The following is a 144,179-nucleotide window of genomic DNA, read 5'->3' on the forward strand; positions in this document are numbered from 1 at the left end:
ACCTCGTACACAGACGGCTCCGCTCCGTACACAGGCGGCTCCGCTCCGTACACCTCGTTCACACGCGGCTCCGCTCCGTACACCTCGTAGACACGCGGCTCCGCTCCGTACACCTCGTACACACGCGAGGCTCCGCACACCTCGTACACACACGCGGCTCCGCTCCGTACACCTTGTACACTCGCGGCTCCGCTCCGTACACCTCCTTCACACGCGGCTCCGCTCCGTACACATTGTACATACGCGGCTCCGCTCCGTACACCTCGTACACACGCGGCTCCGCTCCGTACACACGCGGCTCCGCACCGTACACCTCGTACACGCGTGGCTCCGCTCCGTACACCTCGTACACGCGCGGCTCCGCACACCTCGTATACACGCGGCTCCGCTCCGTACACCTCGTACACACGCGGCTCCGCTGCGTACGCCTCGTACACACGCGGCTCCGCTCCGTAAGCCTCGCACACACGCGGCTCCGCTCCGTACGCCTCGTACACACACGGCTCTGCTCCGTACACCTCGTACACACGCGGCTCCGCTCCGTACACCTCGTACACACACGGCTCCGCTCCGTACACCTCGTACACGCCCGGCTCCGCTCTGTACACCTCGTACACGCGCGGCTCTGCTCTGTACACCTCGTACACACGCGGCTCCGCTCCGTACACCTCGTACGCACGCGGCTCCGCTCCGTACACCTCGTACACACACGGCTCCGCTCCGTACACCTCGTACACACGCGGCTCCGCTCCCTACACCTAGTACACACGCGGCTCCGCTCCGTACACCTCGTACACACGCGGCTCCGCACCGTACACCTCGTACACGCGCGGCTCCGCTCCGTACACCTCGTACACGCGCGGCTCCGCTCCGTACACCTCGTACACGCGCGGCTCCGCTCCGTACACCTCGTACACGCGCGGCTCCGCTCCGTACACCTCGTACACACGCGGCTCCGCTCCGTACACCTCGTACACACCCGGCTCTGCTCCGTACACCTCGTACACATGGCTCTGCTCCGTACACCTCGTACACACGCGGCTCTGCTCCGTACACCTCGTACACGCGCGGCTCTGCTCCGTACACCTCGTACACACACGGCTCTGCTCCGTACGCCTCGTACACACACGGCTCTGCTCCGTACGCCTCGTACACACACGGCTCTGCTCCGTACGCCTCGTACACGTGCGGCTCTGCTCCGTACGCCTCGTACACGCGCGGCTCCGCTTCGTACGCCTCGTACACGCGCGGCTCCGCTTCGTACGCCTCGTACACGCGCGGCTCCGCTCTGTACGCCTCGTACACGAGCGACTCCGCTCCGTACACCTCGTACACGCGCGGCTCCGCTCCGTACACCTCGTACACGCGCGGCTCCGCTCTGTACACCTCGTACACGCGCGGCTCCGCTCCGTACACCTCGTACACGCGCGGCTCCGCTCCGTACACCTCGTACACGCGCGGCTCCGCTCCGTACACCTCGTACACGCGCGGCTCCGCTCCGTACACCTCGTACACGCGCGGCTCCGCTCCGTACACCTCGTACACGCGCGGCTCCGCTCCGTACACCTCGTACACGCGCGGCTCCGCTCCGTACACCTCGTACACGCGCGGCTCCGCTCCGTACACCTCGTACACGCACGGCTCCACTCCATATACCTCGTTCACACGCTGTTCCTCTCCGCACACCTTGTACGTGCGCGGTTCCACTCTGTACACCTCGTACATAGGCGGTTCCAGTCCGTACGCCTCGCAAACACGCGGATCCGCTCCGTACGCCTCGCACAGGCGCGGCTCCGCTCCGTACGCCTCATACACGCGCGGCTCCACACCGTACGCCTCGTACACGCGGCTCCGCTCCGTACGCCTCGTACACACGCGCGGCTCCGCTCCGTACGCCTCGTACACGTGCGGCTCCGCTCCGTACACCTCGTACACGTGCGGCTCCGCTCCGTACACGCGCGGCTCCGCTCCGTACACCTCGTACACACGCGGTTCCGCTCCATACACCTCGTACACACGGCTCAGCTCTGCACACCTCGTACACACGCGGCTCCGCTCCGCACACCTCGTACACACGCGGCTCCGCTCCGTACACCTCGTACACAGACGGCTCCGCTCCGTACACAGGCGGCTCCGCTCCGTACACCTCGTTCACACGCGGCTCCGCTCCGTACACCTCGTAGACACGCGGCTCCGCTCCGTACACCTCGTACACACGCGAGGCTCCGCACACCTCGTACACACACGCGGCTCCGCTCCGTACACCTTGTACACTCGCGGCTCCGCTCCGTACACCTCCTTCACACGCGGCTCCGCTCCGTACACATCGTACATACGCGGCTCCGCTCCGTACACCTCGTACACACGCGGCTCCGCTCCGTACACACGCGGCTCCGCACCGTACACCTCGTACACGCGCGGCTCCGCTCCGTACACCTCGTACACGCGCGGCTCCGCACACCTCGTATACACGCGGCTCCGCTCCGTACACCTCGTACACACGCGGCTCCGCTCCGTACGCCTCGTACACACGCGGCTCCGCTCCGTAAGCCTCGCACACACGCGGCTCCGCTCCGTACGCCTCGTACACACGCGGCTCCGCTCCGTACACACGCGGCTCCGCTCCGTACACCTCGTACACACACGGCTCCGCTCCGTACACCTCGTACACGCCCGGCTCCGCTCCGTACACCTCGTACACGCGCGGCTCCGCTCCGTACACCTCGTACGCGCGCGGCTCCGCTCCGTACACCTCGTACGCGCGCGGCTCCGCTCCGTACACCTCGTACGCGCGCGGCTCTGCTCCGTACACCTCGTACGCGCGCGGCTCCGCTCCCTACACCTAGTACACGCGCGGCTCCGCTCCGTACACCTCGTACACGCGCGGCTCCGCTCCGTACACCTCGTACACGCGCGGCTCCGCTCCGTACACCTCGTACACGCGCGGCTCCGCTCCGTACACCTCGTACACGCGCGGCTCCGCTCCGTACACCTCGTACACGCGCGGCTCCGCTCCGTACACCTCGTACACGCGCGGCTCCGCTCCGTACACCTCGTACACGCGCGGCTCCGCTCCGTACACCTCGTACACACGCGGCTCCGCTCCGTACGCCTCGTACACACCCGGCTCCGCTCCGTACGCCTCGTACACATGGCTCCGCTCCGTACGCCTCGTACACGCGCGGCTCCGCTCCGTACGCCTCGTACACGCGCGGCTCCGCTCCGTACGCCTCGTACACGCGCGGCTCCGCTCCGTACGCCTCGTACACGCGCGGCTCCGCTCCGTACGCCTCGTACACGCGCGGCTCCGCTCCGTACGCCTCGTACACGCGCGGCTCTGCTCCGTACGCCTCGTACACGCGCGGCTCTGCTCCGTACGCCTCGTACACGCGCGGCTCTGCTCCGTACGCCTCGTACACGCGCGGCTCTGCTCCGTACGCCTCGTACACGCGCGGCTCTGCTCCGTACGCCTCGTACACGCGCGGCTCTGCTCCGTACGCCTCGTACACGCGCGGCTCTGCTCCGTACGCCTCGTACACGCGCGGCTCTGCTCCGTACGCCTCGTACACGCGCGGCTCTGCTCCGTACGCCTCGTACACGCGCGGCTCCGCTTCGTACGCCTCGTACACGCGCGGCTCCGCTCCGTACGCCTCGTACACGCGCGGCTCCGCTCCGTACGCCTCGTACACGCGCGGCTCCGCTCCGTACGCCTCGTACACGCGCGGCTCCGCTCCGTACGCCTCGTACACGCGCGGCTCCGCTCCGTACACCTCGTACACGCGCGGCTCCGCTCCGTACACCTCGTACACGCGCGGCTCCGCTCCGTACACCTCGTACACGCGCGGCTCCGCTCCGTACACCTCGTACACGCGCGGCTCCGCTCCGTACACCTCGTACACGCGCGGCTCCGCTCCGTACACCTCGTACACGCGCGGCTCCGCTCCGTACACCTCGTACACGCGCGGCTCCGCTCCGTACACCTCGTACACGCGCGGCTCCGCTCCGTACACCTCGTACACGCGCGGCTCCGCTCCGTACACCTCGTACACGCGCGGCTCCGCTCCGTACACCTCGTACACGCGCGGCTCCGCTCCGTACACCTCGTACACGCGCGGCTCCGCTCCGTACACCTCGTACACGCGCGGCTCCGCTCCGTACACCTCGTACACGCGCGGCTCCGCTCCGTACACCTCGTACACGCGCGGCTCCGCTCCGTACACCTCGTACACGCGCGGCTCCGCTCCGTACACCTCGTACACGCGCGGCTCCGCTCCGTACACCTCGTACACGCGCGGCTCCGCTCCGTACACCTCGTACACGCGCGGCTCTGCTCCGTACACCTCGTACACACACGCGGCTCTGCTCCGTACACCTCGTACACACACGCGGCTCCGCTCCGTACACCTCGTACACTCGCGGCTCCGCTCCGTACACCTCCTTCACACGCGGCTCCGCTCCGTACACATCGTACATACGCGGCTCCGCTCCGTACACCTCGTACACACGCGGCTCCGCTCCGTACACCTCGTACACGCGCGGCTCCGCTCCGTACACCTCGTACACGCGCGGCTCCGCACACCTCGTATACACGCGGCTCCGCTCCGTACACCTCGTACACACGCGGCTCCGCTCCGTAAGCCTCGCACACACGCGGCTCCGCTCCGTACGCCTCGTACACGCGCGGCTCCGCTCCGTACACCTCGTACACGCGCGGCTCCGCTCCGTACACCTCGTACACGCGCGGCTCCGCACACCTCGTATACACGCGGCTCCGCTCCGTACACCTCGTACACACGCGGCTCCGCACCGTACACCTCGTACACGCGCGGCTCCGCTCCGTACACCTCGTACACGCGCGGCTCCGCACACCTCGTATACACGCGGCTCCGCTCCGTAAGCCTCGCACACACGCGGCTCCGCTCCGTACACCTCGTACACGCGCGGCTCCGCTCCGTACACCTCGTACACGCGCGGCTCCGCTCCGTACACCTCGTACACGCGCGGCTCCGCTCCGTACACCTCGTACACGCGCGGCTCCGCTCCGTACACCTCGTACACGCGCGGCTCCGCTCCGTACACCTCGTACACGCGCGGCTCCGCACACCTCGTACACACGCGGCTCCGCTCCGTACACCTCGTACACGCGCGGCTCCGCTCCGTAAGCCTCGCACACGCGCGGCTCCGCTCCGTACACCTCGTACACGCGCGGCTCCGCTCCGTACACCTCGTACACGCGCGGCTCCGCTCCGTACACCTCGTACACGCGCGGCTCCGCTCCGTACACCTCGTACACGCGCGGCTCCGCTCCGTACACCTCGTACACGCGCGGCTCCGCTCCGTACACCTCGTACACGCGCGGCTCCGCTCCGTACACCTCGTACACGCGCGGCTCCGCTCCGTACACCTCGTACACGCGCGGCTCCGCTCCGTACACACACGCGGCTCCGCTCCGTACACCTCGTACACTCGCGGCTCCGCTCCGTACACCTCCTTCACACGCGGCTCCGCTCCGTACACATCGTACACACGCGGCTCCGCTCCGTACACCTCGTACACACGCGGCTCCGCTCCGTACACACGCGGCTCCGCACCGTACACCTCGTACACGCGCGGCTCCGCTCCGTACACCTCGTACACGCGCGGCTCCGCACACCTCGTATACACGCGGCTCCGCTCCGTACACCTCGTACACGCGCGGCTCCGCACACCTCGTATACACGCGGCTCTGCTCCGTACACCTCGTACACACGCGGCTCCGCTCCGTACACCTCGTACACGCGCGGCTCCGCTCCGTACACCTCGTACACGCGCGGCTCCGCTCCGTACACCTCGTACACGCGCGGCTCCGCTCCGTACACCTCGTACACGCGCGGCTCCGCTCCGTACGCCTCGTACACGCGCGGCTCTGCTCCGTACGCCTCGTACACACGTGGCTCTGCTCCGTACACCTCGTACACGCGCGGCTCCGCTCCGTACACCTCGTACACGCGCGGCTCCGCTCCGTACACCTCGTACACGCGCGGCTCCGCTCCGTACGCCTCGTACACGCGCGGCTCCGCTCCGTACGCCTCGTACACGCGCGGCTCCGCTCCGTACGCCTCGTACACGCGCGGCTCTGCTCCGTACGCCTCGTACACACGCGGCTCTGCTCCGTACGCCTCGTACACACTCGGCTCTGCTACATCCACACTGTAAACCCCTCCTGACCCCACACATAAACTTCAGCTCATCCAGCACCATGACAACCAGCACAGCAGAGTCCTGCACCCACTGAGGCCCCTGATCATGTGACCCCTGACTCCTCCCCTCCTGTGACCTCATCACAGCTCCTGTGCGCACAGAGCAGCCATATATGTGGTGGCGGCTTTGCAGGTGGAGGTATGTGGAGTCCCCCATTACTGGGCGCAGGGGGCATTAACCCCTTCAGCACGGAGACTCTTTTGGGGTCTTGTGTTGCCCCTTTATAAGAATCATAAGGTTTTTGTTCTGTTTCCTGTAATAGATACATACGACCCAACTATGGAGACAGGAAGGGGGGAAACGTATTGTTCTCATAGTACAGGACCCCTTTACTGGCCCCACAGTGTAATGCCCCCATTATACCCCTTATGCAGGATGTATGATGCCCCCACACAGTGTAATGCCCCCATTATGCCCCTTATGCAGGATGTATGATGCCCCCACACAGTGCAATGCCCCCATTATGCCCCTTATGCAGTATGTATGATGCCCCCACACAGTGTAATGCCCCCATTATGCCCCTTATGCAGTATGTATGATGCCCCCACACAGTGTAATGCCCCCATTATGCCCCTTATGCAGGATGTATGATGCCCCCACACAGTGTAATGCCCCCATTATGCCCCTTATACAGCATGTATGATGCCCCCACACAGTGTAATGCCCCTTATGCAGGATGTATGATGCCCCCACACAGTGTAATGCCCCCATTATGCCCCTTATGCAGTATGTATGATGCCCCCCACACAGTATAATGCCCCCATTATGCCCCTTATGCAGTATGTATGATGCCCCCCACAGTGTAATGCCCCCATTATGCCCCTTATGCTGGATGTATGATGCCCCCACACAGTGTAATGCCCCCATTATGCCCCTTATGCCGTATGTATGATGCCCCCACACAGTGTAATGCCCCTTATGCAGGATGTATGATGCCCCCACACAGTGTAATGCCCTCATTATGCCCCTTATGCAGGATGCATGATGCCCCCACACAGTGTAATGCCCTCATTATGCCCCTTATGCAGGATGCATGATGCCCCCACACAGTGTAATGCCCCCATTATGCCCCTTATGCAAGATGTATGATGCCCCCACACAGTGTAATGCCCTCATTATGCCCCTTATGCAGGATGCATGATGCCCCCACACAGTGTAATGCCCCCATTATGCCCCTTGTGCAGTATGTATGGTGCCCCCACACAGTGTAATGCCCCTATTATGCTCCTTATGCAGGATGTATGATGCCCCCACACAGTGTAATGCCCCCATTATGCCCCTTATGCAGGATGTATGATGCCCCCACACAGTGTAATGCCCCCATTATGCCCCTTATGCAGTATGTATGATGCCCCCCACACAGTATAATGCCCCCATTATGCCCCTTATGCAGTATGTATGATGCCCCCCACAGTGTAATGCCCCCATTATGCCCCTTATGCTGGATGTATGATGCCCCCACACAGTGTAATGCCCCCATTATGCCCCTTATGCCGTATGTATGATGCCCCCACACAGTGTAATGCCCCTTATGCAGGATGTATGATGCCCCCACACAGTGTAATGCCCTCATTATGCCCCTTATGCAGGATGCATGATGCCCCCACACAGTGTAATGCCCTCATTATGCCCCTTATGCAGGATGCATGATGCCCCCACACAGTGTAATGCCCCCATTATGCCCCTTATGCAAGATGTATGATGCCCCCACACAGTGTAATGCCCTCATTATGCCCCTTATGCAGGATGCATGATGCCCCCACACAGTGTAATGCCCCCATTATGCCCCTTGTGCAGTATGTATGGTGCCCCCACACAGTGTAATGCCCCTATTATGCTCCTTATGCAGGATGTATGATGCCCCCACACAGTGTAATGCCCCCATTATGCCCCTTATGCAGGATGTATGATGCCCCCACACAGTGTAATGCCTCCATTATGCCCCTTATGTAGTATGTATGATGCCCCCACAGTGTAATGCCCCCATTATGCCCATTATGCAGTATGTGTAATGCCCCCATTATGCCCCTTATGTAGTATGTTTGATGCCCCCACAGTGTAATGCCCCTATTATGCTCCTTATGCAGTATGTGTGATGCCCCCACACAGTGTAATGCCCCCATTATGCCCCTTATGTAGTATGTGTAATGCCCCCACACAGTGTAATGCCCCCATTATGCCCCTTATGTAGTATGTGTAATGCCCCCCCCACAGTACCGCCTGAGGTCCTGCAGTTGGAATAAGTCCTGAGGTTTTACAGTTGGAATAATCCCTCCGGACAGTGGTTTTCCCTTAGCCTGCTCCCCTACATGTAGACCCTCGAGCATGTATACAGGCATGTAGGGGAGCAGGCCTTCCTAGATATTGAGGCTTTGTACAGTAATATACCGCATGATGATGGTATCAGAGTAAGACGTTTATTGAAATCGAGATCTATAGCGTGTAGCAGAAATAATGACTTCATGGAGGATCTTCTAAAATTCACTCTTACTTATAACATCTTTCTTTTTGACAGGAAGTACTTCCACCAGCTCAGGGGTACTGCGATGGGGAGCCTCTGTACCCCCTCATCTGCTAACCTATTCTTGGACTGGTGGAAGGAAACCACAATATTCAGGGATGATAATAAGTGGTGGCGTCCATATATTGGGGCATGGGATAGATATATTGACAACATTTTTATCATCTGGTCAAGGACGAGTGAACAATTTCTTGAATTTGTCAGGGAACTCAATATCCATAGAGTCGATCTTAGATTTACATCAGAGTTTAATTATTACCAGTTGCCTTTCCTGGATATACTAATCAAGAAAGTATGGGATGGGAGCCAGCGTTGTGGAGTCGGTAAGCCAAACCTTCGACTCCTACACCTCAATTTCCATGACACCGACTCCCTCATACATGGCTCATTTTAAGTGATAAATTTACGGAGGACACATTTTTCTTAGCTAAAAGTCTAGACCCTTAGATCTGGAATAGGAAAGACATTTATAGGACATTTCATAACTTTCCCAAATTCTTATGAAAAAATATTCCTCACAAACTACATTGAACTACTGTACCCAATTTATTTTAGAGTCGGAGTCGGTCCATTTTATACCGACTCCATCAAAATGGGCACCGAATCCACAGCCCTGGATGGGACCCTAGGGACACTCATCTACCATAAACTATTAAAGTGGGATAGCAACCACCCCATCCTCCTAAAAAAAAAAACAAAGCAATATCCAAGGGCCAATTTTTACAGTTGAGAAGAAACTGCTCTAATGTCACAGATCTTAATAAAGAGGCGATAGACATAAACACCAGATTCAAGAAAAAAGGTACCCACAGTACATTTTGAATTCCGCACGACTGTTTGCAGAAAAAAAGGAGAGACCGACACCCCTCCATACCTAACCAAGACACCAAGAAAAATATGGGATGACATAAGTAATAGGAACTTGTGACAATAAGTGTGACCTTAGCTTTAATATCTTCAGAAAACACTAGGATGTACTTGTGGCTGAGCCGGACCTGAGGGTGCTGTGGGATTTACTCCCACAATAACTTTCAGAAAGGGTTGGTCAATTAGGGACCGTATGGTGCATAGTTTCTATAAAAACCTGCACTCAAGGGGACTTGGCTAGATAGAAGAATCTGTGGTTTATTTAGATGTGGAGAAAGTTCTACATGTAATTGGATGAGACCATGTAAATCTTTCTCGAGTTCCTCTACAGGTGAAACCTTTTTCCAGAGAGATTAATCCAACTGTAAAACCTCAGGACTTGTATATGTGGCCACATGCACCTGCCTCCTAGATTATGTATGCATGACCAAGAGGCAGTCTAGGAGGAGTGTGGGGTGGCATTTGGGCGAAATACGCCATGGTCGGGACACCCCATTAGTGAGACACATGAACAGTGCACATTGAGGTGAAACAAGCGACATCTCCTTTTGCATCATTGAGGTGGTTAAACCCAATGTGAGAGGAGGTGATCTCAATAGATGTATCCTCAAAAAGGAAAGCAAGTGTATTTCCAGACTGGATTCACGAGCCCCTACGGGACTGAATGAGCAAATTTCCTATGCTTGTTTTGTATGAATACTGCCGCATTCTGGATTACATTTTTGGATTTTATACTCTACCCATTGCTACTCAGTTCCCTGCGAATGAGGTTCACATATTGTTTTACTTCATCAAGAGATCTGAGCTTCTATATCAGAATTATTTCTTATCAGTTATATCCCACTTATACTATTTATTAACTAACAAGTGTGGTGTTCCTTGTGTATCTCTAATTATGCAATAGGGCTCAAATATGACCATTTAGGAATATACTTTGGGCCACCATCCCAGTGACAAAGTAGATCTACATGCCTATTGCATGATGGGAGGATGTGCAATACTTGTGTCATCACTGCATTCTTGGTCTTCTATCCTTTGGATTACGATATCGGAGAGAATGAAGACACTGGACAGGATGTTTGTGTCTAAACATACTCTAAACTTTATTACAAAACACAGGGCTAATATACACCCTGAAGGCAGGAAACGGATTTTCCATATATGGTTCGATTTTACAGTTTAGCTGAACAAGCTAAAAAAGCTAGTTTCTGTATGCTTTAAAATATTTAATTAGACGTATCTGGTTAGCAAGGCCATTTTATCTTCTTGCAAGAACACATTATTGCTACAAGAAGAAACATCTGGCCAAGGAGGACACTTTATCTTCTTAGCAAGGACACGCTATTGATACAAGAAGGAACATTTCAGCTTGCTGTTGTTTTGACCTAAAATAACTGTCAGACTTATATAGCATAGATGGGGCCTTTAAACTTGAGGGACTCCATCTTCTGCTATAACACTTGTTTTTAGTCTTCCATGATACTGATCTCAGAAAGAGGATTTTTCTGTTGGTGGAATGCACTCCAATATCATATGCGCTCCGGTGTGGAACGCAGACATCTGGGCATGCGCATTTGTGGACAATGATCCTGGATGTGCTCCGTCGTGGAATGATAACTACGGGCACGCGCAGTCACAGGTACGAGTGGCGCGGAGGCAATCAGTTTATCTGGCGTTTCAGCGTAAAGCACGTCACTTCCCAACATGCACACTAGGGGATGGACATTATCGAACCTCTTGCTCATGAGAAGTAGCGTAGGCGTGGTACAGTATATCCTGTGACAATTCACCTCTAGGAATTGGAATGGGCCTACTATTCTGGGGTTTTGGATGAAGTGGGATATTTAAACATGGACACCTGGCTATTAGGCACACTATGCTAAACATCATGAATTATCATCCCTGTATCAAGCCTCCTAATGAACCTGTTGGGAAAACGCTTTGTGGCGGATTATTGAAACATTCTTTGAGTACCATACCCTTTCTTTATACATATTGTAGGGGTTTTACTCACTTGGGCACAACGGGAGGAAAACAGGAGGCATGTTCCTTTAAAAGTTCGTGTGGGTTTATTGCTTCATAAACCCAGAAGCCAAACAGAAAAGCAAATAGCCTTTAGATCAGGCAAACAAAGTAAATGTCCTTAGCATGTGTCTGCTCAGCCAGGCTTGTGTGGCACACAAGCTGGGGTAGCGTCCAGTGTCCTGGCTTGGTCTGAAGACAAACACACAGGAGGCCTTCTCCCTCCAAACACACAGACCATGTGCCAAACAACAGCCTCCATTTTATAGGCTGTTAACCACACCCAGATGTGAGGTATGTGGGTAGCTGGACCCGCCCATTCTCTCCTAGCCACCCATAACCCGGCTCCCAGGTGCACCAAACGATCCTCTTAGTGCTTATGTGCCCTAGAGAAACACTCCGGGTTACATCACAGAGACCTGCCATCTCTGTGACACATACCTCCCATCGACTACGCAACCATTAGCCACCTTACAATACTTTGATACATATCTGATTTTATCATTACCCCACGGTTGATTAAAGGAAATCTATCACCCCCCTGGGACTTATCTGACCTCTAATATTGGCATACAGGTGATAGAAATGTGACTCTATACATACCTGAATGCCTCATATTAGAGGTCTGTTTGCTGTGAAATGGCTTTTTATTCAGTGAAGATTCTGATGCTTGCTGGCCGTGGGGTAGTCGTTGGAGTGGATTCCCTTTAATAAATACTCACTTAGCCCCATTCTTCATGCAGATACTAATAAATACAGGACCTATGAGATTTTTACCATATGATAGTTGGATATTTAGGGGTGTATCATCCATAGCAGCAGCCCACAGGACCACCATGGTGCCCGTGAAAAAAACACAGAATTTGAGCTTGGTTTAAGTTGGTATCTATGCAGCACATAAATGCATGTTTACTATGGCCATAAATCAGAAAAAAACTATAAGAAGAAAAAGCCTCAAACTTCTGTTTGTGAATCAGACATGAGATCTAACGTGATAGAAGATTACAGTCCGGAAAGACGGGAAACATTCATATAGACGGCCGGTGGAGATGTAGTCAGTGAAGAAATCTGGCTAAATATGTTTCTAGAGCCGTAGTAGAAGATGAAGATGTCGTCCTCATCATGAAGTAGTTATTTCTCATGTCACGTGTAATGAATATCTCCTGCAGTATTGCTAATGCTGATTCTAGTGTCAGTAAATGAGACGAGAATTAGCTTTATGGAAGATGAGTCTATGAGAAACGTGTTCAGCTGCAGACTCCAAGGAAGAAACTGCTTGTTGTCTGTGGCCTAAAATATATAGGTTTTATTACTAGATGTAGAGAAGAAAACTAAATACTGTAAAATAATATATCTCCTCATAGATTTCCCCTTATTATCTCCAGTAATTGTATTATTACACAGGATTTTTATGATGTTACATAGGCTCATCATCTTCTCATTCAGGTCCCTACAATATCAAATCCTCTCAGTGAAGATTTTCTATTTAAGATAATTTTCCTTATGGACCCATCAAAGATGGATATGGACAGAGATAAGATAGCAGAGAGGATATTACACCTCACACTAGAGATCCTCTTCCGTCTTACTGGAGAGGTGAGAGATTCTGATGACGTCACATTACATCATTCTTATCTATGGGAATAACAGATGGACAGAACTAGAGAGGTGAGGACTCTGGAAATGTCTGGAGGGAGATTTATTAATGTGTCTTTCCATAACCAGGATTACACAGTAGTGAAGAAGACCTCTAGTGAGCGCTGTCAGGACCCTGTGTCTGAGGGATGGGAAAGACCCCTGCGCCCAATCACAGGGCCTACATCTCACCCCTTCATACATGAGGACATCAGTGACCAGAAGATCGTAGAACTCGCCTACGAAATGATTGAGCTGCTGACTGGAGAGGTGACACTGCTGGGAATGCTGGGACATTATACAGTAACGCTATGAAGGGATTCGGGGGGATGACTGTATCATTGTATGTGTCAGGTTCCTATAAGGTGTCAGGATGTCGCTGTCTACTTCTCCATGGAGGAGTGGGAGTATTTAGAAGGACACAAAGATTTGTACAAAGACGTCATGATGGAGGTTCCCCAGCCCCTCACATCACCAGGTAATAGACAGGACTAAATACACACGGCCTCTAATTATCTGTATGTAAAGAATGAATTCAGTCCCTGTATGTGTTTCCTCCAGATCTATCCAGTAAGAGGACGACACCAGACAGATGTCCCTATCCTCTTCTTCCACAGGACTGTAAACAAGAAGACCCCAATGTTCCTCAGGACCATCAGGTAGATGGAGAGAAGGTGTCATGAGATCTCCCCTATGATGTGTAGATGGCTGTGAAGGTCTTGTGCTCAGTCTTGTTTTATCCACCAGTATTATATGTTTTATACTTGTGTAATGAGATCGGTGGAGATGGCAGGATTAGAGCTGATCATAGATGGGACTTCTCATCTGTTTGTGACTTTTACAATACTTGTTTCAGGGTGAAGATCTGACCCATATTAATACTATAGAGGCATATGTAAGGGGTGATGAGCGGTGTAAAGAGGAGATTCCTACATGTGACTACCCAGGTGAGTAGTAACCACTAAATGCACAGAAGTCACAGATTATTCTTAATCACCGGCTGTGGCTGCTTTATCAGTGGTGTAGTTTGGCCGTATCACAATCGTGTGATCACCATTTTGCCTCTAGACCACAACATTCTCTTCCACCCAAAACTGTTCAAATGATTTTGGCCATTGAACCCTTTTCCATAGAAGTTACAACCTGGATTTTCCACCTCCTCCCTGTGATTAGGAGACTTTGACCGTTACCTGCCCAGATCTGTAAACCACAAAGCCAGAAAATCACTTGAAGAAAATTATTATGATGGGCCGTAAGAGAAAGTGGAGGGTAATGATGCTGTTGGCTTCCTAGATCCCTGATATCTTATTGGATGAATCTACCTTCTCTCCCTTCTGTGCTGCTGAATGTGCTCATATGGTCCCTACAAGACCAGGTCCAGTCTTTCTGGCCAAACTTCACATTTATGATCTACAACATTAAATGTTGAGGGCCAAGTGTAAATTTCTTTTAAAACCAACTAACTTCAAACAGGATTGTGATAAACTAAACAAAAAAAACATTGCACCTGTGCCATGATATATCTCTAAGCTAAATTTAAGACAAATAAACAAAAAAGGCAGCCTCACCGTGTCCTATTAGTGTAACTCAGTCCGTTTTGCAATGCTGTGGGTCTCCAACCAATAGCCGTGACTTAAGGCTTCACATAAGAAAATTAGTTATGGTGAGTCCCAAGAATAATTAAAATTCTCAATTTATTGAAAAAAGATTAAAAGATCATACAGGTGTTTCTGGCAAAATTTAAGACACCTCAGCTCTGCAGTATTATAAAAAGTTCTCTTTGAATGTGTAATATTTCTTCTTGAAACTCATCTGACAGAAAATATTGGCCCTTATGATAGTTTAGATTGCCAAGAGTAGTGTTGAGCGAATTTGTTCGGCAAATGTTTGAAAGTTTCAAATACGGCACGAATATGGCACATTCGGATTCAAGATCGCAAAGGCGAGCAAATTGTCTTAAAATCGAAAAAGTTAGATGAATGAGGGGCAACCACGGCATTTTGTTAGCATAGTGCAAGTGTATGATGGGTGGTGACATGTGCCAGGTGAGTGTGGGGGCTTTGGAGAACTTAGAACAGGTCAGATCAGTGGCGCACTGTTTTTTTGTTTTTTTTCCTGTGGACGGTAACTTTAACTGAGGAAAGCGCGGCCAGCCAATCATATCGCAGGAATCATCTTCACTGTCCAGACATAAGGGCTTCTACAATTGGCTGCAGAAATCACATGTCCTCTCCATATAAAAAGCGGCCATGTTCCCTTAGCGCCATTATGTCCATGTCACTGCTGGAGACAGACGCAGCTCAGTGTTCTCCTGTGTAATGAGAGATATTAGCTAGATAGATGGGCGCTTGTGTGGTAGTCAGATAGTGTAGATAATTCCTGGCCTGTGTACCTCTGCAACCGCTGGGGCAGCACATTTTTGGTGTTCTTGTGCATGTACTGAGATTCTGACAGAAACGGAGGGCCCATGCCATACAATAGTGCTGTGCACCGCTGGTATAGAGCTCCATGTCTCAGTATACCTTGAATGTTTTTTTGCACTTGCTAATGTGATCAAGCAAGCGCAGCGCACCTTTTCATTTAGTGGGGTTGAAATTGTGCTCTGCACAGTCTGGAGAGCTTCTTATTGCAGAGCACAAAATCTGTTTTTTTCTGTTGCTATTGTGATATTGAAAGCTGTGTGCACTAAAGTTTTTTTTTAGTGTCAGATACTATTTTAGTGGAGTTGAACTACAGTTGGTTTCAGAGTAAAAAAATAAATTTTTCCTCTTGCTACGCCCAGTCCAAAAAATAATATTTTTTCCTGTGCCAAAAGTCATACCGTGCTATAAGCCAGCTACTACGTCAGTGGCTTTCAAAGTCAGCTGGACCCAGAGCTTATGCAGAGTAACCCAAAAATATTTTTTGCTCTGAGTAAAGTGATACAGCTGTCTAGATCTGAGTTTTAAATATTTAGGAGCATATATTCTATGTCATACTGGCCTCATCCTCATTCAAAAAAATAATTCTTCTGTTCCTAAAGTAATACAGCAGGGGACATCTCAGTTTGAAATTGTTTGGAGAATATCTTGTAGGTTTTATCGGCCTCATGCACACTAACAAATTTCTTTTGTCTGTTAGTAACCTTATACGGCAGGCCATATCTTAACTTGTCATTTAGTGTCGTTGAAATTCAGGTGTGTGCTGTGTTATTGCACAGGAAAAAACGTATTTTTCTTTAGTTAATTGCGTGCTCCTACCACTGTATCTGACCAACATGAATGGGAAAAAGAGAGGGCGTGGTGGAATGGGGAATAGGCTTGGTGTTCAAGGTGTACTTGGGGTACGTGGTAATGTTAGTGAAAGCACCACGTCACAACTGCCCAACTGACTGTAGCGAACGACAGATGGATGAGTCTGTAGATACTTTTCACCCATTCTACACCATTGGCATCAGAAGTGTACTCCAAACAGTCACAGAGTAAAGAGGAGGAAAGCATCTGCATCGATGCCCAAATTTTTTTTAGCTTGGATTCGGGTCAGGATGAAGTAAGGTCCGAGCAGGTTCCTGGCCCTCGTCACCAGACGTTAACCGCAGGGGAGGGAGGTGATCCCTTTGAGACTCAGATACCTGAGGCTCATGTGGACTGTACTGTGCTGTCAGGGCAACAAGAGGAGAGGGGTCACTCTGAGGGCGAGGAATGGGATAACACATTGGATGATGACGAGGTTGAAGATCCTACTTGGTGTGAACCCGGAGTCACGCAGCCGAGTAGCTCATCAGAGGAGGTGGATGAGGAAGACGAGGAGGTTACATTTCGCCCTACGGCACAGACATGGAATGATGCAAGCACGAGGAGCACTGCATCCTTAGCCACAACCGTGGCTGTGGCCAGCAGCGGTCATGGCTCTGCAGCTCGCAGGGGCAGCAAGGGTTGCTTTATATGGGCCTTTTTTGTCAGTGCAAAAGGATGAGCCAACTCACGTTTTCTGCAAACTCTGCTATAAAACAACTCAGTAGAGGGAAAAACTGCAAAAATTTGACTACTACATGCATGAACGTTCACATGCTCAAACAACATTCTTTACACTGGGAATCTTACTGCGCTGAAATGCGAACCAGCACACCTCAACAACCATCATCTGCCCCATCAAACGCATCCGCTGCTTCTTCCTCCTCCTCTGTTACCGTGAAAAGTATTGTCACGCAGGTCTCCCATCGCAGAAACTCTGGTTCTTTACCTGCTCCAGTCATGCTGAGTGACAGCCCTTCAGCTGTAATGGAAGGAGACACACCTGCTGTGTTCGTTTCAACGAACACACCGCATGTTTCTCAATCCACCGTAACATCTGTACCTCACTCACACTCCACCAGTTTTTCTGGTTCACCATACTCCGCTCTCTGTCAGCACCTTAGCCAGCCCTCGGTCCCGCCAGCCCTCGGTCACGTAAAAGATTGTTTCATCCTACGCATGACAAAGCTAAGAGGTTGAACACCACCATCTCCAATCTGTTGGCCACGGAAATGCTGCCTTTGCGCCTGGTAGATACAGACGGTTTCCGAAAAATGATGTCCGTCGCAGTCCCCCAGTACCAGTTGCCCAGTCACCATTACTTCTCTAAGAAAGCGGTGCCTGCGCTATACCAACATGTCGCAGACAACATCACCCGTTCCTTGTCTAAATCTATGTGTGCCAGGGTGCATTTCACCACAGACACCTGGATGAGTAAGCAAGGCCAAGGGCGTTACATCTCGCTGACTGGGCACTGGGTGACTCTGGTGGCTGTGGGGGCAAGCGGGGAAGGAGCTGCTCCACAAATCTTGCAATCCCCAAAGCTTGCAGAAGAAACCTCTGTATTTCCCACTTACTCCGCTGCTTCTGCGTCCTCCACCTCCTCTAGGGCCTCCACCTGCGCACTCAACCTCTGCCTTAACAAGACACGCGTTCCAAGGTGCGGAGCGAATACACACCACCTCCGTACTGCGCAGTCAGGGCTCTCCGTAATCAGGCATTCTTCAAATTAATATGCTTTGGAGATCGCAGTCATACAGGTGTAGAGTTGTGGGCTGCTCTCCAGGCTCAGTTTGAGCAATGGCTGTCTCCGCTGAACCTAGAACCAGGGAAGGCTGTGTGCGATAACGGTGCGAACCTGTTAGAGGCCCTAGGCCTAGGCAAGCTCGCACACGTGTCTTGCATGGCTCACGTCCTCAACCTGGTGGTACAGCGATTTCTCCGCCACTATTCTGACCTGGATGAGCTGCTTCACAAAGTACGGAAGCTGTGTGCTCACTTCCGCCGTTCGCACCCCTCATTTCATCGACTTGCATCGATACAGAGGTCTTTGTCTGTGCCAGTTAACAGGTTGATCTTCGATGTGCCGACGCGGTGGAATTCCACTCTGCACATGTTGCAGCAACTGTGCCAGCAGCAACGAGCTCTGGCGCAGTATGTCATGACGTATAGCTTGGGGCAACGCAGTACGGACTTGGAGCATATCACGTTTGCGGAGTGGGAACAGATTAAGGACCTCTGCACCCTTCTGCACGGTTTTGAAATGGGTACTAAACTGGTTAGCACTGACGATGCCATCATCAACATCACTATTCCGGTCATATACACCAAAAGTTTGGACACACCTTTTCATTTAAAGATTTTTCTGTATTTTCATGACTATGAAAATTGTACATTCACACTGAAGGCATCAAAACTATGAATTAACACATGTGGAATTATATACTTAAAAAAGTGTGAAACAACTGAAAATATGTCTTATATTCTATGTTCTTCAAAGTAGCCACCTTTTGCTTTGATGACTGCTTTGCACACGCTTGGCATTCTCTTGATGAGCTTCAAGAGGTAGTCACCGGAAATGGTCTTCCAACAATCTTGAAGGAGTTCCCAGAGATGCTTAGCACTTGTTGGCCCTTTTGCCTTCACTCTGCGGTCCAGCTCACCCCAAACCATCTTGATTGGCTTCAGATCTGGTGACTGTGGAGGCCAGGTCATCTGGCGAAGCACCCCATCACACTCCTTCTTGGTCAAAAAGCCCTGACACAGCCTGGAGGTGTGTTTGGGGTCATTGTCCTGTTTAAAAATAAATGATGGTCCGACTAAACGCAAACTGGATGGAATAGCATGCCTCTGCAAGATGCTGTGGTAGCCATGCTGGTTCAGTATGCCTTCAGTTTTGAATGAATCCCCAACAGTGTCACCAGCAAAGCACCCCCACACCATCACACCTCCTCCTCCATGTTTCACGGTGGGAACCAGGCATATAGAGTCCATCCGTTCACCTTTTCTGCATCGCACAAAAACACGGTGGTTGGAACCAAAGATCTCAAATTTGGACTCATCAGACCAAAGCACAGATTTCCACTGGTCTAATGTCCATTCCTTGTGTTCTTTAGCCCAAACAAGTCTCTTCTGCTTGTTGCCTGTCCTTAGCAGTGGTTTCCTAGCAGCTATTTTACCATGAAGGCCTGCTGCACAAAGTCTCCTCTTAACAGTTGTTGAAGAGATGTCTGCTGCTAGAACTCTGTGTGGCATTGACCTGGTCTCTAATCTGAGCTGCTGTTAACCTGCGATTTCTGAGGCTGGTGACTCAGATAAACTTATCCTCAGAAGCAGAGGTGACTCTTGGTCTTCCTTTCCTGGGGCGGTCCTCATGTGAGCCAGTTTCTTTGTAGCGCTTGATGGTTTTTGCAACAGCACTTGGGGACACTTTCAAAGTTTTCTCAATTTTTCGGACTGACTGACCTTCATTTCTTAAAGTAATGATGGCCACTCGTTTTTCTTTACTTATCTGCTTTTTTCTTGCCATAATACAAGTTCTAACAGTCTATTCAGTAGGACTATCAGCTGTGTATCCACTAGACTTCTGCACAACACAACTGATGGTCCCATCCCCATTTATAAGGCAAGAAATCCCACTTATTAAACCTGACAGGGCACACCTGTGAAGTGAAAACCATGTCCGGTGACTACCTCTTGAAGCTCATCAAGAGAATGCCAAGAGTGTGCAAAGCAGTCATCAAAGCAAAAGGTGGCTACTTTGAAGAACCTAGAATATAAGACATCTTTTCAGTTGTTTCACACTTTTTTGTTAAGTATATAATTCCACATGTGTTAATTCATAGTTTTGATGCCTTCAGTGTGAATGTACAATTTTCATAGTCATGAAAATACAGAAACATCTTTAAATGAGAAGGTGTGTCCAAACTTTTGGTCTGTACTGTACATGCTGGAGCAAACTTTGAATAACCTGCGGCAGGAGGTGCTGACCCCAGAAGAAGAGGAGGATGCGGAAGGAATACCAATGTCTCAAATTTCCAGACTGTCCTCACATAGGCGGATGCCAAGTGATGCTGGATTACAGCTATCAAGAGGGTTTGGTGATACCAGGCAAACTGTTAGTGAAGGTGCAAGAGCCGAAGAACTAATGGAGGAGGAAGAGGTGATGGGCGAGCAGCTGTCAGAGGATGAAGAGGATAATCATCCCCTCTTGTTTGAACGTGGTTTTCTGGAGGGTACGTAGGAAACAAGCATCAGTGCTACGCAGCCCGCAATACAGCCTGGCTTTGGACCTCCTGGAAGAGCCCGACATATAAATACCTTCTTGATGCACTATGTGAAACATGATCCCTGTATAGCTAGGATTCGAAATAATGCTGACTACTTGGTTGTCACTCTGTTAGATCCACGTTATAAGAGTCAATTTTGCCAGATGCTTCCCGCCCTGGAAAGGGACCCGCTTATGTTGGAGTATCGAAACAAGCTTTTAAGCAACCTTAATAGAGGTTTTCCCCAAGGTAACAGTGAGGCACACAGTTTGCATCGCAGCTGTAGTCTTTCAACCTCCGGCACGTCAGCTTGTCAACGCCAAAATATTAGAAACAGCAGCAGAGTAAGTGGCAGAAGCAATTTCTGGGAGTCCTTTCACACATTTTTTGCACCAGCTCGTGATGACATTGATGCCACTTTGGTGATGTGAGGCCCTCATTTAGGGCAATGTGAACACTCCTGGTTAGGTCTCCATCTCCTGGGTTGGCTGTACTGGAAGAGGTGTGGGTCTTATTTACACTATTTCTACTCTAGTGAAATTGATTAGACATTGCTAGTGTCTGCCACTAATCTTTTGAAATATGGAGAATCATGATTGGGTCTCCATCTATTGTTTTGGCCTCCTTTGCAATACTTATACTCTAGTGAAATTGATGCCACTTCTGTGGTGTCAGGCCCTCATTTAGGGCAATGTGAACACTCCTGGTTAAGTCTCCATCTCTTGGGTCGTTTGTACTGGATGAGATGTGGGCCGCTAATTTTTGGAAATGTGGGGAATCCTGAATGAGTCTCCATCCATTGGGTTGACTGTAGTGGAAGCGGTTTTGGTCTCCATGCATTTCTATAGTTATGGAGTGAATGTAGTGAAATTGAGCATTTGGTGCAGATATTGTTCTCCCCAAATGGGTACGCAAACATAATAAACTCTAAACTGATTTTCAAAAAGCAACCATCAGCCGCCCCATCAAACACCTCTACTGCTTCTTCCTCCTCCTCTGTTACCGTGTCAAGTTGTGTCACGCAGGTGTCCGACAGAACCAGCTGTATAGCCGCTGCAGTTAGGCTGAGTGACAGCCCGTCAGCTGTAAGTGAAGCGGACATGCCTGCTGTGTTTGTTTCTCTGAGCACACCACACTTTTCTCAATCCACCGTAACATCTCCGCATGCACCTCACTCACGGTCTATCGGTTTGTCCGTTTCACCGTACTCTGCCCTTTCTCAGCACTGCAGCCAGCCCTCAATCCCGCTGTTGTGGTCACGTAAAAGACTGTTTCATCCCACACACGACAAAGCTAAGAGGTTGAACTCCACATTCTCCAATCTGTTGGCCACGGAAATGGTGATCTTAGGCCCTATTTTTTTAAATGTAAACCCTTCCGATTGAATCTGCATTTCCTGGGTTGGCTGTAGTGGGACAGGTATGGGTCTGCATTAAACTGCTTGTAGTCTGATGACATTTATGCCACTTCGGTGGTGTTAGGCCCTCATTTAGGGCAATGTGAACACTCCTGGTTAGGTCTCCATCTCTTGGGTTGGCTGTACTGGAAGAGGTGTGGGTCTTATTTACACTATTTCAACAGTAGTGAAATTGATGCCACTTTTCTGACGTCTGCCACTAATTTTTTTAAATGTGGGGAATCCTAATTGGGTCTCCGTCTATTGGGTTGGCTGTAGTGGAACCTTCCTGTTCTGCAGTCTAAGTTGTGTACCAGTCCTTGCTGCACTCCTGATACAGACTCTGCCTGCTGGACTCCTGATACAGACTCTGCCTGCTGCACTCCTGATACAGACTCTGCCTGCTGCACTCCTGATACAGACTCTGCCTGCTGCACTCCTGATACAGACTCTGCCTGCTGCACTCCTGATACAGACTCTGCCTGCTGCACTCCTGATACAGACTCTGCCTGCAGCGCCATCTAGTCTGTTCTACTGGGTCCAGAAGCTGTGTGTACGTTGGTCTGTCCTGGAGTGGCACCTGGCGTTCATCGGGAGCCAAGTCTAACCTCACCATCAGAGGCTCTAGTGAACAGTCCGGTGCTCGCTTAGTCACGCCCCTCCAGGCTCTCCGGGGTCCATGGCACAGTGGATCCACAAACCACGTCCGTGACTGTGCGCCCTCGCAGGCATAGTCCTCTCTCCTGTTGTTCCAGTCGGTGACCCCTTTTGACATGTAAAGCGCAACTGAATAAATTTCGCTGCCACAGTAATAATTACAGTACTTGTACTCAAGTAATTGATGGCACTTCCCTGGTGTCTACACCTAATTTGATGTGTTTTGGCAGCTTTTGGTCCCGTTTCTAGGTGTTCCCTATGCATTTTTTTGGTCCCCCCATTGACTCCTATGGGATTCGGAAATGTTTGACGAATATTCGACGAATAAATTCTGCGAATATCAATTTGTTCTGCGAACTTTTCAGAACCGAACATTGAAATGTTCGCTCATGCCTAGCCAAGAGACACCGAGCACCATACTCCAATTACCCCAGAGAGGTTTCACCACTAGTTACTCACTTCTTACTGATGGAGACTGTTGAGTTTGATCATTTCAGTAGATGTGTTATTGTCTATACTCATAGTTTTGACTATAGTAGTTAGTGCCCAAAATACTCAGATTTAACCCCTTCCTGCAGCCAGTTTTGTGTTCCTATCTGGGCCCATTTTTCAAATCTGACGCGTGTCACTTTATATCGTGATAACTTTGAGATTCTTCACAAAGGATAATAGGAAACAAAAGGACCTTGCAAATAATATTCCAACTTCTCTTGAATCCGACAATACCCTGTATGCAGTTGTACACTACTGTCTGGGTACATGGCAGGTTAAGAAGGGAAGAAGCGCCATTTAGCTATTTGAATGCAGATTTTGCTGGGATAGTGTGCAGACACAATGTATTGGGGACACTGTTCACTGTCACCTGGAAGCTCAAAAGATGGCTACCACAAACAGGCTTGGCGCTATCTACTCCATTTTCCAGATCCCAGAGTTTGCCTTGCTCATCATCCTTTAACCCCTCTACATGGATTTGGACCTAGACAGAGACCCCCTAAGCTTGGGCTACAGTGTTACCTAATGTTCTGTGGTGTGAGATGGCAAGAAGAAGTCAGATAGCCCCGTCAGAACATGGAGGTCAGAGAAAATACAAAATCACACAAAAGTAGTCAGTAAATGGGCCGAGGTCACAACAGGACACAAATACATAAGCCGGGAGCTGAGCACAGAGGACTGAACCAGAGGAGGACAAGCCTGTATCTGGCAGCTTCCGGCAATATGCTTCCAGCTTTAGTAGGGTGTGGTGCTTTCCAGTTGGCTGAAGCAGGGAGCAGATTACTCCAGCTGGACAGCACACACAACCATACTGCCAGACTGGATGGTACTACAGGTCCCAGGCATCCTAATCTTAGTGGCTGGACAGAGCCTGCACCGCCCAGAGCTTCTGGTTCTGATGTCTCCTCCATCACCAGCGCCGCCTGCAGGATGAATAAGGCGGCTCCTGGTGAGAGAAGCAGACGTCGCAGGAGCAGATCCCAGAGGAGATGGGACCCACCATTTGCAGAAGCCCTAATGTGGCCAAATTGCAGAAATCCAGAGCAGTAGAAATCCCCATAAAGTGACTCCATTTTGGAAATTATAACCCTCAGTGATATAATCTATAGGAGTAGTGACTATTTTGACTCCACAGACACTTTCCGGAAATTAGCACGCAGTGGATGATGGAGAGTGAAATTACAAATATATAATTTCATTACCCAACACATAGTGCCCAGATTCTGCTCCAGGAGACACACTCAGTAAATTAAGTGGGTTCTTCTCACTATAGTAATGCCGAATACATGGATGCTGAATGTGGTTTGGGCGCACTGCAAGGCTCAGAAGTGAGGGGGAGATCTGACTTTGGGAGAGCGGATATTGCTGGATTGGTTTATGGCAGCTATGTTGCTTTTCAAAAGCCTTTGAGCCACTAATGATGTGGAAACCTCTGGTTTTCCATTGACCGATGGTGGACCTGAGTGGGAACTTGTTTTTTGTGAGATGAGTAGAAGTTTTTATTGATATTATTTTCACCTACATAACATTGTTTGGTGGCTTTTTGTTCCATATTTCGGAGGCAGAATGAACAAACAGTTGAACACTACGATCCACTGGTTCATCCTATGAGGTTTTCTATTAGACTGTGAACTGTTATTGTCTTGATGAATAATGACGGCTAACATAGGGCACAATTTAAAAAAAAATCACAGAAAAAGATACAGCCTTACTAACACCAAATCATATAACAAATGCACTAGCAGGATGCCGCAGACCCCATGATAAAGGTGGGGGCTGCGCAGGTGCAAAATACTGATGGAGCAGCCACTCACAAACCTACCCTATTCATGGAGGGGGTGGTTGCCTAGTATTAAAGATGCACACAGATGATGTTTGCATAAGACGCCAGTCACACAGGTAGGTGTGATGCACAGTGTCTGGCTTAGGATAGTGATGATGCCCATACTATTAGGTCAGGAAGGCTGCCCAGCACTATATAAGTGCACCCCACATGGACAGACACCCCAGTACACCCAACCAACACTAATGCATTTGTTATCTGATTTGGTGTTGGTAAGGCTGATTTTTTTCTGTGATGTTTTCTTGGTAAATAATGATACTTTTACATAAAGTACATTTTTACGTAGAGTTTAAGCAGAAATATTCAACAATATAAATTTTAAGGATATGTTATTCATAAATAATAATTGGTTTTATTCCTGGCAGATGACTGTACCAGGAGATCACAGGGACAGCTGACATCTTCAATTTTTAAATCAGATGATCTTGAGATCCCACAGGATACAATTGAAGTGAATGCCATTACTCCAGATATACCATCATCCTTTCACAGCAAAGATCTATCATCTGATCCTTTGAAACAGGTCCTGTCTTCTGATTCATTACCAACTACTAAGGAAAATCAAAGTCACAAAATAAGCATTAAAAAACAAATTGTTCCTAAAGCAAAGAAGCCATTTTCATGTTCAGAATATGGAAATAGTTTTTCCCTCGAAAAGTCTTTTCTTAAACATCAAAGCATTAACACATCAGAGAATAGATTTTTTTGTTTCAAGTGTGGGAATTTTTTTAACCAGAAATCAAATCTTGTTAATCACCAGAGAAGTCACACAGAGGAAAAGCCATTTTCTTGTTCAGAAAGTGGAAAATGTTTTACAGAGAAATCAAGTTTAATCAAATATCAGAGAACTCACACAGGGGAGAAGCCTTTTTGCTGTTCAGAATGTCGGAAATGTTTTAACCAGAAATCAGATTTGGTTAATCACCAGAGAAATCACACAGGGGAGAAGCCTTTTTCTTGTTCGGAATGTGGGAAATGTTTTAACCAGAAATCAGATTTGGTTAATCACCAGAGAAATCACACAGGAGAGAAGCCTTTTTCTTGTTCGGAATGTGGGAAATGTTTTAGCCGGAAATCAGTTTTGGTTAAGCACAACAGAACTCACACAGGGGAGAAGCCTTTTTGCTGTTCAGAATGTGGGAAATGTTTTAGCCAGAAATCAGATTTGGTTATGCACCAGAGAACTCACACGGGGGAGAAGCCTTTTTCCTGTTCAGAATGTGGCAAATGTTTTATCCAGAAATCAGATTTGGTTAAGCACAAGAGAATTCACACAGGGGAGAAGCCTTTTTCCTGTTCAGAATGTGGGAAATGTTTTAGGCAGAAATCAGGTTTGGCTGTACACCAGAGAAAACACACAGTGGAGAAGCCTTTTTCCTGTTCAAAATGTGGGAAATGTTTTAAAGATAAATCAGATTTGGTTAAGCACCAGAGAACTCACACAGGGGAGAAACCTTTTTCCTGTTCAGAATGTGGGAAATGTTTTGTGAAGAAATCATCACTTTTTAGTCACCAGAGAACTCACACAGACGAGAAGCCATTTTCATGTTCTTAATGTGGGAAATGTTTTACACGGAAATCAACTCTTAACAAACTTCAGAGAAGTCACACAGGGGAGAAGCCTTTTTCATTTTTAACCGAAAATTGTATCTTCATAAAGGGGGTGACCACTACTAGGACAACTCCTTCTCATTCCTCATGTTTGGCCTTGTTAAAATAAAAACACTCATACGCACTTCCTGTTCTGGCGCCGTTCCATTGGTGTCACAACTCGCTTTTCCGTAAGGATGTTACATCACACAATCCTGCTCCCAATCATCGCCACCTTCAGACGTATTGTACATCAACAGGAAGGACATGGCCTGGACATAGCACCAAGAGAATGCACACACTGAAAGCACTCTCTTCAGACCGTGTTCTTGGGGGAATTATAAGCAATTTACAGCCTCAAACATAACTTTCGATATGGGAAAGAAAGAAGAGATCAGAGGTTAATCTGAGGTCCTCCACCTCTGTCAGCATGTCTGGTATGCAGTGTTTCTTATGGAAGGTCTTATCTTCCTGCTCCAGAGCTATTACTGCCTCATCTCAGCTTGGAAAAAGAAGCAGCCTTAACCCTCCTGATGCCAGACAGCTCCAGGCTGTAAGTCCTGCACCAACTTCTCTCTTAATGTAGACCTCACAAAAAAACAGCTCCACAAATCTCCCTGTACTCTCACCAAAGCCCCCATACTGAGCAGTGCTTGCTTCACAGGGACATTTACCCCCCAGCCACAGGTTATTCTGATATGGGGAACAACATAACTTATTTATATATCAGATTGCGTCTATCCCTACTAAAGAAGATATGGAGCAATATATTCAGAGGCTGGAGACCACATACAATACTGAAATACGTCCCCTCACTTCTATCCTGTCACAGCTTACTGACAAGGTACAGAGATTAGAGGATAATGTCGTCCAAGTTAGAGGCCATCATAATGCTCAGATAACACTGGATCTTCACAGCCAGTAAATAAAACATCTGTTTAATATGGTTGATGATCAAGAAAATCGCAATACTATCTGGATAAGGGGTATACCTGAAAGCATCAATGCATAAGTGATTATGCCAACACTGCGATCATTATTCAATAATATCCTTGGTGATCCTATTGATAAGAAGTTGGAGATTTATAAGGCGCACCGTACAATAGGCAATCATGGCCCAGATCCTGAGCATCCAAGGGACATTATCTGTCACATACATTTTTTTTCATTGTAAAAGAGGCCATTGTGAGGAAAGCAAAGGAGTTGGATCCTGGTGATTTAAATGGAAAACGCATATAATTGCTCACATGCAGTACAGACAAAAAGACACACCTTCTCATTTAAAGATTTTTCTGTATTTTCATGACTATGAAAATTGTACATTCACACTGAAGGCTTCAAAACTATGAATTAACACATGTGGAATTATATAGTTAGCAAAAAAGTGGGTGTGGGGGTGCTTTGCTGGTGACACTGTTGGAGATTTATTCAAAATTGAAGGCATACTGAACCAGCATGGCTACCGCAGCATCTTGCAGCGGCATGCTATTACATCCGGTTTGCGTTTAGTTGGACGATCATTTATTTTTCAACAGGATAATGATCCCAAACACACCTCCAGGCTGTGTAAGGGCTATTTGACCAAGGAGAGTGATGGGGTGCTAAGCAGTCATAAAAGCAAAAGGTGGCTACTTTGAAGAACCTAGAATATAAGACATATTTTCAGTTGTTTCACACTTTTTTGTTAAGTATATAATACCACATGTGTTAATTCATAGTTTTGATGCCTTCAGTGTGAATGTACAATTTTCATAGTCCTGAAAATACAGAAAAATCTTTAAATGAGAAGGTGTGTCCAAACTTTTGGTCTGTACTCTATATATCCTGAAAGACACTTGCTAAAAGAAGGGTATTGAAGCCACTACTTGATGCCATCTGGGAAAATGGCCTGATGTACTCCTGGGGGTTCCCATTCCGGCTGTATATTTTCTAAGATCCAAGCAACATGAGACTTATTTGTGATGCCCTGGACATTCCATATATCTGACTGGCCACCTGCTCCACCATTGCCACAGAGAGTTCCAGCACGTCACAGAAGGCGTTCAATGGATCAGGAACTTGATGGTGATGCAGCCAGATGGGAAAGGAACCTGCCAATCATATGAGCTCCTGAAATGAATCTTGTCTTCCCTGATGAGAGACAGTTTGCCGATGCTTACTTATTTCTTTAAGCATATAATTAGATATATCTATATAGAGCATTAGGTGCCACTCTTCCACTATATAGAATGTCTAAGTTCATATAAGATCTTAGACCGGCATATAAGTTGAGTTCACATGATACTACTGTAATATCAGGCTGTATTACATTACTTGCTTTATATTCCATGGTTCCACCTGATAGGAACCCTAGGACTGAAAGTTTGACTTGCGCCTGTAAAGACAACCCCCAGTTAGGGACTTGCATTGGGATCTGCTTGTTTCGCAATTTCCTACTGTTTTGATATATTCATAATCTATACTTCTTAGACACTGAGAGGTAGATGTTACTATCTACCATCTATACTTCATCTTTTCTCTTTACCTTTCTCTCTTCCATTCCCCCTTTTTTTCATATAATATGGCACAACTCAAAACTTGTTCATTGAATGTCAGAGGACTTAATGTTCCAGAGAAAGGAGCTCAAGTGTTTTATCACAGGTATAAACAGCACGTACATTTTCTCTTTCTTCAGGAGTCGCACTTTAGAGGCGATTATATACTGTACCTCAGATTACTAATAGATATTATTCATCTTGGCGTCCCAGAAAAATGCAGTTTTGAAGTCTAAGGTGCTGAGTATAGGCCGCCACAGATCACTGCTGCATACTATTGTAGAAACACTGTCTGACACGGAGAGGAGGTACGTGTTTGTTAAGATCTCCATCTACTCCAAAATTTTGACTTTGGCAAACTTCTATCTCCCTAATTGTGACCAAATGAATACATGCCGTCATTATTTAAACAAACTAAAATATTTTGCGGAGGACCTTATCATCATTGGAGGTGACTTTAATTTTGTCTTGGATCCTTCTTTAGACGCGTCCCGGGGCTGGAGTCACCAATCTAAAACACACACAAAAGCTTTGCTAATTGTGCTTTGGTCTCAACCGGGCGATGTATGGAGGATACTACATCCAGACTACATCCAGACATAAAGGATTATACCTATTATTCTCCTTTACACAATATGCATAGCCATATAGTCCTTTTCTTAATTAGCCGTCACTTGCCTACATGGCAACCTACATCTCAGATAGGAACTGCTGTATGGTCAGATCATGCTCCTGTATATTGTAACTAGCTATTGAACCCGTTCTATGCCCAGGTGGCAAGCATTTTTATTGGTATATGGTCTCCCATGCTGGTATGTGCTGCCCCCCTCCTGGTATTTCTGCTGCCCCCATCCTGTCCCCACCATCCCATCCTGGTATGCATGGCATCCCTCATCCCCATCCTGATACGCATGGCACCCCTCATCCCCAATCCTGGTATGCATGGCACCCCTCATCCCCCAATCTTGGTATGCATGGCACCCCTCATCCCCAATCCTGGTATGCATGGCACCCCACATCCCCAATCTTGGTATACATGGCACCTCTCATTCCAAATCTGGTATACATTGCACCCCTCATCCCAATCCTGGTATGTATGGTACCCAATCCCTCATCCTGGTATGCATGGCACCCCTCATCCCTATCCTGGTATGTATGGCATCCCACATCCCCAATCTTGGTATGCATGGCACCCCTGATTCCAAATCTGGTATACATTGCACCCCTCATCCCAATCCTGGTATGTATGTTATCCAATCCCTCATCCTGGTATTCATGGCACCACTCATCCCCCAATCCTGGTATGCATGGCACCCCATCCCTCATCTTGGTGTGCATGGTGCCCCTCATTCCTATCCTGCTATGCATGGTACCCCTCATCCCTATTCTGGTATGTATGGTACCTCTCATCCTGGTATGCATGGCACCCCTCATACCAATTCTGGTATGTATGGCCTCATCCCAGAAACCTGGTATGCATGGCACCCAATCCCTTATCCTGGTATGCAATGCACGCTTCATCCCCAATCCTGGTATATATGGCTCCCTCATCCCTATCCTGGTATGCATGGCACCCCATCCCCTATCCTGGTACGTATGGCACCCCTCATCCCTATATTGGTATGCATGGTACCCTTCATCCCTATTCTGGTATGCATGGTACCCCTCATCCTGGTATGCATGGTACCCCTCATCCCTATCCTGGTATGCATAACACCTCATCCCTCATCCTGGTATACATGGCACCCCTCATCCCAATTCTGGTATGTATGACTTCCTCATCCCAGAAACCTGGTATGCATGGCACCCAATCCCTCATCCTGGTATGCATGGCACGCCTCATCCCCAATCATGGTATATGTGGCTTCCTCATCCCTATCCTGGTATGCATGGCACCCCATCCCCTATACTGGTATGCATGGCACCCCTCATCCCTATACTGGTATGCATGGCACCCCTCGTCCCTATACTGGTATGCATTTTACCCCTCATCCTTATTCTGGTATGCATGGTACCCTTCATCCTGGTATGCATGGTACCCCCTGCATTCCTATCCTGGTATGTATGGTACCCCTCATCCCTATCATGGTATGCATGGTACCCCATCCCTATCCGGTATGTATGGTACCCCTCATCCCTATTCTGGTATGCATGGTACCCCGCATTCCTATCCTGGTATGTAGGGTACCCCTCGTCCCTATCCTGGTATGCATGGTACCCCATCCCTCTCCGGTATGTATGGTACCCCTCATCCCTATTCTGGAATGCATGGTACCCCATCCCTATCCTGGTATGCATGGTACCCCGCATTCCTATCCTGGTATGCATGGCACCCCATCCCTCATCCTGGTATGCATGGTACCCCGCATTCCTATCCTGGTATGTAGGGTACCCCTCGTCCCTATCCTGGTATGCATGGTACCCCATCCCTATCCGGTATGTATGGTACCCCTCATCCCTATTCTGGTATGTATGGCACCCTTCACCCCCCAATCCTGGTATGTATGGTCCCCTCACCCACCAATCCTTGTATGCCCTTGTATGCATGGCACTCCTCATCCCTATACTAGTATGTATGGCACCCCTCACCCCCCCAATCCTGGTATGTGTGGTACCCCTCATCCTGGTATGCATGGCACCCCATTCCTCATCCTGGTATGCATGGTACCCCTCATCCCCCAATCCTGGTATGTATGGCACCCCTCATCCCTTTCACGCTGCACACATACAAAAAAATAAACACTTAATGAAGACACACTGCAAATAGCGCTATGTGCATGTGCTGATTCCGACACCTTCACTCCTGCCTCGGTCTCCGGCGAAGAGAGGCGCCGCGGCAACGCTCCTCCCGGTCAGGTAAGTATGTAAGTATGGCACCGGAGATCGCGGTATGCGTTCAGTGTCTACGCATACCGTGATCTCCGACTCCATACACACTCCTCTTACCTGCAACGGCTCCATGCCTGCTTCTGTCTGGAGCCGGTCTGCGCAGGCGTGTCGCACTTGCGCAATCTATAAAGGTCTATAAAGACAGAGACACGCATCTCCTGTTGTATTATAGATCTGACTATGCCGGACTCCACCAAGGCTTCAGATGTTGGAACCTAAATGATAATCTGCTGAAAGACTCACTCTGTGCTCAGACCTTCTTGAGACTATAGACTCCTTCAAATATATGAGCATGATGAAACTGCCTTATCATTTAAATGGGAAGCACTCACATGTGTCCTCAGATGTATAATAATAAAACATAGATAAAAGCTAAAAAAAAAGGAGAGAACAGCTAAAGTCTCATTTGCTTGAGCGGATTGATCTCCTTGACAAACAACATAAACGATCTGCTTCCCTCCAGGTATACGCAGACCTGCTTAACGCTAGAAGGGAGCTAAAGTAGTTTCATGGATGGGGTACTCAAAAATATTGTGTAATTTCAGGGCATTTACTTATGGAAGGAACCAAGTGGAAGCTTCCATTCTCGGTACTAGATATGGGGCCTTGTTCAGAAAATTAGTTAAAATGTCCTACACTAAAGTTAATATATAAGGTGTGGGATAGGGGTAAAAATATTCTGGGGATTGGAAAGTACACAAATTATACTCCTTTATGGCACAACTATAACTTACCAGAGCAACAGAAACTAAATAATATTAGTGAGTGGGAGGATAGGGGTACTAGAATAAACGTCCTACTGATTGATAGACATCACCCAATAGATACCATTGCTAAAGCAATGGATTCAAAATGTCTAATAACCCTTAAGCCCCCGTCTCACATAGCGAGATCGCTGCTGTGTCACGGTTTTGGTGACGCAACAGCGACCTCACCAGCGATGTCGCTATGTGTGACACTTTGCAGCGATCAGGCCCCTGCTGTGAGGTCGCTGATCGCTGCAAAGTGTCCTGGACCATTTTTTGGTCGTTGCTCTCCCGCTGGTCAGCACACATCGCTGTGTGTGACCAGCGGGAGCAGAGATCAGGCTGGTAACTATGGTAAACATCGGGTTACTAGGGGCACACGCGCTCCTAGTAACCCGTTGTTTATCATGGTTACGAGCCTGCTAAAGTGAGCGGTAACCTCCCGCTCACTGTAGCAGAGTGGTAACCATGATAAACAACGGGTTACTAGGAGCGCGTGTGCCCCTAGTTACCCGATGTTTACCATAGTTACCAGCCTGCTCCTGCTCCAGCAGGCTCGTAACCAGGAGCAGGACATCGTGGAAAGATTCTTTCCACCATGTCGCTGCTCCCCTGATCGTTGGTGAGCCTGCCTGTTTGACAGCTCACCTGCGACCACATAGCGACGCAGCAACGATCCCTGACAGGTCGTATCGTTGTCGGGATCGTTGCAGCGTCGCTAAGTGTGACGGGGCCTTTTTTTATAGGCAGTTACTGGCCCTACATTTGTATAATATTGATAGTTAAGACAAAATGGGAGGAGGATGTGGGTCCGTTATCTGAGGAGCAATGGGGGAAATACTGGATTTGACACCGAATCTTTTATTGTCAGAGTCACAAAGATTGTCCCGAATTCTTCTCATTCATAGAGTATATAGATCCCCAAGTATTTTATTTAAAATTGAAATAGAAACGGATGACACATGTCCTAGATGTGGTCAAAATGACGCCCACCTGATGCATATGATGTGGGAATATTGGCGACTACTGGAAGGGGGTGATTGCTCTTGTACTATCTGTATTTGGGAATCAACTTCAGTTGCAACCTAAAATCTGTATCCTAGGACTCCTGGGAGAAGACGTAGATCCAGACTCCATATGGCAATAGGTCGCTCAAGAATATTATTCCAAGCCAGAAAGTTGTTGGAAATACATTGGATAGACAATTCTCCTCCAATGATAACAGAACTAAAATCCAGGATAAATAACACTCTATGGTTGGAAAGTGGATCTTATATTAAAGGAACGCTCTCAAGAAATTCATACAAATATGGGAGCAATGGTTAATTACCCCATGTATTGCTTCAAAGAACCTTCACAGAAATACTATACTGGATCGTTTGTCCATTTCCTTACAGTAAACCAGGAATGTATATCCTTATACCCAAGGTGTCAGCAAATAATAATTGTCTCAGTCCACACAATTGCCCCTTCTTAGATATATTCATTTTCTATTAATGTCTCAATAGGGAAAAAAATAAGCAGTCAGGAAGTATTCAGATATTTATGTACAAATGTAAAATTACTGTTCCAAACCATTGCACTATAGAGCGATATTGGGATTTATATCATTGTAAACTGGTTCTTGTATTGTTACTGGTTTTATTTTTATTTTTTTTGTCAAAGTTTATTTAAAAAAAAGAAAATGTTGGTAATTCTTTGTTTTGTAAAATAAAAATGATCTGATTGAAAAAAAGAAAGGAGCGAAGGTCTTTACTAAATCAAACGTATACAAAATGCCAAGATCACATGTGAAGGTTCTCGTACGAATTTGCAAATAAATGTGGTTGCTCATTGGCAAGGAGGTTACATCCACACGTGTAAAGGACATACGTATCCAAAATAAAAGGGGCACCCAGGCCAGAAACTCATAACCCCATTGACATAGCGGAAGAATTTAGTTTCTTTTATAGTTCGCTATATAATATTCATGGACAATACCACGACATGCCACCTAATATTCTTGAAACTAAAAATGACAAATATATTATGGACACTGCCGTTCCTTCCTTACAGACCCCTGAGCAGGAGATACTAGACAAAGCTTTCACTGAACAAGAGATAGGACAGGCCAATAAATCATTCCCTGTCGGGAAGACCCCTGGGCCAGATGGATTCAATAATAGATTTTATAAGATGTTTTCCCCCCAGTTATTACCATTTTTAGCCAAAGTGTTTGATAATATCTCAGAAGACTCCCCCTTTTGACCCCCAATCACTTAAGGCTCATATAACAGTTTTATCAAAGCCTGGAAAAGGACCAAATACCTGCCCTAATATTCATCCAATATCATTAAATAATGTAGACGTCAAAATATTCTCTAAAGTGATTACATCATGGCTCTCCCACTATCTACCCTCAATTGTCAGCAACGATCAGGTTGGCTTCAAGGGCAGAGAAGCTTGTGATAATAAAAATAAAACGTTAATTTCACATGCAAAAAACAGGGGATCCCAATGTACCTGGTTTCTGTCTACGCTAAAAAAGCGTTCGACACAGTGCATTGGACTTTCTTGAAGAGCGCCCTACCACAAATTAGGTTGGACTCTTTCTTGTTATCTAAAATTCTATCCTTCTACACTGACCCTAAAGCGATAGGGTAAACGGCCTTCTATCTGACACATTTTCTATTAAAAAGGGGACGAGACAAGGGTGTCCCTTTATCACCTCTCCTATACACATTGGTGATGGAACATTTCGTGGTAGCATTACACAAAAATCCAGATATTAGTGGAGTTACTATAGACTCACATCACCATAAACTATCTCTACATGCACACGACTTGTTGCTCTATGTTTCAAACCCAATGATCTCATTTCCCTCTATAATAAAGGAATTCGAATATCTCGGCCATGTAAGCAATTTTAAAGTCAACTACTCTAAAACAGAAGCCATGAACATAACTTTTAACCCTGAACTGACCCAATAACTAATTTCTAACTTCCCCTTTAAGTGGCAAAAAGACACAATTAAGTACCTGGGTATACAAATTCTGGGGAACTTGGATGATCTGTATTGTTTAAATGATATCCCCCATCCTTGAACAAATGGTTAAAAATCGAATGAATTATAACTTGAAACCCTTGTCCTGGTTTGGTCGTATTAGTGTGATCAAAATGGACATTTTACCAGATCTTCTTTATATATTTCAGACCGTTCCGGTCTGCGTTCCTCATACCTTTTTCTCCCGTCTCAACAATTCTAAGAGCAAGTTTGTATGGGGAACATCGAGGCCTAGGATACGTGTTACAATATTGTGAAGAAACAGGAGGGAGGGTTAGGGAGCTACAACGCTGAATCCAAACAGGGTGAAGATAGTCCACTGAAGGGTGCCGGTCCGGCTGGTGAGCACAGACATATGAAGAAAACGAAAAGGAGAAAATCGGCACTCCAACAGGTAAAATATGAAAAAAATGTATCATTTAAAAAAAAAAAAAAAGTAAAATTCTTACGTGTTTCTGACGCTAGGGTTGCGCCCTTAGTTATAGCAGATGAGAAAAGGACAATGAAGTCATATAGATACAAGCACAATGGAGTCACATGACATGAAATGAGAAATCAATTAGACATGCAAAAGGTGACAAGAAAATCCCAGCCACAGTTCACATTGAAGGCAACGAGATCAAATACAGACAAGGTGATCATTGCAAGCGTCACACAACAAGCCAGAAATGCAAAATACCATGATGGTGAAAAATAAGACAGAATTAGACCTCATACTCTTGTTCATGCATATCCGTATCCCCCTCTGTATATAAACTGTCTATTGCAGGACATTTGTGTGAAGACCACCGGTGTTAGCTGCCAGGGGATTATCCCATATAGGAACACAACACCGGGATTAAGTGTACAGGTGTGAGATCACAGGGTCAGAACATCACAAATGCCATCAACTATAGCAACGGAAGGTGGGAGGATATACTGATTATAGAGGGACAGGAACATGTATACATGAGATTGATGATAGATTCAGTATAGAGCATCGCAATAACAATGTCCAATAAACAGAGAAAACGCATCAATGTCTAAATTGTGAATACAAATATTGTTCTTATCGATCTGACACACGTAAGAATATAATATAAAATAATATGCACAATAACCAATATGGAGAGACTATAAACCTATAACAATGAACATATAAAGGGGAAAAAAATTATGCAAATCAAAATTGATTATATAGTAGAAGATTTACAAGGAAATCCACCTGCATCTGATCTGGTGCAAAGTATAATATCCTGGCAAAGGATCATAGAGCCGCAGATATACCGAGCATTATCTGTCATATCAACGGGAGGCAAATAGATGCATCATTGTAAAACAGACGAGAACAAGTACAGAACACTGGTGAGATTACTGTGGAGCATTGTAATGGCGAATCAGATTACTGTGGAGCATTGTAATGGCGAATCAGATTACTGTGGAGCATTGTAATGGCGAATCAGATTAGATGGAGCGTACAAATCCATGAAATCCAAGTGCTGGATGTATAACAGATCAATGGCAATGGGAGACGTCTGCATAGAGTCTGATGGAGAACCTGATCATGAGGCTATAGATGGAGCAAGCATTTCTATCTGTATTAACGAAAAACAGGTAATTACATTATAATAAAACTGACAAAAACAAATATCTGATGCAGAACTGAATCGTGAAGCTGTGGATGTAGCGGGAATTTCTATCTATCAACGAAAAACAAATCATTGGATTATATTGCGAAAAAACTGACAAAAATAAATATATGAGAAATGGAAGATAAATAAGCTGCAGAACATTGCAATGGAAATACTCCGTCATTGCTGAAAAATCTATAAGATATTTGCATCATTTATGTGCGTTCTGCGAAGATGAATCAGCGATGATAGCGCAATATACAGAAAGGCAAATAAGTACACCGGCAAATAATAACCAGAAAAACACAAAATAAATTCAGAAAACCTGGAATGTCACCATATAGATGTCTGCTGGGAATAAACCAGTATGAATTTCATCAATAGATGTAAAACAGGTCATTGCGGAAATTCATTACCCGAAGGGTATTTAGTATTTACACGTCAGATCCAGAAGGCTTCACGCATATTAAGGGGTTTCTGTCTGTTTCCACCCCTTACAGAATAATTAACTTTTACAAGACCAAAGAAAGAAAAATGTGTGAGATCATTATTCTCTATGGACACAATGTTTTGATGCCCCGGAGTATGTGCTATTAGAACTGTTGATATATGAAATCTGCTCCGGTGGTCTCTATGAATCCTACCAATTTGTATAAAACAATGTTGTCCACTATTCTGGAGGAAGGCATTTATTTGTCGGGGTTTAATAACAAAATTCAGCGCTGGCAGTTACCCGATTATCCCATTTTTCATGGGCTCCCCAAAACACAAAAGGGTATCTCTCCCCCCCCTTCGCCCTATTATCTTGGGTATGGGTTCATTGAATGAGAATTTAAGCCAATGGCTGGTGAACATTTGTATCCTCTGGTTATTCAAACACCAGGCTATGTGAAAGATACTACGTCTGTCCTGAGGGTTTTTGACAGGTTCGTGTGGCAGAAAGAATATAGGTTTGTCACCAGCAATGTTGTCAACCTGTATTCCTCCAGCCCTCACGCATTGGCCATCATTGCCGTTCAACACCATTTAAATAAATATAGTGGATATTCTGTGAATTTAAAAAGGTTCATTATAACATAAAATATTTGTTGTCCCACAACAATTTTATGTTTGATTCTAAATATTATTTACAAGTACTTAGAGTCCCCATGGGCTCCAAATTCTCATCATCTTTGGCTATGCTGTACATGTCGTGGTGGGAAGAAATTTACATTTTTTCTGATGATAATCCATTTTTTGAGCACATTTTTTGGTTTGGTAGATATGTTGATGATGTACTTTTGGTATGGTGAGGTGACCCCCAGTTAAGTGTATTTGAATTCTTATTCCTTAAATTTAAAATCCACTGTCAGCGAACCTTTGATTTCCACTCCATTTCTGGATATTTTCCTGACAGGGATAGTAACATCTCATAAAGCGGACATGACACTCTATAGAAAACCTTTGTCAGGCAACACATTACTGTTGTCTTCCAATTCTCAACTTACTCTATACAGCTCGCAGGGACGACTCAGTATAGTTGGAGAGAAGCACTCCGATCCTGTTCAGCGAATGTGACCCGTGCTACACAAAATATGTAACTTCCAACATAAGTGCTGATCTATCCTCCGTGGATTCTTTTATGCCTAATGGGAGACCTGCCCACATACCCCCTGTGATGACATCACGGGGGCTAGTCTCTAGCCTTTATATTTTTATTAGATATCTTTTTTTTTGCGATAACTTATCGTGGGTTGATCGCAGAGGCCCAAAAGTGACTCCATATGTTCTGTTGTGATTTTACCTTTCTCCAGAGACCACACACGGTATAGCTGCCATCTTCTATTTTGTTACTTTTGCGGCACAGCTCCCCAGAGAGGCTTACAGAGACGGGAAAATATCCATATTATTCCTTAGCTGACCCTGCCATCCAAAATATAGGCCCCATTATTATCGGACATATGGAACTTTAGTTATTCCATATTGGCTTGGGCCGTCTGCAGGGCTTTGTTACATTCCCTTTGAAGCACTGGGAATACAACCTTCTCAGTTAGCTGTAAATCTATCACAAGCCTGTGTTAATTGGGTTTGGTAGCACCTTTTGGGCCAGCATTTGCTTATAAGGCCCTTCTCATGTGTGTGTTGATTTGCATAGAGGCCACTGGCCAAAGTGTCAGCTCTTCTCCCATGGACAAGTAATATAGGGGAGGAGGGAAGAGGAGTCTGGGAGAGAGACTTCTTAATATTTATGACAGGGGAGAAGAAAAGATTTTCAATATTTCCATGACAATCTGTTTTTCATTGATACAGATAGAAATGCTTGCTATACCTATAGCCTCACGATCAAGTTTTGCATCAGACTCTATGCAGACGTATCCCATTGCAATTGATCTGTTATACATCCAACTTCTGGATAGCATGGATTTGTATGCTCCATCTAATCTGATTCACCATTGCAATGTTCTACAGTAATCTCACCAGTGTTTTGTACATACTTGTTTTCGTCTGTTTTACAATGATGCATCTATTTGCCTCCCGTTGATATGATTGATAATGCTCGGTATATCTGCGGCTCTATGATCCTTTGCCAGGATATTATGCTTTGCACCAGATCAGATGTGGGTGTATTTCCTAACATCGGTGGTTTTCACACAAATTTCCTGCAATAAACAGTTTATATACAGGGTGGGATACAAATATGCATGAACAAGAGTATGAGGTTTAATTCTATGTTCCTTGTATATAGTATTACTTGTATGTAGTAATATGTGGTCTGGTCATGGTGTGGTGGTATTTGTTCCTTGCATGTGGTGTTCGGTTACTATGTGGTGGTAATATGTGGTCCGGCCATGGTGTGATGGTTTTTGTCCCTTTGTATGTGATATTATTTGAAAAAATGTATGTGACACATTCCCTTAAAGAAAAATATACCTAAATAGAGTACTGGATATTTTAAGAAATGTTTAATAGGTTAGAGTAGAGTAGGGCCCTGCCAGAAGAGTCTACCTTGTCGTGGCGGCAGCTTACAAAATCTTGTGTCCAAAACAAAAGCTGCTGCTATGTACAGTGCCTTGTGAAAATATTTGGCCCCCTTGAACTTTTCTACCTTTTGCCACATTTCTGGCTTCAAACATAAAGATATAAAATTCTAATTTTTGGGGGAAGAATCAACAAGTGGGACACAATCGTGAAGTGGAACAAAATTTATTGGATATTTTAAACTTTTTTAAAAAATTAAAAACTGAAAAGTGGGGCGTGCAATATTATTCGGCCCCTTTGAGTTAATACTTTGTAGCTCCACCTTTTGCTGCGATTACAGCTGCAAGTCACTTGGGGTATGTCTCTATCAGTTTTGCACATCGAGAGGCTGAAATTCTTGCCCATTCTTCCTTGCAAATCAGCTCGAGCTCATTGAGGTTGGATGGAGGGCGTTTATGAACAGCAGTTTTCAGCTCTTTCCACAGTTTCTCGATTGGATTGAGGTCTGGACTTTGACTTGGCCATTCTAACACCTAGATATGTTTATTTTTGAACCATTCCATTGTAGATTTTGCTTTATGTTTGGGATCATTGTCTTGTTGGAAGATAAATCTCCGTCCCAGTCTCAGGTCTTTAGCAAACTCCAACAGGTTTTCTTCCAGAATGGTCCTGTATTTGGCTCCGTCCATCTTCCCATCAATTTTAACCATCTTCCCTGTCCCTGCTGAAGAAAAGCAGGCCCAAACCATGATGCTGCCACCACCATGTTTGACAGTGAGGATGGTGTTTTGAAGGTGATGAGCTGTGTTGCTTTTACGCCAAACATATCGTTTTGCATTGTGGCCAAAAAGTTTGATTTTGGTTTCATCTGACCAGAGCACCTTATTCCACATGTTTGGTGTGTCTCCCAGGTGGCTTGTGGCAAACTTCAAATGATACTTTTTATGGATATCTTTAAGAAATGGCTTTCTTTTTGCCACTCTTCCATAAAGGCCAGATTTGTGCAGTGTACGACTGATTGTTGTCCTATGGACAGACTCTCCCACCTCAGCTGTAGATCTCTGCATTTCATCCAGAGTAATCATGGGCCTTTTGGCTGCATCTCTGATCAGTCTTCTCCTTGTTCAAGATGAAAGTTTAGAGGGACGGCCGGGTCTTGGTAGATTTGCAGTGGTCTGATACTCCATCCATTTCAATATGATCGCTTGCACAGTGCTCCTTGAGATGTTTAAAACTTGGGAAATCTTTTTGTATCCAAATCCGCTTTAAACTTCGCCACAAAAGTATCTCGGACCTGCCTGGTGTGATCCTTGGTCTTCATGATGCTCTCTGCACTTGAAACAGAACCCTGAGACTATCACAGAGCAGGTGCATTTATACGGAGACTTGATTACACAAGGTGGATTCTATTTATCATTACCAGTCATTTAGGACAACATTGGATCATTCAGAGATACTCACTGAACTTCTGGAGTTTGCTGCACTGAAAGTATAGGGGCCGAATAATATTGCACGCCCCACTTTTTTAATTTTTTAAAAAGTTTAAAATATCCAATAAATTTCGTCCCACTTGTTGTTGGTTCTTCAGAAAAAAATTTGAATTTTATATCTTTACGTTTGAAGCCAGAAATGTGGCAAAAGTTAGAAAAGTTCAAGGGGGCCAAATACTTTCATAAGGCACTGTATGTGATCTGGTGTTCTATGGGAATTGTTAGGGTATGTGCACATGGTCAGGAGCTGCTGTGGGTTTGACACTGCAGCTTATGCAGGAACAAACCTGCAGCGGCCAGGTGTTACAGCATAGTGGATAGGATTTCTAGAAATCCCATGTCCACTATGCGACTCTGTGCACCAATGGATGACCCACGAAAACTGGCATGCGTCGCGTCTTTCAGACCCGCATCATGTCAATTTCTCTTGCGGGTCCACATGTGGACTTTCTCCACAGTCTAACTTCTATGAGGAAACTCCACATGTACTAAAAAAAAAAATTGCACCACTCAATTGCATAAAATGAGGGCAGAAGCCGCACGGCTATCCCGCAGCTTCGGGGCCGCAGGCGCCTCCTGAGCGTGGGCACATACCCTTAATGTGTGATTGATAAGGATGTGGTGCAGAAGTGGAGTTTTTCCAAGAGTGGGCAGTGTGACTGTGGAAGGTTCGAGGAGTGGAGGTGGAGCCTGGGCGGAGTCTCCAGGGTGCCTAAAAAGTTTTTGCCAGCATGGGGCCTGAAATTCCTGGTGCCAGCCCTGCACACATATACATACACTCCTATACTAATCTTTTATGATATTGCTGTCTTCTGGAGAGGGCTGCAGAACCCACTGTGGAGGAGGAGGACACAGCAGACAGGACTGATTTCACCTTCCTGCCCCTGTGTGATGTCCAATGCTGTGGACTCTCCTCCCCAACCCCCTACTCTTAGAGGAAATTCTGCTGGGAAAGGAACAGCAGGAGACAGAAAACCCACTGTAAGACCCTGCAGGAGGACAGACAGCAGTCAATGAGCGCTCTTATCAGTCTGATGGGGAAGCGTTCATTGGCAAGCGGCCTCTCTCCTGCATGACATGCCCCATTTTTCAATGGCCGCACTCTGCCCAGGGTATCAAAAATCATCAAGAGCACTACCCTTCTTCCTGCATGGGCCCCCCTTCACCTCTGGGCCGGGGTGCGGCTGCATCGGCGGTGTGTCCACCCCTGGTTGAAGCCCTCGCTGCGGCTCTGAGCAAATGTAATATTATTTACACACAACCGAGTGGTAAAGAAATCAGTGAGACACCTGTGGGATAAGAACGTAAGAACCATTACACCCTCAGAGGACTTCCCTCGTGGGTACAGTGTCCGAAATGGGGTCATTTTAGGGGTTCGTATGTTCATCACACCTCGAGGGCTTTGCTATTGGCCGCTCCGTACACCTTGCACATACATGGCTCCACTCCGTACACACAGTTACGATCTGTACACCTCGTACACGTGCGGCTCTGCTCCTTACGCCTTGTACACGCGCGGCTCCGTTCCCTACGCCTTATACATGCGCGGCTCCGCTCCCTACGCCTCGTACACGCACGGCTCTGCTCCGTACACACGGATCCGCACCGTACACCTCGTACACACACGGCTCTGCTCCGTACACCTCGTACACACGCGGCTCCGCTCCCTACGCCTCGTACACATGCGGCTCTGCTCCGTACACCTCGTACACGCGCGGCTCTGCTCCTTACACCTCGTACACACGCGGCTTTGCTCCCTACGCCTCGTACACGCGCGGCTCCGCTCCGCACGCCTTGTACACACGCGGCTCTGCTCCGTACACCTCGTACACACGCGGCTCTGCTCCGTACGCCTCGTACACACGTGGCTCTGCTCCGTACACCTCGTACACACGCGGCTCCGCTCCGTACACCTCGTACACACGCGGCTCTGCTCCGTACACCTCGTACACACACGGCTCTGCTCCGTACACCTCGTACACACGCGGCTCTGCAGGTGGAGGTATGTGGAGACCCCCATTACTGGGCGCAGGGGGCATTAACCCCTTCAGCACCGAGACTCTTTTGGAGTCTTGTGTTGCCCTTTTGTAAGAATCATAAGGTTTTTGTTCTGTTTCCTGTAATAGATACATACGACCCAACTATGGAGACAGGAAGGGAGGAAACGTATTGTTCTCATAGTACAGGACCCCTTTACTGGCCCACAGTGTAATGCCCCCATTATGCCCCTTATGCAGGATGTATGATGCCCCACACAGTGTAATGCCCCCATTATACCCCTTATGCAGGATGTATGATGCCCCCACACAGTGTAAAGCCCCCATTATGCCCCTTATGCAGGATGTATGATGCCCCCACACAGTGTAATGCCCCATTATGCCCCTTATGCAGTATGTATGATGCCCCCACACAGTGTAATGTCCCCATTATGCACCTTATGCAGGATGTATGATGCCCCCACACAGTGTAATGCCCCTTATGCAGGATGTATGATGCCCCCACACAGTATAATGCCCCCATTATGCCCCTTATGCAGGATGTATGATGTCCCCCACAGTGTAATGCCCCCATTATGCCCCTTATGCAATATGTATGATGCCCCCACACAGTGTAATGCCCCCATTATGCCCCTTATGCAGGATGTATGATGTCCCCACACAGTGTAATGACCCCATTATGCCCCTTATGCAGGATGTATGATGCCCCCACACAGTGTAATGCCCCCATTATGCCCCTTATGCAGGATGTATGATGTCCCCCACAGTGTAATGCCCCCATTATGCCCCTTATGCAGGATGTATGATGCCCCCACACAGTGTAATGCCCCTTATGCAGGATGTATGATGCCCCTTATGCAATATGTATGATGCCCCACACAGTATGATGCCCCCATTATGCATCTTATACACACAGTGGCTTGTGAAAGTAATTGCCCCCTTGGCATTGTTCATGTTTTGCTCCCTCACAGCCTAAAATTTCACTGTTTTTTTGAGGATTTGTATCAGTTCATGTTAAGAACATACTGACAACTGTGAACATTTGGTTTTATTTGTTATGAAGCAAACAACAAATAGGACAATGTGATGAGCCGTCCTTGTTCTAAAGACTATCAGACTTTTCCAGCATGGATCACCCGTGCCATCGATCTTGTTGTGTTTTATTAGTGATTTATTTACTTGTCAGTTCAGCCTTAGTAATCAATGCTTCTGTTCAGTGACCTTATCTCAGGGGCCTTAAGCCATTATTTTCTCAGCCACTAGGCTCATTGTGTGGATGGGGAAAGTAGATCCTGGGGAGCCATCACCACAGGAAGTCGCAAATGCAGACCCATGTGATGAGTTCAGCCTGAGGAAAAATACCTCCGCTAATGCACACTTAGCTTTGAGGGGGCTGATCCCAGTGAAGGACAAAAAGAAGCCACATTGTTCAGTGAGGTCTTGTAGCCCAGGGATGGATGGATGGTCTATGGAGTTTTGGAGATCAGTACCGACTGGGCTGGATAAACGTGCTACAGTTGTGGGATCTGTCGTTTGGATTTAAACTTTCTTAATGGACTGTTGCTACTAGATACCTGTGCTTCCTTCGTTTTATCTGTCATCTGGAGGATCATGGAATATGAATACAGACTATACTGGCTGGAGATATTTAAGCTGTAGGCCAACAAAAAGTTGGGAGACAGTGGTTATCGCCTGGTACGAAGGCAATGGAACTACCGTCCCAGGGAAGGGATCTTGTGGACTGAGACAATTGTATTCTGGCCATTTACCTGGAGTTGTTGTAAAAACCTTGATGTAAGGAATAAAATATTGATGAACCGTTAACCTGCCTAGATGAATCTTTACAATGCACAACCTCAGATCTTCACAAGTGGTGGCAACAGTGGGATCACCTATATCTGGACAGGATGCCAGGGAAATTTACTGAATGATGTCTTGGCAGAAGAGATGGTAGACTCAATCTACAAGAGGCTCAGGAAGGAATTGCTGAGAGCCCTTTGCTCTGAGTGAGAGCTAGAGTGGTTGCCGGAGGACAGCCGGGTGACCCTTATACAATGCTTGGACGACTGGGACCGGGAACAACCACAGGAGGAGGTCAGTTCAGACGTGGAGGAGGGCATATCTGTGGAGGGACCACAGCCCAGGCCTGTCATCCAGATGGTGGAGGGTTGACTGACTGAGTTGAGGAGGATGCTGGACGTGCTAGGAGAGTGCGCCATGGAGATAGAGTGGGCGGCAGTGCTAAGCAAATATCTGGGTGTTCATTTAGCAGTACTCCCACACTCCCCAGCACAGAGGACAGTGGATAACAGGAGAGAGGGGCCTGCATCTTTAAGGTACAGGGATATACCACAGTTCAGTGAGGACACCTCGGATATTGATGAACATCTCCGGTTATTTAAGAACGTCTGCCTGCTGCATGAGGTGTCAGTTAGTGACTGGCCCAGATTTTTACACATTGAGCGCATTACTAGAGAGGTATACCGTCATACCTAAAAACTACCAGGAGGAAGTTTCAGGAGACTGACAAGCTCGGTGCACACACGCCTTGGGAGTTTGCTAACACACTACATATGGCATGCACTCGGTGGATAGAAGGACTGAGGGCTCGGGAAGCAGAACATGTCTTGGATATATTCATGCTGGAACAATTTGTCTAAACTCCCGGGTGACTTAAAAGAAATAGTGGCGGATTGAAAACCACTCAGCCTGGATGAGTCTGCAAGATTGGCTGATGAATGGCCTGATAATCGACAAGGGCTATGTGGAAGTACAGCCAACGAGACCCATGGATCGGCCAGAGGAGGAACTGTGGGGATTTCGAACTTCACAAAGATGAGGAAGTTTCCCAAGCCCCCAAGTACGGTCTGCGTCAAGGCGAGGGGGACTTAGGCTGCCATAACTGTGGACGTATGGGACACTTTGACAGGGAATGCCGGGAATGTTTTAGCCCACATCACAACCTTGGAGCAGGATTGGTGTGACACTGGCCCAATGTCGTAACCTGAAGCCAAGGACCGGTTCACACTTCATCAGCCGAGAATGAGCAGAGCAATCTCAACATGCAGACTAACCCCCCACCCCAGTGGTGAGTAATACACAAAATGCAATGACTGTTACCATGAAGGAATTTGACCTGGGGGAGGTAAATGACATTAGGGAGGAGGCCCAGAGACTTCAGGAAACTGACTCTCCCATCACCCTGGTCAGCCCACATATTGTCCCCCCAGAACAATATTTTCCTGGCCGCCAAGTGACCATCCCCCTAGCTGGTGGTCAGCACTCTGGGGTTGGTTGCAATGGATACAAATTTGGTTCTCATCGGGTACGTATTGAGTTTCCCAGGACAAACCGGAGATCAAGGGGTGGATATGGAGGACCCTGCGTGAGGAACAGACACCTGCCCCAGCAAACTAAATACAGAATTCTTGTCTCAGGGCTTCCCCCCCATTGGGGAGTTGGCAGGATCGGAAAGATCATTTGAGAGAAGCTGGAGATGTCTAGTATGCTGATGTACACCAGGGTGGAATGGGGATTGTGGAGTTTATTCACAAGGGTGACATGGAATATGCTTTGAGGAAACTGGATGATACAAAGTTTCATTGCCATAAAGGTGAGACCACTTACTTTCGTGTCCGTGCTGAAAATGTGGGGAAGAAGTGTGAGGAACTGGCCTTGTTATAAACAGGGCTGTGGAGTCGGTAAGCCAAACCTCCAACTCCTCAATTTCCATGACACCGACTCCACTACTCTGACTCCCTCATACATGGCTCATGTTTAAGTGATAAATTTACTGTAGCACAGATTAATCTCAGCTAAAAGTCTAGACTATTATATCAGGAATAGGACAGACATTTATAGGACATTTCATAACTTTCCCAAATTCTTATGAAAAAATATTCCCCACAAAGTGCATTGAACTACTGTAACCAATTTATTATATACTTTAGGAGTCGGAGTAAGTCCATTTCATATCTACTCCGACTCCACCATTATGGGCTCCGACTCCACCACTCTGACTCCACAGCCCTGGTTCTAAAGACTATCAGACTTTTTCCAGCACGGAGCACCTGTGCCATTGATCTTATTGTTGTGTTTTATTAGTGATTTTTTTGCTCGTCAGTTCATCCTCAGGAATCAATGCTTTCATTCAGTGACCTTATCTCAGGAGCCTTAATCCATAGTTTTCTCAGCCCCTAGGCCCATTGTGTGGAAGTAGATCCAGTGGAGCAGTCACCACAGGGAGTTTCACATTCAGTCCCACGTGATGAGTTCGGCCTGAAAAAAATACCTCCACTAATGCACACTTAGCTTTGACGGGGCTGACTGATCCCAGTGAAGGAGAAAAAGAAGCCACAATGTTTAGTCAGGAGTTTTGTGGAATGTCGTCAAAGGGATAGGATCGAGACTAAGGTCTTGTCTTGTAGCCCAGGGATGGATGGATGTTCTATGCCAGTGGTTGTGAACCTATGGCACATGTACCGTAGGGAGCCCACAGAGCCCTCCCAATGGGCACACGTGCAATTTCCTCAGCAGTGCCACTGCTACCACTCTCCTGTCCTTAACAGCAATCTTCAAGTCTGACCACAGATTCTCAATTGGATTAAGGTCTTGGCTTTGACTAGAATGCTCCAAAATATATACACGTTTCCCCTTAAACCACTCGAGTGTTGCTTTAGTAGTATGTGTTGGGTCATTGTCTTGTTGGAAGGTGAGCCTCCATCCCAGTCTCAAATCACTGACAGACTGAAACAGGTTTTGCTCAATAAAATCCCTGTATTTTGCACCATCCATGTTCCCTTTGACTCGGACCATTTTCCATGTCCCTGCTGCTGAAAAACATCCCCACAGCATGATGCTGGCATCACCATGTTTCACTGTGGGGATGGTGTTCTTGGGGTGATGACCTACAGTGAAGGAAATAATTATTTGATCCCTTGCTGTATTTGTAAGTTTGCCCACTGACAGACATGAACAGTCTATAATTTTAAGGGTAGGTTAATTTTAACATTGAGAGATAGCATATCCAAAAAAAATCAAGAAAATCACATTGTATAAATTAGATAAATGTATTTGCATTTTGCAGTAAGAAATAAGTATTTGATTCCCTACAAACCATTGAATTCAGGCTCCTACAGACCAGTTAGACGCTCCTAATCAACTCGTTATCTACATTAAAGACAATTGTCTTACATAGTCACCTGTATAATAGACTCCTGTCCGCAGACTCAATCAGTCAGACTCTAACCTCTGCAACATGGGCAAGATCAAAGCGCTTTCTAAGGATGTCAGGGACAAGAACGTAGACCTGCACAAAGCTGGAATGGGCTACAAAACCATAAGTAAGACACTGGGTGAGAAGGAGACAACTGTTGGTGCAATAGTAAGAAAATGGAAGCAATACAAAATGACTGTCAATCGACATTGACCTGGGCACCATGCAAAATCTCACATCATGTGGTATCCTTGATCATGAGGAAGGAGAGAGATCAGCCTAAAACTACACTGGGGGAACTTGTTAATGATCTCAAGGTAGCTGGGACCACAGTCACCAAAAAAACCATTGGTATCACATTATGCCTTAAAGGTTTAAAATCCTGCTGTGCCTGCAAGGTCCCCCTGCTCAAGAAGGCACATGTGCAGGCCCGTCTGAAGTTTGCCAAAGAACACCTGGATGATTCTGTGAGTTATTGGGAGAAGGTGCTGTGGTCAGATGAGACAAAAATTGAGCTCTTTAGCATTAACTCAACTCGCCGTGTTTGGAGGAAGAGAAATGCTGCCTATGACCCAAAGAACACCATCCCCACTGTCAAGCATGGAGGTGGAAGTGTTTTGTTTTGGGAGTGTTTCTCTGCTAAGGGCACAGGACTACTTCACTGCATCAATGGGAGAATGGATGGAGCCATGTACCGTAAAATCCTGAGTGACAACCTCCTTCCCTTCGCCAGGACATTAAAAATTTGTCGTGGCTGGGTCTTCCAGCAAGACAATGACCCAAAACATACAGCCAAGGCAACAAAGGAGTGGCTCAAAAAGAAGCACATTAAGGTCATGGAGTGGCCTAGCCAGTCTCCAGACCATAATCCCATAGAAAACTTTATGGAGGGAGTTGAAGCTCCGAGTTGCCAAGCGACAGCCTCAAAATCTGAATGATTTTGAGAAGATCTGCAAAGAGGAGTGGACCAAAATTCCTCCCGACATGTGCGCATCCCTCATCATCAACTACAAAAAACATCTGACTGCTGTGCTTGCCAACAAGGGTTTTGCCACCAAGCATTAAGTGTTGTTTGCCAGAGGAATCAAATACTTATTTCTCACTGCAAAATGCAAATAAATTCATCTAATTTATACAATGTTATTTTCTTTCTTTTTTTTTTTTTTGGATATTCTATTTCTCAATGTTAAAATTAACCTACCCTTAAAATGCCAGAGCCCTACAAAATGACCTCAGGCAGGCCACAAATGTGCATATGTCTGCACAAACTGTTAGAAACCGACTCCATGAGGGTGGTATGAGGGCCTGACGTCCACAGATTGGGGTTGTGCAGGATGCTTGGCATTTGCCACAGAACACCAGGATTGGCAAAGTCGCCACTGGCGCCGTGTGCTCTTCACAGATGAAAGCAGGTTCACACTGAGCACATGTGACAGACGTGACATAGTCGGGAGACGCCGCACAGCCCTCCATGTGCTCGCCAGAGGTAGCCTGACTGCCATTAGGTACCGAAATGAGATCCTGAGACTCCTTGTGAGACCATATGCTGGTGTGGTTGGCCCTGGGTTCCTCCTAATGCAGGACAATGCCAGACCTCATGTGGCTGGAGTGTGTCAGCAGTTCCTGCAAGATGAAGACATTGAAGCTATGGACTGGCCCGCCCGTTCCCCAGACCTGAATCCGATTGAGCACATCTGGGACATCATATCTTGCGCTATCCACCAACGTCACGTTGCACCACAGACTGTCCAGGAGTTGGCGGATGCTTTAGTCCAGGTCTGGGAGGAGATCCCACAGGAGACCATCCACAACCTCATCAGGAGCATGACCAGGCATTGTAGGGAGGTCATACAGGCACGTGGAGGCCACACACAATACTCAGCCTCATCAGGAGCATGCCCAGGCGTTGTATGGAGGTCATACAGGCACGTGGGGGACACACACAATACTGAGACACATTTTGATTTGTTTTAAGGGCATTACATCAAAGTTGGATCAGCCTGTAGTGTGTTTTTCCACTTTCATTTTGGGGGTGACTCGAAATCCAGGCTTCCATTGGTTAATAAATTTGATTTCCATTGATGATTTTTGTGTGATTTTGTTGTCAGCACATTCAACGTTGTACAGAACAAAGTATTCAATGAGAATATTTCATTCATTCAGATCTAGGATGTTATTTGAGTGTTCCCTTTATTTTTTTGAGCAGTGGATATATATGTATATGTGTGTGTGTGTGTTGTAAGCTGGACAGGTCGTGTCCTCAAGGTGCCAAGCCTCGGTGATGTAGAACTCTGTCTCAGTCTGTCTGTGTGTTTTGCATGGTGAGCAGACCTTGCATATGCTGATCAGACTCTGCTGAAGGCAGTGAAAAGGACTTCATTTAAACGTCTGTGGCCGTTCTGTATGGACTTGTTATTTTTGAGTTTTGTTTTGTTATACCTTGTTTTGTGCCAGGGAAAGGCTATTTTGTGTTTGTGTCCTGAGCGGTTTATGCAAGCAAAATAAACCATCCTGGATTTCTAATGAAAACGCTCCCTGTGCCTACCTCAACCGCAGCTGAGTGAATACTAAACCCTACAATTGGTGCTAGAAGCAAACGCACGAATCCCAAGAGGCAGTGTGACTGCTGCAGGAAACCGTATATGTCCTGGGTGAAGGCCGCCAGCCAACAACAGTTGTCCGGCAGCACGGAGGAGCTGATAAGTTCTGGGAGTTGGAGGGTTCTGTGCATGATCTTACTTGTCCCCAGTACTGCGCTTTTCTGGACAGAGTGTTCAGATGTTGCTCCTGGGATCTGTTGTAGCCACTCTTCCAACTTAGGTGATGAAGTGACGAGACCCAGGTGAGGAAAACTGTGAGAGGGGCGTTGCAAAAGATGTCTCCGGGGGATGACGTTTCGTGTTCCTGGCCGTGTTTCAGAGAGTGGCGGACCGTGAGAGACTACCACCGGAGCAGTGGGCGGAGGTCCTAGCGCCATATCTGACAGGGGAACCACAGAAGGCGTACGTTGATTTGGCCCTGCAAGACGCAAAGGAATATAGCAAACTTAAGTCTGAGATCCTGGTGCGGCTGGGCGTAACACTGGCAGTCAGGGCACAGCAAGTCCACCTCTGGGACTTCCACAGGGACAAACCTCCCTGGTCACAAATGTGTGACCTTCTGCACGTGGTTCAGAAGTGGCTACAGCCAGAGACTTGTTCCCCAGCCTAGATAGTCGAGAGAGTGGTCATAGATTGGTTTATCCACTCTCTGCAGAAGTCTATTCAGTCCTGGGTTGCCCAGAGAGATCCCCAAAATACAGATGACCTGGTGGGCCTAGTGGAGAGGTACCGGGCGGTAGAGGGCTCCCTGACTGATCAAGCCGGGGTTAGGTCACCTTTCTGGGGTTCACAAAGGTGGGGATGGCTCCCAAAAGAAGGGGACTGAATCCTCACTGGGTGGGCGTCCAAAGTCCCAGGAGGTTGCTGAATCACAGCTGGGTAATCAGTCCCATACCATCCTCTGTTGGAGGTGTCATATGTTTGACCATATAGCTGCCCGGTGTCCCATGAACTCTGCGCCAATGGACTACAACATAGGCTGGCGTTGCTCCTATTTGGCCTACCCCGCCTGCAGCGCGGTTCCTCAACATGGCGAGGGCCCTCAGGCGTGCTCAATGTCTGTAAAAGTGGTGCAAGTGTCTGGACTGTTGGACTCAGGAAGTTTGATGACCCTGATAAGGGCCACACTCATTCATCGGTTGGTTCCTGGGAAGGTGGTGGGTGTCCAGTGTATCCATGGGGATGCTAAAAACTACCCTGTAGCTCGGGTGGATGTAAACACGGACTGTGGCACCACAGCTCAGGAAGTGGGGGTCATTAAAGACTTGTTGCACCCGATAATAATCGGACGGGACTTTGCATTATTCTGGGACATGTAGGGGAAAGCGGGGACACCTGGTTGCTCGGACCACCGCCAGATCACCCCTGAAGAAACCTCACCACAGGCCGTAACAGACGAGTTTCCCATGTGTTTGTTTGTTGGCGATGAGGATGAGACTGCGTCCCCTGAAGCCAATATCCCTGAGCTGGAAGTGTCCGAGGGAAACTTCGGAACCGCCCAACTCAGGGACTTAACTCTGAAAGTGGCGTTCCAAAATGTTACCGTGTTAAATGGAGTGCCTCAGGAGCCGGGGGCCGACAGTCGGTTCCCTCATTTTGCTGTGAATGGGGATTTGCTGTACAGAGTAACCAAGCCAAGGGTTCAGGTAATAGAGCAGTTGTCGGTGCCAGGGCCCTATAGACGCAGTGTGTTAGACATAGCTCATTCCCATGAGTTAGGATTTTAGTTTTCAGGTGGAGCATAGGCCTGGGAAACAACATGGGAATGCTGATGCCCTATCAAGGGTCTATTGTATGTTGGCAGAAGGTGCCAAGCCCCCCGGTTTGTGCAGAAGGGGGGTATGTAAGGTTGCAGCCGGACAGGTCGTGGATGGGAGGTATATGTCCCCGAGGTGCCCAACCTCAGGGATGTAGGATTTTGAAAAGCAGGCTCCAGCACACATATTGCTGAGAAGTGTTTAAAGGGCCCGGATTATGGGGCTGGGTTTTAAGAGCAGCTGAAAGAGTTGGGTGAGATCAGCTGCTAACTTACCTCCAATTCAGGTCTTGGAAGGTCTGATGCAAGCAAAATATACCAACCTGGATTTCTAATGAAAACGCGCCTTGTGCCTACCTCAACCGCAGCCGAGTGAGTACTAAACCCCACAGTTTGTATATATACATGCATGCATGCAGTGGGGAAATAAGTATTTGATACACTGCCGATTTTGCAAGTTTTCCCACCTACAAAGAATAGAGAAGTCTATAATTTGAAATTTTTATCGTAGGTATACTTCAACTGTGAGAGACAGAATCTAAAAATAAAAAAACAGAAAATCACATTGTATGATTTTTAAATAATTAAATTGCACTTTATTGCATGAAATAAGTATTTGATCACCTACCCACCAGAAAGAATTCTGTTTCACAGACCTGTTAGTTTTTCTTTAAGAAGCCTCCTACTCTCCACACATTACCTGTATTAATTGCACCTGTTTGAACTCGTTACCTGAATAAAAGACACCTGTCCAAACAATCAATTACACTTCAACCTCTCCTCTATGGCAAGACCGAAGAGCTGTCTAAGTACACCAAAGAAAAAATTGTACACCTGCACAAGGCTGGGATAGGCTTGAGAAAGGTCAGAAATCAGCCCAGAACTACATGGGAGTACCTGGCCAATGACCTGAAGAAAGCTGGGACCACAGTCTCAAACATTACTGTTAGTAACACACTTCGCCGTCATGGATTAAAATCCTGCAGGGCACGCAAGGTCCCCCTGATAACGCACATGTCTAAGCCCGTTTGAAGTTTACCAATAACCATCTGGATAATCCAGAGGACGCATGTGAGAAGGTCATGTGGTCAGATGAGACCAATATAGAACTTTTTGGTATCCACTCCATTCGCCATGTTTCGAGGACGATGAAGGATGAGTACAACCCCAAGAACTGTCTGATCTGTTTTGGACACACATATATCTATTAATCTCTTGATCCCTCAATCATCATATTGCTAACATACTAGATCTGTACAGCAGCCTATGTATACATTTACCTTTGATTGGTGCTATCTTAGATGTGGCCAATACTGATACTGCTATTTGAGCTATGCACATGTACTTTATAAACTGCTTTAGGACTGGATTATCCATATATAGCTATTGTGTATATCTTCTATAGCCACCTTGCGAGCATTTCTAGTGTAGGAGCTTGGGTTATATACATTACTGTCTTTATGATGCACTAAGCACGTTACATGTATTGCTGCTTCCCTGATTGATGCATTGGCACTTTATTATCTTATAGGATCGTGTTGTGTACCTATTGTGATCCTTTTGGGTGTACTGTTTGAGGAACCATGTTGCATTTGCATTAGGCTTTGCCTACTTAATATCGATTATTCTTTAGACCCTGGTTCTCCGTCTATGACACACAGTTCCCTGCCTTACTGACGTATACTCCCTGATTTATGTAGTACTTGGTGTCACCGTCTTCCTCCCTTTATTTTATTCCATTGGAAATTGCCTGTTTTTATACCTTTTCTGTAATAAAATTATAATTTCATCTTGACACGCTCCTGATTCCTTTTCCTCTTTTGGGTTATATGGTTGTTGAAGAGCGCTTACTGAGACCAGTTCCCCCTATCTTTGGTCAGTTGGGTGCATGTTGAGGTATCAGAGGAACTGTTTCTATTTAAATGTCCAGGCTGGTTTATTGGTGCTTCATAAATCATGCCACAAGGAAAGGAAATAAACAGCCGTTCAGTGCAGGCAAAACAAAGTAAACAGTTCCAGCAATGGTACTTTAGAAATAGTCCAGAACACACAGGCTGTATAGCATTCAGTATACCAGCTCAGTCTCGAGACATCACACAGGATGCTCTACCATATGTGCAGGGGTATAGGACTCCAGCTGCAACCATTTTTGGGCCAGATTTTGCAGATCAAACATGTGGGAGCAAGGGGGTTTGTCTCGGTGGTACGCCCAGCGTTGAACCCGTTGTGGCCTGACAGTCATTGTCGCTCACAGGCTCACCAAAATTTCAGTTTTCAGTTTCACATATTCTTTGGCATCTTGTAAGGCTAAGTCATAGAACGCCTTCTGGGGCTCCCCTGGTAAGTAAGGTACCAGCATTTCCACCCATTGCTCTCACTGGAGTTTCTTCCTCTCGGCAACCCTTTCAAAAACTTTCAAAAAGGTATCAATGTCATCACCCGGGGTCATTTTCTCCAAAACTCTCCTCACAGCCTTACGGATGGAATAATTATCAGCTGACCTTGGAGTTGGAGCTGCCGCCGTGCCACAAACCGCCTCTGCGAGCAATTCAAACTGATGCTGCTGTTTTAGGTGCTGCTGTTGCTGGATCTGTTGCATAAGCAGCTTATTTGTCTCCTATTGTGCCAGCTACTGTTGTTGGTGCTACTGCTGCTGGGCTTGCACCAGGTGTTTAATCAGGTCCTCCATGCTGTCTGACATTGCTCTCTGGCTTATGACTGCCTTCACCCAGGAAATGCAGCACCTCTGTAGCAGTCACACATGTTCCCTGAGAACGCTGCCCGCAATTCTAACACCAAATGTGGTAACACTACTCACTTGGGTGCGTGGTGAGGTATCACAGGAACAGTTTCTATTTAAACATCCAGGCTAGCTTATTGGTGCTTCATAAACCATGCCACAAGGAAAGAAAATAAACAGCCTTTCAATGCAGGCAAAACAAAGTAAACAGTTCCAACAATGGCACTTTAGAAACAGTCCAGGTCACACAGGCTGGATAGCATCCAGTATACCAGCTCAGTCTTGAGACATCACGCAGGAGGCCTTCTTACGTCCACACACAGACCATGTGTGAGAGAAACAGAATACATTTTACAATGTGAACTACACCCAGGGGTAGGGTGTGCGGGCAGCCAGACCCGCACATCTGTTCGGCTGCCCGTAAACCTGACCTGGATGCACAAACAAGCCTCTTACTACTATGTGCACTAGAGCAATGCTTATGGTTTATATCACAGAGAACAACCACCTCAGTGATACATACCTCCCATCAACTATGGGATCTGTGATTTCTATCTACACCACTGTGTATAGAATGTGTATAGGATAATTGAGTATAATATAGTTATTATGGACGTGAGTTAATTAACATAGGGATAACAGACTCATTGCACAATGTTACGGATATTTCTTGTTGCTAAAACTGATTTTTTTTTTCACTTTAAACATTTTTTAAACAACTCTGATTAGTGCAATCATACAGCATACAAGCCTCTGATTATTCAGGTGATGCACTGCACTACTGTAGTGTGGTGTATCATCACTGCCTGTCAGTGTAATACTAATTGCCCCATACACATGAGATAAGTGTTGGCTGAACCGTCATTTCGCAGTTGGCTATCTCTCCCGACTCTCCCATACACAGAAATATTCCAGCTTTCCTGTTGTCTGTATGAGAGCGTCGCCTCCAGGCTCCTCTAGGTGAGGATTATCTACAGGAAGAACAAACGGATTAGCCTCTGAAATTCATGATGCCAGATCCTTCTCTACCTTGACATCATCTGTCAGGAGGCCCCCAAATACTTTATATAGTCGATCAAACCACCCAAAATCAGTGCTTTCATGCCACTTTACTCTTTGTGTGTATAGGGGTGTTAAAACGTAACTTATTGGACTCTTCCTCTTGCCCGACCTAATAGACTTTCATACATTGCAGGCCCAAACACCATTATTAGGTGCCGCTGCACCTGTGCCATCTCTGCGGTGTTCATCGATATTCTGGTGCTCAAGAGTTACCGTATTTTTCAGACTATAAGACGCACCTTTTTCCACCAACATTTTGGAGGAAAGCGCGTTTTATAGTCTGAACTGTGGCCCGTACTCTATACCTATGGCTGTGGGCTGTGGGGGGAGCGGCAGCGGGGGATGAGCGGAGCACAGGAGGCAGCAGCCGCCTGCTGCAGCCTACGCTGTGCCCGCTGCTAAAGAATATGAATATGCACTGCTCCCCACGCCCATGGGCGTGGAGAGCAATTAATATTAATTTTCCTTAATAGCGTGCACACTGTAGCCGCAGCGCGGCTCCTGCTGCCGTTCTACGGTCTGTCTGCCTGCTATTAAAGATCATGAATATTCACTAGAATCCACTCCCATGGGTTGTAGTGCATATTAATGGTCTCTAATATCGGGCACACAGACCGCAGAGTGGCAGCAGGAGCCGCGCTGCGGGTACAGTGTGCGTGCTATTATGGAGAGTGAATGGTAACTGCTCCCCAAGCACACAGTTCTGGCGCGGGGAGCAGTGACTATTCCGGCACAGCATCTCACACTGTGTGACGGCGCATGGCAGTAATGCCATGCACGGCTCACACAGTGAGAGTGTCGGCAACCGAGCAGGACGCAGCGCTGGAGGAGAGGGGAGGTGAGTATAATTGTTTATTTTTGTGTGTGATGGGAATTAGGGGGTGCCAAGCATACCAGGATGGGGATCAGAAGGTGCCAAGCATACCAGGATGGGGATCAGGGGTGCCATGCATACCAGGATGGGGATCAGAGGGTGCCATGCATACCAGGATGGGGATCAGGGGGTGCCATGCATACCAGGATGGGGATCAGGGGGTGCCATGCATACCAGGATGGGGATCAGGGGTGCTATGCATATCAGGAAGAGGGATGAAGGGTACCATACATACCAGGATGAGGGGTGCCATGCATATCATGAAGAGAGATGAGGGGTGCAATGCATATCAGGAAGAGGGATAAGGGGTACCATGCATACCAGGATGGGGATCAAGGGGTGCCGTGCATACCAGGATGAGGGGGGGCATGAATACAAGGATGAGGGGTGCCATGCATACCAGGATGAGGGGTGCCATGCATGCCAGGATGGGGATCAAGGGGTGCCATGTATACCAGGATGGGGGATTGGGGTGCCATGCATACCAGGATGGGGTATTTGGGTGCCTAGCATACCAGGATATGAATCAAGGGGTGCCATGCACACCAGGATGGGGGATTGGGGTGCCATGCATATGAGGATGAGGGGTGCCATGCATATCAGGATGGGGATTAGGGGTTCCATTCATATCTGGATGGGAATGAGGAGTGCCATGCAGATGGGGATGGGGGCCACATATAACAGGAAGGAGGGGGCCATATATACCAGGATGGGGGATATTAACAGAATTGGGGGACATAGCCCCTATAACAGTGTCAGCAGACCCCCTTTCCTTAACAGTGCATCATGACCACATGTTTTGCTTAATTTTTTTTTTCTATATTCCTCCTCTAAAACCTAGGTGCGTCTTATTGGCCGAAAAATACAGTATTTTTTAAAAATCAAATGTTTTAACGTGTTAAAAAATAAAATGTGTCTTTTGCTTTTTGCATGTTTTTTTCTTTTTACACAGAATTGTTGGTGCCAATTTTCTTTTGAAACATTTTATTATCTGCTTTTTTCTGGTGTTTTTCTTGTAATATAGGAAAGCCTAAGGCCAGAAATAAACCCCATAAACACTGTACATGGAGACTTTGATATCAAATAATTTCTCTCTGTGGTGTTTGTACAAACAAAAAAGATTTAGAAATGCCTCAAACTTCTGTGTGTGAATCAGACATGAGATCTAATGTGATAGAAGATTACAGTCCGGGGAAGACGGGAAACATTCATATAGACGGGTGGTGATGTAGTCAGTGAAGAACTCTGGCCAAATATGTTTGTAGAGCCGTAGTAGAAGATGATGTCATCCTCGTTATGAAGTAGTTATTTTTCATGTCACGTGTAATGAATATCTCCTGCAGTATAGATAATGCCGATTCCAGTGTCTGTAAATGAGACGAGAATTAGCGTTATGGAAGATGAGTCTATGAGAAACGTATTCAGCTGCCGAGACGAGGAAGAACCTACTTGTTGTGTGTAGCCTAAAATATATAGGTTTTATTAGTAGATGTAAAGAAGAAAACTAATGTAAAATAATAAATCCCCTCATATGTTTCCCCTTATTATCTGCAGTAATTGTATGATGTTACATTGACTCCGCTTCTTCTCATTCAGGTCCCTACAATATCGGATCCTCTCAGTGAAGATTTTCTATAGAAGAGAATCTTCCTGATTGTCCATGTCCATCTTTGATGGGTAAGAGACATGGTGGCAGAGAAAATATTACACCTCACCCTAGAAATCCTTTTCCGTCTTACTGGAGAGGTGAGAGGTTCTGATGACGTCACATTACATCATTCTTATCTATGGGAATAACAGATGAACAGAACTGGAGAGGTGAGGACTCTGGAAATGTCTGTAGTGAGATTTATCGATGTGTCTCTCCATAACCAGGATTACTCAGTAGTGAAGAAGACCTCTAGTGAGCGCTGTCAGGACCCTGTGTCTGAGGGATGGGAAAGACCCCTGAGCCCAATCATGGGGCCTCCACCTCATCCCCTGACACATGAGGACATCAATGACCAGAAGATCCTAGAACTCACCTACAAGATGATTGAGCTGCTGACTGGAGAGGTGACACTGCTGGGAATGCTGGGACATTATACAGTAACGCTATGAAGGTATCAGGGGGATGACAGTATCATTGTATGTGTCAGGTTCCTATAAGGTGTCAGGATGTCGCTGTCTATTTGTCCATGAAGGAGTGGGAGTATTTAGAAGGTCACAAAGATCTGTACAAGGACGTCATGATGGAGGTTCCCCAGCCCCTCACATCAGGTAATAGACAGGACTAAATACACACAGCCTATAAATATCTGTATGTAAAGAATGAATTCAGTCCCTGTATGTGTTTCCTGCAGATCTATCCAGTAAGAGGACAACACCAGAGAGATGTCCCCATCCTCTTCCTCCACAGGACTGTAAACAAGAAGATCCCAATGTTCCTCAGGATCATCAGGTAGATGGAGAGAAGGTGTCATGAGATCTCCCCTATGATGTGTAGACGACTGTGAAGGTCTTGTGTTCAGTCTTGTTTTATCCACCAGTATTATATGTTTTATACTTGTGTAATGAGAACGGTGGAGATGGCAGGATTAGAGATGATCATAGAGGTGACTTCTCCATCTGTCTGTGACTTTTACAATATTTGTTTCAGGGTGAAGATCTGCCCCATATTAATACTACAGAGACATATGTGAGGGGTGATGAGCGGTGTACAGAGGAGACTCCTACATATGACTATCCAGGTGAGTAGTAACCACTAAATGCAGAGAAGTCACAGATTCTTCTCAGTCACTGGCTGTGGCTGCTTTATCGGTGGTGTAGTCCAGCCGTATAACAATTATGTGATGACTATTTTGCCACAAGACCACAAAATTGTCCTACACCCAAAACTGTTGCAATGGCTTTGAGCATTGAAAGCCCTCTTCTATAGAACTTACAACCTGGGAGATCCACCTACCCCCTGGGATTAGAAGACACTGACCGGTACGTTCCCAGATCTGTAAACTACAAAGCTAAATGACAGCGTATGTAGAATGTGCTGACAAGTTAGAAAATCAGTTGAAGAAAAATAATGTGATGGGCCAGTAAGAGAAATCGGAGGGTAATGATGCTGTTGGCTTCCTAGAACCCTGATATCTTATTGGCTGATCTACCTTCTCTCCCTTCTGTGCTGCTGAATGTGCTCATATGGTCCCATATGAGCCACTCTCTTGTTGCCTTGGTTGTACGTTTTGGGTCATTGCCTTGCTGGAAGACTCAGCCACGACCCATCTTCATTGCTCTTACTGAGGGAAGGAGGTTTTTGGTCAAAATCTCGCAATACATGACCATATCCATCTTCCCTTCAGCACGGTGCAGTCGTCATGTCCCCTTTGCAGAAAAGCACCCACGAAGTATAATGTTTCCCCCCATGCTTCACAGTTGGGACGATGTTCTTAGAGTTGTACTCATCCTTCTTCCTCCAAACACGGCGAGTTGAGTTAATTTGTAAGAGCTCAATTTTTGTCTCATCTGACCACAGCACCTTCTCCCAATAACCCACAGAATCATCCAGGTGTTGATTGGCAAACTTCAGATGGGCCTGCACATGTGCCTTCTTGAGCAGGGGGACCTTGCGGGCGCGGCAGGATTTTAAACCTTTAAGGCATAATGTGTTACCAATAGTTTTCTTGGTGACTGTGGTCCCAGCTGACTTGAGATCATTAACAAGTTCCCCCTGTGTAGTTTTAGGCTGATCTCTCACCTTCCTCATGATCAAAGGTACCCCACGAGGCGAGATTTTGCATGGTGCCCCAGATCGATGTTGATTGACAGTCATTTTGTATTTCTTCCATTTTCTTACTATTGCACCAACAGTTGTCTCCTTCTCACCCAGCGTCTTACTTATGGTTTTGTAGCCCTTTCCAGCTTTGTGCAGGTCTTTGATCTAGTCCCTGACATCCTTAGAAAGCTCTTTGGTCTTGCCCATGTTGTAGAGGTTAGAGTCTGACTGATTAATTGAGTCTGTAGACAGGAGTCTTTTAAACAGGTGACTATGTAAGACTGCTGTCTTTAATGCAGATAACAAGTTGATTAGGAGCATCTAACTGGTCTGTAGGAGCCAGAACTCATAATGATTTGTAGGGGATCAAATACTTATTTCTCACTGCAAAATGCAAAAAAAAATTATCTAATTTATACAATGTGATTTTCTTGTTTTTTTTTTTTTTTTTGGGGGGGGGGGGTGGATATTCTATCTCTCAATGTTAAAATTAACCTACCCTTAAAATTATAGACAGCAAGGGATCAAATACTTATTTCCCCCACTGTATGTCCAAGCTGTGCGTGGCTGATGGCTGTAATGCACATTTATTCACGCCTGCAGGAGATGTGTTGGCTCGAGCCCTGGTTTCATAGATTCACTCCACGTCATAAATTCCATTATGTTTTCAATCCTAAAGAATTCAGATTACTGCACAATCTCTCCTGAAATGGGGGCACTAATACTTTCTCTACTCTTCTGCTCAGGACTCATAGTAGCTCCAATGGTCCACCATAAACGAGTGCAACTCTGATTTAGTGTTGGACCTCTTCCCTCATACATATGTTGATATTTGGGGATGTAACATGTTTTCTTTATTCTATTTGTATGATTTGTGGTGGGATCGGCCTGCCTCACTTATGTGAGTCTGCAATTCCCTGGTAGTCTTTAAAAATAAGGTCTCCATTGCCTTTCCAAAATGTCAGAATCTAAATTTACAGGCTGTTCTGTGGTGTGAGATGGGAAGAAGAATAGTCAGATAGCCGGGTCAGAACCAGGAGAGCAGAGAAAATGCTAAATCAGAAGACACAAGAGTAGTCAGTAAACGGGCCGGGGTCACAACAGGAAACAAATACACAAGCCGAGAGAGGAGCACAGAGGACTGAACCAGAGGAGGACAAGGCTGTATCTGGCAGCTTCCGGCAATATGCTTCCAGCTTTAGTAGGGTGCGGTGCTCTCCAGTTGGCTGAAGCAGGGAGCAGATTACTGCAGCTGGACAACACACACACCCATACTGCCAGACTGGATGGTACTACTGGTCCCAGGAACCCTAATCTTCCTGGTTGGTCAGAGCCTGCGCCACCTACAACTTCTGGTTCTGACGTCTCCTCCATCACCAGCGCCGCCTGCAGGATGAATAAGGCGGCTCCTGGTGACAGAAGCAGATGTCCCAAGAGCAAATCCAGATGAAATGGGACAAACCATTTGCGGAAGCTCTAATATGACAAAATGGCAGAAAACCAGAGCAGTAGAAATCCCCATAAAGTGACTCATTTTGGAAATTATAACCCTCAGTGAAATAATCTATAGGAGTAGTGACTATTTTGACTCCACAGTCGCTTTCCGGAAATTAGCACGCAGTGGATGTTGGAGAGTGAAAATTACAAATATACTACTTTAACACCCATCACATAGTGCCCAGATTCTGCTCCAGGAGACACATCATAAATTAAGTGGGTTCCTCTCACTATAGTAGTGCCAAATACATGGAGGCTGAATGTGGTTTGGGCGCACTGCAAGGCTCAGAAGCGAGGGGGAGATCTGGCTTTTTGGAGAGCGGATATTGCTGGATTGGGTTATGGAAGCCATGTTGCTTTTCAAAAGCCTTTGAGCCACTAATAATGTGGAAACCTCTGGTTTTCGATTGACAGATGATGGACCTGAGTGGGGACTTGTTTTTTGTGAGATGAGTAGAAGTTTTTATTGGTATTATTTTTGCCTACATAACATGGTTTGGTGGCTTTTTATTCCATATTTGGGAGACAGAATGAACAAACAGTTTTACACATCATACTCCACTGGTTCATCCTATGAGGTTTTCTATTAGACTGTGAACTGTTATTGTCTTGGTGAATAATTCAATATTTTACATAACTTGCCATTTCACAGACGTTAAGTAGAAATTTTCAAAAATATAATATTCAAGGATATTTTTATTCATAAATAATTGTTTTTATTCTTGGCAGATGACTGTACCAGGAGATCAGAGGAACAGCTGACATCTTCAAATTTTACATCAAATGATCTTGAGATCCCACAGGATACAAATGAAGTGAATTCCATTACTCCAAATGTACAATCATCCCTTCACAGCAAAGATCTGTCATCTGATCCTATGAAACAGGTCCTGTCTTCTGATTCATTACCGACTACTAAGGAAAATCATAGTCACAAAATAAGCATTAAAAAACAAATTGCTCCTAAAGCAAAGAAGCCATTTTCACTTTCAGAATATGGAAATAGTTTTCCCTTCGAAAAGTCTTTTCTTAAATATCAAAATCTTTACCCAGCAGAGAATAGATTTTCTTGTTCCAAATGTGGGGAATGTTTTAACCAGAAAACAGATCTTGTTAGCCACCAGAGAATTCACACAGGAAAGAAGCCATTTTCATGTTCAGAATGTGGGAAATGTTTTGTGAAGAAATCATCTCTTCTTAGTCACCAAAGAACTCACACAGGGGAGAAGCCATTTTCATGTTCAGAATGTGGGAAATGTTTTAACCGGAAAGCACATCTTGTTATCCACCAAAGAAATCACACAGGGGATAAGTCATTTTCATGTTCAGAATGTGGGAAATGTTTTAGCCATAAATCAGCTCTTGTTAGTCACCAAAGAACTCACACAGGGGAGAAGCCTTTTTTATGTTCAGAATGTGGGAAATGTTTTAACCGGAAGGCACATCTTGTTAGCCACCAGAGAACTCACACAGGGGAGAGGTCTTTTTCATGTTCAGAATGTGGGAAATGTTTTGTAGATAAATCAAATTTAGTTGGGCACCAGAGAATTCACAAAGGGGAGAGGCCTTTTTCCTGTTCAGAATGTGGAAAATGTTTTACCCTGAAATTAACTCTCAATAAACATCAAAGAACTCACACAGGGGAAAAGCCTTTTTCATGTTCAGAATGCGGGAAATGTTTTGTGAAGAAATCATCTCTTTTTAGTCACCAAAGAACTCACACAGGGGAGAAGCCTTTTTCATGTTCAGAATGTGGGAAATGTTTTAACCGGAAAGCACAGCTTGTTATCCACCAAAGAAATCACACAGGGTATGTCATTTTCATGTGCAGAATGTGGGAAATTTTTTAGCTGGAAATCAGATTTTGTTATGCATCAGAGAACTCACACAGGGGAGAAGCCATTTTCATGTTCAGAATGTGGAAAATGTTTTACCCGGAAAACAAATCTAGTTAGCCACCAGAGAACTCACACAGGGGAGAATGCGGAAAATATTTTAACCACAAATCAAGCTTTAATAAGCACCAAAGAACCCACACAGGGGAGAAGCCTTTTTCCTGTTCAGTATGTGGAAAATGTTTTACCCTGAAATTAACTCTCAATAAACATCAAAGAACTCACACAGGGGAGAAGCCTTTTTCATGTTTCATGTTCAGAATGTGGGAAATGTTTTGTAGATAAATCAAATTTAGTTAGGCACCAGAGAACTCACACAGGGGAGAAGCCTTTTTCCTGTTCATAATGAGGTATGTTGTGTGAAGGAATAATCTCTTAGTCACCAGAGCAGTCACACAGGGGAGAAGCCTTTTTTATGTTCTTAATGTGGGAAATGTTTTACTTGGAAATCAACTCTTAATAAACATCAGAGAACCCATACACTGGAGAAGCCTTTTTCATATTCAGAATTTTGGAAATGTTTTAACTGAAAATTGCACCATGTTTGGCCTCATTGAAATGAAAACACTCATACTCAGATCCCGTGCCAGCGCCGTTCCAGCGGTGTCGGGACTCACGTTCCCGCGGTGTCAGGACTCACGTTCCCGGAGCTCACATGAGGTTGTTACATCACTTGAGCCCTGCGCAAAATCAGTGCCGGTTTCACTGTCCCCGCCTTCGGACGTATTGAACATCAACAGGAAGCCTTTGGTTGTGGCTGCTCTCTGGCTCCTTTGTGATGTTCGATTTGTCTGGAGGTGGGGACTGTGACAACAGCGTTGATTGGGGTATGTTATTGACAAATTGTACAAAAACATATACCAGACAGTCATATAATTAAATGAGAAAGGGAATTACTTCAGAACTTACCATAATTTGTGGACTATAAGACACACTATTAGCAAGAAAAACATCTTGCTAACAAATGAGTACGTCTTATAGACTGGAGGCAGCTTCCAGTGACAGAGGAAAAAATCAGGCAGTGTCCTTCCTGATCACTGAGAGAACTGCTCTCTGTCTCCTCCAGCACCACACTTCTCTAACCGATTGGTGTAGAGCAGGAGAGGAAGGTACCGGGACCTGCACATCCTGAGTGAGTAGCTTAAGGACCTTCCACCTGACTAGCTCAAGGATCTTTCAGATGTAACACTGTTTTTTACATATTTTCAAAAGTTGTCAGGTTCATTTATGAAATGAGCCATTTCTTAATGATTTTGAACTCGTGAATTCAAATCTGACAATGAATTTTTTTAGTTGTCTCTTGTTTCTATGATATCCGAGAGTTTTCCTTGTACTGCTACATATAATTAATGCATAAAAGTTTCAGGACTTTGAAACATAATTACTTTTGCAAATATAAAGATGCAGAATATTTTGTTATGCCATTTTTCTGATATTTATTTAGAGGAAACTTGGCAACAATTCAAGTAACTAAAATCTGTGTAAACACTATTGTGAATTATAAACAGTTACAGAAATTGCATTACAAAATTTGCTCCTCATTCAGTGACAACTCTTTTGTTTGTCTCTTGTACTTCTGCATCCGATCAACTCTTACAATTGTCCAACTCTAATCTGCAAGCATTGATGGATTCCATTTTCCTTGATATCTTTTCTCCATAGCTGCAATATCTGGGTGAAATCTCTAACCATTCTCGTCCCTCACTGCTCCACAGTTTGATGGAAAAAAGTCTAGAAGCGAATGTAAGAAATTAATCTTTAAAGGACATGTTACAACCCAGATCCTTATAGGTTTTGAGGAGACTTTCCACCAACGCTTCATAGTTATCTGCTTTTGAGTTTCCCAAAAAATTAGTTACCACTAATGCAAATGCTACCCATGCAGCATTTTCCTTTCTCCGCAACAGAGAAACTCATTATCTTGGAGAAGCATATGAATCAATTAAGACTCTTTCCTTTATCCTTTCTTCGCTCAACTTTGGAAATTTATCAATGAGATACTTGAAAGCTCTTTAGGGAGGAGTAAGCACTGAAATACTCGGATGCTTGTTACTCACTGAGCAATTCCTAATTCTTGGTTGCTCGTCTATGGGAAATTTTAGCCGAAAGAGTTACAATACAAACAATTGTTACCGTCCACCTTTCGTGTCTCCCCTATCTCCTCATAGATAGTAAGCTTGCGAGCAGGTCCATCACTCCTCTTGACATCTGTAGATTGTACAATTCTCCTCTACAATTAAAAGTGCTGTGAAATACAGTACAGACCAAAAGTTTGGACATACCTTCTCATTTAAAGATTTTTCTGTATTTTCATGACTATGAAAATTGTACATTCACACTGAAGGCATTAAAACTATGAATTAACACATGTGGAATTATATACTTAACAAAAAAGTGTGAAACAACTGAAAATATGTCTTATATTCTAGGTTCTTCAAAAGTAGCCACCTTTTGCTTTGATGACCTATTTGCACACTCTTGGCATTCTCTTGATGAGCTTCAAGAGGTAGTCACCGGAAATGGTTTTCACTTCACAGGTGTGCCCTGTCAGGTTTAATAAGTGGGATTTCTTGCCTTATAAATGGGGTTGGGACCATCAGTTGTGTTGTGCAGAAGTCTGGTGGATACACAGCTGATAGTCCTACTGAATAGACTGTTAGAATTTGTATTATGGGAAGAAAAAAGCAGCTAAGTAAAGAAAAACGAGTGGCTATCATTACTTTAAGAAATGAAGGTCAGTCAGTGCGAAAAATTGGGAAAACTTGGAAAGTGTCCCCAAGTGCAGTTGCAAAAACCATCAAGCGCTACAAAGAAACTGGCTCACATGAGGACCGCCCCAGGAAAGGAAGACCAAGAGTCACCTCTGCTTCTGAGGATAAGTTTATCCGAATCACCAGCCTCAGAAATCTCAGGTTAACAGCAGCTCAGATTAGAGACCAGGTCAATGCCACACAGAGTTCTAGCAGCAGACACATCTCTTCAACAACTGTTAAGAGGAGACTTTGTGCAGCAATCCTTCATGGTAAAAATAGCTGCTAGGAAACCACTGCTAAGAACAGGCAACAAGCAGAAGAGACTTGTTTGGGCTAAAGAACAGAAGGAATGGACATTAGACCAGTAGAAATCTGTGCTTTGGTCTGATAAGTCCAAATTTGAGATCTTTGGTTCCAACCACCGTGTCTTTTTGCGACGCAGAAAAGGTGAACGGATGGACTCTAGATGCCTGTTTCCCACCGTGAAGCATGGAGGAGGTGTGATGGTGTGGGGGTGCTTTGCTGGTGACACTGTTGGGGATTTATTCAAAATTGAAGGCATACTGAACCAGCATGGCTACCACAGCATCTTGCAGCGGCATGCTATTCCATCCAGTTTGCGTTTAGTTGGACCATCATTTATTTTTCAACAGGACAATGACCCCAAACACACCTCCAGGCTGTGTAAGGGCTATTTGACCAAGAGGGTGAGTGATGGGGTGCTACGTCAGATGACCTGGCCTCCACAGTCACCAGACCTGAACCCAATCAATATGGTTTGGGGTGAGCTGGACCGCAGAGTGAAGGCAAAAGGGCCAACAAGTGCTAAGCATCTCTGGGAACTTCTTCAAGATTGTTGGAAGACCATTTCCGGTGACTACCTCTTGAAGCTCATCAAGAGAATGCCAAGAGTGTGCAAAGCAGTCATCAAAGCAAAAGGTGGCTACTTTGAAGAACCTAGAATATGACATATTTTCAGTTGTTTCACACTTTTTTGTTAAGTATATAATTCCACATGTGTTAATTCATAGTTTTGATGCTTTCAGTGTGAATGTACAATTTTCACAGTCATGAAAATACAGAAAAATCTTTAAACTTTTGGTCTGTACTGTATGTTGGCGCTATAGAAATAAAATTATTATATTATAAAGGAGGGCCTCATACACATTCTGTTCAAATTGCGATGTCGTGGTACACCCAGACTCATAAAGGCTATGCCCTAAGTGCAAATCCTGCCCAAAATTACAAGCAGGGTCATCCATACACCCTTGAAGGCACCAATTGTAGTGCCTCATTCAAATATTGTGAACAAAGTGTAGTGGCACTTCTACACTCAAAGTGCAAAGAAAGGAAAAAACTATAAGCAGGGTCATTCATTGACTCTAGAAGGCAACAACTGGCAGGCCTCATTCAAATATTGAAGATTAAAAATGCTTTATGTGCTGCTGTCATCTGGTGGTGTGGAAAAGTCAGGGCTAATCCTGGCTTTGTTCATTTTTATCAGAGTGAGCCTGTCAGCCAGGTACTGCTTGATCATCTTTAAAAACCTTTCCCTCGTCATAAATACCCGGTCATCAGGGCATGGACACTGGTAGGGTGTCATGAAATTGGCCCAGGCCTTTGACAGTGTACCCCTGCCTCATCTGTACCTGGTGTGTGTGTGTGTGTGTGTGTCTCCCTTGCCTTTCCTCCTTGGTTGGGCAAGGAAGCTTGCCCCCCTGCTACTAGCATTGTCTGATGGGAATTTTTTCAACATATTTTCCACAATGGCCTTCTGATAAAGCACCATTTTAGTAGGCCTCTCCACCTCAGGAAGGAGAAATGCAAGGTTCTCCTTGTACCATTTGTCTATCAGGGTGAACACCCAGTTCTCTCTTTTGGCCAAGATGAATGTAACACGAGGGTCACGGTAAAGGCCGAAGTACATAAAGTCTGCCATATGTGCCAAGCTCCCTACAATCAACATTCCCCTGTCTCCACCATGATGACTACTCTCCATTAAAGATGAGCGAATACTTCAATATTCGGTTCCGGTTACGATCACCGATTTTGTAATATTCACCGATTTATTCATCTAATATTCGCCGAACATAGCTGAACACCATTGGATTCAAGGGGAGGCAAAACCAAACGCATACACAACACTTTCAAACTGGCCCAAAAGCTGCCAAAACAGATCAAATTAGGCGCAGACACCAGGAAAGTGGCCTCAATTGACCCACAGTGCAAATTTTATAATAACACAGCAGCAATCAGTCATGGGCCATGCATGAGGTATCAGGGTCTGGGCCAGCATTTACAGCTTTGAATTGAACTTCAAATTCAGACAAGGTGGGTGAGGAATCGGTGTAGGCCTGCTGTGCTGAGAGCCCTGATAACACATGCAACAGCTCAACCTGCTTTTATGCTCAGGCACACTCAGAAGGCAGAAATATGAATTTCATAGATTAGTATTGGTGCAAAAATTTAAGGAAGGCAGTTGACTGAAAGTAAGTGGAAGCCTGATGGTCTGGAAGGCCTACTGCGACAGGCAACACACATGAAGGAGACCCTAGCAGAAGTTTCCCCATTTCCAAAAATTAAAGGCTGACACCACCAAAGTTGCATCAATTTCACCAGAGTAAAAATGTTATAATTAGGACCGACACCTCTTCCACTTCAGCCAACCCAGCAGATGGAGACCCAATCAGGAGTCTTCAAATTAAAAAAATTAGGGCCTGACACCACCAAAGTGGCATCAATTTCAGTAGAGTAGAACTAGTATAATGGGGACCTACAGCCAACCCAGCAGATGGAGACCCAATAAGGAGTGTTCACATTTCCCTAAATTAGGGGCTGACACCACCAAAGTGGCATCAATTGCAGAAGAGTAGAAATAGTATAACGAGTACCGACACCTCTTCCACTACAGCCAACACAGCAGATGGAGACCCAACCAGGAGTCTCCACATTTCCAAAAATAAAGGGCTGACACCACCAACGTGGCATCAATTTCACCAGAGTAGAAATAGTATAATTAGGACCGACACCTCTTTCACTGCAGCCAGCACAGCAGATGGAGACCCAATCAGGAGTGTTCACATTTCCCTAAATTAGAGGCTGACACCACCAAAGTGGCATCAATTTCACCAGGTTACAAATATAATGGGGAGCGACATCTCTCCCACTACAGCCAACCCAGCAGATGGAGACCCAACCAGGAGTGTTCACATTTCCCTAAATTCAGGCCTGACACCACCGAAGTGGCATCAATTTCAGTAGAGTAGAAATAGTATAATGGGGACCGACACCTCTTCCACTACAGCCAACCCAGCAGATGGAGACCCAATCAGGACTGTTCACATTTCCCTAAATTAGGGGCTGACACCACCAAAGTGGCATCAATTTCAGTAAAGTTGAAATAGTAAAATTGGGACTGACATCTCTTCCATTACAGCCAACTAGCAGATGGAGACCCAATCAGGACTGTTCACATTTCCCTAAATTAGGGGCTGACACCACCAAAGTGGCATCAATTTCAGTGAAGTTGAAATAGTAAAATTGGGACCGACATCTCTTCCATTACAGCCAACCAGCAGATGGAGACACAATCAGGCGTCTTCAAATTTAAAAAAATGAGTGGCAGACGCCACCAAAGTGGCATCAATTTCACTAGAGTAGAAATAGTATAATGGGGACTGACACCTCTTCCACTACAGCCAACACAGCAGATTGGAGACCTCATTTCCAAAAATTATGGGCTGACACCACCAAAGTTGCATCAATTTCACCAGAGTAGAAATAGTATAATTAGGACCGACAACTCTTTCACTACAGCCAACCCAGCAGATGGAGACCCAATCTGGAGTGTTTACATTTCCCTAAATTAGGGGCTGACACCACCAAAGTGGCATCAATTTCAGTAGAGTGGAAATAGTATAATGGGGACCGACACCTCTTCCACTACAGCCAACCCAGCAGATGGAGACCCAACCAGGAGTGTTCACATTTCCAAAAATTAGTGTTAACATCTGCAGCAGCAACAGCAGGCACAGAAGCCATGCTAAAGATATCACAGACTGCAATTACACGAGATCAATGCAGCACACTAAAAACTAGAACATCGCCTACTCTGTACAGTCTGTGATTGGGGTGCAAAAGTCCTTGGAGATCCATGACTTGTTCATCTTGATGAAAGTTAGGCGGCCTACACTTTCATGGGACAGCTGGCTGCGTTTATCCGTCAGGACACCACCAGCAGCTCTGAAGACACGTTCTGAGAGAACTCTGGCTGTTGGGCATAATAAAACCTCCAAGGCGTGACAGGCGAGCTCAGGCCACTCATCCATTTTTGAAGACCAAAATGTAAAAGGGTCCAAACCCTGCCTAATAATATTGATATTGAGCACTAGATACTCCTGCACCATCCTCTCCAGTAGTTCACCAAGTGTCAGACTTGGACTCTGTTGTGCTGGTGCCCGAGCTGGTGCAAAAAATGTGTGAAATGATTCACAGAAATTGCTACTGCTACTTACACTGCTGCTGCTATTGTTTTGGCATTGCTGAATTGACATGCCGGAGGTTGAAAGTCTACATCTGCGATGCACACAGTACGCCTCACTGCTGTCTTGGGGAAAACCTCTCTTAAGGTTGTGTAAAAGTGTGTTTCGATACTCCAGCATTCATGGGTCCATTTCCAGGGTGGGAAGCATCTGGCAAAATTTACACTTATAGCGTGGATTGAACAACCCAGTAGTCAGCACTATTTTGAATCATAACTATATGGGGATCCTGTTGCAGATAGTGGCACTCATATGTTGGGCTCTTCATTGAGGTCCAAGGCCATGCTGTGTTGGTGGCTGGGTAACACTGATGCTTGTTTCCTCCGTCGCCTCCCGCCAACCACGAACAACAGAGAGGAGATGATTATCCTCTTCATCTCCTGACTGTTGCTCGCCCATCACCTCTTCCTCCTCCATTTCTTCCTCGCCTCTTGCACCTTCACTAACAGTTTGACTTGTATCACCAGCCCCCCTCGATAGCAGTAATCCATCCACCCTTGGCACCCCCCTGTGTGATGACAGTCTGGATCTTTGAGACATTGTTATACCTTTTGCATCCTCCTCTTCTTCTGGGAAAACCACCTCCTGCCACAAGCTATTCAAAGTCTGCTCCAGCATGTAGATGACCAGAATAGTAATGCTGATGACGGTATCGTCAGCGCTAACCATCTTAGTAGCCATTTCAAAACTGTGCAGAAGGGTGTACAGGTCCTTAATCTGTGCCCACTCCATGAATGTGATATGCCCCACATCCGTACTGTGTTGGCTCTCGCTATACAACATGAAATACTGCGTCAGGACTCATTGCTGCTGCCACAGTCTTTGCAACATGTGCAGAGTGGAATTTCACCATGTCGGCACATTGTATATCAACCTGTTAACTGGCATGGACAAAGACCTCTGTATCGATGCAAGTCGATGACCTGAGGGGTGCGAACGGCGTAAGTGAGCACACAGCTTCCGTGCTTTCTGCAGCAGCTCATTCTGGCCAGGATAGTAGCGGAGAAATCTGTGTACCACCAGGTTGAGGATGTGAGGCATGCAAGGCACATGTGTGAGCTTGCCTTGGCGTAGGGCCGCCACCAGGTTCGCACCTTTATCGCACACGGCCTTCCCTGGCTCAAGGTTCAGCGGAGACAGCCATTGCTCAAACTCAGCTCCTTAACTGTATGATGGCGATCTCCAAGGCATATTAATTTTATCTCTGCCTGACTGCAGTGAGCCCTGGCTGCGCAGTACAGAGGTGGTTTGGATATGCTCTGCACTGTTGGAACGTGTGTCTCATTAAGGCAGAGGTTGAGTGCGCAGGGGGAGGCCTTAGAGGAAGTGGAGGAAGCAGAAGCAGTGGAGGAAGTGGGAAATACAGAGATTTGTTCTGCAAGCCTTGGGGATTCCAAGACTTGCGGAGCAGCCCCTTCCCCGTCTGCCCTCACAGCCACCAGCGTCACCCAGCGTCCAGTCAGCGAGATGTAACGCCCTTGACTATGCTTACTCGTCCAGGTGTCTATGGTGAAATGCACCCTGGCAGACATAGATTTAGTCAAGTAACGGGTGATGTTGTCTGCGGCATGCTGGTGTAGTGCAGGCACAGCTTTCTTAGAGAAGTAATGGCGACTGGGCAACGGGTACTGGGGGAGTGCGACGGCCATCAGCTTTCGGAAACCGTCTGTATCTACCAGGCGGAAAAGCAGTATTTCCGTGGCCAACAGTTTGGAGATGGTAGAGTTCAACCTCTTAGCTTTGTCATGTGTAGGAGGAAACAATCTTTTACGTGACCACAACTGTGGGATAGAGGGCTGGCTGCAGTGCTAATAGAGGGCAGAGTACGGTGAACCGGACAAACTGCTGGACCATGAGTGAGGTGCAGGCGGAGATGTTACAGTGGATTGAGAAATATGTGATGCGCTTGTTCTCTGAGATCTGTCAAAAACAGCAGGCATGTCCGCTTCCGTTACAGCTGACGGGTTCTCACTCAGCCTGACTGGAGTGGGTAAAGAACCAGAGGTTATAAAATCCTAAAATGGATAGTTAATGATAAAACTAATTTTGCATCTACCAGCAAGCCCCCTACATATGAGAGCAAGAGTCGTCCACAAAGGGAGAAATACTCTCAGAAATATGCATCCTAATCGGTCATAGGTAATTCCAATAATATAGTCAGAAATATAAGTCCTCCAGGAATTAAATCTGGAAAAAATAAAAGTAATTCTGAGAAAAAAACTGATTCTTCCAAAACAATGATTCCAACTAATCAGAGAGAAATTTAAAGAATCTAAGACTATCTCGGAGAATCCAAAAATAGCTAAAGACGCAAATGAGAATACAACTAGCAGCAACATTAGGCAACCAATTTTTACTTTTCCAACTTTTGATACAACTGGTTTTATGCAAATGGATGCGACTAATCCTCCAAACAACAAGCGCAAAGAACCAGAATCTTAGAGTATAAAGGGAATAGCTACTTTGTCCGAATCTGATAATGAATCTATCATTAATAATTCTTCTTTCTCTAAGGCTGTGTGCCCACGATGCGTTTTTTAAGCGTTTCTGCAGTGGCAAAAACGCTGCAGAACCGCTTAAAAAACGCATGGTAGAAGGTCTGCAATGTTCCCCAATGATAATCCGCATGTGCTGTGCACATGCTGTGGAAATTTCCGCTGCGGATTATCATTGCGGAAATAAACGCAGGACTACCAATTATTTTGCGGAAGCGCGGCGTTTTCGCCGCCATTGACTTGCATTAGAACGCATGTATTCAGCTTCACTAGATAAGCACATGTGGAATGCATGTGACTCGCCCCCTGGGCCGTGGGGCACGCGGAACCGGGCAATAGGGAGACGCTGGGAGTAGTAGTGGCGGCCCGGGTAGTGTGACTCCCCACGGGAAGAGTGCGGCCCCAGGGCAGTGTAGTGGATGGTGGGAGTGATGGTGGTGAGAGTCCCAGTACCGGTAGTGCCGGAGGAGCGAAGGAGCACACGGACAACAAGTTACAGTCCAGGGTCTTTACTCACAGTTCGTTTGTTCCGGGTCACTTCCGTCGGCAGTGACCGCCCGAGCCGTGCTGCGTCCACCAGGCGAGGGGCTCGGTCAACTCCCAGGCAGCTCAGGAGCATGGCACAGGACCCCCTCTAATCCTCTCTCTGGCCTGCCTCACCAGTGACCCACTTTTGTCCGGCTGCCGCGGACTTGTGCGGTTAAACGTGGGCCCCGTCCTCCGCTGTCCTATATGGTGCCTTCCTAGCAGGTTTGATGAGGTGTCGCACCAATAGATGATCACGACGACCGGTCTTTGGCTGAGGGTTGTTTCTCCTCCACCAACTTGGGATCCGGTACCCTTAATCTGCCTGACCCTGCACCCTGGATTCTCGTGGGTTCTTAGGGTCCCTTCCACCTTCTTGTTCCTGAGCCCTTCTGTTTCTCTGTCTCTTCTTCTCTTTCTTTCCTGTTCTGTTCCTTTCTGTTCCTTTCTCTTGGAGCTGAGATGAGCTAGAATCTCAGCTCCCCTTCACCTCCTCCTCAGCCTCTCACTAGGCCCTCCTGGAGTAGAGCTCCTACAGAGCCTCTACTCCCTGTCTTCTCCTCTGGCTGAACGAAACTAGATCTAAGATGGTGCCCACCTTTTATACCTCCCTCTGACCATGAGCCCAGGTGACCAGCAACCAATGGGCTCCTACCTACGCTCAGGAACCGCCCCCTATCTGCCCCTACAGCACTGGGTGTTCCACCCCTCCCTCCCCACTCCAGCAGGGACATGGTCGGTCGTGCCTGCACTTCTGTCTAGTGGGAGCACCGTTGAGCTGTCCCTGGGAAATGGGGTGAGTGTGCTGCATGCAGCTAACTGAGCCCTGGTCCATACTCCATCCTTACCTGGGAGTGGAATATCACACCTCTGGCAGAGGTACAATACCCCTGTAGCGGCCGAACCCTCGGGGCGCTACACATGCATTCAATGTGCGGATGGTACCCAGGTCTAGAGGAGAGGAGACGCTCATCCAGACCCGGGTACCATAGAAACTGTAAAAAAAAAAAGAATAAAAGAAAAAATAAATGTTATATTTACCTTCTGACGGCCCCTGCTGCGCTCGTCCTCCCTTGCCGGCAGATCGCGAAAGACTGGAGGACCTGCACTGACGTCATAGTCATGTGACAGGTCACGCGACGCTGACGTCAGCAGGTCCTTCAGTGTACCGCGATCTGCCGACAGCCAGGACGGAGCGAAGCAAGACTGCTGGGGCCATCGGAAGGTAAGTATAGATTTATTTTTTATTTTTAAACATTCTTTCGGTCACAGTATATAAATCCATGCCGTTTGCATGGATTTATATAGTGTGACCAAGTTGTCAAGCACTTTCCAAGTGATGCTAAAATCGCTTGGAAAGCACTTGTCAACCCGCACGCGGAAATGCATGTGAAGAAAGCTTCACTTCCGCTTGTCCCTGGCAGGATAACGCATGTACAATCCGCATGTACAATCCACATGTAAAATCCACATGTAAAATCCGCATGTACAATCCGCATGTAAAATCCGCATGTACAATCCGCATACATTTTTTCTGCCAGGGAGATGCAGAAACGCTCAGGAAAAATCCAGAGCATTTCTGCATCGTGGGCACATAGCCTAACAGTCCGAACAAAATACGTCCCAAAATGGACCATTTTATGCCAGATAAATTATCCCAAGTTGTTAGACCAAAAGTATTTACAAAAATAGATAGTATCCAAGCCTCTGAAAGAAATGCATCAGAGTAATATATAAGAGAAATCGTTAATGCCTTAAATAATACTTTTGTTTTAGCATTTGAAAGACAAGCCCAACTACTTCAAACCAATATGGAATATATAAGTCAGAGACTTGATAGCAGTGACAAAAAAATTGAAGCAGTGGAGAAAAGGAATGTGACTTTAGACAATCAGCAGCAGGACACACAAAAGGAAATTCACTACCTTCATACCAAACTAGCAGATATCGAAGATAGGAATATAAGGAATAACATTAAGCTGAGAGGGATCTCTGAAAAAGTTACTCAGAACAATCTTCCTGACTATGTTAAAAACCTTCTTTCCAAGTCCATCCCATCCCTTACAGAACTTGACTTAACAATTGATAGGATCCATCGCTTGCCTCGCCCATCGTCAATTTTTTCTGAAGTGCCAAAAGACACAATTCTTCGCCTTAACTTTTATAATGCTAAAGAAAAAGTGTAAAACTATCTAAAAGAAAAGAGTTTCCTGAGCCATATAATCATATTAAACTTTTTGCGGATTTATCAAAGGACACAATTCAACTCAGAAAGTCCTTTAAAGATATCATCAGTGATTTGCGCCAAAGGGGGATAACTTACAGATGAGGATTCCCTACAAAACTTTTGGTCTCCTATAAAGGGAAAATAGTCCCAATATTTTTGCATGAAGAAGGAAGAAACTTTTTATTATAAATTGGAGACAGAGAACATCCTTCCTCCAGTCGTTATTCTCCAGTCTGACTTAAGAGGGAAAAGATCATCTACATTTTCTTCTTTAGGTTTCCAGTTGTTACCATTACGCATCTTATTGAAGGTTTATTTTTTATTTTTTTTTATTTTCTTCGCAAGACTGTCTCCTTTCACGGAATTCTAACTGTTTTTCTTTTTGGTTTAAAAATATATCTTCTTTTTTTTTTTTTGGAGATGTGACTTGGGAGTTTAATCCCACAAACTTTTTTTCCCAATTAGGAAGGAACTTCCTGAAGAGTAAAGCCCCCGTCTCACATAGCGAGATCGCTGCTGTGTCACGGTTTTGGTGATGCAACAGCGACCTCACCAACGATGTCGCTATGTGTGACACTTTGCAGCGATCAGGCCCCTGCTGTGAGGTCGCTGAACGCTGCAAAGTGTCCTGGACCATTTTTTGGTCGTTGCCGTCCCGCTAGTCAGCACACATCGCTGTGTGTGACCAGCGGGAGCAGCGATCAGGCTGGTAACCATGATAAACATCGGGTTACTAGGGGCACACGCGCACCTAGTAACCCGTTGTTTATCATGGTTACGAGCCTGCTAAAGTGAGCGGTAACCTCCCCCTCACCGTGGCAGAGTGGTAACCATGATAAACAACGGGTTACTAGGTGCGCGTGTGCCCCTAGTAACCCGCTGTTAATCATGGTTACCAGCCTGCTCCTGCTTCAGCAGGCTGGTAACCAGGAGCAGGTCATCGTGGAAAGATTCTTTCCACGATGGCGCTGCTCCCCTGATCGTTGGTGAGCCTGCCTGTTTGACAGCTCACCAACGACCACATAGCGACGCAGCAACGATCCCTGACAGGTCATATCGTTGTCGGATTCGTTTCAGCGTCGCTAAGTGTGACGGGGCCTTAAGTTTCCTCCTGGAGAACTTTTATGTGTTTATGTATTTTATTTAGGTAGACTTCAATCGTATATTTTACTGCATTTCTTCTATATTTGTGTACTATAAGTGATAGGTAAATATATATAGTATAAGTAAGTTTAATAGTAAATTTATTACAATCTAACCTTTCAAGAATAACTCTTTAACATTCTAACATACTTTTTAATATATTAATCAGTGATTTAATATTATTCTCTTTCAATATGGACATAAAACTGCTTACATTAAATGTGAAAGGTCTTAACAGTCCTAAGAGACGATTTTTAACCTGGAGGGAAATAAAAGATAGTAAAGTCAACATAATTTGTTTAACACAACTAACCAAGAATACTATACCATATATATAATGGAATATTAATTTATCATAAATACAAAACACACTCAATAAACAATGAATAACCATAAAATTATTTAAAAATATTTATTTAATAGATTTAAAAAAAAAAAAAATACAAATATAAATAAAAATACACATAAATTAGAAAACAGACTCAAGAATATATAATAAATACCCAAATTCATTAACTGTGGGGCATAAATCAATAGGAATCAGATTGAAGTCAAATCCAGACTATGTTTTGAAGTGAATAGTGCAATAAATATGTATAGCAGCAGCTAGAATTATAAATAAGTAAATCTCAGTGGATATATATAAATTAGAGTGCTAAACTAAATACTTAATATGACTAAATAGACACATAGAAGGGAATAAATACCATATAAATAGGCCCCACAACCTATTTATGGTATTTATATGGTATTTATTCCCTTCTTCATATTGTGCCGGCTATGAAGGAGAGTGAAGTCACTGCTCCCCGCGCACACAGACCCGGCGTGGGGAGCAGTGACTTCCGGCAGCTGATCTCTCCTTGTGAGCCGCGCATGGCAGTGACGTAATGTGCGACTCACATGGAGAGATCAGTGCAGGCAGACAGGACGCAGCGCTGGAGGAGAGAGAAGAAAGGGGAGTAGGAGTGTTTATTTTTTTTTTAATGTGCAGCCTGATGGGGATTAGGGGGACCATGCATACTAGGACAGGGATTAGGGGTGCCATGCATACCAGGACAGGGATTAGGGGTGCCATGCATACCAGGACAGGGATTAGGGGTGCCATGCATAGCAGGACAGGGATTAGGGGTGCCATGCATACCAGGACAGAGATTAGGGGTGCCAAGAATACCAGGACAGGGATGAGGGGTGCCATGCATACCAGGACGGGGATGAAGGGTGTCATGCATACCAGGATAGGGACGATGGGTGCCATGCATACCAGGATAGGGATTAGGGGTGCCTGCATACCAGGACAGAGATGAGGGATGCCATGCATACCAGGACAGGGATTAGGGGTGCCATGCATACCAGGATAGGGATTAGGGGTGCCATGCATACCAGGACAGGGATTAGGGGTGCCATGCATACCAGGATAGGGATGAGGGGTGCCATGCATACCAGGACAGGGATGATGGGTGCCATGAATATCAGGATAGGTATGAGGGGTGCCATGCATACCAGGATAGGTATGAGAGGTGCCATGCATACCAGGATAAGGATAAGGGGTGCCATGCATACCAGGATGGAGGGATGCCAGGCACACCAGGATGGGGATGGGGACCACATATAAAAGGAAGGGGGGCGGCATATATACCAGGATGGGGGATATTGTCAGAATTGGGGGACATTACCCCTATACCAGTGTCAGCAGAAGACCCCCTCCCCCTTAAAAGTGCATCATGACCACATTTTTTGCTTAAATTTTTATTTTTTTATTTTCCCCCTCTAAAACCTAGGTGCGTCTTATGGTCCGGTGCGTCTTACAGTCCGAAAAATACGGTAATTCTTTTCTCCAACATTCCCCTAAATATAAAAAATATATTGAAAACAACATTGAGAATTACTTTAAAGAAAATAACGTAGAAAACATATGCCCATTTATGTTATGGAATGCACATAAGGCAGTTCTGAGGGGAATACTAATACAAATTTCACCCAAAAATAAAAAAGAGAATAGGGGAAAAAAAAATTCAGTCAAAGCTTTTTGAGAAAGAAAAAATTCAGCAAAATCTCACTACCCCATCCTCAACGATTCATAAGGAAATCCTCAAGATTAGACTAGACCTAAGAAATGCATTATTTTCTCAATATGACAGCTTTACAAAAGGAATAAAAGCAAATTTTTACACTTCTTATAACAAACCTACAAGAATTATGGCACAAAGTGTTAAAACTGCCAGATTCAAACATAGAATCAACAAAATGAAAAAACTAAATGGCTCTACAGCTATTCATCCAAAAGACATTGTTGACTCTCTTGCCGATTACTATGATAATCTATACAATTTAAACTTTGACCCACAGACATTCCAACCTTCCAAAGAAATAATAAGTGCATTCTTATCACAAATTAATCTCCCTTCAGTAACTCAGACACAATTGACTAATCTTAACAATAGTTTCACAGAAGAGGAGATACATGAGGTAATTAATTCACTTAAACCAAAAAAATCCCCTGGACCAAATGGGTATATTAATGAGTACTACAAACTCTTTGCTCCTTTATTAACGCCATATTTACAGTGCATTATGAAAGTATTTGACCCCCTTGAACTTTTCTACCTTTTGCCACATTTCTGGCTTCAAACATAAAGATATAAAATTCTAATTTTTTTGACAAGAATCAACAACAAGTGGGGCACAATTGTGAAGTGTAGCGAAATTTATTGGATATTGTAAACTTTTTTTAACAAATTAAAAACTGAAAAGTGGGGCGTGCAATATTATTCGGCCCCCTTGAGTTAATACTTTGTAGCGCCACCTTTTGCTGTGATTACAGCTGCAAGTCGCTTGGGGTATGTCTCTATCAGTTTTGCACATCGAGAGGCTGAAATTCTTGCCCATTCTTCCTTGCAAAACAGCTCGAGCTCATTGAGGTTGGATGGAGGGCGTTTGTGAACAGCAGTTTTCAGCTCTTTCCACAGATTCTCGATTGGATTCAGGTCTGGACTTTGACTTGGCCATTCTAACACCTGGATACGTTTATTTTTGAACCATTCCATTGTAGATTTTGCTTTATGTTTGGGATCATTGTCTTGTTGGAAGATAAATCTCCATCCCAGTCTCAGGTCTTTTGCAGACTTCAACAGGTTTTCTTCCAGAATGGTCCTGTATTTGGCTCCGTCCATCTTCCCATCAATTTTAACCATCTTCCCTGTTCCTGCTGAAGAAAAGCAGGCCCAAACCATGATGCTGCCACCACCATGTTTGACAGTGGAGATGGTGTTTTGAGGGTGATGAGCTGTGTTGCTTTTACGCCAAACATAACATTTTGCATTGTGGCAAAAAAGTTCGATTTTGGTTTCATCTGACCAGAGCACCTTATTCCACATGTTTGGTGTGTCTCCCAGGTGGCTTGTGGCAAACTTCAAATGAGACTTTTTATGGATGTCTTTGAGAAATGGCTTTCTTTTTGCCACTCTTCCATAAATGCCAGATTTGTGCAGTGTATGACTGATTGTTGTCCTATGGACAGACTCTCCCACCTCAGCTGTAGATCTCTGCAGTTCATCCAGAGTCATCATGGGCCTTTTGGCTGCATCTCTGATCAGTCTTCTCCTTGTTTGAGTTGAAAGTTTAGAGGGACGGACAAGTCTTGGTAGATTTGCAGTGGTCTGATACGCCTTCCATTTCAATATGATCGCTTGCACAGTGCTCCTTGAGATGTTTAAAACTTGGGAAATCTTTTTGTATCCAAATCCGCTTTAAACTTCGCCACAACAGTATCTCGGACCTGCTAGGTGTGTTCCTTGGTCTTCATGATGCTCTCTGCACTTGGAACAGAACCCTGAGACTATCACAGAGCAGGTGCATTTATACGGAGACCTGATTACACGCAGGTGGATTCTATTCATAGAATCATAGAATGGTAGAGTTGGAAGGGACCTCCTGGGTCATCTGGTCCAACCCCCTGCTCAAAGCAGGATTCACTAAATCATCTCAGACAGATGTCTGTCCAGCCTCTGTTTGAAGACGTCCATTGAAGGGGAACTCACCACCTCTCGTGGCAGCCTGTTCCACTCATTAATCACCCTAACTGTCAAAAAGTTTTTTCTAATATCTAATCTGTGTCTCCTCCCATTTAGTTTCATCCCATTGCTTCTAGTCTTTCCTTGTGCAAATGAGAATAAAGATGATCCTTCTACAATGTGACAGCCCTTGACATATTTGTAGACAGCTATTAAGTCTCCTCTCAGTCTTCTTTTTTGCAAGCTAAACATTCTCAAATCCTGCAACCGTTCCTCATAGGACATGGTTTGCAGACCAGTCACCATTCTGGTCGCTCTTCTCTGAACTTGCTCCAGTTTGTCTATGTCTTTTTTAAAATGTGGTGCCCAAAACTGTACACAGTATTCCAGATGAGGTCTGACCAAAGAGGAGTAAAGACCGATAATGACTTCACGTGATCTAGACTGTATGCTTCTGTTAATACATCCCAGAATTGTATTTGCCTTTTTTGCTGCTGCATCACACTGTTGACTCATGTTCAGTCTATGATCTATTAGTATACCTAAGTCTTTTTCACATGTACTGTTGCTTAGCTCTATTCCTCCCATTCTGTATATGCTTTTTTTATTTTTATTGCCCAGATGTAGTACTTTGCATTTTTCCCTGTTAAAAACCATTCTGTTGGTTGCTGCCCACTGCTCCAGTTTATTTAGGTCTTTTTGAATCCTCTCTCTCTCTTCTCTAGTATTAGCTATCCCTCCTAGCTTTGTGTCATCAGCAAATTTAATCAGTTTACCCTCAATTCCTTCCACTAAATCATTGATAAAGATGTTGAACAATACAGGTCCCAGGACCTATTTATCATTACCAGTCATTTAGGACAACATTGGATCATTCAGAGATACTCACTGAACTTCTGGAGTGAGTTTGCTGCACTGAAAGTAAAGGGGCCGAATAGTATTGCACGCCCCACTTTTCAGTTTTGAATTTGTTAAAAAAGTTTAAAATATCCAATAAATTTCGTTCCACTTCACGATTGTGTCCCAGTAGTTGTTGATTCTTCCCCAAAAATTAGAATTTTATATCTTTATGTTTGAAGCCAGAAATGTCGCAAGAGGTAGAAAAGTTCAAGGGGGCCAAATACTTTCACAATGCACTGTAGCTAAGATCTTTAATAAAGCATCTATAAACAGAATTTCCTCCAGAAATGCTACAGGCTACTATTTCCCTAATTCCTAAGCCCAAAGGAGATCTAGAATTAGTAACAAATTATAGACCCATTTCACTCATTAATTGTGATTAGTGTTGAGCGATACCTTCCGATATCAGGAAATATCGGATCGGATTGGATCGGGCCGATACTCAAAAAGTATCGGATATCGCCGATTCCAATACCGGAAACCAATGCAAGTCAATGGGCACAAATATCGGAATGAAAATAAACCCTTTCTTTCGTTGTAGGTAGTGTTGAGCGATACCTTCCGATATCGGGAAATATCGGATCGGATTGGATCGGACCGATACCGAAAAAGTATCGGATATCGCCGATTCCGATACCGGAAACCAATGCAAGTCAATGGGACATAAATATCGGAATTAAAATAAACCCTTTCTTTCCTTGTAGGTTAATTCTACATGAAGGAAAACAACTAAGAATAATGTAGAATGTATTGGGGGAGGTAGGGGAGACAATAAAGGCATAGAGGTTTAGCCCAATCAAATGGAATAGCAGGAATTACTATTTTTTTAAGATGTTCTGAGTTACGGAAATATTAACTATGTTAAGTATTTTTATATTTTGTCAGATATTTATGTTTCACTACTTCCATGCTCTTCACCTTCTTTTTTACTTCTCCCACACTTTCTCCTTCATCATCCTCAGCATCTTTTTCATCCACTTCTTCTTCACCTTCTTCTTCTTCACCTTCTTCGTATTATTCTTTTTTTTACATTCTTCATATTCTACTTCTTCATCTTCTTCATATTCTTCTTCTTCATCATATTCTTATTTGTGACAGGCATTCCTGTAGTTGTTATCTATAAAAGGTTGGACATTACACCTTTCGTTCTGCCCGTCACAAAAGATTCACAACAGGATTTGTCCGCGTTCAGTTTGGCCTGCAGCAGCAGGTCTTTTCCAGGGGCACCACGAGGAGGAACGGACTCACCCCCATACACTGCTTAGTCATATTCTGCTTATAATTTAGATATTATCTTTTGCTCTGAATTTTAATCTTATGCTTAATGTTCTTCCGCTTTTTGTTCTGCAGCTTCTTGTATTTCTGCTTCTTGGTTTTCTGTCTCTTGTTCTTCTGTATCTTGGTACTTGTCTTCTCTTCTTTGTCCTCTTGGTCAACTTCTTCAGGGTCATCTTCTTGGTCTTCTTCAGGGTGGTCTTCAGGGTGGTCGTCTTCCGGGTCCTCGTCTTCGGGGTCCTCGTCTTCTTCGGGTTGGTCTTCTGGGTCCTCGTCTTCGGGGTCCTCGTCTTCTTCGGGGTGGTCTTCAGGGTCCTCGTCTTCTTCGGGGTGGTCTTCAGGGTCCTCGTCTTCAGGGTCGTCGTCTTCGGGGTCATCGTCTTCTTCGGGTTGGTCTTCAGGGTCCTCGTCAGGGAGATCCAGAGTGATTACCAAGAACCATTTCAAAAAGCTTGAACTTGGAAATGTAGCAGAAAGTACAAGAAGGCTGAGGAACTACCGAGGACCAGCTGACGGTACTGGAACCCGGATGGGTAGCAGAAGGTACAAGAGCCAATGGAACTACCGAAGACCAGCTGATGTTACTGGAACTCGGTTACTAAGCAGGAGGTACCTGTGCCAGAAAGCACAACCAAGGACCAGCAGACGTTGGTGGAACTTGGATACCGAGAAGGAGGCACCTAATCCAAAGGCACTGCCGAGAACCAGCTGACGGTACTGGAACCCGGATGGGTAGCAGAAGGTACCCATGTAAAAAAAAGTTCAAGTCCGCGAGCCGGCCGCAGTTACCAAAACCCACAGTCCTACAGGGGGTGCTTGTCCTATTGGCACTATGGAACCAGCCTTCATTGCCAGATCCCGCAGCCCACATAGGAGTCACCTAAACTGCAGGCACCATAGAGTCGGCTAACCCGACCGCATCACGACAGGACAACGCATTGGAGGCAAAGTGACGTTGACACTACCCGGAAACAGCTGGCGTGCTGGAACCAGGCTGGGCAGGAGGGAGTACCCGTGCCAAAGACACTGCCGAGAACCAGCTGACGGTACTGGAACCCGGATGGGTAGCAGAAGATACAAGAGCAAATGGAACTACCGAGGACCAGCTGACGGTACTGGAACCCGGATGGGTAGCAGAAGGTACAAGAGCCAATGGAACTACCGAGGACCAGCTGATGTTACTGGAACTCGGTTACTAAGCAGGAGGTACCTGTGCCAGAAAGCACTACCAAGGACCAGCAGACGTTGGTGGAACTTGGATACCGAGAAGGAGGCACCTAATCCAAAGGCACTGCCGAGAACCAGCTGACGGTACTGGAACCCGGATGGGTAGCAGAAGGTACCCATGTAAAAAAAAGTTCAAGTCCGCGAGCCGGCCGCAGTTACCAAAACCCACAGTCCTACAGGGGGTGCTTGTCCTATTGGCACTATGGAACCAGCCTTCATTGCCAGATCCCGCAGCCCACATAGGAGTCACCTAAACTGCAGGCACCATAGAGTCGGCTAACCCGACCGCAACACGACAGGACAACGCATTGGAGGCAAAGTGACGTTGACACTACCCGGAAACAGCTGGCGTGCTGGAACCAGGCTGGGCAGGAGGGAGTACCCGTGCCAAAGACACTGCCGAGAACCAGCTGGCTGTGCTGGAACCCAGGGTAAATAATAAAAACAGAGTGGAGACAGAGGCCTAATTGGAGCAAGTTTTAAATAAGTAGCACAGTGAATGTGGACAGAGCAGGAGAAATTGCCGTGAACACAGCAGGGGAACAGCTGACGTTACTGAACCCCAATAACACCGCAGCAAGTGTTGACTGTGCAGACGGCACTTCCGAGCTCCAACTGGCGGTGTTGGAGCTCAGGGATAATACTGAAAACAGAGGAGCCAGAGGTGTAATTGGAGAAACTTTCAAATCTGTAGTAGTGAGAATGTGGACAGAGCAGGAGAAATTGCCGTCCGCACAGCAGGGGAACAGCTGACGTTACTGAACCCCAATAACACGGCAGCAAGTGTTGACTGTGCAGACGGCACTTCCGAGCGCCAACTGGCGGTGTTGGAGCTCAGGGATTACAGTTCAGGTGGTAGAAACATGAACAGAACAGGAGACCTGGATACTGTTGCCAACCAATTATTTATTCTGGAAGAGGACTGGCAAATTCATGAGAGATCCAGGCCTTGTTCATTTTGAGAAAAGTAAGCCGGTCAACGTTATCGGAGAATAGTCGCATGCGACGGTCTGTTAGTACACCACCTGCGGCACTAAAGACGCGTTCCGATAATACACTAGCAGCAGGGCAAGCTAGCACCTCCAATGCATACTGACTAAGCTCTGGCCATGTATCCAGCTTACAGACCCAAAACTTGAAGGGAGAAGAGCCGTCTGGGAGTACACTAAGAGGGCAAGACATGTAGTCTGTCACCATCTGACGGAAACGTTGCCTCCTGCTGACTGGAGCCGTCTGTGATGGTGTAGACATTTGTGGCGGCGGGGACACAAAACTTTGCCACATTTCGGCCATACTGGTCTTGCCTTGTGCTGAGGCGCTGCTTCTGCTCCCTCTTTGTGCAGAGCTTCCTCCACTGCCTCGACGCACTGAGCTGCTTTGTAAAGCACTAGCAGCACTGCTCTCGGTTGGAATGGAGAACATGATGGAATGCACCAGTGCGTCTTGGTACTCCCGCATTTTACGCTCCCGGTTCAACGGTGTTATGAGGCTTTGTAAGTTGTCCCGGTAGCGAGGATCTAGGAGGGTGGACACCCAATAATCAGCCGTGTTGAGAATGTGGGCGATGCGGCGGTCGTTTCTCAGGCACTGCAGCATGAAATCAACCATGTGCTGCAGACTGCCAACTGGCCAAGAAACGCTGTCCCCTGCTTGAGGCGTGATCTCTGCCTGCTCTGCATCACCCCACCCTCGCTCTAGATACTGACTACTAGAGCATTGTGTACCTCCCTCCTCTGGACAGATGTCTTCCTCATCCATTGACTCCTCCTCATCCTCCTCACAAAGTGTCCCCTGCCTAGGCCTTTGTGAGGAACCACGTTGCGCAGACTGTAGAGAAGCAGATGGCATTTGTGACTCCTCATCCTCCACCTCTTCCAAAACCTCGTCCCTTAGTGCTTGCAGTGTTTTTTCAAGCAGGCAGATAAGGGGGATAGTCATGCTGACTAGTGCATCATCTGCACTCGCCATCCGCGTGGAATAATCGAAGGCACGCAAAACGTGGCAAATGTCCTTCATAGAGGCCCACTCAGTGGTGGTGAAGTGTGAACGGCGCGCACTGCGACTTGTTTGCGCCTGCTGCAGCTGGTACTCCATTACTGCTGCCTGCTGCTCACACAACCTCTCCAACATATGTAACGTTGAATTCCACCTGGTGGGTAGGTCACATATGATGCGATGTTCCGGAAGACGTAATCGGCGCTGCAGAGCTGCAATGCGTGATCTTGCATTGCTCGAACGCCGCAAGTGAGCGCACTCTATGCGGACCTTGTGAAGCAATGCATCAAGATCCGGATAGTCGCTCAAAAAACTCTGCACGACCAAGTTGAGCACAAGTGCCAGACATGGGATGTGAGTGAGGTTGCCTAGGCCCAGAGCTGCCACCAGATTTCGGCCATTGTCACACACTACCATGCCTGGCTGGAGATTCGCTGGCACAAACCACACGTCACTCTGCTGCTTGATGGCATTCCAGAGCTCCTGCGCTGTGTGGCTTCGATTCCCCAAAGAAATTAATTTTAATACGGCCTGTTGACGTTTGGCCACGGCTGTGCTCATATCGGTCATCATAACAGGTAACCGTTCACGGGTCGATGTGGAGGTAGACCGTGACGGCTCCTGCAGCGCTGATTCAGAGGAACTGGAGCATGAGGAGGAGTCAATGTGTACAGACTGGATTCCTGCAATCCTTGGAGTTGGCAGAACACGTACAGCGCCACTCTCAAGATTTGTACCCGGCTCCACAACATTTACCCAATGGGCAGTGAGGGAAAGGTATCGTCCCTGTCCATGCTTACTGGTCCACGCATCGGTGGTCAGGTGGACCTTGCTACTGACGGCGTTTTGTAGCGCATGTTTAATTTTTCCCTCCACATGATGTTGCAGGGCAGGGACGGCTTGCCTGCTGAAATAAAAGCGGCTGGGCACGTTGTATTGTGGGACTGCCAATGCCATAAAGTTACGGAATGTGTCAGTCTCCACCAGCCTGAATGATAGCATTTCAAGGGCCAGTAGTTTAGCAATGCCAGCATTCAGAGCCTTTGCTCGGGGGTGGTTTGCCGAGTATGGGCGCCTTTTCTCCCATGCCTGTGCTAACGATGGCTGTAGACTGGCCTGGGAGTGTGAGGATGACTGGGAAAGTGGTGCTGTGGGTGGAATTACACTGTGTCTCTGTACAACAGTGCCAGAGATTCTTCCATGGCGATCCTGTGAGGAAGCCGAACCAGCTGTGTGTGAGCTGGAGGAAGAGGCTACAACACGAGCTGAAGAGGTGGTAGGTGGCGCTGTAGGTTGGCCTAGGTCTTCAGTGTGTTTTTGTAACTCCACCACGTGCTTGGTCCGCACATGTTTCCACATATTTGTGGTATTGAGGTTGCTGACACTTTTCCCTCTTTTCACCTTCTGATTACACAGCTTGCATTTGACAAAGCAAATGTCATCTGCAACTGTGTCAAAAAAGGACCAGGCACTGCAAGTCTTGGGAGCGCCCGCTTTGGATTTTGGAAGAGCCATGCTCCTAATGGGTGCCGAAGTGGAGGCTACAGGCAACCAAGTCTGCCCCCTCCCTCTCCCTCCTTTTTGGGCCGTTCGGGGAATCTCTTCCTCAGAGCTGCTCCCACCACCTTCCTGTCCCTCACGCCATGATGGGTCAAGGACCTCATCATCTACACCACCCTCTTCAAACAACTGCTTCTCCTGGGTAGTCTCGACAGCACAGTACGCACCAGTTGAGCCGACAATGAACTCAGCTCACCTCATGCACGTCACTGACAGCGTGGGAGAATTCTCCTGCGCATGCGGTGAGCGTGAGAGACTCGGCTCATCTGGATGCCGTCACAGCCTGACAATGAAGAGCGCAAGCATGCCTGCGCTTCTCAGTGTGTGCGGGATGACAGGCTGGATGGCAGCTTTCTGCTGCGATCCTGTCACGGGTGTGTCGCCACGAAGATCGTCACGATTACACAGCCTGACTTCTCGCAGCATTTCATACAGACTTACAGAGCGGATCGTGGTATTTGGAGTTTCTGAGATAAGTGTATTTGGAGTGTATTTTCCCTTCCTCGCTTTAGCATTTATCTCCTTTCCCGTTCGTGTTCCCTCTGTTGTAGTTGTGTAGTTTTTGTATGCAAGGTGGTTTTGGTTTTTCCCTTGTACTGTCTCGTTCGTCTAAGTACTGTGTGTGGGCATATTATTACTTGTCCTCTTTTGTTGTGATCGGGGTCCTTCTCAGGACTAGATTACTTAGGTGCAGGGATCCTCAGGAGGTAGGGGTTACGCTGGCGGCCTGGACCTCTGCACCTTTAACAGTACCTCCAGGTTGAGGGATTAGTCAGGGCCCCAGCTTAGGGTCAGCTTAGGCCCCCTACCTCCAGTATACAGAGACAGCGTGACATTTTCACCGACCCACTTAGTTTTTCTCCAGCTACCATGGATCCAGTAGCCGGTCTAGCTCGGCAGTTGCAGAGTTTGTCCATGGAGCTGGCGGACGTTAGGTCCAAGGTTTTGCATCCTCAGGAGCAAGCCGGACCAGAACCTAAAGTAGCTCTCCCTGACAGGTTCACTGGGGGGCGGGACAAGTTTTTTGTTTTCCGGGAGGCATGCAAATTGTACTTTCGGCTGCGGCCTCGGTCATCGGGGAGTGAAGAACAAAGGGTGGGAATTGTCATCTCGCTCCTACAAGGGGACCCACAATCTTGGGCGTTCTCTCTTCCCCCGGGCTCCCTGGCTCTCCAGTCAGTGGATAGGTTTTTCGCTGCTCTGGGACTCGTATATGATGACCCAGATCGGATCTCCCTTGCTGAGTCTAAGTTACGTAGGATCCAGCAGGGAGATCGTCCGGCGGAGGAATTCTGTTCGGAGTTCCGTAGGTGGGCCACGGACACCCAGTGGAATGACCCGGCTCTTAGGAGCCAGTTTTGGCAAGGTTTATCCGACAAATTACAGGATGTGTTGGCACAGTATGACTCTCCCGCGTCACTGGAAGCCGCTATGGCCCTGGCTATTCGCGTTGACAGACGGCTTCGGGAGAGGTGCGGGATAACTCGACCACCTGTGATGACTCCACCTCCTACAAGGTCCCCTCATATGGTGGTTCCCCTGGTCAGGCAGAGGAGCCTATGCAATTAGGAGGGACATCATTTCGGGGGAGGGGACCGGTGGTGCGCCATAAGACAGGAAGGTGTTTCTTCTGCGGGAGAAAGGGACATTTTATTGGGGGGTGTCCATCCCGTCCCTTGCAGAGTGAAGAATCGTCGGAAAACTGTTGATCCCAGGTTGTGTGGTGGACGGCAATCTGGGAGTAGGTATTTCGTCCCTAGGTTCGTCTCAGTTTCTCGTACCGGCGGAGGTGGTGGTGGGTACGAGAACTGAGAGGATATCTGTTCTTCTGGATAGTGGGGCCGGGGCTAATCTGGTTGATGCTCGGTTTGCCCGGGTTCAAGGTATGCGATTGAGTGAGTTGGCTAAACCCATCCCCATATTCTCGATCGATGCCAGGCCTCTCGGTCAGGGAAGTTTTTTGCAAGCTGTGCATGACGTAAAACTTCAAGTGGGGGCGATACATAAAGAACTGTTGTCTTGCTACGTGTTGGAGGGTCTTCCCACTCCTATAGTGTTGGGCCTTCCTTGGTTAACTAAGCATAACCCGGTTATTAATTGGCAAACCAGAGAGATAAGCCAATGGAGTAAATTCTGTAATAAAAACTGCATGAACACGGTCATCGGTGCGGTTACTCCTTGGGTCTTACCTCCATTTCTGGCGGACTTTGAGGATGTATTCTCGGAGAAAGGGTGTCAGGAACTACCTCCTCATCGCGAGTATGACTGTTCTGTAAAACTGCTCCCTGAGGCCAAGTTACCTAAAGCTAGGTTGTATAACCTTTCTGGTCCTGAGAGGCAGGCCATGAAGGATTATATTTCAGAAAGTCTGGCTAAGGGGCATATTAGACCTTCATCTTCACCGGTGGCTGCGGGGTTCTTCTTTGTTAAGAAGAAAGATGGAGGCCTACGCCCTTGCCTGGATTTCCGTGAACTTAATCGGATTACGGTCCGAGATCCGTATCCACTCCCACTTATTCCCGATCTCTTTAATCAGATCGTGGGCGCCAAATGGTTCTCTAAGTTGGATCTCAGGGGGGCGTACAATCTGATTAGGATGAAGGAGGGGGATGAGTGGAAGACGGCGTTTAACACTCCGGAGGGGCATTATGAGAACCTTGTCATGCCATTCGGTCTGACTAATGCCCCGGCGGTGTTCCAACACTTTGTTAATGACATTTTTCGCCGCCTGGTGGGACAGTTTGTTGTCATATATCTGGATGATATCTTAATTTACTCGCCGGATCTGGTGTCTCATCAGGAGCACGTTAGGCAGGTGTTACAGATCTTGCGGGATAATAAACTGTATGCCAAATGGGAAAAGTGTGTGTTCGCCGTACAGGAACTCCAGTTTTTAGGCTTCCTGGTTTCAGCGTCCGGTTTTCGTATGGACCCTGGGAAAGTGCGGGCAGTTCTTGAGTGGGATCGGCCAGAGAATCTTAAGGCACTACAACGTTTCCTGGGGTTTGCTAATTATTACCGAAAGTTCATTCGTAATTTCTCGTCCATGGTTAAGCCTCTCACAGACATGACTAAAAAGGGGACGGATTTTTCTAGGTGGTCTGACAAGGCATGTCAAGCATTCTCCTGCTTGAAAAAATGTTTTGCCTCGGCACCCATACTCATTCAACCTGATGCGTCACAGCCATTCATTGTAGAGGTAGACGCTTCCGAGGTAGGGGTGGGAGCAGTATTGTCACAAGGTTCGTCCCCTGGTAAGTGGCATCCGTGCGCCTTTTTCTCTAAAAAATTGTCGTCCGCTGAGAGGAATTACGATGTCGGCAATAGGGAACTCTTGGCCATTAAGTTAGCTTTTGAGGAGTGGCGCCATTTTTTGGAGGGGGCAGTCCATCCAGTCACCGTCATCACCGATCACAAGAACCTGCTATATCTGGAGTCCGCGAAACGTCTGAATCCCAGACAAGCTAGGTGGTCATTGTTTTTTACCAGGTTTAATTTTGTCGTTACATATCGTCCTGGGTCAAAAAATGTAAAGGCGGATGCCTTATCTCGTAGTTTCCCTGGGGCCGGGAATACGGACGACCCGATTCCTATCCTTCAGGAGGGGGTGGTGGTTTCGGCAGTATGCTCTGAGCTGGAGGAGGAGGTATTGGAGGCTCAGGGGGACGCCCCTGTTGGACCTCCGGGGAGACTGTTTGTTCCAGATCAGTTGCGACAAAAGGTGATCGAGGCACACCATAACTCAGTTTTGGCAGGACACCCGGGGAGTAAAGCAACTGTGGATCTTCTCTCGCGTCGGTTTTGGTGGCCTAACTTACATAAGGAGGTGGTAACTTTTGTCGCGTCCTGTGGGGTTTGTGCGCGCTCTAAGACCTCACATACCCGTCCGTCTGGGGCCCTCTTACCTTTGAAGATCCCGGAGCGTCCTTGGACTCATCTGTCTATGGACTTTATTACGGACCTCCCTCCGTCTTCGGGTAAAACGGTCATACTCGTTGTAGTGGACAGGTTCAGCAAGATGGCACATTTTATCGCTCTTCCGGCTCTCCCTAATGCTAAAACTCTTGCGCAGGTGTTCATTGGGGAGATTGTGAGGCTTCACGGGGTACCCTCCGATGTGGTGTCTGATCGGGGGTCTCAGTTTGTGTCCAAGTTCTGGAAGGCGTTTTGTGCACGGCGGGGGATGCATTTGTCATTCTCATCGGCTTTTCACCCTCAGACCAATGGTCAGACGGAACGTATGAACCAGAGCTTGGAGACATATCTCCGGTGTTTTGTGTCAGAGAACCAGGAGGACTGGGCTTCTTTCTTACCTCTGGCAGAGTTTGCTCTTAATAATAGGCGGAGCGAGTCCACTGGTAAGTCCCCGTTTTTTGGGGCATATGGTTTTCACCCCCAGTTTTGTACTTTCAGTAGGGGGGGCTCTTCGGGGGTTCCTGAGGAGGAACGATTTTCCTCATCACTCGCTTCAGTATGGAGAGGGGTGCTGAAGAATCTGAATACTATGGGGAACCGATACAAACGTATGGCTGATAGGAGGAGAGTGTCTGGTCCGGACCTAAGTGTGAACGATCGGGTATGGTTGTCTACCAGGAATATTAAACTTAAGGTTCCCTCCTGGAAACTGGGTCCCAGGTTCATCGGGCCATACAGAATCAGTTCTATTATTAATCCGGTGGCATTCCGTCTTGACCTCCCCCCTACGTTTAAAATTCACAACGTGTTCCACAGATCGTTGCTTAAGAGGTATGTGGCTCCGGTGGTACCGTCACCTTTACCTCCCCCTCCAGTGGTGGTCAATGGTAACTTGGAGTTCCAGGTATCAAGGGTCATCGATTCACGTTTTAATCGCCGGTCCCTTCAGTACCTGGTTCATTGGAAAGGGTATGGTCCTGAGGAGAGGATGTGGGTTCCTGCGTCGGATATTAACGCAGACCGATTAGTTCGGGCCTTCCACACGACTCACCCGGATAAACCTGGCCCTGAGGGTCCGGAGGCCCCTCGTAGAAGGGGGGGTACTGTCATGGGTGTGTCGCCACGAAGATCGTCACGATTACACAGCCTGACTTCTCGCAGCATTTCATACAGACTTACAGAGCGGATCGTGGTATTTGGAGTTTCTGAGATAAGTGTATTTGGAGTGTATTTTCCCTTCCTCGCTTTAGCATTTATCTCCTTTCCCGTTCGTGTTCCCTCTGTTGTAGTTGTGTAGTTTTTGTATGCAAGGTGGTTTTGGTTTTTCCCTTGTACTGTCTCGTTCGTCTAAGTACTGTGTGTGGGCATATTATTACTTGTCCTCTTTTGTTGTGATCGGGGTCCTTCTCAGGACTAGATTACTTAGGTGCAGGGATCCTCAGGAGGTAGGGGTTACGCTGGCGGCCTGGACCTCTGTACCTTTAACAGTACCTCCAGGTTGAGGGATTAGTCAGGGCCCCAGCTTAGGGTCAGCTTAGGCCCCCTACCTCCAGTATACAGAGAGAGCGTGACAGATCCAGCCTGTCATCTCGATGTAGCAGAGCTGGAGCTGTCCTGGGAACCATCGAAAGGTAAGGATGATGTTGCTTTATTATTTTTCTTTTATTGCAGGAGATCGTTGGCTTCAGCTGGAATGGGCGTGATGGTAAGTATGGTTTAATTTAGAACAATAAAGAATTGTGTGTTTATTTCAATTAAAGGACTTTATTTTGGGTGTTGTGTTTTTTTTTAAATACTTTACTAGAAATTCATGGCGGTCATGTCTAATATTGGCGTGACCCCATGAATTTCGGGCTTAGGGCCAGCTGATAATACCAAGCAGGCCCTAACCCCTTTATTACCCAGTGAGCCACCGCACCAGGGCCCTGGAATAGGTGTGATGGTAAGTATGGTTTAATTTAGAACAATAAAGAATTGTGTCTTTATTTCAATTAAAGGACTTTATTCTGGGTGTTTGTGTTTTTTTTTAACTTTGACTATGGGGTTAGTAATGGGGGTGTCTTATAGACGCCTCTCCATTACTAACCTGGGCTTGATGTCAGCTGGCATTATAAGCTGACATCAACCCCAACCCTATTACCCCACTGCCACCGCTACAGGGCAGTGGGAAGAGCGAGGCTAAGTGCCAGAATTGGCGCATCCTATGGATGCGCCATTTCTGGGGCGGCTGACGGCTGGTGTTTCTAGCCTGGGAGGGGGCCAATATTCATGGCACCCTTCCTGGGCTATTAATATCAGCCCCCAGCTGTCTGCCTAGCCTTTGCTAGCTATTAAAATAGGGGGGACCCCACGTCATTTTTTGGGGGGGGTCCCCCATTTTAATAGCTAGTAAAGGCTAGGTATTCAGCTGGGGGCTGATATTAGTAGCCTGGGAAGCTCCATGGGTATTACCCCCTTCCCAGGCTTCAAATATCTGCCACAGCCGTCTGCTTAACCTCCGCTAGAGACTAAATCCTTTATTTTAACAGTAAATGACAAGTACAGTAACCAACACTGTCACTGTACTTCATATATATGTGACTGACATGTTTATATCTTTCTAATCTATGTGTGAATCTCTATTCTTTCTGTTGTAAATTGTCGGGTACCGCTGCTGAATTGCCGGTCGGCTTTTTTAAAGAGACGGTGCATGAAAACACTAATATTTTTTTTAATAAATCCTTTACACTAAATGACAAGTACAGTAACCAACACTGTCACTGTACTTCATATATATGTGACTGACATGTTTCTATCTATCTAATCTATGTGTGATGCTCTATTCCTTCTTGTCTAAATTGTCGGGTACCGGTGTATGCCGCTGCTGAATTGCCGGCCGGCTTTTTTAAAGAGAGCGTCTTCTGAGCAGTTTGTCAGCTTTTGGACACCTTTGAAGGTGTTTTCTATGTGTTTCTATGTGTTTTTGTTTGCCTGCCATTGGTTTTAACGGTGTTCGACGGTGTTCTAAGGTGTTTGACGAACAGTTCGACGAACAGTTCCTCGAACATCCCGGTGTTCGACGAACCGAACCCGAACACTACGGGGGTGGCTCAACACTAGAGCAGACCTGTATTCCACCAGATGGAGCCATGGTGTTTTGGACTGTTACTGAAGAGACCCTCTGGAGTGGGAGTCAGAGACTTTATACCCACAGTTTCCATTCAGGACATTCCTCCACAGGATTGGAGAAGTTGGGGGGAGGTGATACTTCACTGTTCAACTAACCAGCATATTTGTCCTAAATTGTGTAATTAGTAAACTGCAGTGGGCTGATGCAATATATACTCAGCAGGCATTTACAAATGAACATACCACAAGAGTGAACGTACAGTCTCATATGAAACAATGACTCAATTGAGGCCTCTGAGAGACTAACAAGAGTAATGGATTGATTGATTTACCTGATTACCAATTTTGTGTCTGGCCTTATGGATACATAAGATCCAGCTTGCATGTCTTTCTCTGCTTACTATTACTGAATGGAAACAGTGATTCCCGATGCTGAACGCTCTCCAGGAGAGACCCGTGCACCTCAATCTCATGAGCAAGCAAATCTCCAATAAAACACAACAATAAGACTGACATAACCAGTGCTCAGTGCTGGAAAAAGTCTGTATCCCTTAGAGACGTGCTCTCTGCTCTACGTCCATTGGTCCAATAGTCTTTAGTCCGTGGCTAGCTCCTCACACTGATGAAACTGGTGTAACGCCTGTACAAGAGATAGCAGCCACAACACTTATTACTCACATCTTCATCTGTTTTACATAGAGGCAGAATCATTTTATATCCTGGTGGTGGTGCTTCACTTGTAAATGACTTTAAAGCAGTACAGTTGCTGGGCCTGAAAACTCCATTACTTTTTTTCTGCCCTTCACTGACCACTGCTCTTCCAGTAATTCCCCTGCCCCAGCCTGGAAAGTCCAGTATTTACTCACTATGACTCCCAGGTGTAGCCTACACGTTACCTTCTCTTCAGTCATACTGTCCATTGACAATATGGAAAGGAGTCTGCTGCTCACTGAGCAGCTGCTCACTGGGGTAGATGTGGGGGAGGGTGGTAGTAGGGAGCAGCAGGTGTCACGCTGTCTCTGTATACTGGAGGTAGGGGGCCTAAGCTGACCCTAAGCTGGGGCCCTGACTAATCCCTCAACCTGGAGGTACTGTTAAAGGTACAGAGGTCCAGGCCGCCAGCGTAACCCCTACCTCCTGAGGATCCCTGCACCTAAGTAATCTAGTCCTGAGAAGGACCCCGATCACAACAAAAGGGGACAAGTAATAATATGCCCACACACAGTACTTAGACGAACGAGACAGTACAAGGGAAAAACCAAAACCACCTTGCATACAAAAACTACACAACTACAACAGAGGGAACAACAACAGATTAGGAGATAACTGATAAAGCGAGGAAGGGAAAAAACTCTCCGAATACACTTATCTCTGAAACTCCAAATACCACGATCCGCTCTGTTAGTCTGCATGAAATGCTTTCACCGACACTTCCCTAACAGACCAGCAGGCATTTGAAGGAGTCTCACTACAGCAGCATTGATTGCAGCTGGGCGAGGCTGGACCTCGTCTAGCACAGAGAGAGAGAGAATTAACTCCCTCACTGCCGAAAAACACAAAGCACCAAAAAGTCAGCTGCGAGAAGTCAGGCTGTGTAATCATGACGATCTTCGTGGCGACACACCCGTGACAGTACCCCCCCTTCTACGAGGGGCCTCCGGACCCTCAGGGCTAGGTTTATCCGGGTGAGTCGTGTGGAAGGCCCGAACTAATCGGTCTGCGTTAATATCTGACGCAGGAACCCACATCCTCTCTTCAGGACCATACCCTTTCCAATGAACCAGGTACTGAAGGGACCGGCGATTAAAGCGTGAATCGATGACCCTCGATACCTGGAACTCCAAGTTACCCTTGACCACCACTGGAGGGGGAGGTAAAGGTGACGGTACCACCGGCGCCACATACCTCTTAAGCAACGATCTGTGGAACACGTTGTGAATTTTAAACGTAGGGGGGAGGTCAAGACGGAATGCCACCGGATTAATAATAGAACTGATTCTGTACGGCCCGATGAACCTGGGACCCAGTTTCCAGGAGGGAACCTTAAGTTTTATATTCCTGGTAGACAACCATACCCGATCGTTCACACTTAGGTCCGGACCAGACACTCTCCTCCTATCAGCCATACGTTTGTATCGGTTCCCCATAGTATTCAGATTCTTCAGCACCCCTCTCCATACTGAAGCGAGTGATGAGGAAAATCGTTCCTCCTCAGGAACCCCCGAAGAGCCCCCCCAACTGAAAGTACAAAACTGGGGGTGAAAACCATATGCCCCAAAAAACGGGGACTTACCAGTGGACTCGCTCCGCCTATTATTAAGAGCAAACTCTGCCAGAGGTAAGAAAGAAGCCCAGTCCTCCTGGTTCTCTGACACAAAACACCGGAGATATGTCTCCAAGCTTTGGTTCATACGTTCCGTCTGACCATTGGTCTGAGGATGAAAAGCCGATGAGAACGACAAATGCATGCCCCACCGTGCACAAAACGCCTTCCAGAACTTGGACACAAACTGAGACCCCCGATCAGACACCACCTCGGAGGGTACCCCGTGAAGCCTCACAATCTCCCCAATGAACACCTGCGCAAGAGTTTTAGCATTAGGGAGAGCCGGAAGAGCGATAAAATGTGCCATCTTGCTGAACCTGTCCACTACAACGAGTATGACCGTTTTACCCGAAGACGGAGGGAGGTCCGTAATAAAGTCCATAGACAGATGAGTCCAAGGACGCTCCGGGATCTTCAAAGGTAAGAGGGCCCCAGACGGACGGGTATGTGAGGTCTTAGAGCGCGCACAAACCCCACAGGACGCGACAAAAGTTACCACCTCCTTATGTAAGTTAGGCCACCAAAACCGACGCGAGAGGAGATCCACAGTTGCTCTACTCCCCGGGTGTCCTGCAAAAACTGAGTTATGGTGTGCCTCGATCACCTTTTGTCGCAACTGATCTGGAACAAACAGTCTCCCCGGAGGTCCAACAGGGGCGTCCCCCTGAGCCTCCAATACCTCCTCCTCCAGCTCAGAGCATACTGCCGAAACCACCACCCCCTCCTGAAGGATAGGAATCGGGTCGTCCGTATTCCCGGCCCCAGGGAAACTACGAGATAAGGCATCCGCCTTTACATTTTTTGACCCAGGACGATATGTAACGACAAAATTAAACCTGGTAAAAAACAATGACCACCTAGCTTGTCTGGGATTCAGACGTTTCGCGGACTCCAGATATAGCAGGTTCTTGTGATCGGTGATGACGGTGACCGGATGGACTGCTCCCTCCAAAAAATGGCGCCACTCCTCAAAAGCTAACTTAATGGCCAAGAGTTCCCTATTGCCGACATCGTAATTCCTCTCAGCGGACGACAATTTTTTAGAGAAAAAGGCGCACGGATGCCACTTACCAGGGGACGAACCTTGTGACAATACTGCTCCCACCCCTACCTCGGAAGCGTCTACCTCTACAATGAACGGCTGTGACGCATCAGGTTGAATGATTATGGGTGCCGAGGCAAAACATTTTTTCAAGGAGGAGAATGCTTGACAAGCCTTGTCAGACCACCTAGAGAAATCCGTCCCCTTTTTAGTCATGTCTGTGAGAGGCTTAACCATGGACGAGAAATTACGAATGAACTTCCGGTAATAATTAGCAAACCCCAGGAAACGTTGTAGTGCCTTAAGATTCTCTGGCCGATCCCACTCAAGAACTGCCCGCACTTTCCCAGGGTCCATACGAAAACCGGACGCTGAAACCAGGAAGCCTAAAAACTGGAGTTCCTGTACGGCGAACACACACTTTTCCCATTTGGCATACAGTTTATTATCCCGCAAGATCTGTAACACCTGCCTAACGTGCTCCTGATGAGACACCAGATCCAGCGAGTAAATTAAGATATCATCCAGATATATGACAACAAACTGTCCCACCAGGCGGCGAAAAATGTCATTAACAAAGTGTTGGAACACCGCCGGGGCATTAGTCAGACCGAATGGCATGACAAGGTTCTCATAATGCCCCTCCGGAGTGTTAAACGCCGTCTTCCACTCATCCCCCTCCTTCATCCTAATCAGATTGTACGCCCCCCTGAGATCCAACTTAGAGAACCATTTGGCGCCCACGATCTGATTAAAGAGATCGGGAATAAGTGGGAGCGGATACGGATCTCGGACCGTAATCCGATTAAGTTCACGGAAATCCAGGCAAGGGCGTAGGCCTCCATCTTTCTTCTTAACAAAGAAGAACCCCGCAGCCACCGGTGAAGATGAAGGTCTAATATGCCCCTTAGCCAGACTTTCTGAAATATAATCCTTCATGGCCTGCCTCTCAGGACCAGAAAGGTTATACAACCTAGCTTTAGGTAACTTGGCCTCAGGGAGCAGTTTTACAGAACAGTCATACTCGCGATGAGGAGGTAGTTCCTGACACCCTTTCTCCGAGAATACATCCTCAAAGTCCGCCAGAAATGGAGGTAAGACCCAAGGAGTAACCGCACTGATGACCGTGTTCATGCAGTTTTTATTACAGAATTTACTCCATTGGCTTATCTCTCTGGTTTGCCAATTAATAACCGGGTTATGCTTAGTTAACCAAGAAAGGCCCAACACTATAGGAGAGGGAAGACCCTCCAACACGTAGCAAGACAACAGTTCTTTATGTATCGCCCCCATTTGAAGTTTTACGTCATGCACAGCTTGCAAAAAACTTCCCTGACCGAGAGGCCTGGCATCGATCGAGAATATGGGGATGGGTTTAGCCAACTCACTCAATCGCATACCTTGAACCCGGGCAAACCGAGCATCAACCAGATTAGCCCCGGCCCCACTATCCAGAAGAACAGATATCCTCTCAGTTCTCGTACCCACCACCACCTCCGCCGGTACGAGAAACTGAGACGAACCTAGGGACGAAATACCTACTCCCAGATTGCCGTCCACCACACAACCTGGGATCAACAGTTTTCCGACGACTCTTCACTCTGCAAGGGACGGGATGGACACCCCCCAATAAAATGTCCCTTTCTCCCGCAGAAGAAACACCTTCCTGTCTTATGGCGCACCACCGGTCCCCTCCCCCGAAATGATGTCCCTCCTAATTGCATAGGCTCCTCTGGACTGACCAGGGGAACCACCATATGAGGGGACCTTGTAGGAGGTGGAGTCATCACAGGGGGTAGAGTTATCCCGCACCTCTCCCGAAGCCGTCTGTCAAAGCGAATAGCAAGGGCCATAGCGGCTTCCAGTGACGCGGGAGAGTCATACTGTGCCAACACATCCTGTAATTTTTCGGATAAACCTTGACAAAACTGGCTCCTAAGAGCCGGGTCATTCCACTGGGTGTCCGTGGCCCACCTACGGAACTCCAAACAGAATTCCTTCGCCGGACGATCTCCCTGCTGAATCCTACGTAACTTAGACTCAGCAAGGGAGATCCGATCTGGGTCATCATATACGAGTCCCAGAGCAGCGAAAAACCTATCCACTGACTGGAGAGCCGGGGAGCCCGGGGGAAGAGAGAACGCCCAAGATTGTGGGTCCCCTTGTAGGAGCGAGATGACAATTCCCACCCTTTGTTCTTCACTCCCCGATGACCGAGGCCGCAGCCGAAAGTACAACTTGCATGCCTCCCGGAAAACAAAAAACTTGTCCCGCCCCCCAGTGAACCTGTCAGGGAGAGCTACTTTAGGTTCTGGTCCGGCTTGCTCCTGAGGATACAAAACCTTGGACCTAACGTCCGCCAGCTCCATGGACAAACTCTGCAACTGCCGAGCTAGACCGGCTACTGGATCCATGGTAGCTGGAGAAAAACTAAGTGGTCGGTGAAAATGTCACGCTGTCTCTGTATACTGGAGGTAGGGGGCCTAAGCTGACCCTAAGCTGGGGCCCTGACTAATCCCTCAACCTGGAGGTACTGTTAAAGGTACAGAGGTCCAGGCCGCCAGCGTAACCCCTACCTCCTGAGGATCCCTGCACCTAAGTAATCTAGTCCTGAGAAGGACCCCGATCACAACAAAAGGGGACAAGTAATAATATTCCCACACACAGTACTTAGACGAACGAGACAGTACAAGGGAAAAACCAAAACCACCTTGCATACAAAAACTACACAACTACAACAGAGGGAACAACAACAGATTAGGAGATAACTGATAAAGCGAGGAAGGGAAAAATCTCTCCGAATACACTTATCTCTGAAACTCCAAATACCACGATCCGCTCTGTTAGTCTGCATGAAATGCTTTCACCGACACTTCCCTAACAGACCAGCAGGCATTTGAAGGAGTCTCACTACAGCAGCATTGATTGCAGCTGGGCGAGGCTGGACCTCGTCTAGCACAGAGAGAGAGAGAATTAACTCCCTCACTGCCGAAAAACACAAAGCACCAAAAAGTCAGCTGCGAGAAGTCAGGCTGTGTAATCGTGACGATCTTCGTGGCGACACACCCGTGACAGCAGGACAGTGAAGGGGGGGGGTAGAGGGAAGAGTACCAGAGAGGCTAGTCCTGATCTGGCACACCCTAATAAGTTTGCAAAGTTGGTATATGAGGGGGGTGACGGTACAGGGGTAGCACTGCTGCAGCAAGACATGTCCCCTGAAAGCCAGAGGAGTGTCAGCTCCATTAAGGAGGGAAATAGGAGAGCAGGGCAGGCCAGGCAGGTGCTGGTAGTGGGGGACTGAATTATTAGGGAAACAGATAGGGCAATCTGACACAAAGACAGGGATCGTCGAACAGTGTGCTGCCTACCTGGCACTCGAGTCCGGCACATCGCTGATCGGGTTGACAGATTACTGGGAGGGGCTGGTGAGGACCCAGCGGTCATGGTGCACATTGGAACAAATGACAAAGTTAGAGGTAGGTGGAAGGTCCTTGAAGATGATTTCATGGAATTAGGCTGCAAGCTGAAAGCAAGGACCTCCAAGGTGGTATTCTCTGAAATACTACCAGTACCACGTGCCACGCCAGAGAAGCAACCGGAGATTAGGAAGATAAATAAGTGGCTCAAGAACTGGTGTAGGAAGAAGGGATTTGGGTTCCTAGAGAACTGGGCTGACTTCTCAGTTGGCTACAGACTCTACGCTAGGTACCGGCTGCACCTCAATGGGTGCTGGGGGAGAAAATGGCTAGAAGGTTGGAGGAGTGTTTAAACTAGGGATTGGGGGGAGGGTATTCATTTTATAGGTGGGGAAGATAGTGCAGATAGTGACGTGGGCACAAAAAAAGAAATTGGGGGTGGGGTTAGAACAGTCAATAAAGTAAGAAGGAATAGAGGTACAGAGAGATACATAAAATGCATGTACACTAATGCCAGAAGCATCACCAACAAAATGGAGGAATTAGAATTAATTTTGTTGGAAAATAATTATGACATGGTGGGGATATCTGAGACGTGGCTGGACGAGAACTATGACTGGGCAGTTAATTTACAGGGCTATAGTGTGTTCAGAAATAACTGTACAAACAATCGAGGGGGGGTGTTTATATGTAAAATCATCCTTAAAACCCATCTTGCGGGAGGATATATGTGAATCTAATGGAAATGTAGAGTCCCTGTGGGTGGAGATAAGGGGAGGGGGAAAAAATCATAAATTACTGATAGGGGTTTGTTATAAGTCTCCAAAAATAATGGAAGCAGCGGAGAATATCCTCGTAAAGCAAATAGATGAAGCAGCGACTCAAGGAGAAGTCATTATTATGGGGGACTTCAACTACCCTGAAATACATTGGGGGACAGAAACCTGTAGTTCAAGCAAAGGTAATAGGTTTTTGACAACTATGAGAGACAATTACCTTTCACAACTGGTTCAGGACCCAACAAGAAGGGGGGCACTGCAAGACCTAATATTAACCAACAGGCCAGACCGCATATCAAATATACGAGTTGGGGGTCACTTGGGTAATAGTGATCACAAAATAATACATTTTCATGTAACCTTTAATAAGATGTGTAGTAGAGAGGTTTCAAGGACACTAAACTTCAGGAAGGCAAATTTCCAACGGTTTAGAGATGATCTTAGTGCAATAAACTGGGACGATATCCTGAGACATAAAGCTACACAAAGCAAATGGGAGACATTTATTAGCATCTTGAATAGGACCTGTGCACAATATATACCCTATGGGAATAAACATGCTAGAAATAGGAGGAAACCACTATGGCTAAATAGAGCTGTAAGGGGCGCAATATATGACAAAAAGAAAGCATTTAGAGAACTAAAGCAAGTAGGTAGTGATGAGGCATTAAATAAATATAGAAAATTAAATAAATTCTGTAAAAACCAAATCAAGGCAGCAAAGATTGAGGCAGAGAGAATCATTGCCAGAGAAAGTAAAAATAACCCCAAAATATTTTTTAGCTACATAAATAGTAAAAAACTAAAAAATGATAGTGTTGGCCCCCTTAAAAATAGTCTGGGGGAAATGGTGGATGAGGATGAGGAAAAAGCCAATATGCTAAATGATTTTTTTTCAACCGTATTTACACAAGAAAATCGCATGACAGAAAACATGATCAGTGATAACAAAAATTCTCCATTAAATGTCACTTGCTTAACCCAGCAGGAAGTACGGCGGCGTTTAAAAATCACTAAAGTTGACAAATCCCGGGCCCCAATGGGATACACCCGCGAGTACTGCAGGAATTAAGTAACGTCATATATAGACCATTATTTTTAATCTTTAAAGATTCCATAATAACAGGGTCTGTACCATAGGACTGGCGTATAGCAAATGTGGTGCCAATATTCAAAAAGGGGACAAAAACTGAACTTGGAAATTATAGGCCAGTAAGCTTAACCTCTACTGTGGGTAAAATCCTGGAGGGTTTCCTAAGAGATGCTATACTAGAGTATCTGAAGAAGAATAACCTCATGACCCAATATCAACATGGGTTTACGAGGGACCGCTTCTGTCAAACTAATCTGATCAGCTTTTATGAGGAGGCAAGTTCCGGACTGGACCGAGGAAATGTAGTGGATGTTGTGTATATGGACTTTTCAAAAGCTTTTGATACGGTTCCACAGAAAAGGTTGATACATAAAATGAGAACAATGGGGATAGGGGAAAATATAAGTATGTGGGTTAAGAATTGGCTCAGTGATAGGAAACAAAGGATGGTTATTAATGGAAAACGCTCAGACTGGGTCTCAGTTAACAGTGGGGTACCACAGGGGTCAGTATTGGACCCCCTTCTTTTTAACATATTTATTAATGACCTTGTAGGGGGCATACAGAGTAATATTTCAATATTTGCAGATGACTAAACTAAACTCTGCAGGGTAATCAATACAGAGGAGGACAATTTTATATTACAGGAGGATCTATGTAAACTAGAACTTCAATGGGAATAAATGTAAGGTAATGCACTTGGGCAGAGGAAATAAAATGTAGAATTATATGCTTAATTGTAAAACACTGGGCAAAACTGTAACTGAAAAAGACCTGGGTGTATTGGTGGACGACATGCTCACGTTTAGTGGCCAGTGTCAGGCAGCTGCTGCAAAGGCAAATAAAATAATGGAATGCATTAAAAGAAGCATAGATGCTCATGAGGAGAACATAATTTTACCTCTATATAAGTCACTAGTGCAACCACACTTAGAATACTGTGTTCAGTTCTGGTCTCCGGCATATAAGAAAGACATAGCTGAACTAGAAAGGATGCAGAGAAGAGCGACAAAGCTTATTAGAGGACTGGGGGGGTCTGCAATACCAAGACAGGTTATTACACTTGGGGTTATTTACTGTGGAAAAACGAAGGCTTAGGGGTGATCTTATTACTATGTACAAGTATATGAGGGGACAGTACAAAGACCAGTCTACTGATCTTTTTACTCTGAGGCCAGAGACGGGGACAAGGGGGCATCTTCTACGTCTGGAGGAAAGAAAGTTTAATCATAATCACAGACGGGGATTCTTTACTGTAAGAGCAGTGAGACTATGGAGCTCTCTGCCGCATGATGTTGTAATGAGTGATTCACTAATAAAATTTAAGAAGGGCCTGGATGCCTTTCTTGAAAAGTATAATATTACAGGTTATATATATGTGACACCCCAGGGGTCTGGTTGTCACAGTGATAGAGATATTACGTCTGAGAGCAGGTGGGAGGTCCTTTGGTCAGGGATCCTGTGCATGCCACACCTCCTGCCCAGCCTTGGGAGGGGAAGAACTTCCCCTGTATAAACCCGGGGCTGAGGCAGGGTTAGTGAGTCCAGGAAGAGTAGAGACAAGAGCAGCATAGGAAGCAGCAGAGTCACAAGGAGTCAGGGGCTGGCAGCTAAAGAGCTCGCCCTGACTAAGAAGATTCTTTACCGGACCCGGAGTCCGAGGCTGTGGGGACTAACTTCTACCCAGCAGCAGAATCCGTCAGGCAGGGGATTTCAGGTCCCCTGGCCCAGAAGCCCGAAGGCCCGGTCACACGCGTGGGACCAGCACCGCCATCGTGGAGCGGAAGCCATTAGAAGGCCCCGAGTCACCGGCCATACGGGTGAGCACCACACGGTACACTCAGGGACGTGGGCTACTTACATCAGCTTCTAGCAAGGTAGCCAGAAGAGTACAGTCAGCTTGGGAGGCCTACAACTACGCCTGGCCAGGGGAGATCCCATCTGCTCAAGGACTGACCAGGCCCCGTTCGCTAGCAAGTACTCCGGGAGGGTCTATCGTTGTTACCAGTAAAGACCCTGAACGCTACCATACCGTCTCTGAGTGGTTCCTGCTACCCCCATCATCCACGTCGGCTGCCCTGAGGCCATACCCCTCCCGTTGGGGGTTATACTATCACGCTGCACCATCCTTCCACCGGCCTCAGCGGTCTGCCCTGCAGCAGCAGCCCCCTGGCTGCATTCAACGGGTGGCGTAGTCATCAACCATTTTCTACCGCTAACAGACTGCCGTCCAGTTTGACTCCCTGGGCACGGACCGGGTCACCGCCACGAGACTACAACCCTAAACAGATCCGGCTCCGGGTAAGCTCCCGCGTGCGCAACGCAGCGCGACACAGGCCCAGGGGCGCGTCAACTTTGGCGTAGTCGGCAGGATCACGTGCCCGCAACCACCGGGTACTGCGTGCCTGAAAAGCAAAGACTGTTCAAACTTACCAGTGGTGAAGATTCCCGCCATCGGTGAAGATTCCCGCCATCCGGCGCCATCTTCAGCCTTCTTCCCGCCATCGGTGAAGTTTCCCGCCATCCGGCGCCATCTTCAGCCTTCTTCCCGCCATCCGTGGAGTTTTCCCGCCATTGGACGCCATCTTGAGGACGCCGCGCGGGAAGAAGAGGGGCGTGGACTCCGAAAGCGCGCGAGAACTGAAGCCCCGCCTCACGTCCGGACGTTGCGTAAGGTCCTGGAAGGAGCCCAGCAGACGCCGACGTCACAGGAGCGCGACGGAAGGTCCTCAACCCTGACGATCCACTGCGGAGCCGCGGCCTACGGAACAGGATCATCGCAAGGTAGGCCACGGTCCACTAGGGGGGAGGAAGATGTCGGATACGGAGGAGAGCTCCACTGCCTCAACCCCCGCCAGCGCTACCGCTGTTGCAGTTATGCCCTTCACCATGCCCTATATCCCGGGAGCAGCTTGGCTACCCCAGTACTCAGGGGAGTCACATACCCTGCATGACTTTAGAGAAAAGCTGGATAGCCTCTTCCAGGTGTACCACCTCACAGAAGAGCAAAAAGTGAGCATCCTGGTGGCCCAACTAACTGGGGCAGCCAAAAGGGAAGTAAAATCCTGGCCACCTGGGAGGAAGACTGTCGCAGGGATACTAACCCGGCTGAAGGACACCTTTGATACCCGCACCTCAGCCGAGATTAAACTTAGATTCTACGGGTGCAAGCAGCGAGCGCATGAGAGTATAAGGGACTATGCACTCAACCTACAAGAGGCCCTGAGGGCCATTAAGCAGACCGACCCTAATGGAGTGGGAAACGAGGACAGGCTGTTGACCGAACAATTTATAGAGGGTTTATATTGCAATGCCCACCGCACCCAGTTGCGGGCAATGGCCTTACAGGACCCTCATCTAGAATTTGCACAGTTCAAGGACAGAGCCATCCGGGTGCTCCGAGAACCGGCACCAGGTGGCGTTGTGACCCACAGACGCCCCACTACCACTTACTACCAGGAGGCGGCGCCCTTGTCAGCAGGGCCTGTGGGAGCTGATGCGCAGGCTTTGGACAATGACCCGGCTCCAGACCTACACCATCAGGTCCAAGAGCTAGCTAAAAGCGTTGCTGCGCTAACCCGAACTGTGCAGTCTTTACAGGTTTCCACTCCAGGGAAGATCCAGCTGGCATCCGGACCGGAGGACATCCCGTGGCGTCGACCAAGGAGGACCCCACCGGCCAGAGGAAGACCCAGTGACCGATACAGCGAGGACGGACGACCCATCTGCCGCCGCTGCAATCAACCCGGACATATGGAAAGGTACTGTTCTTTAAACGGGCACAACCTGGGGTAGAGGGCCAACCCCCAGGAAAAAGATCACCAGGCCCATCGAACTGGCGCGACAGATATGTGGGAGGACGTCCAGTCTTGCCTGTGGTACTGGATGGCATTCCCATGAGTGCCCTACTGGACACCGGGTCACAGGTCACCACCATCCCGTACGTGCTCTTCAAGCAGTACTGGAATGACTCGGATATTACCCGCTACCCTGACGACGACTTGAGTATCATCGCCAGCAATGGTCAGCCCGTGCCACAGATCGGATTTAAAGAGGTGACCATCAAAATTGGTAGAGTCGAACTGGCCGCACAGGGACTGATCATTGTAGATATTGACAAACATGAGAGTCACCCAAAAATAACTCTAGGAACTAATGTAATTGAAAATTGTCTTGCAGAGGTGATTTTCCTTTTACAGCAGGTTGCCAAGAATGCCAGCTCCGGCGAGCAGCGGGTGCTCCAGAAAGAGATCCGGGCACTGATGCAACGGCAACAAGTGGAACTCTCCGGCGGTGAGATTGGTAGCGTAAGAATGTGTGACCCTTTTCCTATTGCCATGCCCCCAAAAAGTGAAATGATGATTTGGTGCCGGGCAGCTATTGGTCTGAGAGGTAGAGATTACCAGGCAATGGTAGAACCAGTTTACTCAGACAGTAGGCCCACCATTTTGACAGCACGGGGGGTGGTCAATGTACGCCATGGGAGGGTGCCCGTTCGCATAATAAATATCGGGGAGAGGGAAGTGTACCTGCCCCGGTATGCCACGCTAGCCAAATTATATACCACTAATCAAAATTCTATACAATCTGTGGAACCCTTGCCTCCATCTCACCCGGAGGAAGGTAACGGCTCTAAGAAAGACATGGAGGACTGGTGTCAGCAACTACATCTGGGTACTGACTCCACTCCCTCACACCAGAAACAAGGAGTCTATCGGGTGGTTCAAGAGTATGAGAGAGTGTTTAGTAAACACCCGTTAGACTTCGGGCGAGTCAAGGGGGTAGAACACCGCATCCCCACGGGAGATCATCCTCCCATAAAAGAGAGGTATCGACCCGTACCCCCTGCACATTACCAACACGCCAAGGGGATGCTTAGAGACATGAAGGAGGCTGGGGTAATCCGGGATAGCTGTAGCCCCTGGGCAGCCCCACTAGTTTTAGTCAAAAAGAAAGACAACACCATGAGGATGTGTGTAGATTACCGGAAAATCAACCGTATCACACACAAGGATGCGTACCCCTTACCAAGGATAGAGGAGTCATTGGCTGCTTTAAGATCTGCTAACTTCTTCTCTACCTTGGATCTCACTAGCGGGTACTGGCAGGTTCCTGTAGCAGAGGCGGACCGGGAGAAGACCGCATTCACCACCCCGATGGGACTTAGCGAGTTCACCTGCATGCCGTTCGGACTCTGCAACGCCCCAGGAACCTTCCAACGATTAATGGAGTGCTGTCTGGGCCACAGAAACTTCGAGACGGTCCTGTTGTACCTGGACGATGTCATCGTATACTCCAAAACTTATGAGGACCACCTGAAACACCTGGCGGAGGTGTTCGAAGCTCTGGCGAGTTACGGCCTAAAGGTGAAACCCTCCAAGTGTCACCTCCTGAAACCAAAGGTGCAATACCTGGGACACGTGGTGAGCGCTGACGGAGTGGCTCCCGACCCCGATAAGATCACCGCAATTAAGGGATGGCCAAGCCCCTCCAGCGTAAAAGAAGTGCGGCAGTTCCTAGGGTTGGTAGGCTACTACCGAAGGTTTATTCCCGGTTTCACCAAAAAGGCAGCACCTATGCAGGACCTCCTGATAGGCCAGTCCCGGAAAGCCAAGAACCAGAAGCCGCCCTTCAAATGGGAAAAGCTAGAAGAAGAGTCCTTCCGCCAGCTGAAGATGGCCCTCACGGGGGATGAAATCTTGGCGTACCCGGACTATAGCCAGCCCTTCATCCTCTACACCGACGCCAGTAACATCGGGCTAGGAGCCGTACTGTCCCAGATTCAGCAGGGGAGAGAACGAGTAATCTCCTATGCCAGCCGAAAACTGCGACCCACCGAAAGGAACCCCGAAAATTACAGCTCATTTAAGCTAGAGTTCCTGGCCGTGGTATGGGCAGTCACCGAGCGCTTTAGGCATTACCTCGCTTCTTCCCGGTTCACCGTATACACGGATAACAACCCGCTGACACACCTGGACACGGCAAGACTCGGTGCCCTGGAGCAGAGGTGGATGGCCCGTCTGTCCAACTACGAGTTCACAATTAAATACCGGGCAGGGCGCTCCAATACCAACGCGGACGCCCTGTCCAGGATGCCCAACCTGCCGGACGGAGGAGAAGATCCGGAGGGACTGGAAGAAGTTGAACTCCCTGCGTTCCACCGTCATGGGACTATCCAGTATTCCCACCGGGTAAGGAGTAAGCAGGCTGCTACGTTGAACCCCTTACCTCACTACAACTGGGCGGAAACGCAAGACAGCGACCCTGCCGTCCGACTGGTGAAGGAGATGCTGACTCGCCCGGAGGCTAGCCTGGAATCAGACGCTCCAGAGGAAGCCAAACAACTATGGGCAGAGAAGAGTCGACTGTTCCTTTACAAGGGGAAGTTGTGCCGCAGAATGGTTAACTCCAGGACGCATGAACTACTCTGGCAAGTAGTGGTGCCACGAAGAGACGCAGCCATGGTGATGGAGGCATACCACGACGGAGCTGGACACTTCGGGTGGAAAAAGCTGGAGTTCCTGCTGCGCGAGCGGTTCCACTGGGTAGGCATGAGGGGAACCATCGAGAAGTGGTGCAGAGACTGTGGCCCGTGCAATCTGAGAAGGAAGGACCGGGCCAGCCAGAAGACTCCCCTGCAGTCCATCGTCACCCGGCAACCGTTGGAACTGGTAGCCTTGGATCATGTAAAACTGACCCCCAGCAGAAGTGGCTACGTCTACGCGTTAACCATCGTGGATCATTACTCCCGGTTTCTGGTTGTCGTCCCCGTCAAGGACTTAACGGCTCGAACAGCAGCTAGAGCCTTCCAGCAGCACTTTTGCCGTCCACACGGGTACCCGGACCAAGTGCTGACGGACCAGGGACCTGCCTTTGAAGCGGAGGTCTTCCAGGAATTCTGCAATCTGTATGGCTGCCGGAAGATAAGGACGACACCCTACCATCCACAAACTAATGGACTTTGTGAGAAAATGAACCAGGTGGTAATGGAACTTCTAAAAACGTTGCCCCTGGAAGAACGCAGTCTGTGGCCTGAGAAGTTGCCCGATCTGGTGGACCTATACAACCACATCCCGGTAGGTTCCACCAACTGTACCCCGGCTTACCTAATGAGGGCAAGACCTGGTAAGTTACCTGTTGACCTGGAAATGGGAGTCCTGACGCCCGAGGACACTTCACCAGAAACAGACTGGGACACAGAGAGGCAGCAGCAGTACCGGAAAGTACAGGAGAGCGTGGAGCGAAGTCTCTGTCAGGCTAGGGAAAGACAAGAGAAGACTTACAACCAGTATGCTCCCGCTGTTCCCCTGGTACCCGGAGAGCAGGTCTTGAAGAGGAAGAGACGGCTCCACAAGTTGGACGACCAGTGGGAGAAGGACCCGTACACCGTACTGCCCTCAAGCCACGAGAACCCGAAGGTCTGTACCATCAGTAAAGACGGAGGGGAAACCACAGCCATTGTATCCCGGGACCACCTGACGAAGTGCCCCGAACAACTGAGGAACCCTGAGGAGGAACAGGAAGACCATCGACCCGTGGAAGAAAGGGAAGATATGGTTAGTACCGTGCTCGGGGACTTCCCTCGGTCTTGGACTCAAGTCAATGGTGCAGTTGTGGTACCCGTACTCACCTTCCTCCAACCATCATCCCAAGAACCTACGGAGCAACGGGTAGAGCTGGAAGAGCAGCCGGTCCAGGAGGCAGAAGACTCCACCCAAGCGGAACAGGAGAATCCACCCTCTGCTTATAGTGAGCCTGCCGTACCCCTAGTGAGACAAAGAGCCGGTAGACAGCTGCCCAGTTTACCCTTGACAGCTCCTACACCCTGTAGTTCAGGGCCAGACAGTCAGCTCCGTAGGTCCACTAGGGCCACTAGAGGCCAGTTACCCGCACGTTGGAGGATCTAAATGTTTAAGTTGTTTTACAATGTTTACCTGTTTATTGTTGCTTGTGTGTAATTTTGTGTTTCTAGTTGTTTTTAGGAGTCTTCGGTGGATTTACCGGGAATCCTTTGTATATAGTTGGAGCGTAACCCAGGATGGACTAGAGACTGTTAAGGACTCGGGGTAGGACAGACCCCTACCTGGTTACGTCTCCCTGTGTTGGTGAAATGGACACCTTTGCTTTTCTTCAAAGACTGCACCCGGTTGCGGACATCCGTGACCATCTTATTGTGTTTCCTTATTGTATTTTATTGTTCTTTGATATACCTTGTTATATTTTTCTAAAAAAATGTTTAGTCCCGGAGTACTAAATTTCACTAGGGGGGAGTGTGACACCCCAGGGGTCTGGTTGTCACAGTGATAGAGATATTACGTCTGAGAGCAGGTGGGAGGTCCTTTGGTCAGGGATCCTGTGCATGCCACACCTCCTGCCCAGCCTTGGGAGGGGAAGAACTTCCCCTGTATAAACCCGGGGCTGAGGCAGGGTTAGTGAGTCCAGGAAGAGTAGAGACAAGAGCAGCATAGGAAGCAGCAGAGTCACAAGGAGTCAGGGGCTGGCAGCTAAAGAGCTCGCCCTGACTAAGAAGATTCTTTACCGGACCCGGAGTCCGAGGCTGTGGGGACTAACTTCTACCCAGCAGCAGAATCCGTCAGGCAGGGGATTTCAGGTCCCCTGGCCCAGAAGCCCGAAGGCCCGGTCACACGCGTGGGACCAGCACCGCCATCGTGGAGCGGAAGCCATTAGAAGGCCCCGAGTCACCGGCCATACGGGTGAGCACCACACGGTACACTCAGGGACGTGGGCTACTTACATCAGCTTCTAGCAAGGTAGCCAGAAGAGTACAGTCAGCTTGGGAGGCCTACAACTACGCCTGGCCAGGGGAGATCCCATCTGCTCAAGGACTGACCAGGCCCCGTTCGCTAGCAAGTACTCCGGGAGGGTCTATCGTTGTTACCAGTAAAGACCCTGAACGCTACCATACCGTCTCTGAGTGGTTCCTGCTACCCCCATCATCCACGTCGGCTGCCCTGAGGCCATACCCCTCCCGTTGGGGGTTATACTATCACGCTGCACCATCCTTCCACCGGCCTCAGCGGTCTGCCCTGCAGCAGCAGCCCCCTGGCTGCATTCAACGGGTGGCGTAGTCATCAACCATTTTCTACCGCTAACAGACTGCCGTCAAGTTTGACTCCCTGGGCACGGACCGGGTCACCGCCACGAGACTACAACCCTAAACAGATCCGGCTCCGGGTAAGCTCCCGCGTGCGCAACGCAGCGCGACACAGGCCCAGGGGCGCGTCATATACTAGATACCTTGATAGGGCGTTGATCCAGGAAACTAGTCTGATTGTCGTATGGAGTCGGGAAGGAATTTTTTTCCCCAATGTGGAGCTTAGTGTTTGCCACATGTTTTTTTTTTGCCTTCCTCTGGATCAACATGTTAGGCTATGGGTTGAACTAGATGGACTTAGTCTTCCTTCAACCTTAAAAACTATGTTACTATGTTGCTTTGCCTGTGCTGTATCAGGGTTACCCGCTAACCCACAGCTCTACCCCCTGAAGCTCCTGGTCGTATCCAGTGCAGCTGACCTCTTTCTGTCTATAGTCCACTTCACCACACAGGGTACAGGCTGCTCTGGCCATATTACTCTGCCACTGGATCCAGTTACAGAATCTTGCTATCTCTGTTCTGCTTCCTTCCAGTCTCACACTCCTCACTATGCGGCCTCATCTGTCACACTCTCTGTATTTGGCGTCACCTCACTACTCATTCCAGTGCTGACTTCTCTAAGCAGGAAGAAACTCTCTTCTTACTTCCAAACACTCCTCCCATCTGTAGGGCCAGCTGACTGTTAAGTCTTCCTTACCCAGTTGTCCAATCTACTATAGCTCTGATGGGAGATATTACATTAAATTCAGCATTAAACATTGCTCAACCATTATACATGTTATAATGACACAAACTGTAAAAGTCTTCTGGGACGGTGTCCGACATCTTCACACACTTTTACTGTATAACCACGAGTCACTTAAATGTCAGGGACATCGATCTGTCTAGTTAGGGGCAGAAGTGATTGTGAATCAATGTCACCTCTTCTGGTGCAGATGAAAGTGACAACAGGAGCCCGGGAGAGGAACAGCGAGACACCCCGAAAGAGGGAATGGTGCAGATAGTGGCCTATTATGACTGCACAAGCCCATGTACATTGGTAGCGTACAAACAAGGGGAACAAATACCTGAACCTGGCAGATCCAAATTCAGACTGGTAGAAGCACTACTCTGAGCCTGGTCTGTCCCTACATGATGGTGGAGGTTGGCACCCTAAGATAACGCAATGGCGCCCCCTATCAATGGTGGCTCACCCTGAATGCTCCTAACTCCTAACAACTCCTAGTTTATCTATGCTTGTGTAGCAACTTACTTGGGAAAATAGGTTAAACACTAAAAACTACAACTGACCCTGCTTGCTCCTGTACAGACTAGATACCTTGACTACACAGTCCCCAGCGGTACCTGCGGGTGAAGAGATAGACCTAACCACAGACTAGGAGATGGCAACTATGGCCTAAACTGCCTAAAACGCAGACAAGTTGCTTCACATTCCTCCTAAAGAACAAGAGGGCAGAGCAGAGTGTGAATTATCTAAAAGAAGAGAAGTGTGCTGAACAAAGGAATAATCCCAAAGCAAGTAAAGTAAGAAACAAAATACCAAACAAAGAATGCAGCAAGTACTGTTAACAAATATACTGCCTATTTTCAAATGATAAAAAGAAGAAAAGTGCAAAGTATAGCAAATAAACAGCAAAGCGAAAAACCCTAGCTCCAAATATCAACAGAATGTCAGAATATCCAAATGAATCTATCACCAGCAGGAAACGCAGGCTATAAAGCTGCACCCAAAATGTGATAGGCATCCAAATAAAAATACAAATGTGTAAAGCTAAGCAGGCTGCAGCCAGAAAAGCAGAACAAAACAACCAGTGAAAAGGTGTGGCTCGGCAGAAAGAGAAGCCGACCACAGAACACAAACTGAAGGGATCAAATCCTGGAGCATGACATTGCCACAGACAATTCCTCTCTCTTCCTCCTCCCTGACTTCTCTAGTTTTCCATTTCTGTTGTGTCTTGGTAATTGTGGGTAACATGAGGCGGCCCATTCAGGTTGTACAGGTGGTCTGGCTCTGCCAGGACGGCATCCATACGTGCCGTCACAAGAAGGTTTGCTATATCTCGCAGCACAGTCTCAAGAGAACGGAAACAAACTCCATGTGGACGGCATGAGGGGCCAATATCTTGTAGTGTACAAGGGACAAATACCGCCACACCATGACCAGATCACATATTACCACCACATAGTGACCGAATACTACCATACTGAACATTAATACAAAAACAGAATACTAATATTACCATTACTAATAGTGCCATTATTCACAGGAGCTCTGTGTATAGTATACAGTGTATAGTGTCAGTGTACAGATAACACACTGACTCACTGGTGATGTCTCTAGTTGAAGTCCTTCATCTCCACTTTTCCTCTTCATCCATCGCAGACCGCCATCACTTCTTCTCGCCAGGACTCATCTCTGCATAAAATAACACAGTTATCTAGAGCAGCTTACAGAGCACAATCCCCAATATTTCCCCAACTTCTACACTACACCAGATGAAGAAAAAAAGTGATATAGTGCCGCCCTGCACAGTAACATGAACCCCCCATAGAAAACAGTATCCTCAAAAATAAAATACATTACAGCAGTAATAATATCCTTTAATTAGCCCCTACAGTAATAATGTCCCACATCCTACTCCCATTGTCTTCATCATGCCCCCATTGTCTCCATCCTGTCCCCAATGTCTCTCCATCCTGCCCCCAATGTCTCTCCATTCTGCCCCAATGTCTCTCCATTCTGCCCCAATGTCATTCCATTCTGCCCCAATGTCTCTCCATTCTGCCCCCATTTCTTTCCATTCTGCCAATGTCTCTCCATTCTGCCCACGTCTCCATTCTGCCTCCATGTGTCTATTTTGCCCCATGTCTCCATTCTGCCCCAACGTCTCTCCATTCTGCCCCCAATGTCTCTCCATCCTGCCCCCAATGTCTCTCCATTCTGCCTCAATGTCTTTCCATTCTGCCCCAATGTATCTCCATTCTGCCCCCATTTCTTTCCATTCTTCCAATGTCTCTCCATTCTGCCCACGTCTCCATTCTGCCTCCATGTGTCTATTTTGCCCCTTGTCTCCATTCTGCCCCCCAATGTCTCCATACTGTCCCCATGTCTCCATTCTGCCCCCTATCTCCATTCTGCCCCCCGGTCTCTATTCTGCCCCGTCTCCATTCTGCCCCCCTGTCTCCATTCTTCTGCCCTGTCTCCATTCTGCCCCGTCTCCATTCTGCCCCCCATGTCTCCATTCTGCCCTCAATGTGTTTCCATTCTGCCTCCAATATGACTCCATTCTCCCCAATGTGACTCCATTCTGCCCACCTGTCTCCATTCTGCCCCCCTTGTCTCCATACTACCCCCTGGTTTCTATTCTGCCCCCAATGTCTCCATTCTGCCCCCCATGTTTCTATTCTTCCCTCCATGTCTCCATTCTGTCCCCCTTGTCTCCATTCTGCCCCCATGTTTCTATCCTGCCACCCTTGTCTCCATCCATACTGCCCTCTGGTTTCTATTCTGCCCCCAATGTCTCCATACTGTGCCCATGTCTCCATTCTGCCCCCTATCTCCATTCTGTCCCCCGGTCTCTATTCTGCCCCGTCTCCATTCTGCCCCCCTGTCTCCATTCTTCCCCCATGTTTCTATTCTGCCACCCTTGTCTCCATCCATACTGCCCTCTGGTTTCTATTCTGCCCCCAATGTCTCCATACTGTCCCCATGTCTCCATTCTGCCCCCTATCTCCATTCTGCCCCCCGGACTCTATTCTGCCCCATCTCCATTCTGCCCCCCTGTCTCCATTCTTCCCCCATGTTTCTATTCTGCCACCCTTGTCTCCATCCATACTGCCCCCTGGTTTCTATTCTGCCCCCAATATCTCCATACTGTCCCTATGTCTCCATTCTGCCCCCTATCTCCATTCTGTCCCCCGGTCTCTATTCTGCCCCATCTCCATTCTGCCCCCTATCTCCATTCTGCCCCCTGTCTCCATTCTGCCCCCTATCTCCATTCTGCCCCCCGGTCTCTATTCTGCCCCGTCTCCATTCTGCCCCCCTGTCTCCATTCTTCCCCCATGTTTCTATTCTGCCACCCTTGTCTCCATCCATACTGCCCTTTGGTTTCTATTCTGCCCCCAATGTCTCCATACTGTCCCCATGTCTCCATTCTGCCCCCTATCTCCATTCTGCCCCCCGGTCTCTATTTTGCCCCTATCTCCATTCTGCCCCCCTGTCTCCATTCTGCCCCCTATCTCCATTCTGCCCCCCGGTCTCTATTCTGCCCCGTCTCCATTCTGCCCCCCTGTCTCCATTCTTCTCCCCTGTCTCCATTCAGCCCCATCTCCATTCTGACCCTCATGTCTCCATTCTGCCCTCAATGTGTTTCCATTCTGCCTCCAATATGACTCCATTCTCCCCCAATGTGACTCCATTCTGCCCCCCTGTCTCCATTCTGCTCCCCTTGTCTCCATACTACCCCCTGGTTTCTATTCAGCCCCCAATGTCTCCATTCTGTCCCCGTTGTCTCCATTCTGCCACCATGTTTCTATTCTGCCACCCTTGTCTCCATGCATACTGCCCTTTGGTTTCTATTCTGCCCCCAATGTCTCCATACTGTCCCCATGTCTCCATTCTGCACCCTATCTCCATTCTGCCCCCCCGGTCTCTATTCTGCCCCGTCTCCATTCTGCCCCCCGGTGTCCATTCTGCCCCGTCTCCATTCTGCCCCGTCTCCATTCTGCCCCCCCTGTCTCCATTCTTCTCCCCTGTCTCCATTCTGCCCCGTCTCCTTTCTGCCCCCCATGTCTCCATTCTACCCTCAATGTGTTTCCATTCTGCCTCCAATATGACTCCATTCTCCCCCAATGTGACTCCATTCTGCCCCCAATGTCTCCCATTCTGCCTCCATGTTTCCCATTCGACCCCCCCATGCCTCCATTCTGCCCTCAGTGTCCCTCACCCTGCCCCCACCCTGTGCGGTTTTGGTGATTTTTTTCCTCTAGAGACTTCTATGTGGAGCATAAAAAAACGTCTGTAAGAAACTGCAGATACTTTTTTAAGTGCAAAATCAAAGCTTTTCTGTACTGTAAAAAACAATTAAAAACCCGGTTTCACATCTGCACCAAAATGCATCAAATAAGGGGGAAAAAGCCTAAAATAGTGCACCAAAGATGCAATAACCAGAGGAGATTGTTATTGTGTAGATTGGTGCACAGTATTTATGCTACGTGTGAACACGGCCTTACAGACACAAAAAAGCCAGATGTCATATAGTGAAACTACACAGAGATGAGAAAGTTCTGAAGGGTCCGACTGTGAATGAGGGACCAAAAAATAATCCACAGGTCCCAACTAGAGAAGAGCAGGACGCACAGATGATATTGCAGCAGCCCGGGCTAATCTAAAGCCGCGACAGGGCCTCCCGTCCAGCCACCAATTACCACTGACCTGGATGCTGGACCTGAGTCCCATGAGTCGATCCTCTCATCTCTAGTCCCAGCCGTCCTGGATACAGCAGACAGTCCCGGATTTAGGTCTATGCCCTGCAGTCCCGAGTTTCTGCTGAATATCCCTCACTGCCACCGCCCCTCTGATAACTCTTCCTGCCGGGGGAGAAAGACATGGTAAATGGGCGTAGCTTGGGGTGTGGATAGGGGCATGGTCAGACTACGCGTGCCGCATGGTTTCGCCCTCTTTCTAGTCCTCATAGGTTGGCGGTATGCTTGTACTGAGGAGATCTGGGATATCAGTGATTAGGTCCCATATTGTGCACTGTAAGGTCTGGAAAAGCTCCTTCTATCCGTCTCTGTAGCACCAGAGGAAGAACAGAGGGGAAAAGACAGGATTTTCTACATGTCGCGTTATGTAGATGTTCTGCAGATTTATCACAACCGTCCACAAGAAGAAACTGCCATCACAGAGCCGCCTTTAGCTGTTGGAAAAGTTTAAACTTAGTTTTGAATAGTTGCTATAGGGAACAAGGACTTTCTATTTATGCTGGGTCACATGAAGCTGGTGCTGGGTGATGTCATGTGACGGAATGTTGTGGGTGATGATGTCACAGAGGGCGTTGTGATGTCACCCTTGGGGTATATAAGGGGGCTCCATCCACCTGGAGCTCATATCTCATTGGCCATATCTTGGTGCTGAGATACCCCCTGGAGACAATGAGGATCGCCATATTGTTTCTGTGCTGTACCCTGTTCTACCCTGTGAATTACCATAGGCTGCCGGTGAGTACCTGTCTATTATTACATATGGAGGACGTTTAGAATCAGCTGCGGCAGGGGAAGGGGATGGGGAGGGGGTTCCTGTAAGAATTTACCTGCGGGAATAAGAGGTTATGGCAGGGAAAGGAGCTTAGGAAGTGACAGTCAGAGGGGATATAAGTGTGGGGTGACCCCTCTGACTCCCACATTCCTGCCTTGTCCTTGTAGTGATTAATGACTTTGGTGTTGTCCCTTATATATCACTTTGCAGTCACCAGTGATCGCCCCACACTGTGATCCTAAACTACAGTCTCATTTACCTTTTTGCAAACGCCCAGAAGGGGAGGAGTGACATCACACCCATGTGAGCAGATCCCGCCCACTTTTACTGCAGTCGTAATGCGAGCTAGCTGTATTCTGTTTTCATGGAAATGTCAGCAGCTGCTCCCCCTAGTGTTTACAAGATGAAAATATCAAAACAGTTAAAATATTTTTTTCAGATTTTATACCATTAAAACCTTTTTAAATATATATGTGTATTTATATATAAATATAAATACTTTACAATTTTACAATTGTAAAAAAATTGCTGACACTTTCCCTTTAAAATATCTAGAGACGTTCTGCTTCATGTGCCATTGTGACCAATCACAGCACAGATTATATTTTTTAAACTTTTACTGAAAAACTGAAGCTGCTCCGTGATTGGAAATGATGTGGAAGGGTTCTCTTTTAGACATTTAGTTAGGTCCAAAGTATCAGTGACATGATGGATAGAACTGTGCAATGATGTCACAGAGGGCTTTGTGATGTCACCCCTGGGTATATTAGAAGCCTCGGCCCATCTGCAGCTTGTATCTCATTGACCATACCTTGGTGCTGAGAGACCTCTGGAGATGATGAGTATCATCCTATCATTTCTGTGCTTTACGTTGCTCTACCCCCCACATTACAGTACACTGAGGGCGAGTATGTTCTCATCAATATGGAGGTCACAAGGATCAGCTAATGAGAATATCGCCTCTTGCAGGACTTCTCGTACTGGACACGTGACCATCCGTCATATGAAAGTCCAACTGTAAATAATATTCCATGGACCCTGGAGGTGAATCCCAAACTTCTTCCTGATCTTCTCAATGGGATATTTCTGAAAGTTGCTTGATAATGTATCCATCACTGTATAATAACAAGGGCTCTCTGTTTGACTGGATTGGCTATAAATATACAGGACTTTATTATGTTTTTTTTCTTTATTATAGGATGACCCACTACCCGTGGATCTCAGGAGAAGCACCTATCAAGCTTCCATCAATCTTCCTCTTTGGCTCTTCCGTGACGCAGTTTTTGTTGCGGTGATGACACTACTGACAATACTAGAGTATTTGGCCTTAAGTCTTGTCCTGAGCAAGTGGGCAATGTCTGAACCTGGTGAAACAATCAGAAAACTCCTGAGAACAAAACCATTCTGAAGGAACAAAGTGCTTGTAAGGAGCCGATTTGCATCCCTCAGATTCAGGAGCAAGACTCTAGGAGAACACCTGTCCTGCCCAATGGCAAATGTTCTACTCCATCCATGGCTCCTGCACCGCAGGATGCGGAAAATGTTCCTAGTTGCAACTATAAAGTGGCGTTCAGTGATATTGTCTGGGTCAGAACGATCCCTCACAACAATATAGGAAGAAGAGCTCGAAGTTCCACGGAGCATAAAGAGGGGTTACTGATTTTTCAGAGAAGCCAACAACCCAGAATTCCAGAGCCAAGAGCACCAGAACCTAGAACACCAGAACCTACCATGTCAGAACCTAGTATGTCAGAACCTAGAATGCCAGAGCCTGAAATGCCTACAACACCTCCACCCAAAATCAAGAGGAGAAGATGTTTCCTTAGATGTCTTAGAGGCGAGGAAGATTGAGAAGGCAGCTGCTTGAACTTTCCCATTGCTCGTGTTTTCATCACAGGTTAGTCCTATACATGCTGTCTGATGGGCACCATCTTACTACATACAATGCAGCATTGCACCTGAAATCGAATGGATATTTTGTCACACACTTGCACTTTAGCACCTTATCATATGGCGCATATATCTATGAACGCTTTGCTAAGTATCACTGTCTAGTATGTGCTTCTGATGAACCTATTTTAGGAAAACGTGTCGAGGTTTGGCATACTATGTACTTGAGTTTAGCGTACTATGTGCTTGTTGGTAAATTCTATTGCCATCTATAATCTACTAGATATTATAATGTCTCTGGTGGGATGCCCCATGCCGAATTGTTGATAACTGACTATGAGCATTGTCCTCTATTTCTTATCTACTATGGTTACAGGTTGATGTGAAGAGAGCTGTGCCATTGGTAGAGATTTTTCTACTGATTTGTCAGTTATATTTATGTTAGTTTAGCAAATTTCTGCCTGTAGGGTCTAATGTTTTAGCATAGTGTATGTTCTGTGAGCTAAATTGTCATACTTATGCACTAGATAGATTATAAATTGTGATGCTTATGTACTAGATAGATTATTAGTTTAATCGGTGATTTTTTAAATATTTTTTAACATCAGGAGACTCAAGAATCGCATCTTACAGAAGACAAGAAGCCTAAATGCCGAAGGATGATGACCTGTTGATGGCCCACAGCTGGAGGGTCATTACCTCTTGATGGCACAAGACTGGAAAGAAGATAAAAACATTTGATGGCACACAGCCGGAGGGTGATGACCTATTGATGGCCATAGCCAGATGGTCATTACCTGTTGATGGCACACAGCCGGACAGAGAATCATTACCTGTTGATGGCACACAGCCGGATGGTCATTACCTGTTCATGGCGCACTGCCAGATGGTCATTACCTGTTGATGGCACACAGCCGGAGGGTGATGACCTATTGATGGCCATAGCCAGAGGGTCATTACCTGTTGATGGCGCACTGCCGGATGGTCATTACCTGTTGATGGCACACAGCTGGAGGGTGATGACCAGTTGATGTCGCACTGCCGGATGGTCATTACATGTTGATGGCACACAGCCAGAAAGAGGATCATTACCTGTTGATGGCACACAGCCGGTCAGAGGATAAGATCTTTTGATTGCATACACCGGGTCCCTCCCTGATAACAAGGAACCCTGGGGAATACTGGTCATCTTGATCCCCCACTGACTATATACTTGCTCCACCTCAGCCTACACCATCATGGAGGACACTTCCACCTGTGTCCACTGTAAGGTTGGACTTTCTTTTATAATTACAGCAGATTAATAAACATCATAAAGCTGTAAAACTATCGAGTAATTTATTATAAATTATTATAAAGAAATATAAAGTATAATAGATAGCTATGGAGGGCACATAAGACGACTAACTATAGAAAGCATGGTATCGCCTGATATATACTGTATATTCTAGATGGCGCTATTACACTAAATACATCACAACCTCCAGGGTGATATTACCGTACAATGCGAGATCACGAATAATGGCCACAGATTATGAGAAAATGACCAGCTCCATAGTCCTGGAGTTATTATAAATGTCTCTAGTGTGAGGCAGGGACTGGACGAGTGTTGGAGGGAGGTATATTCCCCCAGGACGTCCTTTATGTATCCATGCTGTAGAATCTGCTGTATACATCTGTTCTAGCAGTCAGACATTTCACTCTGCAGATCACAGGCACAACATTGTGTAAAACTACCACCGTATATAAGAGCACTCAGAATAAAAACTAGCGGCATGCTGTGCACTGCCCACGTCATGTGTACGGGATACAGGACCTGCAGGACCTGGTACGGCCATTATAGTTGATAGATTAATGATACCTGTGCAGATGAAGGGAAAAAAAATATGTGCAACAACAGGAGGAGAAAGTCTCAAAATGTAATTTGAAGAGTATAATAGAGAAATGGGAAACTTCTGGAGATGCAGATAAGTGGTACCAGGGCGAAACGTAAGTGCAGTCAGACAAGGGAAAAGTGCAAATGATCCAGCGTAAAGGTTTGTTTAGTAGAAAAAATATTAAAACTTAGCTTTTATTAGCCATATAAAACACTGCTCCACAAAGAATACAGCAAATGTGCAACTATCATAGCTTACAGACCTACGCGTTTCAACAAATCATGTCTTAATTATGGCCCTACTACTAGAATGACAAAAAGGCATATATATACAGTACAGACCAAAAGTTTGGACACACCTTCTCATTTAAAGATTTTTCTGTATTTTCATGACTATGAAAATTGTACATTCACACTGAAGGCATCAAAACTATGAATTAACACATGTGGAATTATATACTTAACAAAAAAGTGTGAAAAAACTGAAAATATGTCTTATATTCTAGGTACTTCATAGTAGCCACCTTTTGCTTTGATGACTGCTTTGCACACTCTTGGCATTCTCTTGATGAGCTTCAAGAGGTAGTCACCGGAAATGGTCTTCCAACAATCTTGAAGGAGTTCCCAGAGATGCTTAGCACTTGTTGGCCCTTTAGGCTTCACTCTGCAGTCCAGCTCACCCCAAACCATCTCGATTGGGTTCAGGTCTGGTGACTGTGGTGGCCAGGTCATCTGGCGTAGCACCCCATCACTCTCCTCCTTGGTCAAATAGCCCTTACACAGCCTGGAGGTGTGTTTGAGGTCATTGTCCTGTTGAAAAATAAATGATGGTCCAACTAAATGCAAACCGGATGGAATAGCATGCCGCTGCAAGATGCTGTGGTAGTCATGCTGGTTCAGTATGCCTTCAATTTTGAATAAATCCCCAACAGTGTCACCAGCAAAGCACCCCCACACCATCACACCTCCTCCTTCATGCTTCACGGTGGGAACCAGGCATGTAGAGTCCATCCGTTCACCTTTTCTGCGTCGCACAAAGACATGGTGGTTGGAACCAAAGATCTCAAATTTGGACTCATCAGACCAAAGCTCAGATTTCCACTGGTCTAATGTCCATTCCTTGTGTTCTTTAGCCCAAACAAGTCTCTTCTGCTTGTTGCCTGTCCTTAGCAGTGGTTTCCTAGCAGCTATTTTACCATGAAGGCCTGCTGCACAAAGTCTCCTCTTAACAGTTGTTGTAGAGATGTGTCTGCTGCTAGAACTCTGTGTGGCATTGACCTGGTCTCTAATCTGAGCTGCTGTTAACCTGTGATTTCTGAGGCTGGTGACTCGGATAAACTTATCCTCAGAAGCAGAGGTGACTCTTGGTCTTCCTTTCCTGGGGCGGTCCTCATGTGAGCCAGTTTCTTTGTAGCGCTTGATGGTTTTTGCAACTGCACTTGGGGACACTTTCAAAGTTTGCCCAATTTTTCGCACTGACTGACCTTCATTTCTTAAAGTAATGATGGCCACTCGATTTTCTTTACTTAGCTGCTTTTTTCTTGCCATAATACAAATTCTAACAGTCTATTCAGTAGGACTATCAGCTGTGTATCCACCAGACTTCTGTACAACACAACTGATGGTCCCAAACCCATTTATAAGGCAAGAAATCCCACTTATTAAACCTGACAGGGCACACCTGTGAAGTGAAAACCATTTCTGGTGACTACCTCTTGAAGCTCATCAAGAGAATGCCAAGAGTGTGCAACGCAGTCATCAAAGCAAAAGGTGGCTACTTTGAAGAACCTAGAATATAAGACATATTTTCAGTTGTTTCACACTTTTTTGTTAAGTATATAATCCCACATGTGTCAATTCATAGTTTTGATGCCTTCAGTGTGAATGTACAATTTTCATAGTCAGGAAAATACAGAAAAATCTTTAAATGAAAAGACGTGTCCAAACTTTTGGTCTGTACTGTATATATATATATATATATATATATATATATATATATATATATATCCACGTGCCTGTATGACCTCCCTACAACGCCTGGGCATGCTCCTGATGAGGTTGCGGATGGTCTCCTGTGGGATCTCCTCCCAGACCTGAACTAAAGCATCCGCCAACTCCTGGACAGTCTGTGGTGCAACGTGACGTTGGCGGATGGAGCGAGACATGATGTCCCAGATGTGCTCAATCGGATTCAGGTCTGGGGAACGGGCGGGCCAGTCCATAGCTTCAATGTCTTCATTTTGCAGGAACTCCTGACACACTCCAGCCACATGAGGTCTGGCATTGTCCTGCATTAGGAGGAACCCAGGGCCAACCGCACCAGCATATGGTCTCACAAGGGGTCTGAGGATCTCATATCGGTACCTAATGGAAGTCAGGCTACCTCTGGCGAGCACATGGAGGGCTGTGCGGCCCTCCAAAGAAATGCCACCCCACACCATTACTCACCCACTGCCAAACCGGTCATGCTGAAGGATGTCGCTCTCCACGGCGTCTCCAGACTCTGTCACGTCTGTCACATGTGCTCAGTGTGAACCTGCTTTCATCTATGAAGAGCACAGGGTGCGAGTGGCGACTTTGCCAATCCTGGTGTTCTGTGGCAAATGCCAAGCGTCCTGCATGGTGTTGGGCTGTGAGCACAACCCCTATCTGTGGACGTCGGGCCCTCATACCACCCTCATGGAGTCGGTATCTAACCGTTTGTGCAGACACATGCACATTTGTGGCCTGCTGGAGGTCATTTTGCAGGGCTCTGGCAGTGCTCCTCCTGTTCCTCCTTGCACAAAGGGGGAGGTAGCGGTCCTGTTGCTGGGTTGTTGCCCTCCTACGGCCCCCTCCACATCTCCTGGTGTACTGGCCTGTCTCCTGGTAGCGCCTCCAGCCTCTGGACACAGCCAACCTTCTTGCCACAGCTCGCATTGATGTGCCATCCTGGATGAGCTGCACTATCTGAGCAACTTCTGTGGGTTGTAGAGTCTGTCTCATGCTACCACGAGTGTGAAAGCACAACCAACATTCAAAAGTGACCAAAACATCAGCCAGAAAGCATTGGTACTGAGATGTGGTCTGTGGTCCCCACCTGCAGAACCACTCCTTTATTGAGGGTGTCTTGATAATTGCCAATAATTTCCATCTATCGTCTATTCCATTTGCACATCAGCATGTGAAATTGATTGTCAATCAGTGTTGCTTCCTAAGTGGACAGTTTGATTTCACAGAAGTTTGATTTACTTGGAGTTATATTCTGTTGTTTTAAGTGTTCCCTTTATTTTTGGAGCAGTGTATATAGATACATACAGTGAGTACGGAAAGTATTCAGACTCCTTTACATTTTTCACTCTTTGTTTCATTGCAGCCATTTGATAAATTCTAAAAAGTTAATTTTTTTTCTCATTAAAGTACACTCTGCACCCCATCTTGACTGAAAAAAACAGCAATGTAGATTTTTTTTGCAAATTTATTAAAAAAGAAAAACTGAAATATCACATGGTCATAAGTATTCAGACCCTTTGCTCAGACACTCATATTTAAGTCACATGCTGTCCATTTCCTTGTGATCCTCCTTGAGATGGTTCTACTCCTTCAATGGAGTCCAAATGTGTTTAATTAAACTGATAGGACTTGATTTGGAAAGGCACACACCTGTCTATATAAGACCCCACAGCTCACAGTGCATGTCAGACCAAATGAGAATCATGAGCTCAAAGGAACTGCCCAAGGAGCTCAGAGACCGAATTGTGGCAAGGCACAGATCTAGCCAAGGTTATAAAAGAATTTCTGCATTGCTCAAGGTTCATAAGAGCACAGTGGCCTCCATAATCCTTAAATGGAAGAAGTTTGGGACCACCAGAAGTCTTCCTAGACCTGGCCGTCCAGCCAAACTGAGCAATCGTGGGAGAAGAGCCTTGGTGAGAGAGGTAAAGAAGAACCCCAAGATCACTGTGGCTGAGCTCCAGAGATGCAGTAGGGAGATGGGAGAAAATTCCACAAAGTCAACTATCACTGCAGCCCTCCACCAGTTGGGCCTTTATGGCAGAGTGGCCAGACGGAAGCCTCTCCTCAGTGCAAGACATATGAAAGCCCGCATAAAGTTTGCTCAAAAACACATGAAGGACTCCCAGACTATGAGAAATAAGATTCTCTGGTCTGATGAGACAAAGATAGAACTTTTTGGTGATAATTCTAAGTGGTATGTGTGGAGAAAACCAGGCACTGCTCATCACCTGCCTAATACAATCCCAACAGTGAAACATGGTGGTGGCAATTGTTAGAACCCTCCTGTTAGTTTTTTCTATTTTGTGGTCACGTGACCTTCTGCCTATTTATTCCAGCTCCGCCCTTCAGGCTTTGCTGGACTTCAGTGTTACTTTGACTCTTAATCTAGCCAGGTGCTTTGTACCTACTGTATCTCTCTAGTTTGTTTGGTCCTTGGACCACTAAGTACTTTTGTCTGTTTGTCTTCTTCTGCTACTACTTCTGCCAGGAGGTGTCCAATTTTGTCCCAGTCCTTAGTTCTTTTAGGGACCCCTCCCTTTAATCTATAGGTCTGCGTTCAGACTAGCCGCGGACGAAGGCGGGTCTGTTCACAAGGAACAGGTTGCCCGCTGCATCGTAGGGAATCAGCTTAGTCCTATTGTATGGACAGATTTCCTCTCTTTCCTTAGTTCTTGTAGCTGATCATAACAGCAGTATCATGCTATGGGTGTGTTTTTCAGCTGCAGGGACAGGACGACTGGTTGCAATTGAAGGAAACATGAATGCGGCCAAGCACAGAGATATCCTGGATGAAAACCTCTTCCAGAGTGCTCTGCACCTCAGACTTGGCCAAAGGTTCACCTTCCAACAAGATAATGACCCTAAGCACACAGCTAAAATAACAAAGGAGTGGCTTCAGAACAACTATGTGACCATTCTGGAATGGCCCAGCCAGAGCCCTGACCTAAACCCAATTGAGCATCTTTGGAGAGACCTGAAAATGGCTGTCCACCAACGTTTACCATTCATCCTGACGGAACTGGAGAGGATCTGCAAGGAAGAATGGCAGAGGATCCCAAAATGCAGGTGTGAAAAACTTGTTGCATCATTTCCAAGAAGACTCATGGCTGTACTAGCTCAAAAGGGGGCTTCTACTCAATACTGAGCAAAGGGTCTGAATACTTATGCCCGTGTGATATTTCAGTTTTTCTTTTTTATTAAATTTGAAAAAATGTCTACATTTCTGTTTTTTTTTCAGTCAAGATGGGGTGCAGAGTGGACTTTAATGAGAAAAAAATAAACTTTTTAGAATTTACCAAATGGCTGCAATGAAACAAAGAGTGAAAAATGTAAAGGGGTCTGAATACTTTCCGTACCCAGTGTACATGCATGGAAATAAATGCAGAATTATATTTCTTAATACTGCAGTATCAGATCCTGTCTTGAATTTAACCCCTGTGGTATCCAATGTGAAAATCCACAGGGACTCCCGGTTCAGAAGTTTGCACTTATGATCCCCACCTCGTGTGGATCTATATACCTTCTCTATCTCCATATATTTAAAGAATGAGGTGTCACCTTTATGAACTCTCGCAAAATGCCTCGATACTGCTGATGTATTTATGGCTTCCAAATTAATCGCATCAGAAAGATGTCTTCTGATACGGACTTTCAGCGCACCTGTGGTACAACCCACATAGTGGACCTTACACAAGGTGCATTCTATAAGGTATATAACCCCTGATGAATTACAATTGAGGAAATCATGAATTTTATATTCTCTATCATTACTTAAGGACATAAAACTATCTGTTTTAACCGCGTGTAGACACGCTTTGCACCGATTGGCTCCACATCTGAAGAAACCTTTTGTGCTGAGCCAATTTGGTTGTACAGTATTAGTCTCACTGGTGTATAAGCTAGGAGAAAGGATGGTTCCCAGAGCGGGCGCTTTCCTGGCTACAAAGCGGATGGCATTAGAAAGTAGGTTTTTTAGTTTCTTGTTCTGATATATAATAGGGTTATACTTTTTAATTCTAGATGTAATTTTATTATACTGAGGACTATAGGTGGTAGAAAACGTTACCCTAGTATCCAATGTGTTAATGTTATTTTTCTGTTTATTTCGGAGTATATCTTTCCGATTTATATTGGAGACAATTCTACTCGCTTTTCTTAAAGACCACTCGGGATAGCACCTATTGGATAGTCTGTTGCACATTTTTTCTGATTCCTTCTGAAAAGTGATGTTATCTGAACAATTTCGTATTGTTCGTATTAGCTCACCGTAAGGGATATTTCTCTTAATATGTGGCGGATGACAACATTTAGCTGATAGAATAGAATTTGAGGCTGTAGATTTTCTGTGGGGAATAATTTTGACCAATTCTTTCTCCTTGGTAGCCTCAAGTTCGAGATCCAACAAAGTAATTTTGGATGAATGGTAGAACTAAGTGAATTTAAGATTAAAATGATTGCAGTTGATGTACTGTACAAATTGTACCACCTCCTCCTGTGTGCCCCCCACACCAGGAGGAGGTCATCAATAAATCTACCGTACCACACAATGTGTCCACTATATGTGTTATCATTATGGTAAATGAAAAGCTCCCCCACCTACACATCACTATGTTCACTAGCGAAGGAGAAAATTTACTGCCCATGCTGACTCCTCTTTTCTGTAAAAAAAAACTTTTATCAAAGCTAAAATAATTACGCTCTAAGAGGAACTGTACTGCTATGACCAGAAATTCTTTTATTTCTATAGTGTGCGAACTGTATGTGTCAAGGTGGTAGGTTAAACATGCTAAAGCAATATGGTGTGGAATTGAGGGGGTATAATGCCACCACATCACAGGACAATCATCCAAAGTTTTTTGGCCATTCAAATTTATCAAAAATGGTCACTATGAATTTTGAATCCCTAATGTAACTCGGAGTTTCCTGAACCAGAGGCTGTAGGTAAAAATCCATCCAGGCACTTAATTTTTCACCATTGGAACCAATCCCCACCACTATGGGTCTTAACCCCTTTACAGCCAAGGGCTTACTAATACGTACTGTACCTGCGCCCTGGGCTTTAAGAGCCAGGTACGTATTTGTACGCCCTGTTGATTTCGGCCACACACAGGCTGTGCGGGCGCGATCGCCGCCGGGTGTGAGCTGATTTTTGCTATGTGCTGGGAGCGGTCATGCACGGCTCCCAGCACATTAACCCCCGCAATGCTGCGATCGAAGTCGATCACAGCATTGCGGAGGTAAGTACTGCATACTCACCTCTTCCCCGCTGTCGCGCGCTGTCTGAGGCTGGCTTCCGTGGTTGTCATGGTAACCCAGATGTCATCATGACAACATCCGGGTCACCAGACAGCAGAAAGATACTTTGATCATGCACAGTGCATGACCAAAGTATCTTCTGCATCTACAGCGCTGACAGCCTGTATAGCACAGGGATGGTGCTCCATCCCTATGTTATACAGGCGATCAGAGTATAAAAAGTGAAAGTCCCATAGTGGGACAAAGTATAAAAGTAAAAAAAAGTGGTAAAAAAATGTAAAAAAAAAAAAAATTCACCAAAAATAAAAATATAATGTACCCATCAATAAATATTATAATGAAAAAAAACAAACAAAACAATAAAAGTACACATATTTGGTATCGCCACGTCCGGAACGACCTGACCTATAAAACTGTCTCAGAAGTTAACTCCTTTAGTGAACACGGTAAAAAATTAAAATAAAAAACAAAGCAAAAAACGATGCTTTATCATCATACTGCCAAACAAAGATTGGAATTAAACGCGATCAAAAAGATGAATATAAACAAAAATGGTACCACTGAAAACGTCATCTTGTTCCAGAAAAAACAAGCCGCCATACAGCTCCATCAGCTGAAAAATAAAAAAGTTATAGCTCTCAGAATAAAGTGATGCAAAAAAATAATTTTTTCTAGAAAATAGCTTTTATTGTGTAGAAGCGCCAAAACATAAAAAAAGATATAAATGTGGTACCGCTGTAAACGTACAGACCCAAAGAATAAAGCTACCTCATCAATTTTACCACACGCGGAACAGCATTAAAAAATTAAAAAAAACAATTCCTGAATTGTTTGTTTTTGCTTATTCTGCCTCCCAAAAATCGGAATAGAAAGCGATCAAAAAATGTCACGTGCCTGAAAATGGTACCAATAAAAACGTCAACTCATCCCGCAAAAAACAAGTTGTCAAATGACTCTGTCGGCCAAAATATGGAAAAATTATAGCTCTCAAAATATGGCGATGCAAAAACTAGATTTTGCAAAAAAATGCGTCTTTTAGTGTGAGACAGCTGTCAATCATAAAAACCCGATAGGATTCTGGTATCGCTGTAATCTCACCGACCCAAAGAATAAAGTCGTCTAATCACTTATACTGCACAAGGAACGGTGTAAAAAATAAACTCTAGGGTTAGGGTTGTGCTAGGGTTGGGATTTTTTTCAAAAGCAAAAAAAAAAAAGATGACGATATGGCGACTAGTGTTGAGCACAAGTGCTCGCTACTTGAGTTTGCATCGGGTGCTCGGGTATGCATTGAGTATCACGGGTGCTCGAGTCTCTGCCCCATATGCTTCACAGTAAAAAAAAACGTGCGGAGATTGCCTGCCATGCACCAGCAATCCCTGCATGTTTGTTTTGGGTGTCTAATAACTGTGAAACATGTGGGCAGGACTCGAGCATGTCACTCGAGCACGTGCGATACATGGTGCATACCCGAGTACACGATGCAAACTCAAGTAGTGAGCACTTGTGCTCAAGACTAATGACAACTTATTCAATATGATGACCTAATGTTATCAAAATATGTGTCGTACCGGGTTCAAAATGTTCATTATACCCCTTGATAAAATCCTTGAGGGGTGTAGTTTCCAAAATGGGGTCACTTGTGGGGGGTTTCAACTATTTAGGCGCATCAGGGGTTCTTCAAACGTGACATGGCGTCCGCCCTCAATTCCAGCCAATTTTGCGTTCAAAAAGTCACACAGTGCTCCTTCCCTTCTGAACTCTGCCGTGCACCCATACACTCTATTTTCCCCACATATAGGGTATTGGCGTACTCAGGAGAAATTGCAAAAAGTTTTTGGGGCCATTTTCTCCTCTTACCCTTGTGAAAATAAAAAAATGGGGCTAAAACATAATTTTTGTGGAAAAAGTTTGATTATTTATTGTCATGGCTCCATGTTTAAACTTCTGTAAAGGTTCTCTGAGGGGTCTAGTTTACAAAATGGTGTCACTTGTGAGGGGTTTCCACTGTTTAGGCACATAAGGGGCTCCCCAAACACAACATGGCGTCCGCTAATTATTCAAGCAAATTTTACTTTCAAAAAGTCAAATGGCGCTCCTTCCCTTCCGAACCCTGCCGTACGCCTAAACAGTGTTTTTTCCCCACATATGGGGTATCTGTGTGGTCAGGGAAAATTGAACAACAAATTTTGGGGTCAATTTTTTCTGTTAACCCTGTGAAAATAAAAAAAATTGGGTCTAAAGTAACATTTTTGTGAAAAAAGTTAAATGTTAATTTTTTTCTTCCGCATTCCAAAAATTTCTGTGAAGCACTTGAATAGTTAATACATTTTTTGAATGTGATTTTGAGCACCTTGGGGGTGCAGATTTTAGAGTGGTGTTACTTTTGGGTATTTTCTGTCATAAAGACCCCTCAAAGTGACTTCAAATGTGATGTGGTCCCTAAAAAAATGGTTTTGTAAATTTTGTTGGAAAAATGAGAAATCTCTGGTCAACTTTTAACCCTTATAGCTCTCTAATAAAAAAAAAATTTGGTTAAAAATTGTGCTGATGTAAAGAAGATATGTGGTAAATGTTATTTATTAACTATTTTGTGTGACATATCTCTCTGATTTAAGGGCATAAAAATTCAAATTTTGAAAATTTCTAAATTTTCAAAAATTTTTGCCAAATTTCAGTTTTTGTCACAAATAAATGCAAGTGATATCGGAGAAATTTTACCACAGTCATGAAGTACAATATGCCACGAAAAAAACAATCTCAGAATCAGGGGGATCCGTTGAAGCGTTCCAGAGTAATTACCTCATAAAGTGACAGTGGTCAGAATTGTAAAAATTGGCCTGGTCATTAATGTGCAAACCACCTTGGGTAGTAAAGGGGTTAAAGGTAGTGGAAAAATATTTTTATGTATTTTTGGAGGCGAATGGTAAACTGGAACAATTGGGTGATCTACGTATAAATATTCCATTAATTTTTTTTTTAGGGCCCCTCAGTGCAAACCTTCGTTTAATAGATTATACATAGCAGCATTAAACTCAACAGTAGGATCTCTAGCTAACTCCAAATAAACATCCCTATTTTCTAAATCCATCAAATTCAATTTTTTATACAATCCTGCATTCAGTACTATAGTGCCACCTTTATCCGCTGAGCGGACTAGTATGTCTGAATTATCCTTTAATTTTTTCAGAGCGTCTTTTACTCTATATGTCGGATTAGAGTCCAAATGATTAGTAGAAGATAATTCATTCTTTAATTCCACTAGTTCTTTTTCAATTAAGTCCTGGAACTGATCCAGAACCAATGGTCTGGACTGAAGTGGGTAAAAGAAAGGATTACCAGCCCGAAAGTCGTCATTTAAATTTACATTTGGAATTAAAGATTCCGTCTCGAATTGTTTCATTTGTAATAAAGACTGTTGTTCTGTGAATAATAACATGGAATCCTGGCTTGTCCTAGGAGAAACTTCTTCTGAAGCTGTATTCTGTGGATTTTTCATGTCCATAAAATGACATCGGATGGTGAGGTTACGTGCTAGTTTGTTAACATCCAGAATTGTTCTGAAAATGTCGAATTCGTTAGAAGGTGAAAAGCTCAGGCCTTTAGCCAGGAGAGAAATTTGACTCTCAGATAAGATGTAGCTAGAGAGATTCCAAACAGGTGACTCTAATAATGGCGTTTTTTGCTCTGTGTCGGGTACTTGTTTGCATTTACGCTTACGTCCCGCCCTTGTGTGACCCGCCACTAGCTGTTTCAGTAGCGCCTAACCCTCCCTGGGAAAGGGGTGTACTCGGACGGCGGGCCCAGTTGGTAGAATGGGGATGCAGTCGCGGCCTCGGCCCGGTCCGTGCCCAGGGCGCACACATTAAAAATAGGGGCCAGTTGATGAGTGGCAATTATGAGTGGATAAACGACTACACCACCTGTGGTGTCTGGTGATGCGCCACCAGCGCTGCTGCAGTCCTCTGAGGGGGGATGTTGTGGCAGCCGATGGTAGTACTACTCCCCACAGGCGGAGCAGGGCCTCAGGGCAGAGGAAAAAGGAGGATGAGGGGAGTCGTAGTAGGTACAGTGGTGCGGTTTGGTGTCGCGCTCAATAATGGATCGGAGGCAATGGATGTAGTCTTCCAAGCTTTACTCACGTTGTTAGAGGTCAGCTGCAAGGCTTCTCCTTGCTCCTCATGGCGTGCTGTGGCCACCAGAGAAGGGGGTTCGGCACACCCCGGTAGTTCAGGTGCGTCTATCAGGACCCCCAGCACCAGCGTGTTCCTAGAAATCTCCCCCTTGGGCCTCTCCTGTCCGTGTGCAGTGCGTGTTGCAAGGCTGGGTCTCCCTCTGGCTATACACAGAACAAGGGCACGGGTGGCGACTCCGCTCCGTCTGTTACCCGGTGGGAACCACTTAGCCTCCGGGCTTTTCCGACTGAGACGTGAAGTAACAAAGTCAGATATCGGGGGCTGGTACCCCTCTTGCAGCAGGAGTCCCTCTGACTAGGCCAGAATGGAGAGTACAGGTGGCGTATGCCGCTCCATCCGTATTCCCTGGGATCCTTTTGCCTGCGGAGCTCTCCTCCTCAGCTCCCCTCCAGGCCTTCTTAAGCAGGGACCTTGACCGGGTAGAGACCTCCGTTAACTCTATCCTGCTCCTCGTCTCAAGGCCAGAGCACGAGGACCGTGCATCTCCAGCACGCTGCAGGCTCCTACACAAGGCCACTGCCAGCTGTGAAGACCACAATCAAACAACCTTGAACTTAAGATGGCTGGCTGTTAAATATGGACTGTATCTACAAGTGTAACCTAAAAGTGCGTCCTCCACCCTCACCCACTACATGGTTTCCCCTATCTTTGGTTCCCTCATCTCCATTATCCTGCTGGGGCAGCACCCTAGTGCATACTAGCCCCCCATAGGACAGGAGTGTGTAGTGTTGAGTGATGAGGTGGGGTCCTGACAGGTGCTCCATCCTAACCTGGGAGAGGAGATACCACACCTCTTTCACAAGATGCAGTACCCCCCTGTGGCGACCGAACCCTCAGGGGCGCCACGCCCTCTTCCTCCGTTTTTTGTAATCGCTCCACCAGCACTAGATAATTTATTTTTGATAAAATACAATTGTTGCATTTCTCCCATTGAACTCATAGATGAATCTGAGTAATCATCAGAGGTGGCAGCAAAAGAATTATCCGTAACATCATCATGCTCCTTAAAACTCCCTCTTCCAGATCTCTGAAAACGTTTGTGGGAGCGTTTTTTTAAGATGGATGGTAATTGTTTATTCCAACTATAAATCTTGTTCTCCGTATAGTCCTCACTGTCCCTTTTGAACTTGGATCTTTTTATATCCATAATGGTGTTCTCCAACTTGGCCAAATTAGATTTCAGTTTGTCATTACAAATATTAAATTCTTTTAGTTGCACATATTTCCCCAAAGACGATTGTTTATTTTTAATATCCAATTTAATTTAAGTCAGTTCCAGTTCCTCATGTTTGATTATGAGGTGCATAAGATTCAGTGAACATTGACTAAGAATCGCATTCTGATCTTCTTGAAAACCGTCATTGTATATAGTGGTGGCGACTTTTTTTTAAACGCAGACCTCTAGGGATCATTTCCTTTTTTATATATGTGTCCAAGGTTGTGAGGTCCCACCAAACTTTAAGTTCTCTGGTCATTTTGTTTTCCATCTGGAACATGAGATCTTTAAATTCATCCGGTTCTGTTGTCACCACTGATGGTTTATTATCAAAAATAGATGCTAGTTTGTTCAGTCTAGCCCAGGGGTCTCAAACACGCGGCCCGCGGGCCGCATGCGGCCCCTGAGGCGGCTTTATGCGGCCCGCAGGCACAGACCCCTTGACGATCCCGACCTGGTCCAGAAGGAGCCGCCGACAGCAGCGCTGAATTGCCACACAGAGACTGTTTCCCAGCACTGCATTTCCAATGTCAGCCGCCGGCCAATCAGAGGCCAGCAGCTGACATCTGCGTGTCGGCGCAGCGAGTATGACGTCATTGCCATATGCAGATGTCAGCTGCTGGCCTCTGATTGGCCGGCGGCTGACATTGGAAATGCAGTGCTGGGAGACGGTCTCTGTGCGGCAATGCAGCGCTGCTGTCGGCGGCTCCTCCTGGACCAGGTCGGGATCGTCAAGGGGTCTGACTCTGTGGTGCCTGCGGGCCACATCTGCAGGAAGGCCGCCGAGGGAACGGAGGACAGGTGAGAATCATCTTTTTTTTTTTCTATTTTATGTGTGTGAAGAACAGCACAGGGGGCACATAGCCACAAGAGGGGACCGGGATGGGGCACATAGCCACAAGATGGGGACCTGGATGGGGCACATAGCCACAGGACGGGGACCTGGATGGGGCACATAGCCACAAGAGGGGACCTGGATGGGGCACATAGCCACAGGATGGGGACCTGGATGAGGCACATAGCCACAGGACGGGGACCTGGATGGGGCACATAGCCACAAGAGGGGACCTGGATGGGGCACATAGCCACAAGATGGGGACCTGGATGAGGCACATAGTCACAAGAGGGGACCTGGATGGGGCACATAGCCACAGGACGGGGACCTGGATGGGGCACATAGCCACAGGACGGGGACCTGGATGGGGCACATAGCCACAAGAGGGGACCTGGATGGGGCACATAGCCACAAGATGGGGACCTGGATGAGGCACATAGCCACAAGAGGGGACCTGGATGGGGCACATAGCCACAGGACGGGGACCTGGATGGGGCACATAGCCACAGGACGGGAACATGGATGGGGCACATAGCCACAGGACGGGGACCTGGATGGGGCACAGAGCCTCAAGATGTGGACCTGGATGGGGCACATAGCCTCAAGATGGGGACCTGGATGGGGCACAGAGCCACAAGATGGGGACCAGAGCCACAAGATGGGGACCTGGATGGGGCACATAGCCACAAGATGGGGACCTGGATGGGGCACATAGCCACAAGATGGGGACCTGGATGGGACACATAGCCACAAGATGGGGACCTGGATGAGGCACATTAGTACAAGATGGGCGCCAGGATGGGGAACGTTGCCACAGGATGGGGACCTGGATGGGGCACAGAGCCACAAGATGGGGACCTAGATGGGGCACAGAGCCACAAGATGGGGACCAGAGCCACAAGATGGGGACCTGGATGGGGAACATTGCCACAGGATGGGGACCTGGATGGGGCACATAGCCACAGGATGGGGACCTGGATGAGGCACATTAGTACAAGATGGGCGTCAGGATGGGGAACGTTGCCACAGGATGGGGACCTGGATGGGGCACATTAGTACAAGATGGGGACTTGGATGGGGAACATTACTACAAGATGTTTTCCATTATTACTATATGATGCTAATTGTAAGACAATATTACTGTATGTGGCCAATTGGGGGAAATAAAATTGTAAAAAAAATAAAAAATAAAATAAAGCATGAAAAAATATTGGGCACTAAAAATGCTGTTTTATATGTAAACTAAAGTAAACACAAAAAAGTGCACGTTTATTATCGCCACATCCATAACGACCCAAGCCATAAAAAAATAAACACGGCAAAAATGTTCAAAAGGTGTATACAAAAAAAATGGTATCACTAAAAATGTCACATTGAACAAAGAATGCGGCCCCCAAATTCAAATTTTTTCCATGTGCGGCCCATATACCCAGCCGAGTTTGAGTCCCCTGGTCTAGCCGAACAATCCTCTGTGTCACTGAAATTCATTATGTCAAATTGAGGGGATGTGAAAATCCACAGGGACTCCCGGTTCAGAAGTGTGCACTTGCAGTCAGACAAGCCAATGGCCTGGTAACAGGGGCCAAGCAGAGCCGGGTAAGTGGTAATACAAGTGGGCAGTGGAATGAGTCGAGGTTTTGGTAATCATGGTGTAACAGATCGGGCAGACTGACTGGGCAGGAGAGAATTTCATGTTTTCTTGATTATAGCATCATGCGGAGAATTCCTGCTCCTTAATATTAAAAGGGGTTGTCCGGGACTTTTTTTTTTTTTTTTACCATGGACCTAAGAACTAACAGGCAAGTATTTGCTAACTATGTGCCTGTTGTGCCAGGCGCCGATATTTGCTGGTTCAGAGTGGTCATGGAGCGCTCCTGACAGTGATTTTTCAGCTCCCGCTCTGATCTGTTGATGGGGTGTGACTGCCGGTGTCATGCTGATTGACAGCTGGCTCCCTGCTGCCTATCAGCATAAAGTTGGCAGTCACGCCTCTTTGACAGAGCAGTCGGGAAGAGGAAGAGCTGTTCTGTTGACGTGAAGCAGCAGAATCGCTGTTAGGAGCGGTCCAGGAGCAATCTGAGCCACCACAGGGTAGAACAAGCACGTAATAAGCAATTACCTGCCTGTTAGTTCTTAGGCTCATTGCATTTTTCTATCTCACCCTGTAGGAGTCACCTTCTCCTCAACCAAAAAGAGAAGGTGCATATCCACCGACATTGTGATGCGTCAGCTTCCAGATTCAATTGCAGATAAAATTATGATTTTATTGTTAATCCATTAAAAAGATATACACATTGCAAAAATAAAATAAATAAAGGTGGAGACCTCTGTGAAACCTACACGTTTCGAACGCCAAGCGTTCTTCGTCCTGCTATAGAAATACATGTAGGGAGTTACAATTTACATGCTCGACCGCGCCATCATATGGGCGTGTTGATCGCTCCTCACGCCCAATTTTCTAAGAAAGAAATGATAGGGTGTGGGAATAACAGAATAAAAACAAGTGATCTAATCTTGAAAAGTAGGCAGTGTGTATAAAAAATACACAAAGATGATACAAACAATATGATATATACATTAACATAAAATCAAAAAGATAATAAAAGAAAAGTGCTAAACCTGTGTCAGAGAAATAGCTCAGAGCTTAGCGCAAGGAAGCACTCCTTAGAAGAACTCCTTAGGAAAACAGATACAACTACAGCAAGCTGTACCTTCCAGGACTGACCAATGACCAAAATCCAAGCTCTGATTTAATAAGATCACGGTTACACCCACATACCTTCTATTGGTGAGCTCATATGAGGACTTGTCATAGGTGTGCTAGATCTTTTAGAAGTTTATGAGATCCCCAACTTTCAGGATATCTTCGCCCATGGAGGTCTCGGGCGGGAAATATCATGGTCATGTTTTCTATCATGATTTTGCCTTTCTATAGAGATGAAACAGGGCATGGATACATAGGCGGATTATAATGAGGGCAATCCGGGTGACCGCCCGGGGCCCCGAGCCGGCAGGGGGCCCGCGGCTCCAGGCGGGGTGTCTAATGCCGGATTGCCCTCATTATATGTGCGGGCCGCCGCGGCACATAGCGGTAGCAGTGGCGGGAGGGGGGGGCCCGGACCACTCCCCCAGCAGCGGCCGCCGCTACTTCTTCATCGGCCGGGCCAGCACTGCAGCAGTTAACTTCCCTGTGCTGGCCCGGCCGCGTCACTGCTAGGAGACATGGCCCTGTGCGCGGCTGTGTCTCCTAGCTGTGACGTCACGCAGTGCGCCCCGGCCTGCAGTGCTGCACCGGAAAAGAGACAGAGCAGGCAGGAGGAATGGAGCCGGGGGATGGTGAGTGTGTGTGTGGGCGGGCATATGTGTGTGTGGGCAGGTGTGTGTGTGTTTGTGGGCAGCTGTCTGTGTGGGCAGGTGTGTGTGTGTGTGTGTGTGTGGGCAGGTGTGTGTGTGTATATGTGTGTGTGTGTGGGCAGGTGTGTTTGTGTGTGGGCAGGTGTGTGTGTGTGTGTGTGGGCAGGTGTGTTTGTGCGTGGGCAGGTGTATGTGTGTGTGGGCAGGTGTGTGTGTGTGTGTGGGCAGGTGTGTGTGTGGGCAGGTGTGTGTGTGTGTTTGTGGGCAGGTGTCTGTGTGGGCAGGTGTGTGTGTGTAGGTGTGTTTGTGTGTGGGCAGGTGTGTGTGTGTGGGCAGGTGTGTGTGTGTGTTTGTGGGCAGGTGTGTGTGTGTATATGTGTGTGTGTGTGTGGGCAGGTGTGTGTGTGTGTTTGTGGGCAGGTGTGTGTGTGTGTGCGTGTATATGTGTGTGTGTATGTATGTGTGTGTGTGTGTGTATGTGTGTGTATGTATGTGTGCGTGTATATGTGTGTGTGTATGTATGTGTGTGTGTGTGTGTCTATGTGTGTGTGTGTGTATGTATGCCTGCATGTGTGTGTGTGTATATGCCTGCATGTGTGTGTGTATATATACCTGCATGTGTGTATATGCCTGCATGTGTGTGTGTGTGTATGCCTGCATGTGTGTGTGTGTGTATATGCCTGCTTGTGTGTGTGTATGTATGCCTGCATGTGTGTGTGTGTATATGCCTGCATGTGTGTGTGTGTGTATATGCCTGCATGTATGTGTGTTTGTGTATGCCTGCATGTGTGTGTGTGTATATGCCTGCATATGTGTGTGTGTGTGTGTGTGTGTATATGCCTGCTTGTGTGTGTGTGTATGTATGCCTGCATGTGTGTGTGTGTATATGCCTGCATGTGTGTGTGTATATGCCTGCGTGTGTGTGTGTGTATATGCCAGCATGTGTATGTATTTGAGTGCCTGCATGCCTACGTGTATATGTGTCTTCACACGTTTGTGCGTGCTTCCCTGCTTGTCTGCATTTTTGTGTGTGATTGTCTGAGTGTGTCTGTGCATGATTGCGTGTGCATTTCTGTGTGTGCTTGCCTGCGTGTGTACGTGTCCCCATTTCTGTGGGTATGTGTATCTGCGTGTGTATATTAGGGCTCTTTCACATGTCCTGATATTTACGGGACTGGAGATATGTGTCCACCTGTGTGTCATCCGTGTGACACATACCAGTGCTTGGGAATCAGTGTACAGTTAACGCTGTTCCCAAGAGCCGGGTGCTGAGCGCTTGCCCTCATCATGGATCCCTGCCGGCACTGCGATCAGCAGCAGCAGGGTCAATGATGAGAGTAGTAGTCAACTCCCGCCGTGTCCAACTGTAAAAATAGGAATAAAATTAAAAAATCCTTGTACTCACCTCTCCTAAGTGTCACCCGCTGTAATCTGTGCGAGCGCTCACGCCGAAGAGAATGACTTCTGCAGCGAGCGGGCCTCGGAGCTGCACTCAGTGATTGACAAGGCACCGCTTGTTGAGCGCAGCTCCGGGGTCCACTCGCTGCAGGAGTCATTCTCCTCGGCGTGAGTGCTCGCACGGATTACAGCGGGTGACTCTTAGGAGAGGTGAGTATAAGGATTTTTTTTATTTTATTCCTATTTTTACAGTTGGACACTGCTGGAGTAGACTACTACTCTCATCATTGACCCTGCTGCTGCTGATCGCAGCGCCAGCAGGGATCTATGATGAGGGCAGCGCTCAGCACCCAGTGCTTGGGAAGAGCACTAACTGTCATCAGTGTGCGGGACGTTTTGCGGCCTGTGCAGCAGGTAAAAAACAGACATGTCAGCGTGTTTTGCCCATGGACACCACATGGTCTGTGGAAAGTGGAAACACACTGACGTGTGCACATTCATTTGAATGGGTCTACGTGTACCAGTGTCTGTGGTACATGAGGAAACTGTCACCGCATGTACTGACGTGTGAAAGAGCCCTTAGTATGTGTCTGTGTGCGCTTGTTTTCGTGTGTGTAAGCGCGCTTCTGCATGTCTGTGTGGTCTTCCGATGATTTATTATATTTGGGGAGAGAAATTTTAGGAGACAAAATGGGGAGATGTGTGAAGAAACGGTATGGTGAACTAGAGGAGGGGTGGGAATGAGTGCAGGAACAGAATGGGGAAGGGGGATGTATAAGGAAACAGTATGGAGAGTGGGGGAATAGTGTGAGGAGATAGTATGGAGAGAGAAAAGTGTGATGTGACACAGCACAGAGACTAGGTAGTGAGGGGGAAGGTATAGAGATGCGGCAGTATGGGGGAAACAGTGTGAGGGCACAGAAAGGAGGTAACAGTATGCTGAGGAGGGGGAGTGTGATGAAGGGGCACAGTATAGAGACTGGGTAGTATAGGGGGGACACAGT

At 46.8% G+C, this 144,179-nt stretch overlaps 2 protein-coding genes across 2 annotated transcripts; both read left to right on the forward strand.

Moving 5' to 3' along the window:
• Positions 1–6,328: 6,328 nt before the first annotated feature.
• Positions 6,329–28,128, forward strand: LOC141191572 (uncharacterized). Its single transcript, XM_073661502.1, has 7 exons — positions 6,329–6,378; positions 13,097–13,246; positions 13,376–13,555; positions 13,640–13,763; positions 13,847–13,944; positions 14,142–14,232; positions 25,579–28,128. The coding sequence occupies exons 2-7, from the start codon at positions 13,154–13,156 to the stop codon at positions 26,766–26,768; spliced, it is 1,776 nt and encodes a 591-aa protein (XP_073517603.1). The 5' UTR covers positions 6,329–6,378; positions 13,097–13,153; the 3' UTR covers positions 26,769–28,128.
• An 18,705-nt stretch (positions 28,129–46,833) lies between these two features.
• Positions 46,834–65,539, forward strand: LOC141191607 (uncharacterized). The gene is made up of 6 exons (XM_073661534.1): positions 46,834–47,049; positions 52,206–52,349; positions 60,457–60,577; positions 60,661–60,758; positions 60,957–61,047; positions 64,293–65,539. The coding sequence occupies exons 1-6, from the start codon at positions 46,834–46,836 to the stop codon at positions 65,411–65,413; spliced, it is 1,791 nt and encodes a 596-aa protein (XP_073517635.1). The 3' UTR covers positions 65,414–65,539.
• The last annotated feature ends 78,640 nt before the right edge of the window (positions 65,540–144,179 follow it).

Source organism: Phyllobates terribilis, unplaced genomic scaffold (genome assembly GCF_046119375.1).
Source record: "Phyllobates terribilis strain yellow unplaced genomic scaffold, ASM4611937v1 Scaffold_47__1_contigs__length_9908305, whole genome shotgun sequence".
In the NCBI taxonomy this organism is placed as follows: domain Eukaryota; kingdom Metazoa; phylum Chordata; class Amphibia; order Anura; family Dendrobatidae; genus Phyllobates; species Phyllobates terribilis.

Bases quoted from the DNA above. Each gene is read 5' to 3' on its own strand.
- LOC141191572 (XM_073661502.1), top strand. From the start codon at position 13,154: ATGGACCCATCAAAGATGGATATGGACAGAGATAAGATAGCAGAGAGG. The intron at 13,945-14,141 runs GTAGATGGAGAG...TACTTGTTTCAG, and splicing joins ATGTTCCTCAGGACCATCAG to GGTGAAGATCTGACCCATAT. The intron at 14,233-25,578 runs GTGAGTAGTAAC...TATTCCTGGCAG, and splicing joins TCCTACATGTGACTACCCAG to ATGACTGTACCAGGAGATCA.
- LOC141191607 (XM_073661534.1), top strand. From the start codon at position 46,834: ATGTGGAAGTACAGCCAACGAGACCCATGGATCGGCCAGAGGAGGAAC. The intron at 60,759-60,956 runs GTAGATGGAGAG...TATTTGTTTCAG, and splicing joins ATGTTCCTCAGGATCATCAG to GGTGAAGATCTGCCCCATAT. The intron at 61,048-64,292 runs GTGAGTAGTAAC...TATTCTTGGCAG, and splicing joins TCCTACATATGACTATCCAG to ATGACTGTACCAGGAGATCA.